The 144,179-nt window shown below is 41.0% G+C and overlaps 3 protein-coding genes across 5 annotated transcripts; 1 reads left to right on the forward strand and 2 right to left on the reverse strand.

Moving 5' to 3' along the window:
* On the reverse strand, positions 32,772-107,378 carry C2H11orf74 (chromosome 2 C11orf74 homolog). The gene is given in 8 exon segments (XM_021083175.1): positions 32,772-33,023; positions 42,548-42,594; positions 42,597-42,698; positions 61,861-61,927; positions 63,272-63,343; positions 64,705-64,859; positions 86,901-87,056; positions 107,243-107,378. Coding segments are annotated over 7 exon segments (723 nt in total). The 5' UTR covers positions 87,034-87,056; positions 107,243-107,378; the 3' UTR covers positions 32,772-32,876.
* RAG2 (recombination activating 2) lies at positions 103,293-109,632 on the forward strand. Of its 2 annotated transcripts, XM_021076940.1 has the most exons (2): positions 103,293-103,503; positions 107,694-109,632. In XM_021076940.1, exon 2 carries the CDS (start codon positions 107,723-107,725, stop codon positions 109,304-109,306), a length of 1,584 nt encoding a protein of 527 aa, XP_020932599.1. In that variant the 5' UTR covers positions 103,293-103,503; positions 107,694-107,722; the 3' UTR covers positions 109,307-109,632. The 2 variants fall into 2 exon arrangements, with proteins under 2 accessions (XP_020932599.1, NP_001121953.1); NM_001128481.1 differs by lacking the exon at positions 103,293-103,503 and having other exon boundaries at positions 107,723-109,306.
* On the reverse strand, positions 121,135-129,541 carry RAG1 (recombination activating 1). 2 transcript variants are annotated; one of them, XM_021081425.1, is made up of 2 exons: positions 129,418-129,541; positions 121,135-124,978 (listed from the first exon to the last, which is right to left on the reverse strand). In XM_021081425.1, exon 2 carries the CDS (start codon positions 124,962-124,964, stop codon positions 121,833-121,835), a length of 3,132 nt encoding a protein of 1,043 aa, XP_020937084.1. In that variant the 5' UTR covers positions 124,965-124,978; positions 129,418-129,541; the 3' UTR covers positions 121,135-121,832.

The raw sequence follows: 144,179 nt of genomic DNA on the forward strand, positions 1-144,179 counted from the left end.
TGCAGAGTAGACTTGTGGTTTCCAAGGGGGAGGGGGAGGGAGTGGGGTGGCTGGGGAGCTTGAAGTTAATAGATACAAACTATTGCCTTTGGAATGGATTAGCAATGAGATCCTGCTGTTTGGCACTGGGAACTATGTCTAATCCTTTATGATGGAGCATGATAATGTGAGAAAACAGAATGTGTACATGTATGTGTAACTGGGTCACCATGCTATACAGTAGGGAAAAAATTGTATTGGGGAAATAACTATTAAAAAATAATAATAACATTTTTTAAAAAGTAAGAATCTGCTGAAAGAACTCAACCCTGAACCTGCCCTCAGAGATTATTTCCTGATGAAGAGGAAAAAGATGACATCCAACAATACCGTCTGCTTAGGAATGTTTCACAATACTGAACATAATTTTTTGATGAAGATGCTTAGCTTATAAAATAGAGTTTCCTCCAAGAGAACCCACCAAAATAGGTTGTAAGGCTTAGTTTTAGAACTGAGCTTGGCATAATGGTATTGGTGTGTGGGCCTTTGACAGTTTCTTTACGTCTTGGTGGGTGGTTTGTTTTATGACACTAAGTGTTCTTCTCAAGCAGGTGGTGGCTGGATAGAATAAAGGTAATTAGCTTCCTCTTGGGGAAAACCGAGCCTGTACAACTGGAATTCAGATGCTGTGTCCACGTTTGTTATTTGCTTGAATTACACAAGCGTTCTAACAAGGGATGAAAATGTATTACTTTTTCTGGAGAATGCTATATCTTATCGTGGAAAACGCAATCAGTGGTACCGAATGCAAGTATAATGTTCACTGGTTAAACCGACACCATCCTGCATCTCCCAATTTATTTCTTAGCAATTGAATTCACCTGGAATTGGTCTGCGGGTTAAACTTTCACTAGAAATGATGTAACACTGCCACCATGTGGTTCCCAGATGAAAATGGCTGAGGCAGAAATAATAACCAACCTCGTTGTGGTAGACACACGGCTTCTCATTCCTCATGTGTTTCATCTTTGCATTTTCAGCTTGGGATTCAGCTGGAAGAGGTGAGATGAGGCCTTTTTCCAGACGGACACATGGCGCTAGTCAGAAAGTACAGTAGTACCTGGCTAATCGGGTACCCTTAGGGACCCCCGTTTTCACCCCTTTCAGTTAATTCTGTTCTCTCCCACACTTTGTCCTTTCTTGTTAGCAGCTAGTATTTGACTGCAGCTTAATCAATTTCCACACCATTCCTGAATCTCAGCTGCTGGCCATTTAAGGGTACCCTGAGCTCAAATCATACATCCCACACCTAATATGTTTCTTCAGGTTTCGTAAAACCCATATCCAACCAAATCTTTTTTTCTTTTTTTTAATGGTTGCACCTGAGGCATAAGGAAGTTTGCAGGCCATGGATTGAATCCAAGCTGCAGTGGCAACCTACGCTGCAGCTGCAGCAATGCCGGCTCCTTTAACACACAGCCCCCACTGGGGATCTAAACCTTGCCTCCGCAGCAACCTGAGCCACTGCAGTTGGATTCTTAACCCACTGTAGGAATTCAAGAACCAAATCTTATCCTGATCTGTGAAAGAGAAAAAAAGAAAGAGAAGGAAAAGGTGAGAGATGCAGAGAAGTAACAGTGATCCCGCTAGCAGTTGACCTGCCTGTTCCTTGATATTTTTTTTTTTTTTTTTATGGTGCCACTCCCACGGCATATGGAAGTTCCCAGGCTAGTGGTCAAATCAGAGCTACAGCTTCTGGCCTACACCACAGCCACAGCCACAGCCACAGCAACGTGGGGTCCAAGTCAGGTCTGCAACCTACACCACAACTCACAACAAAGCCAGATCCTCAATGCACTGAGAGAAGCCAGGGATCAAACCCGCATCCTCATGGATACTAGTCAGATTCTTTTCTGCTGCGCCACAACGGGAACTCCCTTCTTGATATTTCGTTCTCTTTATTCATCGTGTGGGAGTTTTCTGTTGGTATGAATATCAAAGACTCTCACAAACTTATCTGTAACTTTAGGGGAAAAAAGAATTATTTTTCTGAATAAATTAAAGATATATCTCAGGAAGCCTATTTACCTGCAAAGAACAATCCCCCAAACTTGCACCTTCAGAGTTCCAATATCATATGGTTACTTACAATTAACTCGTGAAAAATTGAGGGTGTACTACGAGCCAAGCCTATGTCATGTGTTGTCGATAAAATAATACACAAAACAGACACAACCCCAGTTCTTATATTGCTCACCATCCAGGAAGGAAAACATTTAATTTTTAAAATTATGGATGAGAGTTCCCATTACGGCATAGTATCCATGAGGACAAATGTTCCATCCCTGGCCTCACTCAGTGGGTTAAGGATCTGGGGTTGCCGTGAGCTGTGGTGTAGGTCGCAGACAAGGCTCGGATCCCATGTTGCTGTGGCTCTGGTGTAGGCCGGTGGCTACAGCTCCGATTCAACCCCTAGCCTGGAAACCTCCATATGCTGCAGGTGCAGCCCTAAAAGACAAAAAAAAAAGACACCCCCCCCAAAAAAAATTCTGGATGAGATCTGTTCTGCAAAGGAGAAGTACAGAGTGTTTAGCTATTGGAATCCTCTGAGATGGCCTCATGCGCCCCAGGGAGGCCATAAGGGGTAGTGGAAAGAGCCTGGGTCTTAAGTCAGATCTGAGTTTGCATTCCAACCTTCTCACTCACCAGCTGGGCACCTGAGCAGGACTCTGGAAGCCTCAGGGTTCTTGTCAATAAAATCAAGAGACAAATCTCTACTTCATAAGGCTATTAAGAGGATTAAATGAGATACTGCATGAAAAGATGTGCAAGTCCTGGCACAAATAACAAATGGTAGCAGCCCCCCCACCCCTTTCAACCAGCGTACCTCTGATGAAAAAAATCTAGTTGCCCCTTATTTTACAGTTGCCCCCTGTTATTTATTTATTTATTTATCTGGCCTCACCCACAGCATACAGAAGTTCCCAGGCCAGGGATCAAACCCGTGCCACCGCAGTGACAATGCCAGATCCTTAACTGCTAGGCCACCAGGGAACCCCTCCTCATCCCATTGTGAATGGCTCTACTGCATGCCAGGCCTTGGCTAGATCTCCGTGTCCACGCTATTTCTAATTTCCAGGTTAGAATTAGAACTTTGCTGTTTTGGGGGGGGGTTAACGCTGCTTTCAAAACTCAACACACACACTTTGCTGTACAGCAGAAATTGGCACACCGTTGTAAATTCAACTATAAAAAAAAAAAAAAAAAAAACTAAACACACACACTCACATACGCACTTTCTGTCCGGAAACCTCATTATCTGCAGTAGGTGATGAAGAATCTCTTTTGCTCCCATAGTATGGCTGACAGCGTTGGTGTCTCCTCATGTTGAAAAGCTAAATTCAAAGGGGCTTATGTCTTCATCCCTAGAGAGGAGGTGCCATTTAATGGAAACTGAGACCTTTGGGCTGCCCATATGAAAGCGGGGGAGGGGACTTTGCTAAGAGAATAAGCACATCCTCTGCCCGGATCTGCTTGCCAGCAGCTGTGGTCAAACCATGATGCTCCTTCCCGCAGCTCCCTCTCACCTCACCTGCAGCAAGCGGGAAGCTTTCTCCCTCGTCCCCTCCGCCCAGGGAGGCACTGCCTCCTGCACACACCTGTATAAGCAGAGCTCTAACTTTGGCACTTACAGAGAAAGCTGAAATGTTCATTCCTAGGGAATTTAAAGAAACATAAAACACACCCCCACTGTAGCAGGATCGATACTCTCTTACACGTATACTCAGATGTCCCAAAACAAATAGCCTTTTTATTCCCCTCTAATTGATCTGCTTCCCTCACAGGCCTTCATCCAGCTGATGGCAGGAGAAAAAAATGAAATGTTCGTGCAGCCTAGTAATTTCATCTTGGACGTGTCCCCGTCCTGGCTCAGATGACATGGGTACATGCTGACTGTTCAGGGTCTGCATTCTGCCCCTCCCCCTGCTCCTCCTAAGCAGCCACCTTAGAGTCTGGAGGAGAGGATGTGGCCTTGTGACCTCAAGGAGATGACCGGGGTCCTTGAAATGTGGGCCAGCATCTGCTGCAGATGCCGGGGTGGGGTGGCCCCCTGGACCTTGGAGGCATGAGCGTGTGCCCTGGACATTCTGCTAGTGCTTCTGAGTCAGCAGCTGGCATCACGCAGGGCCTCCTGGACTGGCCCGACCTCCGTTCCTGCAGCGCAGTAGACACAGCCCCGTGGCCTGGCCAGCAACCCTGCCCTGCTGTCCTCAGTAACACCGGCTGCTCAGCCCACAGAAGTGATCCCTTTCTGCAAAATTCAATGGCCGGTCCTAGGGGCATGAAGAAATCCTAGGTCCCTTTCAGTCACTTGAGAATTAAAGCCTGGCTCGGAAGAGTCTGGTCCTCCTTGGCCTAACCTGGCTCTGACCAGTGTCCTCTGACAAAGCTGCCCACAGGTTACAGCAAAGGCAGCCTGAGAAACAAATACACACCCAGAATTCTGATTTGCTGCTGGTATCTCTCTCTAAGACACACACACACACACACACACACACACACACACCCAGAAGAAAGGACCACCCCTCCTCCGCTTCCTTTCTCCTCCTCCTCTCCCCCCTTCTCCCAGTCCCCATCCCAGAGGAGTGAACCATGGATTTTCTTTTCTTTTTTGCATTTTAGGGCCGCGCTCTGGGCATATGGAAGTTCTCAGGCTAGGGGTTGAATCAGAGCTACAGCTGCCGACCTACACCACAGCCACAGCAACGCCAGATTCAAGCCGCATCCTCGACCTACACCGCGGCTTGTGGCAACATCCTATCCTTAACCCACTGAGCAAGACCAGGGATCGAACCCACATCCTCATGGGTACTAGTGGGGTTCTGCACCCACTGAGCTGCAACAGGGACTCCCTGGATTTTCCATTTTCTACAAATTACCCTTCTTCTGGACACCAAGTCTTGTGCCTTACCTTGTCCGAGGCAAAAGCAGAAGCCTCTACACTTGGAAAATCTTAACACTTTAATCCACCACAGCCCCCTCAGTGGGCTGGGGGTGAGAGGGGGCCAGAAAAGGAGACCCAGAGAGATTTCTTTTCCTCTCAGGAAAAATGTCTTATTTGACTGCAGAATCAAAAATACGAGTTGACATCTAAACCTGGAATATTAACTCCTTTCTTTTAGCACCCCTCTTGTAACCCTTCTAAGCAGTAGGAAGATGCCTCAGGTAAGCTAGGGAGAAGATGATGTGTAGGGAAATGTAAATTAAAAAAAAGTTTTCAAAATATTATGCCCTAGTGCTACCCAGCTCTTCAGTTCAATTCTCCAGATCCTAACCGAGCACCTGCTACGTCCTCAACATTGGAGAAAGTACTACAGGAAGTACAGAAGAGACAAGAGACTTGGTCTCAACCTCAGGGAACCTTCAGTCTAATGAGAGATCTGAATAATCAAAGGGAAGACCTGACTTGCACAAATGGGTGGTGAGAGCAATAAATGCTCCAGCGGGCAGTTCAGAAGCTACTCTCCGCACCCCTGCTTCCCCCTCTTCCTCTGCTATTGTGAGGTTCCTTATTTTTTTTTTTCTTTCAATCTCTCTGCTGCTTGAAAGAAAAGTACTGAAGCAGAGAGAAAGCAAGCAGCCACTGCACGCTGGTGTCTGCGACAAACCTTTTGTCAGGAACCAGCAATTCCCCAGGGAGGTGGTGAGGACACCTACTTCAGCTCAATTTTGCATATGCAATTTGTGCCCGTAATTATTTTGATTACTGCACAGGTCACACAAGACTTTACCAAGCACACAGCCACTAATTAAATACGATGCAAAATGTCACATTCCTGTGCAGGCTTTGATGTGTGAAATATAGTCCACTGAAAATCTCACATCAAGTATTTTTTTACCTGTCTGCTCTATCTTCAGTAAGACCTCTTAAGAGAAGGGTAGATGTTGATTTAAAAAAAAAAAGTCGGAGTTACCATTGTGGCACAGTGGAAACAAATCTGACTAGTATCCATGAGGAAGCAGGTTCGATCCCTGGCTTCACTCAGTGGGTTAAGGATCCGGCATTGCAGTGAGCTGTGGTGTAGGTCACAGACATGGCTCAGATCCCATGTTCCTCTGGCTGTGGTATGGGGCAGCAGCTATAGCTCTGATTGGACCCCTAGCCTGGGAACTTCCACATGCCTCTGGTGCAGCCCTAAAAAGCAAAACAAAACAAAAAGTCAACTTTCATAGAGAGAAGATTTACAAGGACAGAATGAAATAGTGCCAGTAGTTATTCTGGATCACGTGTGTGTGTGCGTGTGTGTTTCTTTGTGATTTTAACATTAGTGTCAACATATATTAAGCCAAATAGAGCATGAAAAAGTGTGACATTCAGAAGTCAAAACTTAGGTGATGCTGATGCTGGTGGCATAAGGGTAAATACAAATTAGACATAAGACAATAAAATGAATTCTCCCTGAGGCAAAGAAAATGGAAAGACACTTTCCTCCAATTCTCTTTTTTTATTTATCTTAAAAAACTGAAAGCTCTTTCTCTGCCTCCTTGAAATGTATGCAAATCTTTTTAGAAGCTAAATAAGACTCTTGCCAATTTTACCATCCAGGGAATGTTTTCTCAAGGACCAGGGAGCCATGTCTTTGAAAAGTAACCATCAAGAGAGAGAGGAACCCCGTCTCTGTTTCCAGAGTGGACAGGAGCTTACCTTTCTGGATTCATGTTGCAAACTAACCTCCTGTCATGAAGATATGAGAAATTTACTCTGCCTTTGAATAAAGACAACTGGCAAACACAGATGGTTCTCCCAATTACAAGGTGGATTTAGGATGAACTCTATATGGATGAGGGCTGTCAAGTCCTCTTACTTGAGAACTAGTTGTCATTTAGCTTGAGAACGTGCCTGGAATGAGTTGCATCTACTTGGCTACATAAAAGGGTGAGATGACTTTTTGGCTTTGGAATCTCTTAGTGGATTGCCTGTGATGTGTATCATATTCTGGTCTAATGCTCGTTCAGTAATACAACTGTTTCTCTTCTGTCTTTGTGGAAATGTCTTCTAGGTTGGCAGGAGGTTTTGCTTTTCCTGTATAATTTTTTTGATACTTCACACTTTCTGTATTGAATACTTACTACATTTTGATTTTTAAATATTTTAATATTATGTCATGAAATTAATATAAGAATTAACCCCATGTGAATGCTATTTAGTTGAATTTAAAAAACCAAATAGGAATTAAATATCAGGAAGGAGGTATAATTCTGGAATATTCTAGATAATCTTTAACATTATCTTCTGAATATAGTCAATAAATAAAAATCAATTGGTTTCCACATTAAAAAAAACATTATCAGTTAACTATTATGGACCTTGGTTTCTCCATCTGAAAAAATTAGGATTATGTAACTCAAATATTAATCAAGTACAGATTTTGGAAGACATTTAAATATCTTTTCAATATGTTCCCAAGTAAAAACCTGGCTTGATCACATACCTGTAACTCCAGGCCCTCTAGTCATCTATGAAAGTTTTCTTAGAGTAAGTCTCCTTTTAAAACTATGGCTCTTCTGCTAAGGAAAAAACAAAAACAATGCAGGATTTTTCCAGCGATTTAGAAAGTAAAGATATAAAAAAAATTTTTTTTTTTTTAATGGATGTCGAGAGTTCCTGTTGTGGCTCAGCGGGTTAAGAACTCAACTAGTATCCATGAGGACTTGGGTTGGATCCCTAGCCTTGCTCAGTGCGTTAAAGGATCCAGTATTGCTGTGAGCTGTGTGTAGGTTGCAGATATGCCTGGGATCTGGTATGGCTGTGGCTGTGGCATAGGCCAACAGCTGCAGCTCTGATTTGACTCCTAGCCTGGGAACTTCCATATGCTGCAAGTGCAGCCCTAAAAGAAAAAGAGGGGAAAAAAAAGGATTTCTTTTTTTTTTTTGGATACACCCACAGCACATAGAAGTTCTCAGGCCAGGGATAGAACCTGAGCCACAGCAGTGATAACATTGAATCCTTAACCACTAGGCAGCCAGGGAGCTCCCAAGGATGTCTTTGATATTGGTATAAAATCACTACCTTACTTATCCACATTGTCTATTCTATTTCTATCAGTAAAATATTCAGAGATATGATCATTGGGCACATTCAGTTATTTTTAAATTACACATATATTTTAAATCCTAGTTATAAATACTTCCTATACTTTATTTACATTTAAAGAATGCCACAGCAGTGAATAACAGCCTCATAACAAAGATCAATAATAGTTTCTATTGTATTAACTCTTTTATCAGCCATCAATTCAAACACGGTCATGCTAAGATAACTATAAGCAAAAGAAACAAAAAGCTATCTGGTATCTAGATCCCTACATGAAAACTCACAAGTAGACCTATAGACTAGCCATCATACATATCTACAAAGCATATTTTGTTATTTACACCACTTAAATTAAGATTAATTTTAGAAATTTACCATTTACCGCTAATGATAAAAGAAGCCCCTAAATTCCTAATATCCCAAGACCTGAACAATTCAGAACATAGATTTAGAATCAAACAGGGCTGGCTGAACCATGGACTAACAGTGTGCCCTTGGTCAAGTTATTTAACCTCTGCAAAATTTCCTCGACTAAAGGTGTGTTAAAATTAAATAAGGTAATACTCTTTGTTTTTTGCTTTTTAGTGTCACACCTGCAGCATACGGAAGTTCCCAGGCTAGGGGTCCAGCTGGAACTGTAGCTGCTGGCCTGTACCACAGCCACAGCAACGCCAGATCCTTAACCCACTTAGTGGGGCCAGGGATTGAACCTGCATCCTCATGAATACTAATCAGGCTCATTACTGCTGAGCCACAATGGGAACTCCTGAATGAGATAATACTCCTTTTTTTTTTTTTTGTCTTTTTAGGGTGGCACCCACAGCATATGGAGGTTCCCAGGCTAGGGGTTGAAACAGAGCTGCAGCCACCGGCCTGCACCACAGCCACAGCCACAGCCACAGCCACATCAGATCTGAGCCACACATGCGACGTACACCACAGCTCACGGCAGCGCCATAACTTTAACCCACTTAGTGAGGCCAGAGATTGAACCTGTGTCCTCATGGATGCTAGTCAGATTCCCTTCCGCTGAGCCATGATGGGAACTCCATGATAATACTCTTAATAAAGCATAGCTGTTAGATATTGTTCATAATTATCCAGTTCTGTCATTCAAACTTCTTATCTCTGTATTTGCCAGTGTCTCAGCTTATGACCTTGGTAATCTGTTGTTTTTTTTTAAACAAAGGTAACAAGAGAAGTTTGCAGAATGCTCTCACAAATTCTCATGCCAGCAAAAGCCAATAAAACTCAGCCTGACTTCCAAATAAGAGACACCTTTTTCTGTCCATCCCTTTAAGAGAACAGAGCTCTGGGTCCACCACTCAGCCAAAAACAAAATAAAAACCCAACTGTAGTTCACGTCTATCAGAGAGACGTATAACTTTCAACCCAGTTTATCATTCTATGGTACAAATCAGCATCATGACAGCACGTTTGAAATTAATTAAAAGACATTCCTCTCCATCCAAGGTATAATCAAGGCAATTTACTTCCAAACATAATCAAGAGATTATGTAAAGGAAGATTACCATACGAAGAATTTTTTCCCGTGTGAAGTTAATTGATTTTCGTATCTTTTTTAATGTTTCAAATAAGGACTCTAAAAGACTAGGTTTTCCAAAATATCTCAACTCAGCAGAGTTTCGAAAAGCTCTTCGAAGGAGATCACTCTTTCCACCAAGATGCGCTCCTAGGCTGTGGGGGACGGGAGGTGTTAGTGAATTTGCTATGGACCTGCAGCAGCTACATTCAGAGTTCCTGGAACTCTCGGCCAGACCTCCTTCAAATACTCAGAAAAGGGCAAAACGGATGATGAAAGAGGTTGTTTCAGTAATGCTTGGAGCTATGTATTTTAACAGTCCAGGTAGGGACAAGATCATTAGCAGGTGTGTGTGTGTGTGTCTGTGTGTGTGTGTGTCTTTTAGGGCCGCCCCCGCATATGGAAGCTCCCAGGGTAGGGGTGAATTGGAGCTGTAGCTGCCAGCCTACACCACAGCCACATCAACGCAGGATCTTTTAACCCACTGAGCAAGGCCAAAGACCGAACCCGCATCCTCCTAGATAGTAATCAGGTTCATTACAGTTGAGCCATGATGGGAGCTCCCATTAGCAGCTCTTAAAATGGGAGAGAAAACTGCTGGCCATGTTAACTTACCTTCGATTCTCTGGAAAAAACAAAAACTGTTCACCTGCAATAATCACCTTCCTAAAGAGGACTCGTTCCCTCTATTGAACGCCTGATAAGAGCCTTTTGAGACAGTGCACACAGCTGTCTCCGTTGAAATGTGGATTCTATAAGGTCTCCCCAATTCCAGATCTCCACGCTTGCATTTCCATGGCCCCTCAGATCCCCCCAGTGGAGTCCCCTCGGACACAGGAATATTGCAGGAGGGCGACATTATGGTCCCAGGAGCAGTCCTCACCCACGTTTGCCCAACAGCTTCACAATTAAGGATCTTTTTTGTCATACCTTTCCTCACACCTCCATGGAGTCCAAATATTGAAACACCTTGTGAATAACTAATTATAAGCTAATAGCATTGTTAAAAATCTTTTCTCCCCCCCCCCTTTTATTTTGGCTATACCTGCAGCATATGAAGTTCCTGGGCTAGGGATCAGATCAGAGCTACAGCTGCTGTCTACACCACAGCCGCAGCAACAGCAGATCTGAGCACATCTGTGACCTACACCACCACTTGCAGCAGCACTGGATCCTTCACCCAGAGAACAAGGCCAGGAATCAAACTCACATCTTCACAGATGCTATGTCAGGTTCTTAACCCGCTGAGCCACAAGAGGAACTCTCTGTTCTGCATTTTTTAAAATGACACAGAAAAAAATGACAATTTTTTTTTGTTTTTTGTTTTTTGTTTTTTTTTTTTTTTTGTCTTTTTAGGGCCGCACCCTTGAGGATCCAGCATTGCCATGAGCTGTGGTGTAGGTTGCAGACGCAGCTCGGATCCTGTGGTGCTGTGGCTCTGGCTTAGGCTGGCAGCAGCAAATCCAATTAGATCCCTGGCCTGGGAACCTCCATGTGCCATGGGTGAGCCCTAAAAGGACAAAAAAAAAAAAAAAAAGTTGACAATTTAAGTTCTGGTCAGCACAGGGCTACCATTACCATAGCAAGTTGGTAGAATCCCAGGCCAAAATCCAGGAAGAATGGTTCAGATCCCAGACTCTGCAGCCAGAACACCTGGGTTAGAATCCCAGCTCTGGGAGTTCCTGTTGTGGCTCAGTGGTTAAGGAATCCATCTAGGAACCATGAGGTTGTGGGTTCGTTCCTGGCCTTGCTCAGTGGGTTAAGGATCCAGCGTTGCCGTGAGCTGTGGTATAAGTTGCAGACGCGGCTCGGATCCCGTGTTGCTGTGGCTCTGGCATAGGCCAGCAGCTAGAGCTCCAATTGGACTCCTAGCCTGGGAACCTCCATATGCCGCAGAAGCGGCCCTCAAAAGGCAAAAAGACAAAAAAAAAAAAAAAAAAAAAAAAAAAAGAATCCCAGCTCTGCAACTAGCCAGCTGTGCAATTTTGGGCAAGTTATGCAACCTCTCTGTGCCTTGTCTCATCTGTAAGCTGCTAGCAATAATGGTACCCATCCATAGGGTTGTTGGAGAGACTAAATGAGCTCATATATTTAAAGAATTTATAATGGTGCCTGAAATAGAATAAATGCTAATTTATGCTAGCTTTAATTTTTTAAATAGCTTTATTTCTAGAAATAACTCCAGAGACAAACTTGTGTCTCTAGATGTCTGAATCTAAGTGAAGGACTTGACTTTAAGGCCTTTAAAAATCTCATTTTGTTTTCATGTGGCCCACAGCTCAGCTCTCACCACTGTAATTAATCATAGTTTGAATTCCATCATTCTGCACCAGGTGAGGTGGAAATAAATAAAAAATTATGTGTAATAGACTAAATGTATCCATATTTAAATACTAGATCTTTTACAATAAATTCTTTCAGAAAGTGTCACTAGACCATACATATTATTTCCATTTCCTTCATTTTATTTGGAAACTCAAGAGGGTGTCTGATGAAAGCTAAGCCCTGTGGAGGTGGGGCCAAGGGAGCAGTAATAGGCAATACCTGGGCAGGAAAATCAATTGGTACCATCAGATTTCTGGGGGAAAAGGTCAAACTTGCCCTACACGACCAACTATATTACTGTACCCAGAAAAAAAAAAAATGAAGACTGCAGTAATCTTAGCATAAAGAAATAACTCTGAAAATGTCAGTGGCCCAGTTTGTCCAAGTGCTAAAATGGATAACTATGTAGAGAGAGAGCTGGGCTCTACAATCCCCACACCCTCCCAACCTCAGGACCACCAGCACTTGGGACACTTCTCCCTCGTGCTACCCTGTAGACAGACTCCCTCCTCCAGCAGCTTCTTTGCTTTTTTAGTTCAAGTATAGTTGATTCACAATGTTGTGCCAATTTCTGCTGTACAGCAAAGTGACCCAGTCATACATGTACGTATATTTTTTCTCATATCATTTTCATCATGATCTATCCCAAAAGACTAGACGGAGTTCCCTGTGTTATACAGTAGGATCTCATTGCTCATCCATTCGAAATGTAATAATTTGCATCTACCAACCCCAAACTCCCAGTCCCTCCCACTCCCTTCCCCTTGGCAACCTCAAGTCCGTTCACTATGTCCGTGAATCTGTTCCTGGTTTGCAGGTAGGTTCATTTGTGCCATGTTTTAGATGAGGAGAGAAGATGGGGGAGTAGGAGGACTCACCTACTCCCACAAATCTGTCAGTTTCTAATACTGTATCTGTGATCTTAAGAAGTTGCTCTGTGGCTCGATTTCCTCGTTTGTGAAATAGAAATAATACCTGTACCGACCTTATGAGCTTTTATAAGGATTAAATGAGTTAATGTCTGTAAAGCTACTAGAACAGTGCCTGCCACGAATTAAGGATTACCTAACTCTAAAATATTACCTTTATTTATTCATCCCAGGTTGGCAAGGATGGTTCAACACATGCAAATCAATCAACGTCATACACATTAACAAATGAAAAGTCAAAAACCACATGATCATCTCGATAGATGCAGAAAAAGCATTTGACAAAGTCTAACATCCATTCATGATAAAAACTCTTACCAAAGTGGGTATAGAGGGAACATAACTTAACATAATAAAAGCCATGGAGTTTCCGTCGTGGCACAGTGGTTAACGAATCCGACTAAGAACCCTGAGGTTGAGGGTTCGATCCCTGGCCTTGCTCAGTGGGTTAAGGATCCAGCGTTGCTGTGACCTGTGGTGTAGGTTGCAGACGCGGCTCGGATCCTGCATTGCTGTGGCTCTGGCACAGGCCAGTGGCTACAGCTCCGATCCAACCCCTAGCCTGGGAACCTCCATATGCCGCAAGTGAGGCCCTAGAAAAGGCAAAAACACACACAAAAAAATAATAATAATAAAAGCCATTTATGACAAACCCACAGCAAATATAATACTCAGTGGAGAAAAGCTGAAAGCCTTCTCACTAAAATCTGGAACAAGACAAGGATGCCCACTCTCACCACTGTTATTCACCATAGTATTGGAAGTCCTAGCCACAGTAATTAGGCAAACAAAAGAAATAAAAGGCATCCAAATAGGAAGAGAAGAGGTAAAACTGTCACTGTATGCAGACGACATGATACTATACATAGAAAACCCTAAGGACTCAACCCAAAAACTACTTGAACGGATCAACAAATTCAGCAAAGTAGCAGAACATAAGATTAACATTCAGAAATCAGCCACATTTCTGTATACTAACAATGACATATTAGAAAAGGAATGCAAAAATACAATACCTTTTAAAATTGTACCCCACTGCTCAGCCATAAAAAAGAACGAAATAAGGCCATTTGCAGCAACATGGATGGAATTAGAGACTCTCATACTGAGTGAAGTAAGTCAGAAAGAGAAAGACAAATACCATATGATATCATTTATATCTGGAATCTAATATACCGCACAAATGAACCTTTTCACAGAAAAGAAAAACATGGACTTGCAGAATAGACTTGTGGCTGCCAAGGGAGGGGGAGGGAGTGGGGTGGATTGGGAGCTTGGAGTTAATAGATGCAAACTCTTGCCTTTGGAATGGATTAGCAATGAGATCCTGCTGTGTAGCACTGGGAACTATGTCTAGTCCCTTATGATGGAGCATGATAATGTGAGAAAACAGAATGTATACATGTATGTGTAACTGGGTCACCATGCTGTACAATGAAAAAAAAATTGGATTGGGGAGATAACAATTAAAAAAAAAGAGAAATAGGAGTTCACGTCATGGCTCAGTGGTTAACGAACCCAACTAGGAACCATGAGGTTGTAGGTTCGGTCCCTGGCCTTGCTCAGTGGGTTAAGGATCCGGTGAGCTGTGGTGTAGGTTGCAGACGCGGCTCAGATCCTGCGTTGCTGCGGCTGTGGTGTAGGTCGCAGACGAGGCTTGGATCTGGCGTTGCTATGGCTCTGGTGTAGGCCGGCAGCTACAGCTCCAATTCAACCCCTAGCCTGGGAACCTCCATATGCCGCGGGAGCAGCCCAAGAAATGGCAAAAAGACAAAAAAAAAAAAAAAAAAAAAAAAAGAGAGAGAGAGAAATAAATTACAGTTTTACTCCATCATTGTTTCAGGAATACAGGGTTACCTCATTTTCTTGTGCTTCACAGATATTGTGATTTTACAAATTGAAGTTTTGTGGCAACCCTGCATGGACAAATTATGGCTAGCATTTTTTAACAATAAATTATTTTTTAATAAAGATAAAAAAACAAAAAAAAAACAAAAAACAAATGAACTTGTCTTTCATGTAGGTTTGTATATACAAATATGTCGACCACAAGTGCTATTTCTTCTGTATTAACTTATTTATGTCATAGATAACCAGCAAGTGTTGATTTCGCACAAATTTGCATTTCAATGAAAAAATCATTTGGCTATAAACTGGTTATAAAGATTTCCACATGCCATGCAAAAAAAATAAAAATAAAATAAATAAAATATTACCTTTATTTTTAAAATATAAAGGTTTCTAAACCTCTCCACAATCCTAATGAGTGGGAATCTGCAAACCTTCCCGAGGGTGATTCTGATGTGGAACAGCTTTGGGAACTGTGGATACGAAATTGAATTGTTTTAAGTGAGATTATTATTTAGTTATCTCATTTGTGGTTGCCAAAGGGGAGGGGGGAGGGAGTGGGCTGGACTGGGAGTTTGGAGATAGTAGGTGCAAACACTGCATTTGGAGTGGATGAGCAATGAGATCCTGCTGTATAGCACAGGGCACTATATCTAGTCACTTGTGATGGAACTTGGTGAGGATAATGTGAGAAAAAGAATGTGTGTATATGTGTGACTGGGTCACTTTGCTGTACGGTAGAAATTGACAGAACACTGTAAATCAGCTATAATGGAAAAAACAAAAATCATCTAAAATAAAATATCTCCAATTGGGTCAAAATGTACAAACTTCCGATTGTCAAGTAAGTGAGTCATGGAGATGTGGAGTGTAGCGTGGTGACTACAGTTAATAATACTGCATCATATACTTGAAAGTCGCTAAGAGAACAGATCTTAAAAGTCCTCATCATTGTGTTCCCCAATGGCCTAAGGGGTTAAGGATCTGGCACTATCACTGCTGTGTCTCGGGTCACTGCTGTACACAGGTTCAGTTCCTGGCCTGGGACCTTTTGCATGCCGTGGGCACAGTCAAAAAAAAAATATTATCACAAGAAAAAAAAAAAATCCTAGCTGTGTATGGTGATGGATGTTACCTTGTGCTGATCATTTCACAACATATACAAATACTGAATTCTTTTTTTTTTTTTTTTTGTCTTTTTGCTATTTCTTTGGGCCGCTCCCGCGGCATATGGAGGTGCCCAGGCTAGGGGTCGAATCGGAGCTGTAGCCACCGGCCTATGCCAGACCCACAGCAACGAGGGATCCGAGCCGCGTCTGCGACCTACACCACAGCTCATGGCAACGCCAGACCCTTAACCCACTGAGCAAGGGCAGGGACCGAACCCGCAACCTCATGGTTCCTAGTCGGATTCGTTAACCACTGCGCCACGACGGGAACTCCAAATACTGAATTCTTATGTTGCACACCGGAAACATTACATTAATAGTATATGTCAGTTATATCTCAATAAGAAAAAAGACACTTAACAGGAGGAAAAAAGTCTCTGAATGGCAGAGGAACAGAACTATGAGACCGTCTAATGGATCTAGACCAGCAATTCTCAGCTGAGGTAAGCTTTGCCCCGCCCCCTCTGGGCACGCTCATCAGTTTCTGGAGAAATTTTTTGCTGGTCACAATTGGAAGGGAAAGCTACTGACATCTAGTGGGTAGAGGTCAGAGATGCCTTTAAACATCCTACATTGCAGAGGACAGCCCACTTGACAAAGACCTACCAGGCCCCAAATGTCAGTAGTGCTAAGATTTGAGAGACCCTGATGCACCAGTGCTTCCCAAACTTTATCTGCATACAAATCACCTGGGGATCTTCTGAAAGTGTGTGTTTTGATTCCGTAAATCTAGGGAGAGGCCTGAGACTCTGTTTTTCTAACACGTGTCACCCAGGAGCTTGTTAGAATCACTTTAGGTTTCCCCCGCCCAGAACTGTTGGATCATAATCTGTATTTTACTTATTTATTTATTTATTTTTTGGATCATAGTCTGTATTTTAAAAAGAACCTTGAGGAGAGTTCCCATCATGGCTCAGCAGAAATGAACTTGACTAGGATCCATGAGGATATGGGTTTGATCCTTGGCCCCACTCAGGGGGATAAGGATCTGGCATTGCTGCGAGCTGTGGTATAAGTCAAAGACATGGCTCGGATCCCATGCTGCTGTGACTGTTGTGTATGCTGGCAGCTGTAGCTCCAATTCAACCCCTAGCCTAGGAACTTCCATATGCCAAAGGTGTGGCACTTAAAAAAAAAAAAAAGTTCCCTGAGGGATTTGCATGCACATTAGAGTCTGAGAAACATTGCTCTAGAAGATCCAACCAGATTGTGCTGATCCACAAAAAAATAGAAAGCTATTTTTCAGATGTATTGACAAAGAGTAAGGCTGAACATTATTCCCTAGGCAATTTTTTTTATATAAATATGGTGGAAAACTGCAGGAATGTTATTAGATGAGTCTGTGTTGGATTATTCAGACATTCAAAACAGGTCTTAGTGTTCCTTAGACAACCTCCCGCCCCCAACAAAAAAAAGCTTATAGGTGTTCTGGGAAACAGGATAGGCAGAGGAGAGGAGAGGAAGAACAGAGGGAAAGAAAGAGGGAGGAAGGGAAAGAAGAAAAGGGGGAAGGAGGAAATGAAGGAAAGAACAAGAGAGGGAGGGAGAAAGAAAAGAGAATAAAAAGGGAAGGATGGAGGGAAGAAGAAAGGAACGATGGAAAGAAAAAGAAAAGAAGACAGAGAGGTTTGGGGGAAAGCTCTGTACCCGATCTAGCAAAATCTTTCTTCACTACAGGACTTCTCAGAGCCTTTAGTGTTCTAATGTGCAATCTGAAATTTCAAAGGGAGATATTTTCAACATTTGACCATAGCAGATTTTTATTACAGAGCATCACAAAGCCTTGATATTCTAAGGAAGTATCTTTGAAAAGGTTGGTCTAAGTAAAGCATTTTCTTTCCTGGAGTTTTGAAAGAACAGTCATGTATACATCTTTCCAGATCACTCAACCTCTAGGTATCCTTAGGAACCAGAATAGGCACTAATAAATAAAAACAGCAGGTACCATTTTAACCATCCCACACATACCAGGCACTGTCCTAGACACTTGAAATGCATTTTTCTCTGGCCCTCCCACCAAGCCTGCAAAGTAGAAATTAACTCAATGGATACCTTAAGAAAATTACATATGTAGAGAACAGACTTGTGGTTGCCAAGGAGGGTGGAGGTGGGCAACAGGATGTACTGGGAATTTGGGGTTAGTAGATACAAACTACTACATTCGAATGGATAAGCAACGAGGTCCTGCTGCATAGCACAGGGAACTATGTCCAGTCTCTTGTGATAGATCATGACGGAAGATAATATAAGAAAGGGAACGTATATATCTATGTGTGACTGGTCACTTGCTATGCAGCAGAAATTGGCACAACACTGTAAATCAACTATCATTTTAAAAAATGAGTTACAGAAAATGATACAAGGAGAAGTTGAAATATTTGCCCAAAATATGCCTGCTGGTAAAGCCTGCTGTGCTCACCCAGTTCCACTTAATGAAACCTTGTCTTCTCTGACGTGAGAGTAAGAAATCAAGAGCCTCCCACCAGATTCAGGTCCTGGCCATGGACATCTCTTCGCCTTGGAGACCCATCTTTCTTCTTGCTAGTAACTGTCCTGGCCTCTGTCTCACTTTCTCACCACATCTCTGTCATGCTCATTGGCTTGCCTTCAACACGTCTACTTGGTCCAGGCACCTCTGCTGAGACCCAGTTTCACAGACGTACCCTCTTCCCTCTTTCCCACCAAGGAGCCCCTGGAATGGAGACCCACAGCATGGTGCCCAGGCTCCCTCTGATTTCCTGGAGGTGTTCGTCACCCCTTCTTAATTTTCTGCTTGGGAGGAAGCCCAGCCAATACATGAAGACATTTGTGGACCAAAAACTCCTGTCTGGGGTTCCCCTTCCCCCATTCAGAATCTTGTAAGCTCAGGAGAGCTGGCCTCTGCCGGCCACCTGTCCTATTGGAGTGACAGGTGGTCCTCACACTGGCCTTGACGGGGCAGCCCGCCTCATCACCTGATCCTCTGCATCCATGACGCCCTCCGTTCATCAGATCCAACCTCTGCCTGCAACAACCCACTGTTGAGTCATTCTTTTGTGCCTGGCACCAAGCTAAGTGCTTATATGTATCATTCCTTTTTAACCTCACAACAGTGAGAAATAAGAAACATTACCCTCATTTGAAGGAAATAAATTCAACCAATAGAGGGCACATTATTCGCACAATCACCCAGCTAATATATGACCCTGTTCTTCTTGACCCCAAAACTCACCCTCTTACCCACGCACCTGATGACCCTCAATAAAACAATTAAAGGCTGTAAAGTCCTATTGGAAATGGATAAAGAGGGGGTGCTGATGATCATGCGGGTTGCTTGGTTTCCTCGTGAAAGGCACCTCATGAAGTTTTCTTGGCAACTATCTCCAACGACAGATGTGCAAACCGAGAAAAGCTGCTGGAGCATGGAATTGTATTTTTCCAGCCCCAATTTACAACTAAACAGGACTTTGGTTTACGTCAAAACAAGAGGCTAAAAATGGGTTTCCTGGGCTCCAGTTTTACAGAGAGGTGGATTGGTGAAGAGAGTTGATCCAAATCACAACACTGAAAAATGAGCCTTGTGCAAAACCACCCACAAGCTCAGCTCGGTTTGAGGTGGAAAACATCAGCCAGGGCCCTTTCATCCTCGGTTTCTGGGCCCTACGAGACTTTTCCCTGTCAGTACATATCTTTAGGAGAGGAGTTACTTCATCTGTAAAATGAGGGAACGGAACTGAATGGTCTCCAAAAGTGCCTTCCAACTCCACAAATTACGGCTCTCCGAAATGCAAAAGCAATTTCAAATCGCCCTGTGGGAGTTCATGGAGGAGAAAGAGGAAAGCCTGGTCCTGTCCGTACCTAGGTTTCCAGGTATCTACTCAGGCTCAGTTTCATGCTTCCCCACGATGTACACTTCCATGGTTCCTCCACTTGCTTCTCTTTCCAGATTTTCACAGGTTACACGTGTCAGGAGCATCCTGGACACTCTAGAACCCACCTGTGATGGGAAGAAGCCAGAACAAGAAAGCGCAAGAACCAGCTCCATTTCCCCCTAATACCTGACCTGTCAATGTGATGTGACCCATCCACTCGCTCCCTCAGAAAGGCAGTGACATTGTCTATCATCCTCAACCAGTGCTTCTTAAAAGGTTTGGGGGTGAAAAACCAGGATCTTTTTTGGTCTGTTTAATTTCCAATCCATCGAACAGAATAAAAGTAAATCACAGGGAAAATGAAATGCCGCTTGGATGTCACAGCAATTTCACTTGGCTCCAGAGGTTTCCAAATGTTCAATCTTCCTTTTGAGACTTATCTTGTCATGAACCTGGAACACACAGTTCACAGAACCACACACGACTGCAGACCACACACGGGGCATCGCCCTAAATCCCTTCACAATTCAATTCCAGACATTTATTAGGCAGTTTCTAGGTCAAGGCGAGATGCTGTGGGCACCTCTGATATTTAGATGACTGGCTTTACACCTCTTTCAGATGCCGAGATGCCTGAGAGTGAGGCTGGGCACCAACACTCAAAGTGATAGTGTTATTAAATAATCCATAAGTTTTAACGTGGAAAGAGGGATAATAGCACGTGGCTTGAGAATTATCTCAAGGCAGCAAAAATGGTGTTTAATAAAGAATGAAACCTCCTACAACATCAGAGTGTTATGTTTGGAAATTCCAGACACATCTCACCCCCCCCGCCCCCCGCCCCCAGCAACACGTTTTTCTTTATCCAGGCTTTACCCCCTCAGAGGTTAGAAGAGAATAATGTGAAGCAACAATTGAGAATTCAGTCTCAACTCTTCTCATCCACTCACGCTCCGTGTATCTCATCCCTCACTAAGTCCCATAAACTCCGCCTCCAGAACGGGTCCTGAATCCATCCCCTTTTCTCCACCTCCACCCTCCATGCCCAAGCCATTATCTCCCCCTCCACCTGGGTGGCTGCAATCCCAGCCACATGGCTGGTCGCCCTGCGTCTTCTCCTCACCCCATCTCAACTGCATCCAGCTGAGTTCATCTCTTAAAATATAAAGCCCGTAAAAGACTTTAAAAAAAATGCGATGGCTTCCCACGGCACAGAGATCAGAATCCAACTCCCTCCCACTGCCTCCAATGTCATACAGTCTCTGGATGTCCCCTCCCTGCCTGGCATTTCCAACAATCTTTGCTTTCCCTCATTACATTCCAGCCATGCAGGCTTTCCTGGTGTCCTTCTTGTCTCCAAGCTTGCTTCCACATTAGGGTTTTAACCTGGCTATTGGCTCAGCCAAGAACACACTTTTTGCTGGTCATGGGGAGCCTGCCCCCATTCTGCTATTACAGTCTCCGCTAACCTGTAACCTCCCTACGGAGGCTTTCCCTTTCCACCCAAATGCTCTCTCTGTCTCTGTCTCTGTCTCTGTCTCTGTCTCTCTCTCTCTCTCTCTCTCTGTCTGTCTCGCTTCTTCCAGATTGGTATTCAGCATAGCACTTATCAGAAATATGTGTTCTGTCTTCATCACTGCACCTCCAGAGTACTGGCGCCTTGCTTATCATAAGCACTCAATAAATATGTATTGACTGGAGGAAAACTTTCAGCACCATCCAGGACTTTGTGCGTTGTTGCTACTTAGTATGAAAAATAACTAATTCCCTTTAAAAAATGCAATAAAAGAAGCTGAGGGATTTGTTTGCTGACTTCTTGGGATTTAATTACATGGAGGATTTTGATGAAAAGAAGGAAAATATTGTAGTACATGATGGTGCTAATGTGTGGGAGTTTTCATTGTTTACCTCTGTCTCCTTCCTAGAGTTTTATTAATGAGCCAACTATCCTGTATGTGATAATGTATTACAATGAGTTCCCTTTGGTTGTGGGTCAAGATAAAATAGCACAGTGTAATTTAAACAGAACAATGATTGCTTGGTGAAGGGCAGCCTCATTCAACACTCGCTTCTCTTCTTCTGCATTTTAGCTCTGCCCACCCCGGGTTGAACAGACCTAGCCTCCCTCCCACCTAGCTGATGGGAGGAGGTGGGTGGGCCAGCCATTCAGCAATCTAATCTGACCTCTGAAAAATCAAGCATCAAGGTGGCCCCTCAAAAGGCCACTAGTCACAAAGGCTCACCACCTTGCCTGACAGCCTTTGAACAACAGGAGGTCTCTGGAGAGCTGCCTCTGATTTTCCCGAAAGCCAGGCAGGTCATTCACCACCTTGGTTATTTCTCAGAACAGCTCCTGGGCCAAAGCAGGGTGCTGATCCCAGGGAGGGGATCCACATCAACAGACCACCTTCAAAAGACGGGCAGCACCTTACGCCCACCTGTGTTAACTGCCAGCTGCCCACAAGAGAGCACAGTGGTGGGAATGCCCCTCTTATCTCGGGCTTTCATCGCTGTGGTGGAGAGAAGCTGCTCTTGCGGGCTGAGAAGGATGGGTTTCTTGGCTTTTGATGTCAACCCTTCATGACCACAAGATCTACATGTGCCATCTGCAGTGGCGTGTCTGAAGGGACAGGCAGGGAGAGGCACGCAGATACAGCTATGTGCCATTGATGCCCATCAGCGAGAGGCGCCATCTCTCTCCAAAAGAACACAGAGCTCAACTTCCAGAAAGTAAGATCTATTCCCTTCTCTCCTTGGCTATGGAATATCAATGGCAATAATTTATTTGAAGCAATGGGTCTAGCTAGTACTCATTCCCCACTGGGTTCCCATGGTAGTGCATTGACTTCTCTTTCCTGGGTCAAGGTCGGGCTCTCTGTGATGTGATAAAGTATTTAGCTATCCTTTTTTTTCCCCAACATCTCATCTAAGATGGTGGTGACCATGTGGTAAACACTCAGTTGACACTTGGTGTTTTCTTAATAGCTTCTCTTTTGATTAATTATTGCTTAAACTGTAATGACTGTCAAATTGGAGGGAAATGAACATGTGAGCACACTTTTAGCAAAAGGTATTTCATCTCCCATTCTAAACTATGGTGATGGCATTTGCTGTATAGCATGTGAAAGCTTAGTTTCACCACAATGAGACGTGATCAGTGTAGATACCATCTGCATAAAACCCTTTGATATCCTTGCAAATTGAGGACAATAAACAGGGTATATTAGATTCATTTAGGCTGACAAATACACAAGCCATATGATGTAACTGAAGAAATTTTCCAGAAATACTCTGACCAGCACTTGACATGGTCCCAGACATGTAAGGGACTCACGTGTCCTTATTGGTTTTGAACACAGAAGCATCTCAAGTCCGACACCCAAGCCCTCATCTGCAACTTGCATGTTTTCTTCTTTTTGTTTGCCTTCAATGAAAACCCTTCTCAGAGTTCTGGGCACCTGCACACCAGCAGCCAGGTGTTCAGCTCTTCAAACGCCAACCAACTACCAACACATACCTCTCTCTGTTACACTTACACTTGGTGGGTTGGGGGAAACAGAAACAGATGCTCTAGGCAAAGCCCACAGGACAGAACAATAAAAAAGACTAGAGATGAAGAAAGAAAAATGCCACAGGTTTTTTTTTTCCCCAGAGAAAGGTTTAGCAAACTCAATTTCAGCAAAACAAAAAAGGCAACACAGATGAACTAATCTGTGGATTTTACTCACGTTTGAAAATAAGTTGGTTCACTGCAAAATAATATAAATATATATGCATATGAAATATACATCAATGTATATAGATACAGAAACACTGAGTCATTAGAAGTCACTAGTCAATCACATGATAACACTATGACCAAAGCATTAAAGACAAGCATAAACTATTCTCCAGGAACTAAAGTCTCCTCAGGAATCAGTTGCCCTTTATTTTCCAAGCTAAGCCCTCTATAAGTTCAAGACACTGAGCTTCTTAAACCCAAAGTTCCTCAGAAATCATTTTTGCAAAGACGTCAGATACTGTGGGGGTTTTTTCGTAAAAAGATGCCCCAATGTGTCTATGATTCAAATATTTTCCAGGTTTTCCTATCCTTGTGGCGCGGGAGGGTGGTAGGGGGGAGAAGATAAGAATAATTAGTGGTTTTTTTTTTCTGCCTAGTTGTTAAACACCCTAATTACTTCAAGCACCATTACCACCATTTGCACATAAGCCATCCTTTGAAAATACTATGCAATCTACAGTAAAATTGATGCTAATTTCTTCTGAGAATATAGCCAATATTAACACAATTTGGAGAGTTATTGGATTTACTTTTTAAATCTTAACAGGGCTGTCAATATTATAAGCGCACACAATGGAGATAATCTACTACCATCTGAAGTGGAACTGACAACAACAAAAAAAACTCTTTAGAAAGACTACACATTTTTATCGACATGAAAAGTATTATAATTATATATCATGTACCATAACTTTTATTACTGTCTTGCCACAATTTTGATACTAAAATGTCTTTCTATATTCCTTCATGCAAAATTAGAGTCATATTGTTGGGTCTTTTTTCTTCCTTTTGTACGGAATAGAATTACTTTTTCAGATTGTTCTCTCAATAAATCAACATTCTGGTGCAGTTTGTGCAGGCATTGCACATGTTTCTTTATCATAAATTCAATGGGTTAACAAATCAGGGCATTAGCTATAATAAAATGTAACAAAGGAACCAGACACCAGATAAATATTAGTTGAATGAATAAATCTTAATGTGATCCATTTTTGTATCACTGACACTGAATTTTGTTAAGTAAATAAAACCCGTGATGAGAACTATAATATGCGAGGAACGGTGGTTACTAAAGATGCAACATTGAATGAGATTGGGTGTTTGCTCTTGGAGTTGGGGGGTAAACATATACACAAGGCACAATGTGAAAAGTACCAGTAGTGTTACAAATGATACCAAGGTTCTGGGGAAGATGAAATTACACCTGATTGCGAGAATCAGAATGGTTTCATGGAGAAGGTGACCCCTGTGGTGTATCTTAAAGGATGAATAGAAATTCACTGGGCAGAAATGAAGGGTGACCATCCAGGAAGAAAGAACAATAAGAAGAAAAGTAGGAAGCCAGAAGGAAACATTTGGGAGCCATGGTGTAGTAATAGGGCCTTGAGGAACTCCTATTGTGGCTCAGCAGGTTAAGAACCTGACTAGCATCTGTGAGGATGTGGGTTTAATCTCTGGCCTCCCTCAGTGGGTTAAGGATCCAGCACTACCACCAGCTGCAGTGTAGGATGCAGATGCGGCTGGGATCTGGTATTACTGTGGCTGAGATGTAGGCCAGCAGCTGCAGCTCCAATTCAACCCCCTAGCCTGGGAACTTCTATACACAACAGGTGTATCCCTAAAAAGAATTTTAAAAATATAGAGCCTTGAATGCTAATTGAGACATTTTTAATAATTCAGTTGACAATGAGAAGCTAGTGATAGTTTTAAAATAAGACAGCAAAGTGAAGATTAGTACAAAATCGATGTGTAAAACAATAGAATTGAAAGAACAAAGGCATTTAGAAACTAAAGAAAATTGTAAGACTTCCAGCAGGAGATGAGTAAAAATGAAGGCTTGAATAATGGCTTCTCTCAGTGTCGGGGATGCTAGAACTTACCTCGCCTCCAATTGGTCACAACAGGGGGCTTCCTACAACATGCTAGGAATACCCAGGACGCTCTTTACATTTCGTTTCTGTTTGTTCATTCTTTTAGCATAATAAACACAAGTGCTTCCCATCAAGAGGCACCAGGAGCAACCTTCTCAAGGATAAGATGCTATCTTCACTCTCACAGTTTTAATCATCTAGTACTGATGCAACTCTGGACTGTCCTGATCACTCTGGATGCAGGTTTTTTCTTTCTTTTTTTGATATTTGTCCTTATTTTTCTTTTTTTGGAAAGGAAAGATTTAGTGGGTTTAAAAATAATGTAAAATCCAAAAAGAAAACAATGCATGGCTTGCATAAAAAATGTGGAAGATAAAGTTGAGGAAAATCTCAGAAAATAGAGCAAAAAGAAAGAGAACAGGAGAAAGTACAAAAACATTAGAGTAGCATCTAAGAAGTTCAATTTCCAAAGAGCGAACATTCTAGAAAGAAAGAAAAGAGGAAATGGAAGAAAGCCATCAAAAAATAATTCAGGACAATTCCCAGAATTAAGGATGTAGCTTTCCCGACTCAAAGGCTACTGAGTGTCCAGGACAAAAGATGAAAATAGACATGTGTCAACACAAATCATTGTAAATTTTCAGAATACTGGGGATAACAAAAATCATATAAACTTCTAGAGAGAAAACAATAAAAACGCCTTCACAATCCAGCCCTGCACACCCCTTCGTTGTCACCTCCCCTCAGTACAATACAGCCCAGCCCCCTTTCACCCAACTCCCCTCAAATGTAATTCAGACTATGGAGGTTCCAGGTTAGGGGTCCAATTGGACCTGTAGCTGCTGGCCTATGCCAGAGCCACAGCAACACTGGATCTGAGCCACATTTGCAACCTACACCAACGTACACAGCAATGCTGGGTCCTTAATTCACTGAGCAAGGCCAGGGATCAAACCCGAGTCCTCATGGATGCTTGTTGGGTTTGTTAACTGCTGAGCCATGACAGGAACTCCAACATTTTTGAATGAATGGATAAAAGACACTTTGCAGACAGCTACCAGAATGGAATTTTTCTTCTTCCTACCTCACTCTTAAAATCCATTTCTTTTCTTTTTTCCTTTGGTTCACCAATCCACCCTTTTCAATGCAGAATGTTGGCAATACCGGTATTGTATCACTTGAATGGCTTCTGAATAAGGTTTCTGATGTAAGAAGTCATGTCAAGGCTTCAATAGAATGATTGCAAAATTGGTCAGGTTCCCATATAAACCAAGATTCTCACAATTCTCCACGGAGTTAGGATGAGGAAAAGAAGGAACAGGTTGAATGGAACAGTTCTACCCAATCAGGTGAGGCCTTCTCAAATTTGCATTGGCCATTGGATAATCATGAGTTTAGGAAGTAAGACTACATAAATGTGTGTATGTATATATTTACATATATATGTATGTGTGTGTGTGTGTGTGTATGCCTTGAATACAAAAAGTGCTCAATGGAGTTCCCGTCGTGGCACAGTGGTTAACGAATCCGACTAGGAACCATGAGGTTGCAGGTTTTATCCCTGGCCTTGCTCAGTGGGTTAAGGATCTGGCGTTGCCGTGAGCTGTGCTGTAGGTTGCAGATGCGGCTTGGATTCCGTGTTGCTGTGGCTCTGGCGTAGGCAGGTGGCTACAGCTCTGATTAGATCCCTAGCCTGGGAAACTCCATTTGCCACAAGAGAGGCCCTAGAAAAGGCAAAAAGACAAAAAAAAAAAAGTGTTCAATATATGTCTAAGCAAACAATTCACAAAATGGACCTCTGGGTTCTTCAAACTAATAAGTTTGTACTTCAGGTTCAATTGATTCAGTAAACACTTTTTTTAACTCAATACATTTTATTGCATTTATGGTTGTACAATGAAATGCAGTAAATACTTTTTGAACACCTACTTTATTGCAGACCCTTTTCTGGCGTTGGGGATACAGCACTAAAAGACAGAGGAGGTCCATGACCTCTTGCAGCTTATATTCTAATGGGAGAGTCAGATAACACACAAAACAAGGTAGAGTGATGGGGTGCACTGGGTGGGATTGGTTGAAGCCTGTGAGAACAGGATTAGATGGTGAGGGAGACTCTGGGGAGATACATTTCTCTTGAGACCTGAGTCAGGAGAAGGACCCAGCTGCACCAAGAGCAGGGAAGACCAGGCAGAAAAAAGAGTGAAAGCGAAGGGTCTAAAGTAGAAACAAGGCGGAGTGCTCGACGAACAAAAAGAATGCAAACTAGTCAGAACCATAATTACAAATAAGGAAGAAATCATGAGACTGGAGAGGTAAGAAGGGGCCATATCATGTAAGGGCTGGATAACCAAGTGAGGACTATTGATTTCTCTTCCGCATATGGAGAAATAGTTTTCTAGGAAATTCTCAGTAAGATTGTCTCTTTCATGTCATTTCCCGTTCTACTGTATTCATGTACCTTCCACTTCTAAGAAACAAGGCAATGAAATGAAAATGTCTTTTTCATATTTTAATTCAATCATATGGTTACCTAGCACAGAAGGAAGATTTCTCTTTCTTTTTGCTTTTTAGGACTGCACCCATGGCATATTGAAGTTCCCAGGCTAGGGGTCCAATCAGAGCTACGGTTGTTGGCCTATGCCACAGCCATAGCAATGCGGGATCCAAGCCATGTCTGCGACCTACACCACAGCACAGGCAACACCAGATCCCCAATCCACTGAGCAATGCTGGGGATTGAACCTGCATCCTCATGGTTACTAATCAGATTTGTTTCCACTGCATCATGACGGGAACTCCAAGTTTCTTATTTTAAATGAGGATGCAGTTCTCTCACTCATGGGAAAAGAAACTCTTGGAAAAAGGAATCAAGGAAGGTCATTATCAGGTCTAAATATTTTCCCCATTCTTTTGCTACTCTGAATAAGTGGATCTTGAAGGAATATGATTGCTTAGGGATCCACCACACTGACTGAACAAGCCAGAGCTGGAATTACAGGCTTAGAGTGAAACTTTGTCCATTCAAGCTAGTTTGTGTTGCAACAGCTGCAGTTTTTCACGAAACACTTAAATTTTCATGCTCTTCCCTCCCATTTTGATGTATACATGCAGGAGCTTCTCCTTATCTTTTGCTCTTTCTTAATCTTATCACTGATGCCTCTACTTAGTCCAGGTGAGCATTATCCATCAACATAGGCTCGGGCTTCTCCTAAGGTCACTTCGTTAGGTTTTGCCAGTCAACATAAGACAAGCATTCACATCAATTCAAAGGATCCATAAAGCCGAAAGTCAGAGGGGAGTATTTTTAATTAGGGCAAGAGTAATAGTACAATTGAGACAAAACTATTTCATTCAAGACTTTAAGGGACCCATTTTCCAGTGTCATTTCTGCTGTAATGTACAAGTGCCCCATAATGCAGGAATTAAAAAATTGCCAAAAGGAATGAAGCCAATAGCACACCAGCGCCACAGGTAGAGTGCTCTGCAGTAACATGCACCTGCCATTGGCCCAGCCTCGTTGATGGAATCCTCCACCTAAATGTAATTCATTTTAAATACTTAGTTTTGTTTCTTCTATTATAAAACTACTTAAGTCCATAAAATTGAGGTGCTTTAAAAATGGTGAAATCTTTATTTAAAACACCAAAATGCTGTGTATATCTATACATTGCATTAAGAGAGTCTCGGTGTTGAGAACAATTATATCACCGTGTGATTGTCTTCTCAAGTCAGCACGTATACAGATTGCATGCTGAAATCTTGACTTCACAATTGCTCTCTCCGCCACATTACATCGGTCAACAATCCTCGCTAGTTCTACCTCCAAATCTCTCATCAAAACCAAGCCCTCCACCTCCACCTCCACTGTCTTAATTCAGGCTCAGACACATACAAACTATTCTAATAGCCTCCAGTCGAATACACCTACTGCTTCTCCCTGATCAGCGTCAAATGTCACCTCCTCTGTGAAGATTCCCCACTCCAGGGTGTAATTCAGTAACTCCAACTCGCTTTGCCCCAGCGGCAATTAGTACACACCACTCTTACAACACTGATTAGCCTCTGCTGCAGTGCCATCAAATAAAAACATGTAAGTCACATGTGTAATTTTAAATGTTCTAGTAGCCTCATTAAAAAGGTAAAGAGAAATTAGTAATTTTCAATAATATATTTTATTTAACCAGTATATATAAAATATTATCATCTCAACATGTAATCAATACAAAAAATAAAACAAGATATTTCATAATTTTTATATTTTTTCAAAAGCCAATGTATATTTTATCTTTATAGCATATTTTAGACACCAAATTGTCATGAAAAATAATTGATCTATATTTAGATGTCATAAAATTTACAATTGAAAAGTAATTGATCTATATTTAGATGTCATAAAATTTAGAACTGAAAGGAAAGTAGATTCACTTACACAAGTTGTTCCAAATAGACCTGAGAGTTTTATGATAACTACATATGAACTGTTATATTTTAAGTTAAAATCAAATTAACACTTAAAAATCAGTTGGGAAAGTTGGATAGTTGCATGTAAATCAATAAAGTTAGAATACACCCTCATACCATATACAAAAATAAACTCAAAATGCCTTAAAGACTTAAACATAAGACATGACACCATAAACTCCTAGATCATAGACAAAATATTCTCTGACACAAACTGTACCAATGTTTTAAATGGGACCTAATCAAACTTACAAGCTTTTGCACAGCAAAGGAAACCATAAACAAAACAAAAAGACAAACTGCAGAAATGGAGAAAATATTTGCAAATGATGTCACCAACAAGGGATTAATTTCCAAAATATTCAAACAGCTCATACACCTCAGTAGCAAAAACAAAAAACAAAAAACCAACCCAATGGAAAAGTGGGCCAAAGATCTAAACAGACATTTCTCCAAAGCAGACATACCTATGGCCAGCAGGCACAGGAAAAGATACTCAGTGTTGATAATTATTGGAGAAATGCAAAACTACTGCCTTTGGAATGGATTAGCAATGAGATCCTGCTGTGTAGCACTGGGAACTATGTCTAATCACTTATGATGGAGCATGATAATGTGAGAAAATAGAATGTGTACAAGTATGTGTAACTGGGTCACCATGCTGTACAGTAGAAAAAAATTGTATTGGGGAAATAACCATTGAAAAAAATCATAAAAAAAGGAAAAAAAAATAAATGCAAAACAAAACTACGAGGTACCACATCACACAGTTTGGAATGGCCATTATTAAAATGTCTACAAATAATAAATACTGTAGAGAGTATGGAGAAAAGGGAACTCTCCTACACTGTTGATGGGAATATAAGTTGGCGCAGACACTATGGAAAATAGTATGGAGGTTCCTCAAAAAATTAAAAACAGAGTTGCCATATGATCCAGCAATTCCACTCCTGGGCATATATCCAGAGAAAAAGATAGATGCACCCCTATGTTCACAGCAGTCCCAGCCACAATAGCCAAGACATGGAAAAAAACAAAACCAAGAGGAAACAACCACAACCCTTGCCAAGGTGGAAGGGGTTGGAGGAGGGATGGAGTGGGAGGCTCGGGTTAGCAGATGTAAGCTATTACATATAGAACAGATAAACAACAAGGTCCTACTGTATAGCACAGGAACTATATTCAATATCCTATGATAAATCATAATGGAAAATAATACTAAAAATATATATGTATAACTGAGTCACTTTGCTGTGCAGCAGAAATTAACACTGTAAATCAACTACACATCAATAAAAATAAATAAATAAATGAGGCAGTGGCACACACACACAAAATCAGTTCCTCAGTCACACTAGTGGCTAATGGCTATGATGTTGGATGCTGTAGCTCTACCATAATTATTTGTGTATACATTTGTCTTCCCCACTAAGTCAGACCATAGGTTTGGCACATAAGTGGTGTTTGGTGAAAGTTTGTTGACTAGACATAGAAAAACAGATGTAGAAATTACCTAATAGAAACATTAAATCAAGAGCATACTTTTGTAAGGAATATAAATGGCAGTTTTTATGTATACACAAATACAAGTCTGTATGAAAACTAATTAAGACTAAGTACATTTGAAATTGGTGCAGCCACCATAGAAAACAATATGGAGATTCCTCAGAAACCAGAAATATAGAATGACCATATGATCCAGCAATCCCACTCCTGGGCATATATCCAAACAAAACTGTAATTCAAAAAGATACATGCACCCCTATGTTCATTACAGTGCTATTCACAATAGCCAAGATAGGGAAACAACCTAAATGTCCACCAACAGATGGATGGATAAAGAAGATGGGGTGCATATATACAATGGAATACTACTCAGCCATAAAAAAGAATAATGCCATTTGCAGCAACATGGATTGTTATAGTACGTGAAAAGGAAAACAAATACCATGATATCACTTCTATGCAGAGTCTAACATGACACAAACGAAGTATCTACGATACAGAAATGGACCTACAGACACAGAGAACAGATTTACAGGGTAGGGGAGCAATGTGGGGATTGGGAATTTGAGATTAGTAGATGCAAACTACTATATATAGGATGGATAAACATGGTCCTACTGCACGGTACAGGGACGTATACTCTATATTCTGTAGTAAAACATAAAAGAAAAAATAAAATATGTAAGTCAAAAAAAGAAAGACTAAGTACATTTGACTTGTTGCTGATCCCCTCAATAATAAAATTACTTTAAACATATGATCCCCCATCTTCCGTGCCTTCACCTCTCTTTTCTTCTCTCTCTAACGCATTCGCGGGTATTTTCCACAATTAGCACTTCGCAGTAGTTTTTACATTCTCTAGTTGTCTTCTCTATCTTGCCTTGCCTTCTGAAATTATATTTTAAGCTTCTGGAGATAGAGATCATCCCTTGTACTTTGTAACGATCCTCACACGTGGCTGAGTAGTAATAACAAAGTGTAAGAATTTAATATATGACATATAATCAATTCTCAGATATTTTCTTTTTCAGTGAAGTCTTTCCCAGTCAATCCTAGGAACCCAACCTCTCAGCACTCGCATTTGTACCACTCTCTCTGGATAGCTGGGACCAGTGACTTAGCTGCCAGATCAATTCTTCTCTGTGCTTTGCATGCTCAATTGCCCATCTCCCCGAAGGGCGTGGGATGAAGTTTCCAATCTTTGTTACAATACCCCACATTCCCTAGTGTCAGTGGTCTCACCAAATGGACCCTCTGCTGGGTGTTGCTTTCTGCTCCCTTTTGCTACCGCCATCTCCCTCTACCAGCCATGGATGCAGCCAAGAGACAGAAGAGAACTCTGTAAAGGTCAAGATCTCTTTGGTCTTTTTAGTCTCGTCTTCCTTCTGGCAAATAACTGATACATCTCCCCAATGGGGCTTATGGTAGGTTTATTCTTTATGCTGATGATGTTGCTTCAGTAAGAACAAAATAACAACAAACACAAAGATGTCTTTGTGGATCAGTCGCCGGGTTCTTCTACGTCTGTGTGGGTGCTCTTTCTCTTTGGTTGCATAGCTCCTTGATGGCATCTATCTCTGCAGGAGTGAACTTGGGGGTGAGCATCACAGCCTCATAATCAAAGTCTTCATCGAGTGAGAAGGGCTGAACTTCATCTCCGATTGTCTATCAAAGGTAACAAAATCATGTATAATCATTGTAAATGAAGATAAAGTTGAAAACATAAACTCCCTATTAATATTTAAACTTGTTTTAGACTTCAGCTCTCTCAAGCTGATTAAGCTGTTTTTAAGTAAAGGAATAAATTCAATTATTCAATTTGACCTAATTTAAGCCTCTTAATATGCCCCATTTATACCATCCTGCATCTGAATGAATATCATTAACTAATTCCGCCCACGGCAAGAATCAGAAAGTCTCTCTTGCACACATTCATTACATTTTTATTGTTTGTAGTGTTAGGGCTGCAGGCATACGGAAAAACTAAGAGTTATATTCAAATGGAAGAATATAATATACCTTAAGATTTTGGTCAACCTTGAATACATTGTCACCATTTATAAAAAAGAATCAATAAAACATAATTTTCAAAAATAAAAATGCTCTGTACTTGATATATATACTTACTTCTCCAGATAATATTTGGGCCAATAACAGTAGGAATTAAAACACATGGTAGCACCTTCAATGAGAAAATCCAGGATCCCCTCTTCCTACCAAGAATGTTTAAAATATTACGGAATTTATTGGCACCTCAGAGTAGCTACAAAGAGGTGCAATAATTTTGTATCTATTTATTCATAATCTGAGAATTTTAAAGACTTCCTAAAGGAAGGTAGATTTTTTTTTTTTTTTTTTGTCTTTTTGCTATTTCTTTGGCCGCTCCCGTGGCATATGGAGGTGCCCAGGCTAGGGGTCGAATCGGAGCTGTAGCTGCCGGCCTACACCAGAGCTACAACAACGTGGGATCCGAGCCGCGTCTGCAACCTACACCACAGCTCACGGCAACGCCGGATCGTTAACCCACTGAGCAAGGGCAGGGACCGAACCCGCAACCTCATGGCTCCTAGTTGGATTCGTTAACCACTGCGCCACGATGGGAACTCCAGGAAGGTAGATTTTAAAAAGCGTATTTTCCTTGGAGTTCCCATTGTGACGCAGCAGAAGCAGATCCGACTGGGAATCATCAGGTTGTGGGTTCGATCCCTGGCCTCGCTCAGTGGGTTGAGGATCCGGAGTTGCCATGAGCTGTGGTGTAGGTCACAGACGTGGCTCAGATCTGGCATTGCTATGGCTCTGGAGTAGGCTGGCAGCAAAAGCTCTGAGTGGACCCCTGGCCTGGGAACCCCCATGTGCCACAAGTGCAGCCCTAAAAAGATGAAGGACAAAAAAGGGGAAAAAAAAGGGTATTTTCCAATAAACAAAAGACAATGCCTTAAATCTCATTGTATCACCCCTTAAAAGCCTCTCCAAAAGCAAATGGTATGTGGTACTATGAAATCATCCAGCACCTCTATGTAGCTCTATATTATGTATGATGATGCAGAAAAAAACTGAAAACTATGGCTTATGCAAGAAGGAAAAAAGTGCCCTGAAGCTATAATCGGCTTTAAAAATTCTTGCATGGAAAATGATCTCATTGAGTGGCTTTTGCAATGTTCTTGAAAATGGAGCATCTAGCTCAGAAACAACATGCTACTATCAAAGGTGCCAAGAAACCTACCCCAAAACACAAGAAGTAGCTCTCTCCTATCTGTTTAGCAAGCTGCACCCTCTAGTTGGGTGTGTAGCGTGCTAATAGCAAACACTCAGTCATCGCTCATCCCTTCTTAGTAAAACCAGCAAGAGGACAAATTTCAGAGACTTGTTCACTTCCTCTTTATTAGAAAGGATCTGGGTACCTTCTTAACAAAGGTAACGATGGGAGCTGCCATTGAATGAGTTCCCACGACATGCCAGCCCCAGTACTAGGGACCATGTGGGAGTAATCTTCAAACAACCCATCTTATGAGGCTCTGAAAAGTTAGGTAACTTGCAAAGGCTACACAATTAGTAAGGGAGAGAAGCAGGATTTGAATCCCAGGAAATCTACTTCAGTTACAGCTTTACCTGCTCAACAACAACAACAACAAAAAAAACTAGGAAAAAAAAAATCAACTTTGAAGTTTTCACTAATCCAGGTCATAGCTTTTTAGTAGGAAAGACCTTTTCTAAATAAGCTAAAAAATCCCACAGCCTATCATAAAAAAATGCACTCAAGGATCCACAAAATGCCATGATGGTCTTTCATGGAGCAGCTGTACACAGGAAGGAAATCAGTCTACAGAGTGGCTGATCTGTCCATTTTGGTCACTTTCTGAGATTAAATTTATTGTTGGCACAATCAAAGTGTCGGTGGGATAATATGACAGAGACCTGCTTAAATGAAGGAGCACATATGCAATGACACAATATGCTACTTCCTGAACGTAAGCATCCCAGCTGTCTCCACTCCATCCCGCAGTAATGCAGAGACTTGCAGGCCTGGTCCTGGCAGAGGACAAGGAGGAACCATCCCTGCCAGGGCATTCCATCTGACGGGACTCTTGCTGCCCTCATACATCTGGCTGAAGGCCTGCCACCCACATGCCCACCAAGTTTCAGGCTGCCCATAGCACTAGGACTCTGAACCTACCCTGAGACCTCTAAAGCCTGCCTAGACCTTACAAGCTGCTCTCACTAGATGCAGTCACTTTGCCTTCACCCACCTCCCTCTGAGGCTGGAAAGTGGGTTCAAACTAGACAAATCCCTTTGCTGAGCTAAAAATCCCAGGGAGACTGTACCATCCTCCTCACACAACCAAACAACCCTCACGTTCCCACATCCCTCCCTTCCATGTGTTCACCCCATATACACTTCCTGAGTGTTTAACGTGTGCTAGATATGGGGGTGGGGCGGGGGGAGGAGTTCCTGTTGTGGAACTTTGTTATTTGAACCCTGGCCTCACTCAGTGGGTTAAGGATGGAGCTGTGATGTAGTCACAGGCGTGGCTCAAATCCCGCGTTGCTATGGCTGTGGTACACAGGTCTGCAGCTGTAGCTCCAATTGGACCCCTAGCCTGGGAACTTCCTGTGACTCAGGAGTGGCCCTAAAAATAAAGAAAGAAATAAAGAATTAAAAAAAAATTTTAAAGGATACTAGGAACACGAAGATGAAAAATAGCAAAATCTATGTCCAGGAAGTTTTATAATAATATCAAGGAGAAAATGGAAGTAAATGAGTGATTTCAGTTTCATGCTCCACTGCTCCTCAACAGAGCAATGCAGAAAGGGTTACAGAAGTAGAGATGGGTAAGTGCTGAAGCTTAACTTACTCTCAACTGACAATTGCCCCTCTCCAAAAAATCCAACTCGCCTCCCCAGTCATCACCCCACTCATAACCCATCTTGTTTCAGCAACCCAGACAGAGTAAGGCTTGTATATTGAAGCTCTAGACTCTCTGACAAGGGCTGACTCCCATGGCCAAGTTAGTCCTTCCTCCCAGATATTGCCCAGCCCATCATCTTCTTACTCCTCTCCCTTCCCCGAGGTCCCAATGCACCTTTTGGCCACAATATCCAACATTAAGGAACTACAGACATAGAAATGCATCCTAAAGTGGAAAATTTTTATTTTCCTTTCATTCATTTTCATATACTTAAATTCTCTATTATGGAGCAAGACTTCTTTCATCAGACATTTGGTATTAACCAAAACAAAAGCAAAGAGTAAGTTTTTAGCTAGCCAATAAATATATGATGCCAACACAAGAATTATTCATTTACAATGCACTCAAAAATATAAAAGTATACTTAAAAATACAAATGTCTTTACTTAGAAACTGAGTTATTAGCAGTAGTTATTACTGTTAGATTAATTCCTTGGGCAATGAGTTAAGTGCTGAAATATAAAAGCAAGAAGAAACTAAGAAGAAGAATAATTTCATATTTGCAATGCCAAAATATGATACTCAAGACATTTTAAAACCATTTGAGGTATCACTAGCACTCTGTACTATATAAAGTGGTCAGTACATCTCCGGGTCAAAATGTCAGAGGAACATTCTGCTGCAATTATTCAGATATATTCCATTCTTTCCACAAATGTTTATTAAAATCTAGGTACTGTGCTATGTGCTGAGGATACAAAGATGCAGACAGAGGTATATCAATTCACACAGAAATGAGACAGACACATAAATAAAACAGTAGAGTAAAATGTAGTAAGTACACGTGGTACAGTTAGGAAGTGATGGCAACAGAGAAGATACACCTAATTCAGCCCAGGCTGGAAAACACTGGGAAGCAATCAGAGAAGGCTTCCTGGAAGAGGTGCCATCTGAGCAGAATCTTCAAGGGTAATATTAATTAACAAGGTTGCAGGAAGATGAGCTTTGCAGACAAAAGCAGGTCTCATGAGCAGGCCAAGGAGTGAGACACAGAATTTCAGACATGTGGATCTGCAAGTCACTCAGTGCGGTCACAGCAGAAAGTGTCAGGTAGTGAGTAGCAAGAGGTGAAGATGGTGCCAGATCATGACAGGTCTTAAATGTTATTCTTCGTAGAGGTGATGAAAACTCACTGAAGGACTTTTTTTTTTTCTTTGCTCTTTAGGGATGCACCCATGGCATATGGAAGTTACCAGGCTAGGCATCAAATCGGAGTTGCAGCTGCCAGCTTACACCACAGGCAAACCAATGTGGGATCCGAGCTACATCTGCGACCTACATCACAGCTCATGGCAACGCCAGATCTTTGACCCATTGAGCAAGGCCAGGGATCAAACCTGTGTCCTCATGGATACCCGTCAGGTTCCTTTCTGCTATATCACAGTGGGAACTCCTGAAGGTTTTTTTTTAAAGCAAGTAAATTCTTGGTCATTTATGCTTTTCAAATGAATTCCTTCTTTCATGCAAATGTTAACTGAGCATATACCATGAGACAAAAGCTGGGGCCACAGGTGTGCAGAGAACAAAAGGATATCCTGTCCTCTGTAAGGCACATCTAGCTAGGTCACTGTGAAGATTGGACAGAGGGTAGAACTGGAATCAGGAGACAGTCAGGAGCCTGCTGAAGCAGGCGGGGCAAGAGAGAATGAAAACAGGACCTTGAGGCCAAGACATCTGAAATTATAAGAAAGTAAAACTGGCAGAACCTGATGGCTGATTCGGATATAGGATGGGAAGAACAGCCAGAATGCAGGAAGGAAGTGTGCAAAGATAAGCTCCGTTTTTAGCATGTTGATTTGAATGTACCTAAAGGCATCCGGATGTAATTTTCAACAGGCAATTGAACACAAAAACCTGACACCCAGAAATAGGTCTGAAGTTGGAGATACAGATTTGGAGACATAAGCATAAAAGGCAGTAACCTATAGGTGAAAAATGGATCCAAGTATGCAAGTGGGAAGAGCCACGGGTTTAGCATGAAACCCCACGAAACACCAGCTACTGAGGAAAGCATGGAGGGAAAACCCTCCAAGGAGGCAGGGCGAGAACACTCAGAGAAATAAAGTGTCAGGGAGGATCAGTGGTGAAACACACAGTAGAGAGATCCACCAAAATAAAGGCTGAAAAGTGTCCACCGGGATCTGGCAATGATAAAGTACTTGGTACCTTTATTCTGAATATGTCCAGGCAGGTGACTAGTCCAAGGATATTTTGAAGTGAACTGAATGAAGAATGAGTGGAAAGGAAGCAGAGCCAACCAGTGGAGGAGAGGCTAACGGTTTCTGAAATCTAGAAAAGAGAGGGAAAAGAACAGACAGTAGCCAAGACAGGTCCGAGGTAAAGGCAAGGCTGCTTTCTCTTTAATTTTGTTGCATTTCGTTAAGGATGGGAGAGACTTAAACATGTTTACACTCTGAGGGGAATGAACCAATAGAGAAGGAAAGAGAGGATGACCCTAATGTCTTATGATACCAGAAAAATCACTCCTGGAAACTAAGGAAAAAATGTTTCAATTTTTTATTCATTTATTCAATACTTACTGCATGTCTCCCATATGCACAGCACTGAACTCAACACTAGTTCTGACATTTTTTTTGCATTTTCATTAAGTAATCTTACAGAGACACACATGAGTGAGTTTAGAGTCTTCCAAGACAAGGGGCACGCATGTAATTCAAAGTGAACCCTGATGTACACTGCAATTCAGAGGCATCACTGTGGTCTTCAAAATGACAGCTTTGAAGATATAGCAAAGCTGCAGCTCCATTTATGCATTTCAGCTGTTGGCTACTGCGGCACACTTTGGGAATTCTCTTCTTTCAAGTTAGGTTCATTTTAGGGTTCTAAGCAATAAGACTCCAAGGTTTTTCGATTGCAAACTGAACTTCTGATTTATTTCAAAGAGGAGAATTTGTGCAATGGAACACCAAATCCCCTGCTACTAAACAGAAAACAACTGAATTAAGTTATTAACTTGTTATTTTTGCCTAAGGAGCTGAGAGAAATATGTGGATTTCAAGTGTCTAATTTCACATCTAATTGAAATCTTTCTGTAGCCTCTCAGGGAATAGAATTGGTACACTGCTAGAAAACTGCTAGTTTCTTAAAATTGCTCATGTGACTTATTCTAAGAGGGACACTGTTACAGGAAGAATCATTTTCATTCATAGCACCACACCGGCAAATTAAAGAAAAGAGAACTAATGCTCAAGTCAATAATAGCAGCATTTAGCTGTAGGCTAGCTTACACAGTAATATGGTAAATAAAACTGACTTTATAGGTGAAAAATTTTAGAGTTCCATTTTGAATTGGAAAAACAGGAGATCTCCCATTAAAATCCTACAGAAGTTTCTTCTGTGATCTCTTCTATAATTGGAAAAGTAGGAGAGGAACTTGCAAGTTTTCATCTTCTTTTTATTTTTATTTTTTGGTCTTTTTGCCATTTCTTGGGCCGCTCCCGCGGCATATGGAGGTTCCCAGGCTAGGGGTCCAATCGGAGCCGTAGCCACTGGCCTACACCAGAGCCACAGCAACGCGGGATCCGAGCAGTGTCTGTGACCTACACCACAGCTCATGGCAACACCAGATCCTTAACCCACTGAGCAAGGGCAGGAATCAAACCCGCAACCTCATGGTTCCTAGTCAGATTCATTAACCACTGCGCCACGACGGGAACTCTGAGTTTTCATCTTCTTAATGAGAATTCTTTTTGTTGTGTAAAGCTGTTCCAAACTTCCAAAATTCATCAAAATATATTAAGACAGGGATTTATTCACAAAGGGAAAGTGTAATGTTCGTGGAAAATATTTGACCGAGAAGGGGAAATGCACATGTACAAAAGCAGTGATAAAATTAGGGGGGAAATTAAATTGGTTCAGTCTATATTGGGAAGTTACTGACTCTTATTAGGCAATTAAGAGGAAGTCAGGACATCCAGGACACAGTTTCATGTTTTGAGATTAAAGTCACAGAAAACCAACTACACAAAATAGCCCCTCAGTAGGTCCTTACAGGACATACGTGCTGAAAGTGGTGACTATGTTCTTTTACTTGCATTGGATGCTTTAAAATAAGACTAATCCTATTAAATCAAAGCACAGTTGGTATGCTATTGTGATCCTAGATAGTTCTGAAAAGTTTCTCTAAACACATAGTGGTTATAAATAAAACTCCCAACCAAAATATTACTTTGGATATTTAAAAAACAGCAAAAGTTAATCATCTATGTCTCATGAGTTCAACACAAAAGCCATTCATGTCACTTTGATTCCAACGTTAAACAATATTCACATTTTCTGGGAAGAAATTCATACTCCTTTTAAAGGTACTATCACAGGCACGGTTTTAACTTGCATTTTACTGCCTACATGATAGATTCCAGAAAGCATTCAGTTTTAACCCAACAACTAGAACCATTTCTTAACAATTTCTATAATGGCACCAGGTGCCATTGACCACTGGCTATTCCTATAATTTGTATAGTCACAAGTGAAGTCAAGAACATGAACAATACTTTAAAAAAAGAAAAGAAAAAAAGAAAGAAAACCTGATTTCTTTTAGAAATCATCTTGTAATCTTAGTTTCTTAATACTCAGAGAAATCAATCTATAATTCAAAAAGCACATTGAAAAGTGGCTGTCTCTACCAGTTTATCTGGTAACCAATCTGGCAGTTTAATATAAGCCTGTAAGCATTCCAGACAGACTTTTGTGATATCAGTCAACAAAAGTTGTATGAGAAAGGGGTAATTTAAAATTGAAATGTGTGCATTACTTCTGACTGAATGACTGCTTCCGTAACAGAATATCTTCAAGTGACAAGACTAGGACCTGAACGATGAATTATCAAGAAACACCCAAGGAGGTTTATTAGGAAGCAATAATAAAGAGCCTTTAACAACTTCTTGTGCCTTATTCCACCCCTCCGCCCTTTTTTTTGGCCCTGTCTACAGCATGCAGAAATTATCAGGCCAGGGATCGGACCCATGACACAGCAGTGATCCGAGCCACTGCAGGGACAATCCTGGATTCTTAACCTACTAAACCACATGGGAACTCTTTGATCTTCTTTTAAGCTAGAGTGAAAAAGGTGATAAAGGTCAGGGTTCCCGTTGTGGCTCAGCAGGCTAAGAACAGGTATAGTGTCCATGAGGATGCGGGTTTGATCCCTGGCCTCTCTCAGTAGGTTAAGGATCTGGCATTGCCTCAAGCTATGGCATAGATAGTAGAAGCAGCTCAGATCTGATTCAACCCCTAGCCTGGGAACGTTCATATGTCGCAGGTGTAGCTATAAAAGAAGAAAAAAAAAAAGGTGATAAAGGTCACTACCCCGCGCTGCCAGCAGCTTTGGCTGGTGCATGTCTGTTAAGTACATGCAGAAGAGCTGCACATGAGGGCAAAGGTGAACTTCAAGTTGTGTATTTGGCAGAGCTAACATGTGACAGATTCCATTCTCCCGTGCTTGTAAAACACATGACTAGGTGACATTTCCCAGCCTCCCTGGTGACATGATAGGAACACGATACTAAATGGTTGCCAATGGATGCGAGCAGAAATGAAGGCCCTGAGTCCGAAGCCTTGGGGGAACCTGCTGTCCCCATGTTCTCATCTCCTGCCCCTCCAGGGAGGACTGTAACCTGACCTGGAACATGCACATGAGAACAATGTCCCGAGACACAGGGGAAATCCGAGAGAAGGGTCCTGGATATCAATGACTCCAGGGAACAGAACCACCTGCTCACTTTAAAGTCTCTCTATAGATTGTCACATGAGGGAAATAATCTATCTCCTTTTAGCCACTGAATTATTGCTGGGATTCCCTACTGGAGCAGCCTAGCCCTACCTTAAAGAATGCAAAATGTCCATAGGACTTGAAAACAATAACAAAAAGAAAAATGGCCAGTGCAGACCAAAGTAGGTCAGAAAACCATCCATCCTTTCTAGTGCGTGGTCCCCAGGTGGCACTGACCTGTAGCTTGGCATACATTATGACACAAAACTAGTTTCCACGTAAAAACACGACTGCTCTCTGTGTGTTTAAAAGGAATTATACACATTAGAGAGAGATGGCAGTTAGAGGGATGACCCAATTAAGAACTTGAATTCTAAATTTTCCCAAATCTGAGAAAAGTACAGGAGCACACGGGTATAGGGGCACGGCTCTGAAAGGACACATTACATAATCAAGGCGGTTTCAAGAGGATTCAATTCCCCGTGGAGTACCTCTTCCCTTTGTTGCTCTGCTCCCTTTCCGGTGGGCCTTGGCTTCATTCCGGGGTGAGAGGCTGGGCCGCGGAAGGAATGTAAGAAGGAACGTAAGAAGGAACACTTGTGCTCACATCCTGCTCCACCTCTCCTGGAAGCAGCACCAAATCTGTCGAATACAAAATATTTCACGTGATCCCTTCACCAAGTCCACAATTGACTTAAATCACCTAAAAGCCTATGAGAGTCAAATATGCCCAACACGGTAGGTCCATTTCACAATGCCTGTCCTCGTTTGGGAACTTGACTCTTGGGAGTCCCCGTTCTGTAAAATAGAAGCCGTTGGTGCTTTTGCTTTTATCTTATTGTTGCAACAATAGAATCCATCCAAAAGGTCTGCAAGAAATGTTGTTTGGGGAATAACTTGATCATGCCTCTCACCCTAACCCAATTTCTACTTCTATAGGAAAATAAGTCAAGATGCTACTTTTGCTTCATTTTGCCATATTTTCCCAAGGGGTGAAAGAAGAAAATGGAGTGATGATTTCATCCTGTAACAATACGGCAATGTTTAAAAAAAATTTAAAAATAAAAATAAATGATGTCAGAAGGAAGGAACTTTAACTTTCAGCAGAAAAATGAATACTCAGTCTTACTCAGAATGCATGGCTGCCTCTCAACACCACAAAGAGCAACAATGTGTTTCTGGTTTGTTTAGCACAATCACAAGGACTCAAAAGCCACTCTTGGTTTTCTGATCAATCCATTAGAAGTGGATGTGTTCCCTTATTTTTGCACATGTGACAGAACACGGATGCATCAGACAACCCATGATCTTCCACAACTTTCTTTGAAGACAGAAAAACAAATAGAAGCACAACAGGATTCCTCTTGGGTCTAAGTTTCCATAGGACCAGAAGGACTGCTGGAGCCAACCAATAACTTGCAGCTGGTGCAGGATGCTGCTGCCTGCTATTCAATGATGATCCTAATTAAGACACTAATTAAGTTCTCAGTGGAAGTGATTAATTAACAGGCCTGCCTTGGCTGTTGCCAAGGGCAGCATATACAGGGAGATAACTGAGCAGGTACTGATATTCAAAAACCGAAATGTATTTGAAATACATCTCCCACTACTGCACATATCACCTTCACAAAAGACATGATTACAAAATTCCGAGGACTCTGGCAACAGAGAACACAGGCAGACAGCCTAGAAGCTGAGCACGTGGGCAGGGGGATGGTGCAGAAGGAAATTCTATTCTGATCAATTATTGAAATCAGAGAATATAACCTAATTAACTAGCAGAAATAAAAAATAATAACAGTAGCCAGAATTTTAAAGGCATTAATTCCGCTAACCCTCTCAACAACTCTATTATTTCCTCTTTTACAGGCAAGGAGCTCTAACACCAAGAGTAACCTCACTCAAGATGCCAGAGCTGCATTCTGTCAGCAGAGCCCATGCTGTCACATCATGAACTTCTTTTAAGCAAGCATTTCCATCACATATATTATTTATCAGGTTATACCTCCAAACTAAAGGCCAAGAAATGTCACCACAATAGCATATTAGCATGATTATTCAGCATTAAGCTCATCTGCATATTTTATAACCAGGGAGATCATATTTTTAAACTCCACAAGATTGGTGGAAAGACTGACTTTCTAAGGTATCCCTTTTTTTTTTCCTTTGTTTAGGGCCGCACCTGCGGCATATGGAGGTTCTCAGGCTAGGAGTCAAATCGGAGCTACAGCTGCCGGCCTACGCCACAGCAACTCAGGATCCAAGCTGTGTCTGCGACCTACACCACAGCTCAAGGCAATGCCAGATCCTTAACCCACTGAGCAAGGCTAGGAATCAAACCAGCATCCTCATGGATACTACTAGGATCCTCGGATACTGTAGCCATGATGGGAACTCCTAAGGTATCCCTTGTTAAGTCCAAAGCAGTGAGCCACCTCGCTCACTGGTTAGGGGCGTGCCAACGGAGGCAAGAAGAGAAAGGTGAAAGCCTCTCCATGAGAAAACCCACATCTACCAGACCCATTAGCTGCCAGTGCAAATATCGATTCAAATGTGGAATCAGAGTCAATTTTGCTTTCAAAGCCATTTAAAATCTAACTGACAATATTGTGCACCAAGAAGGATAGCTCTGCAATTTCTTTGCTGAAATTCTTCACTTTCCTAGTATGTAGGGTTTTCAACAAGCATGGTTTCTTTCAAAAAAATTCCACTGCCATGGGAACAACTCTTTCAAAACAATATGACTTAGTATCCACCACTTTTCAGACTCCCGTAATTTTTTTTTCAGTGTAAAAGGAAAATGCAGAAATGCACAGCTGTTGGAGCCTAACACAGCATCTTATTCATAGTAAATTCTCAACACATACCTGCAGAAAGGAAATGAATTTCCTGGATCTCAATTTTAAAATGAACAGCAAGTACAAAAAGTCTACATGTTCCTAGGACATTGCGAATGATGTAAAATATGTAGAGTCCTTATCCTCAAAAACTAAATTTTGTTCAGGGATAAGATTTTCACACAGAAAAATCAGAGAATAATCAACAAAAAAAAGTTAAACGGCTTTAACTCAAAAGGACAGATTTATAAGATGAAATCAATATGGACAGGAATTATCTGATAAAACATAAGTTATAAACAAAGCTATCTTATCTTTAGCCATTCTACCTTCACTCGTGAGTTATTTAAATGTGCATTCTCTCAGGGGGAAAATGATTGTATTCACAGATTGTTGGGGAATGGAATTTCTGAAGTTCTCTGTAAAAATCTCCCAAACCGACATCTGATCTTTAAGACACTTAATCTGATCTTATTGTTTCTGAAACAGTTAGCTACTGTCTCAACTACATGCCACCATCTTGACGGATGTGCTTGGTAGAGTCCAGGCAACTCTCAGAAATGAATCTTGATGTTGCATGGCAAGTCTGGTTGAGAGCATTTCAATCTGTTTCTCAACTACATGATAAGAATTTCCAGTGTTTATAACCTAGGTGTTCATGCTATTTGTCTCCCTGTACTTAGTCGATGACCAGCAAATCAAAGGTTATAAACATGTAGTTTAATTCATTAAGAAGGAAGCAACCTACTTGATGTCTAATAATCTAGACGACAAAAATATTTAGTATGTCTGTCCTATTTATAAAATTAACCAGTCCATTCCTTCATTGTCATGTATAAATGGCCAAAACTTCCTGAAATGTTGGGGATTTCTTAAGACCAAGAAGGATATAAGTAAGAAATGCACTCAGGCCACTTCTGCACATAGCGTCCAACTACAATGGTTTATGTCAGAGGTTTTTGTTCTTAAAAATTTCTGAAGATCCTAAAGAGCTTTTGTTAATATGGGTTATTTCTATTAATATTTACTATATTAGAAATTTAAATTGACAAATTTTCATATATTCGATTATGTCATTACAAATAATACTATTATATATTAAAATCGTTATTTTAAATCTACTTTCCGAAAAACAAAGAAAATGGGAAACACTGTTTTACATTTTTTGAATCTTTTAAATGTCTGCCTTAAATAGATGAAAGCTGGATTCTATATTTGCTTCTGCATTCAATTTTTAGAATATGCTGTTTCCGTTGATGAAAATGAAGAAAATCTAGTCTCACACAGGTACGCACTTAGAATGGGGAGGAGTATTTTAATATTCTTCTTATATAATTATGGATATTCTTTGATACCACATTAGATCTTAACCAATGATGAAGTTTTTAAAAACATATTTTCAGTGTACACTATGAAACCATTTCTGAGTTTTTCATATGGTTACGTTAAAGCCCATTGGTCCATCCTGCATGTTGAATGGATTTCTCCTGTGCATGATTTTAGAATGTCACAAATGGGTTATTTGGAAAATGTCAGTTCACTGTGTTATGTGGATCTTCTAAATGTTGACATATTTCATTATGCGATAGAAAAGTCACATTAGTTAACATTACCAATTTTATCAGATAAGCTTTTAAATATTGGGACGCTGTCAAGCCCACAGTACTTGATATAGGTTTTTCAAAAATCCAATTTTCACTTGATCAGTTGCCAATTTTATCATTGGCGATGAACACTACCAGTTGTTTAAAGAGACAGGCTTACTTCATTCATTTTTGAGAACTATACTTTGTCAGTCCTTCTTTCAAGCAAAAATGTTGCTCCATGAAAAACAACAACAAAAACCCTAGTTTAGCACACCACTTAATTGCATAAGTGTTTTCCATAGAAAAGTGCTTTTCAATTTTCCTATGAAAAAATTTTCATGTATTTCCCACACATATGAAAAAAACTGCTATATTTTTGTATGCAGCAAACATTAAAATGAGGTATGCTCAAGGATCATGATTTAATAAAATTAATAATTTTTATCACTTCGTCAAGGACATTTTCAATGGCAACTTGCATTTGATTTAACTACAAATTCATTACAGTGAAGATTACAATGACTACTAGTATAGTTTAGTACCTCTACCTGATTCACACTAAGTTACTAACATCTTCACCCAACACTGCTTTTGCAACATCAGGGCAAATGTCAACACATTTGACCTTCAGACCTTGGGGTTTCCCTAGGAGCTCCCAGACTACATCTAATATCTCTCCAAGCTTCCCAACACAAGAACTCTAGGAAAGCTGGATAAATTACAAAAACCAACTACTTGGAGGCACTGGACAGCTACCAGGGAAGCCCAGGACTTGAGAGGCCAAGATGCCAGAGAGAAGGAAAGCGCTGAAAGTGAATCTAAGAGTCTAAGCTGTTTTTTGACTTATAGTATTTACTGATTTGTAAGAAATAAAGAAGAAACAGGCTAAGAGGCTGAGAAGCTTAGCCAAATTACCAATAGATTCTCAGTGCTATGAAGATAAAAAATAGAGTTCAGAACCTCCAAAAAAGGAGGGGCTGTGATTCATCTTGAAGCGCTACATCCTAGGAGTAAGCAAGAAATAGAAGAGCCCTCATAAAGCCTGAAACCCAGTCACCAAATCAGCTCAACTGGATTAACTGGATCTATTACTTCTCTAATTGCTAGCAAAGTGTTGAAGACAAGCTTCTCTAAAACTAGAGTAAGATAACATCATCCACAGCCTATGTAATATATTTTTATTATTAAAGTATAGTTGATTTACAACATTTCTTCAATTTCTGTTGTACAGCAAAGTAACCCAATCACACACAGTTCCCCACACTATATGGTGGGGCCCCATTGCCCATTCATTCCAAATATAACTGTTTGCATCCCAAAACCTTCAACTGCCCCATTTCTCCCCGCCCCCAGTCCCTCAGGAACCACCAGTCTGCTCTTCTTGGTCTTGATCTGTTTCTATTTGGTAGATAGGATCATATGTGCCATATTTTAGATTCCACAAATAAGTGATACCATATGGTATTTAACTTTCTTTCTGACATTTCACTTAGTGTGAGAATCTCTAGTTCCACCCATGTTGCTGTAAATGGCATTATTTTGTTCTTTTTTATGGCTCAGTAGTATTCCATTGTATATATGTACCACATCTTCTTAATCCATTCACCTGTCAATGGACAGTTAGGTTGTTTCCATGTCTTGGCTATTGTAATAGCGCTGCTGGGATGAACATAGGGGAACAGGTATCTTTTTCAATGAAGGTTTGTCCAGATATGTGCCCAGGAGTGGGATTGCTGGATCATATGATAGTTCTATAGTTTTCTGAGGTACCTCCATACTGTTTTCCCTAGTGGTTGTACCAATCTACATCCCCTCCAGTGAAGGAGGGTACCCTTTTCTCCACACCCTCCCCAGCATTTGTTATTTGTTGACTTGTTGATAATGGACATTCTGACTAGTGTGAGGAGGTATCTCATTGTAGTTTTGATTTACATTTCTCTAATAATTAGTGATGTTGAGCATTTTTCCATGTGCCTGTTGCACATGGATGTCTTCTTTGGAGAAATGTCTATTTAGGTCTTCTGCCCATTTTCCAGTAGGGTTGTTTTTCTTTTGTTGTTGAGTTAGTTGTATGTGTTGTTCACATATTCTACAGATCAGGCCCTTGTCTGTTGCATCATTTGCAAAGATTTTCTCCCATTCTGTGGGTTATCTTTTCATTTTTTAATGGTTTCCTTTGCTGTGCAAAAGCTTTTGAGTTTAATTAGGTCCCACTGGTTTATTTGTGTCTTTATTGCCATTATGCTAATACATGGAGCAAACAAGATGTTGCTGTGGTTTATGTCATATTCTTCCTATGTTTTCCTCTAGGAGTTTTATAGTAACTGTCCTTATATTTAGGTATTTAATCCATTTTGAGTTTACTTTTGTGTATGGTATTAGTGTTCTAATTTCTTTCTTTTACATGTAGCTTTCCAGTTTTCCCAGCACCATTTATTGAAGAGACTACCTTTCTTTTACTGTATGTTCTTGCCTCCTTTGTCACAGATTAGTTGACCATAGGTGATTGAGTTTATTTGGGCTTTCTGTCCTGTACCATTGATCTATATTTCTTCTTTTGTGCCAGTACCATATTGTTTTGATAACTAGCTTTATAGTATTGTCTTAAGTCAGGAAGCTTGATTCCTCCATTTTCATTTTTCTTTTTCAGTATTGTTTTGTCTATTCTGGTTCTCTAGTGTTTCCATACAAATTTTAAAATACTCTGTTCTAGTTCTGTGAAGAATGTCCTTGGTAATTTGATAGGGATTGCACTGAATCTGTAGATTGCCTTGGGTAGTATATTCATTTTGACAACATTGGTTCTTCCAATCCAAGAGCATGGTATATCTTTCCTTCTGTTTGTGTCACTTTGATTTTTTTTTTTTTTTCATCAGTGTCTCATAGTTTTCAGAGTATAGGTATTTTCTCTCTTTAAGTAGGTTTATTTCTAGGTATTTTATTCTTTTTGATGTGATGGTAAGTGGGATGGTTTCTCTGATTTCTCTTTCTGCTCTTTCATTGTTAGTATATAGGTATGCGATTGATCTCTGTGTGTTAATTTTGTAGCCTGCAACTTTGCCAAATTCAGTGATGAGTTCGAACAGTTTTCTGGTGCTGTCTTTAGGGTTTTCTAGGTATAGTATCCTGTCATTCGCAAACAGCGATAGTTTTATTTCTCTTTATCCAATTTGGATTCCTTTTATTTTTCTTCTCTGATTGCCATGGCTAGGACTTCCAAAACTGTGTTGAGTTATAGTGGTGAAAGTAGACATCCTTGTCTTGTTCCTGATCTTGGAGGAAATCTTTTCAATTTTTCACCATTGAGAATGATGTTAGCTGTGGGTTTTCCTTTTTTTTTTTTAGGGCCACACCTATAGCATATGGAAGTTCCCAGGCTAGGGGAGCTGCAGCTGCCAGTCTGTGCCACAGCCACAACAATGCCAGATCCAATTCACATTTGCAACCTACACCACAGCTCACAGCAATGCCGGATCATTAACCCATTGAGTGAGGCCAAACCTGCATTCTCATGGGTACTAGTTGGGTTCGTTACTGCTGAACCACAACAGGAACTCCAGTTGGGGTTTTTTCATATATGGTTTTTATTATGTTGAGGTAGGTTCCCTCTCTGCTCATTCTCTGGAGAGTTTTTATCAGAAAAGGGTGTTGAATTTTGTTAAAAGCCTTTCCTGCATCTATTGCTGTGTCCCATAGGTTTTGAGTTGTTATATCTTCATTGTCATTTATCTCTAAGTATCTTTTGATTTCCTCTTTGATTTCTTCAATAATTCATTGGTTGTTCAGTAGCATATTGTTTAGCTTCCAGGAGTTTGTGTTTTTTGTTTTTTTGTTTTTGTTTTTGTTTTTTTTTTCTTGTAGTTGATTTCTAGTCTCATAGCATTGTGGTCAGAGAAACTACATGGGATAATTTCAACTTTTTAAAATTTATCAAGGCTTGGTCTGTGGCCCAATATGTGATCTATCCTGGAGACTATTCCATGTGCACTTGAGAAGAATGTATATTCTGCTGCTTTGGGATGAAATGTTCTACAAACATGAGTTAAATCTGTCTGGTCTACAGTGTCATTGAAGGCCTGTGTTTCCTTGTTGATTCTCTGTTTGGATGATCTGTCTCTTGATGTAAGTGGGGTGTTAAAATCACCCACTATTATTGTGTTGCTGTTGATTTCTCCTTTTATGGCTGTCAGCAGTTGCCTTACATATTGAGGTGCTCCTATGTTAGGTGCATTGTTGGGAGACATGTTTCTACAATCCTTTCTTAGCCTCTTTGCTCCTATTTTCTATGCTGAAAACTCCATCTTGTCCTGCTTTACTTTACCCCATATTCCTGCTTGAAAAACAGTCGCAGTGCTGGTAAATAACTTAAGATTAAAAACAAAGACCAAAAGCCATAAGTTATTCGTGTGGTCAGCTGAATGAGGACATAATATGTTGGTCTAGGCATGCCCAACCTGTGCAGATTGGCACGTCGTTTGCACAGCATGATATGTCCTGTTAAAGTAAGAGAGAGAGGAACCTCACGGCCCCAGGGGTTTATGAGCGGTTGTTAGCAGAATATGCATTAGCAGAGAATGAGGGGCAAACCTAGGCACACCCAGATTGCAAGTTGCCAGCAGATAGGCATGCTGTTTGCAGAAGCACAATGATTATTCTCTAGATGCTATGCATAGACAGCTAACACCAAGCTTCCTCAAATGCTAATGACTACTAAATGCCTAAAGGTCAGAATAAAAGATTAACCATCTACAGCTGTGTGACTTTTAAAATAATTTAAAAAAACTATATTCTGCATCTATAGCCTCCTCCTCACTTGATGTAATCCTCAGGAGCACAATAAAAGCAGTGTGGTTCCTTGAGGAGGTGCTCTTGGTCCCTCAGACCCTGAGTCCCCCATTCCCACCTTTAATTAAGATAGATGTCTCTGTGTCTTGTTTTATGTTAACTTTTTCTTCAGTTTCACAGCACCCCTTCTTCAGCCCTCACCTGCTGAGCTGGTCTCGGCAGTGCATATATATTTACAATTGTTATATCTTCTTGGATTTATCCTTTGATCATTATGTAGTGTACATCTTTGTCTCTTGTGCTTTCTTTATTTTAAAGTCTATTTGACTGATACACATATCGTTAGTCTTGCTTTCCTTTGATTCCCATTTGCATGTAATATCTTCTTCCATCCCCTCACTTTCAGTCTGCATGTGTCCCTGGGTCTGAAGTGGGTCTCTTGTAAACGGCATATATATATATACCACTTGTTTTTATATCCACAATGTCTTTTGGTTGGAGCATTTAGTACATTTCCATTCAGTGTAACTATGGATAAGTATGTTTTATTGCAATTTTGTTAACTGCTTTGAATTGTTACTTTGGGTCTTTTTTCTTCTTTCCTTCTCTTGATGTCGTCTCTTGATTTGCTGACTATCTTTAGTGTTGTTTGCATTGCTTTTTCTTTTTTAGGTGTGTGTCTATTACAATTTTTGGTTTGTGCTTCCTATTAGATTTGGATATGACCACCTATGTGTATACAGAATTCTTTTGGGTTGTGGTTCTCTTATTTTCGAATGCACTTTCAATGTTCTGCATTTGTCTTCTCCTCTTCTCCTGCCTGCAAGTTTTGATATCATATTTGTCAATGGGTGCTTTTCTACCTTTATATCATCTTTGTCTTTACCAGTGAGTTTTCTCATTTGAAAGTTTCTTGTTTCTAATTGTGGCTTTTTCTCTTCTGCTCAGAAAAGTTCCTTTAGTAGTTGTTGTACAGCTGGTTTGGAGGTGCTGAATTCTTGTAGCTTTTGCTTGTTTGAAAAGCTTTCAAGCTCTTCATCGAATCTGAATGAGAGCCTTGCTGGGTATAGTACTCTTGGTTCTAGGTTCCTCCCTTTCATCACCTTAAATACATCTCGCCACTCCCTTCCAGGTTGCAGAGTCTCTGCTGAAAGATCAGCTTATTCTTATAGGGGTTCCTTTGTATGTTACTTGTTTTTTCCCTCATGGCTTTTAATATTTTTTCTTTGTATTTAATTTTTGTCAGTTTGATTTGTAAGTGTCTTGCTGTGTTTCTCATTGGGTTTATCCTGTGTGGGATCCTCTGTGCTTCCTCAACGTGAACATTTCCTTTCCCACATTAGGGAAGTTCTCAGCTATAATCTCTTCTCCTACTTTCTCTGGCCCTTTCTCTCTCTCTTCTCCTTCTGGAACCCCTACAATGGGAATGTTGGTACATTGAACGATGTCCCAGAGAGCTCTTAGACTCTCCTCAGTTCTTTTCATTCCTTTTCTTTTTTTCTGTGGCAGTGATTTCCACTACTCTGTCTTCCACGTCACTTATTCATTCTCCTGCCTTCATTTTCCTGCTGTGGATTCCTTCCAGTGTTCTTCATTTCAGATATTGTGCTGTCCATCTTAGTTTTCTTGTTCTCTAGGTCTTCTAGTTCTTTGTTAAACATTTCTCATAACTTCTCTGTGTCTCCATTTTTTTCAAAGGTCTTGGATCATCTTTACATATCATTACTCTGAATTCTTTTTCAGATAGACTATGTATGTCCTCTTCATTTAGTTGTTTTTGTGCTTTTTCTGGTTCCTTTGCCTGAAACCTATTTCTTTCTTGTCTCATAATGTCTAACTTTCTGCATTTATTGGCCCATTGATGACGGGTATGTAGATGAAGCAGCTGCTGCCTCATCCTGGAGTTCTCCAGGGTAATAGTGGCTCACATGTACCTAGAACATGTGATGGGAGTGCTGGTATTACGCTAACTCCCCTGAAGCTGGGTGGCTGTTAGTAACACGTGAGTGTTAGCAGTGGATCATGGTTCACAGGATTGTTTTTGTGGTGGTGGTGGTGGGGTGGTCAGGACTGCCTCCTGCGACCTCCCTCCTGCTTCCAGGTAGCTCTCAGGATGGTTTCATGTAACTAGCAGTGTCAGCATTGATTCTACAGTCCCTCCTTTTGTCAGGGAGTCTCTAGGGACTGCTCTCTGTAGCTGAGGGGGCAGGCACTCAAGGGTGTGTTCTCTGTAGCTCCAGAGGCAGGGGTTGCCCCCTAACTGTTGCTAAAAGGCTTCCTCTGAGGCTGTCAGGCATGCACCATTCCAGCAGTCCCTCCTCCTACCAGGCAGATGGACGAGTGCTCCCTGTACCTGCTACAAAGTAAAAATGGGTGCCACTGGGCCTCTTTCAGCTCCTTTGGCTAGCCGTGCAACATATGCTGCTTCCATGGTCCCCTGCTTGATTGTTGGCAGGTATCACAGAGCTTGTGCTATTCCCAAGATCACGCTACCAATCTGCTGAGCTGTTTGTGTCTCCTGGATTGTGTGCATTGTTTCCAGGTTCACTTTGCCCCTTCACTGGGCCATTTGAGGTTTTCCACCTGCCCACCTGGCCTCTTGTGACTCTCAGGATCCTTTGTGCTGTTTCCAAGTTCACTTTCTCCACACCTTCACCCACCTACCAGGCCTTTTGTGACTCCCTTTTGTGACTCTTTTGCACTGTTTCTGAAATACATTTACCAGTTCAATGGGCTTTTCACAGCTCTTCACCTGCCCAGAAGGCCACTGTGCATTTCCAGAATCCTTTGCACTGCTTCCCAGATAGCTTTCTCCATCCCCTAGACAAATAAGTTTCTGTGCCCTCCCAGGAGGCCCCTTGCAGAGTCCTGCCTCTCCATGCTGCTTCAGAAATAACTTTCTCTGCCCCCCTAGGTAATCTGCAGCTCTCCCTCAGTTCAGGATGCTCCTTCTAGGGAGATCTCGGCTTTGAACCCGCCCAGGAGGCCCCTTGCAGAATCTCACCCCTCCACACTACTTCAGAGATAACCTTTCTCCACCCCCCAGGTAAATTTCAGCTCTGTGCCAGCCCAGAAGGCCCTCTGCTGACTCCCAGGACCCAGGATCTTTCACAGTTTCCAAAATAATTTTCTCCACCCCCTATGCAAATTGCAGCTCACCATCTGCTCAGGGGGCCTTCTGCAGAATCCTGACCATCTGAGCTGTTTCCAAAAATCACCTTCTGTCCTCTAGGGAAAATGCAGCTCTCCACCCGCACACTGGGCCATCCTCAATCCCCTGAGGCTTCTGCACTCTTTTTTTTTTGGTCTTTTTGCCATTTCTTGGGCCGCTCCCGCAGCGTATGGGGGTTCTCAGGCTAGGGGTCCAATTGGAGCTGTAGCCACTAGCCTACACCAGAGCCACAGCAACACCGGATCTGAGCCACATCTGCAACCTACACCACAGCTCACGGCAACGCCGGATCCTTAACCCACTGAGCAAGGCCAGGGATCGGACCTGCAACCTCATGGTTCCTAGTCGGATTCACTAACCACTGAGCCACGACAGGAACTCTGAGGCTTCTGCACTGTTACAACAATCACTTCAGTGTTCCCCCACCCAGCTGCTGGCTGGGGTCATGCCGATTGTGCTATTCCCTAGTTCCCTCCATCTCCTCCAAGGGTTCCCCCCACTTGCTCCACTTTCTCTGAAGCCTTAAGGGCTGTATGCTCAGACTGTGGGATCTTGCAGTATGAGAGCTCTAGCCGGGGGTAAGGTTACAGTGGTAGATCCTGCCCCTTCTCTCCAGCACCCCCCTAACAATGGTGCTAAGCCTCCAAGCCCGACCAGAATTCCTCTGCTTTCAGCTTCAAATGTGGTCACTCTAGACCGCAGTCCCTCCAGGCTCTCTCCATGCTACCAATCCTAGTTTTTCCCCACATAGCCAGCCCCAGCCTTCTGTCTGAGTCCACTCTCCAAAGCTGGAGTTTCAGTTCCTGGCCCCCGTCTGCCCCAGCTTAAGGGTGGGAAGTACAGGGCAGTGACACTCCATTTCCATTTGAAGTGCTTTACACTGATTGCTGTGTTCTCCTCCAACACTCCCAAGTTCTCCCTCTGTCTCAGCTGGTCTCCTTCCTGGTGTGGGGACTTTCCAGGGTGTGCAGTTTTGTTTTTGTTTTTTTTTGTTTTTTTGTTTTTCCTTTGCCGGCTCCCTCTCAGAGGTGCAGGTCCTGACGTGCTTTGTTTCTCCTTTTTTTTTTTTGTTTTTCTTCTTCCTTTTGTCCTACCCAGTTTCATGAAGTTTTTCTTTTTCTATTGGAATCCTGGATTTTTTTGTCAGCATTCAGCAAAATTTCTGGGCAAAGAGTTCCACATGTAGATGGATTTTCAATGATTTGTGGGAGTAGGTGAGCTCACACCCTACTCCCTCTGCCACCATCTTTTTCTTCCCTATGTAATATTGTATATATGATGTTCAGCATTCAAACAAAAATTACAACTATACAAAGACAAAAGATCAAAACGGAAAACTATATAAATGAATCCACTGGACATCTCAGGTACTAGAATTATGAGACATAAACTTTATAATAACTGATTATATGTTCCAAAAAAAATACATTATAAAAATGGAGCCTTTGGGCAAGGAACTGCAATCTATAAAAATAGACATTCCAGATCTCTTGAAAATTATAATTACTGAAATAGTGGTGGCTTCAACATCATATCTGATACAATTCAATAAAGGATTATTGAACTAAAACATAGACAGTAGAAAATATTCTGACTGAAGAAAGAAAGAAAAGGAAAAAGGATGGCAAATGCAGGAAAGAGCATCAGAGATAAGTGGGGCATGGTGAAAAGGTCTGGGCACAGGTAATATTTGAAGACGTAACAGTTGAGAATTTCTCAACATTTACAAGACTTTATAAACTCCAAGCAGAATAAATGCAAATGCAAAAAGGCCAAGGCACAGTGAAATTACTTAAAAACAAAAACAAAGAGAAAATCCTAAAGTAATCAATGAGGTGAAAAAACATATTATCTTCAAATGAACAACAATCAGATTGACACTTGGTTTTTCAATAGTTTTCAATGCAGGAAAAAGTAACACCATAAAAGAATAGAATAATGACTTTAAAATGCTAAAAGATGAGTTCCCTCTGTGGCGCAATGGGATCAGAGGCATCTTGGGAGCCCTGGGACACAGGTTTCATCCCTGGCCTGGTACAGTGGGTTAAGGATCTGGCGCTGCTACAGCTGTGGCTTAGACCTCAACTGTGGCTCAGATCTGATCCCTGGCTCCAAAAACCAATATGTCATGGGGCAGCCAAAAATTAAAAAATGAAAATAACATTTAAAAATTAAAACTAAAAACAAATAAAATGCTAAAAATAATCACAAACTTAGAATTCTCTACCCAGCAAAGATAGAGAACAATTAAATAAAAATACAATAAAACTTGATTAATCCAAACTAGGCGAAAAATGAGAGAAGAAAAGAACATACAACTGGCAAGAGAGTAGGAAACAAAATAGTAACAGATTTAAACCGAAACATATCAGCAACTACATTAAATATAAATGAACTAAGGGAGTTCCAGTCGTGGCTCAGTAGTAAGGAACCCAAATAGCATCCATGAGGATGTGGGTTCCATCTGAGCTCGCTCAGTGGGTTAAGGATCTGGCATTGCTGTGAGCTGTCCTATAGGTTGCAGATGCAGCTCAGATCCTGCAATGCTGTGGCTGTGGTACAGGCCGGCAGCTACAGCTCCGATTCGACCCCTAGCCTGGGAACTTCCATATGCCACAGGTACAGCCCTAAAAAGACAAAAATAAAATAAATAAATGAAATACTCCAATTAAAGGACAAAGTATTAGAATATGTGTGTGTGCATGTATGTACAGATGTGTAAGTATAGACCATATGCCCCTTTCATGAGATACATTAACTAAAACCTACTCTGAGGGAAAAAAAAAAAAAAAACTTTCAGAATAAATAAAAGTGAAAGTGTAAAAGGAGGAAGATTCCTGCTCATCCAAGAAGAAGGTGGAAGATCAGGGAAGACTTACTTCGTAAGTAGTGTTGGCATTTGACAGTGACAATAAATCATATTCCTCCATCTCTAAGTACAGAAATAAAAGAAAAATATACACAGAAGTCAAAAAGATGGGGATTAAAACATAAGCTTTATAGGAGTTCCCCTCAGGGTGCAGCAGAAATGAATCCGACTAGGAACCATGAGGTTGCAGGTTTGATCCCAGGCCTTGCTCAGTGCATTAAGGCTCTGGTGTTTCCATGAGCTGTGGTGTAGGTTGCAGACACGGCTCAGATCCTGCATTGCTGTGGCTGTGGCGTAGGCCAGCAGCTATAGCTCTGATTTGAGACTCCTAGCCTGGGAACCTCCATATGTCACAGGTGTGGCCCTAAAAAGCAAAATAAGTAAATATTAAAAATCATTGCAATTCTCACTGAAAAATAAAAATAAAAAAATATATATAAGCTTTATTAACTAATGGAGCTGAATTTGAAAATGGAGCTTCTCCTGCTTTACCAATTAGGCCTCTTATTTATCAAGCTTTCTCCCAAGTATAGACTTTGGACTATCCCACCTGAGAGGGAGTCCACACAGCTGGCTTGCATCCAGCCATGTATAAGGGGAATCGAGTCATACCCCCAGAACCCTTAGAGTTGGGGCTTAGAGACTGATACCTCCAGACATCTGTCTAGAGATGGTTCTCAGGTTCAAAGGCACATTAGAATCACCTGGGTTGCTTTAAAAACTGCCTATGCCCAAGACACACACCAGAGCACTGGAAAAGGAATTCCAAAAGCAAGATCCAGGTATTGCCTTTTTTTTTTTTAAGCTCAAGTGTTGACAATGTAACTCTCAGGTTGAAAACCCCTGCGTAAGGCAGGCCCAGGCCCCATCTAAAGTGTGTCTACTACAAGAAAGGTGGCACAGGGACAAAAGAGAGGACATACACCTTCCAAGAAGCATGAGCCCAGAAGAAGAAACAGAAGCGTTCGTCCAAATACATACATTTTTTTACCCAATCTCTCTTAATAGATAGTCCGTTCCTTTTCCCTTGGGGAGAAATAGGCGAATGATTGAAAGGGCAGAATTATCTTCCCAATTCTGTTCTCTTCTCAGGAAGGGAGTGGAAACCTTTCTGGTTAACATGGCTTTCAAGCTGGAATTTCATAGATGGTTAAATTTGCACATTAAAAAAAAAATTGGAGTAAGAAAGTGATAGAGGAATATTTTGAAGCAAGGATTTTTCTCTTTCATTGTTTTTAGTTATCTTCTAAGCAATAAAAGAATGACTTTTAATAGTCTTCGGTGTAAAACAAATGAAATGCCTAAACTCTAAGTTGAGTGAATATGCCATCTTCTCCTCACTCAGGACCTTTGCACATGCTGTTCCTTATGCTATTCCTGATTCTCCTACTTACTCCTCAGCCGCACATTACCCCCTCGCCTAGTTAATAGTTACTCATCGTTTAGATCTCAAGCTCTCAGAGCTTTCTTTGATCCACAGACAAATTAAATTCCCCTGCTATATGCTCTTGTGAGATCAAGAACAATATGTAATTATCTGGATGATGTTGACTCTTCCAATAAACTATGAATTTCCATGAGGACAGGAACCAGATTTTTTTATTCTTTATTATATTACAGGATCCAGTCACAGTTGTGAAATAACTGTTGAATAAGAGCCCAAATCATCCATGGGCTACATAAAGCTGCCTAAAATTAGAGATAAGGAAAGAATTTTATCTAAAAGAAAGACTGACGACTTCATTAGAATTGGGCGTACTGGAGAGCTTAAAAATGAAAATCAAATAAGGCTGCCAACATTTGAGCAGTAATCAGTTGCCCATTTTCATCCAACACAATCAACCACAGCATAAGCACACCCACTGGTCAAGAAACTTGTATAAGACAGTATAATTCTGAAAACTAGACCTCAAAAAAGTCTCTTTAACCTATTGCACTCATCCAGAGAACAGGCTGGGCCAAGTGGGGGGCGAGGGAGGATAATGAAGAGGACCAGAAGATTCTTGCTACCTAATGTCTGAAGCATAATTAACTAATACCTATTCCAAATAATAATCTTTCTGGAAAACAGCCTAGAGCCTGATAGTAACCAACCAACAAGTTAACTATCTTATCTCAAGTTCAAAGAAGGAAAAAACTGTAAATCTGATGCCAGATAAACACAGAGCACCAAATTTTGTGGCCAAGGTTCCCTCGGACAACTGTCCAATCACACTGCACTGAGTGGGCTGTACGGAAAAACTGTTTCTACCTAGGCTGCCAAAACAATACTCCAAGTACCACGACAGAATCAAGTGCCTGAATCTTGGAAGATATTTATGAAAATGAGAAAGGTGAACAAATGAAGTCAGTGGTAGAAAAACAATACGCAACTCAACTTCCTTGTGGCCCCAGGCAAATTTGTTGCTTAAACAATAACAAAGAATCTAATCAGTAAACCTCTCAGCTGCCAAAATAATACAAGCAACTTGCCTATTTAAAATGTCACATTTCCCATCTGATATAAATATTTGCCTTCTGCTCACATTCCTGAAGTGTAATACAAATTAGACCCAAACAAAAATTCACCTTGGCACAGCTATCTTTTTTTTTCTCTCAAATGATCCAGATTGTGCATTATGAAAATTGTGAAGCTTGGTGGTCTTTTTGGTAATTGGAATAGATCATTGAAACCTGGATTGCTTTTCAGCCTTGGCTTTTCACATTATTTTACACATGGGAAGGTCCTGACTAGCTCATTCAAGTCCTCTAGGACCTGGTTCAGCCTCGGTAAGCTTTCATACACAAACAAGACTGTCTGTTATCTGATTTCTGGAAAAATCATACTAGTGAGATTTCTATGCAGTTCTTTTAAACAACAGGAATAGATCTGGTAATTTTAAAAAATAACTTTAAAAATGTTTAAAGAAAACATGTGAAAATAATGAAAATGGTAAAGAAAACTGATTTAAAAGATTGATATGGCCAAAACCGGATTTGCTGGCCGTGTAGGATTATGTCAGTATACAGACTTTCTCATTACTGGCAGGAAACAAGAAATATAAACCATAAAAATTCCCCAACCCATGCACTTTTGTGCCCTCTTATGAAATTAATTTTACCCTGCAAATGTACTACATGCAGACTGGAATCTTGTGCCTCCAAGTGTCATCCAAGGATGAACTATATCAGAATCCCTGGGGTAGTGGTTAAAAATGCAGGCCACTAGATGCCATAAAAGACTTTCTGAATTAGACTCTTTCTTGGGAGCAGGACCTAGGAATCTGCTCCCTCTCCCCAAATCACTCAAAACCCAGAAACAGTGTGGTGGCTCTAAAAACTTGGCCTCTTAAGTCCTTAGCTATCCCTTCTAATCCAATCGGAGTCCCTAAACTGCTCTTATAAAGAAATTCAGAGCTGCCTAAGGCATTCAATTTAAGAGAACCTCTCCCAGGAGTCTGAGATTCCCTTAGATTTCTGATCTCACTTGAATCAAATACAGAAGGAAAAAAAAAATCTACAAAGTCTACTATTTAATAGGGTGATTGAGAAATAATCCCTTCGTGGGGTAGTGTGATGTTTGGAAGCAGAAGAAAAATGTTAATGGCCTCCAATTATCAAAGCTTCTCAAATTCAGGTGACCAGAGAAGCCAAAGCAGAGGCTTATACAGCCGAGTTATAGACAGGGGCTATCCCCAAACCAACCACACTCTGCACTTCAACGCCCATGTGATTATAAAGAAGCCACTGCCCCCAACAGTAATGACCATAATCCCTGGTTATGGCCATCTAATGACTACAAACACCAACAACCAAGCCCCATGAAACTGCCCTTTCCCTAACATTTAATGCTAATGTTGAGATATTCTCGCATATTAAATTAGGAATGAGAGTTTTCAAAACAATTAACTCTGATTTTGAACATATTTCAAAGCACTTTTGAGCAACAAAGGATACCTATGCTTACATAGATGTACTAACCAGGAAAAGAAAAAGGCCTCATCTGCATAAACATCAGTAGACTAACAGCAAGTCTCTCTCACCCATTCCATGTGGGAAAATGCCCTAGAAGAATCATTTACAATGTATCTTTAATTTTAAGTGTTTGGTTTACAGGTTAATAAATACTTATAAAAGCAAAGATTTGATTTTATTTTGTGTTTATTTTATGATCAATTCTGATAATTTTTTTGGATTTTTATAATCAACTGATATTTAATGGAGCTCCCAAAACAATCTCAATCTACAACATGGTGCTTCTAAGAAATTAGGGTTAGACTTAAATGGCTCTACTTGAGACAATTATCCAAAAATCAATCATATGGTAAATGGGGGTTGGGGGGAGAACACCTTTATTTCGTTTAAGAGCAAAGAGTTTATCGCCTGCAACAAGCTTTGTTTGGCCTTTTGCCTGAAATCTTTGTTATCAAAAAAGAGATTGCAGGACTCTAGTTCTCCCCCATCTCAGGGAAGGCAGAGGTAAAGATTTCCAGTGGGGGGTAAGCTGTCTAAAGTCTTATTCGAGGTAGTTTCTAGAAAGATGTCAAGCAGTGTAGAAAGGAAACAGAAACCATACCCTTGCTCATTTGGGGCTTAATCTCTTCATCCATGTCCAAATCTTCTAACTCTAGGAAATTATCTACCTAGAAAAGAATTAACATCATATTTATGCATTTTTTGGACCCAGAGGGGAAAATACTATTAAGAATCAATTAATTAATCCACTTTCACAATACTCAAGTGAGCAACTGAGTCCACTTTTCTCATGAACTTTTGAGTCCCAGCTAGATATCGTTGTGTTTGCTGTGCTTTCCCAGAAACATGCGGAAGCTGGCCTGGATTTTGTAGGCACCGTAGTTAAGATCTTTATACTGAAGGGGAAAAAACAGTCTGGAGAATTTTTGCAAAGGGACTTTGTTCCTGATTCTATCGCAGAGTATATACCACCACCAAGACAGTCTAAAACAGTGTCTCTGTTTTTTTGGGTTTGTTTTATTGCTTTTGCTTCTCAAGCAAATGATGGTGGTGGGTCTGGCTATTATCCTAACAGTGTGTGCACTGAACTCCAAAGAAAGCAGGAGAGAAGGTTCATTCAAAACAGAAACATCCTGCCCCAGGTAAATCACAAGAGAGGTGAGCAGGGCAAAAAAATCAAGTGTTCTCTCTCTTGAGCAAATAAAACTGAAAATTATTTCAAAGGTAAAAAGCAGAGCAAATGACCTTTACAGACACAACAGCAGCATTTCAATGAACAAGTATTCCACGTGGAATACGGCTTTTTCACTGCAGGCTGACAATGAGACATTTTAGATGAACAAAATGGTAACATCTCAGACATGAACTAATTCATCTCAGGTGACTATCAGAGTGTAAATAAGAAAATGACTTCACCACTGGCATGAAGGAGACCCAGTAAAAGCAAAATGGTCGAAATGCCTTTTATGTTATGACCTAAAATATGTGCATAACAAAATACCGTAAAATTATAAATTTAGATCTCATCTTTGGAGTTCAAAACACAGCCTAAGTCTTTCTTCCCCACTTTCTACTTGCCAGACCATGGCTCTCACATAGGAATTTTAAATGGCAGCATCCATTGCTTATAACTACATAACCACAGTTATGTTTTAACATGCAAGTGATAGCAAAAATTTATCTTCCATATGATGGTTTCAGTACTAAAACTAGAGAATCTGTTATATTATCATTTCTCCTAATGGTATATATTCAGGGGGATGAGAGTCATGTTTCTCTATTGAAGCACCCCTTCTATTTATTAAGCTTTCTGGAAAAAAAACATCCAGTACCCAGCTAATCAAGGATAGTTTATGACACCTAAACACCAATTTTTAAAAAAAACCATCAGGACAAATCTGCTGAATTCTTCAATGTTGCGTGAAAGACAGCAAATGAGTCCTGTGAGATTTTTTTCCATTTTTACGTTTTTTGGGGTTTTGGCCATGGAAGAAAATTGAATTATGTCTTACCTTCACTTCCCCTGCCCGATTCAGATAACCTTGAAAGAAACTGCCAACTTTTTGGCCTTCATCTATCACTATCTGGAAGGGAAAAAAAAAAAAAAAAATTTGAGGACATATTGATGGGAAAATGAAACAAATGAAAATAAAGGAGCTGGTGTTGTAGCTCTTCAGGTGATAAAACTCCCCTTCTGGTGTTTGTTAATTAGCTATGCATGATGGACCAGATTCACCAAGTCATAGCAGTGGTCAGGGAATAGTTTTCAGGAGGTTTGACTTCTACTTCTGTCCTCTAGACCTATGCACAGTGCAAACTAGAGTAAATTATTTCACCTCAGTTTTCTCATGTGTAAAATAGGAACACTCCCCACCTCATTACCCCAACTCCCATCCCATCCCAATGAACCTCTGAAGGACAAATCAGAGAATGCTAATACAAGATTTTCAACTTATTAGGAAGAAATACCAAGGAATAATTCTTTGCCTTTATATGCTGGTTAAAGACTCAATAAGGGTTCCCTCTATGGTGCAGTGGGCTAAGGACCCAGCATTGCTGCAGCTGTCGTGCAGGTCACAGCTGTGGCTTGGATTCAGTCCCTGGCGTGGGAACTTTCACATGCCACAGATGCAGCCAAAAAAGAAAAAAGACTAATAGAAAATGTAATTCCCATTGCCAATGATTGCCAGTAGAGAGTGAACCCTCTAGGAAAAAAATGTTCTTGTCCCATAATCATCTCACTGGAAACAAGTTATGGAACTAAAGAATTATAGTCCTTCATTGCATACAAACACCTTTCTAACATGGAGATTTTTTTCCCCTTGCATAAAGCCACAATCTCATATACAATTCTATCTACAATACCACAAGGAAAACATGATGAGATAGAAAATAAAAATTCAAATAGCTTAAAAAAAAAATAGAATAGCTTCCACTCGGGTTCCTTGATAGTTAAAAACCAGAACTAAAGAGAATGTGAATATAGCCAGTGAAATCTTAAAGATTAGGAAGAGAGCATCTAACATTTATTTACTAACCAAATCTTGGAAAAAATCAAGATATTATATTCTACTTTAAAACTGAAAGACATGAATCCAGGACATGTAAAAGAAACTCGCATTTACACAGAGAGTTATAAAAAGGAACAGGAAACATGTTAAAGTATAGACATACTTTCAAAAAAAATCTGTAGATGGCAGAGCCTTAAGATGCTTTTAACAGAAATTGGAGATGACCAAGTTACCATCATAAATGCAGCTGCTGAAATCATGAAATGATTTTCAATAAAGTATCCCAAGGGCACTCCTTCTAGAATTAGGAGTCTGAGTTACTGATCCAACAAGTGTCTAATGTTTATATTCTTACAATCTCTTTTTTTTTAATTTATGATAAATGTTTTTTTTTTTTCCCTCCAACTCCTTCTGTAAATGTGCTACGGTATTACCTGTTCCTCTTCTGAACACTGTGATGAAGTACGAAGAAAGGTGGCTTTATTTCTAAAATGGTGATCTTTTGGTTCATTTCGATGAGTAGGTTTTATTGAAGTAAATGTGTTTTCAGAAGAAATGGTTCCAAAGTCTCCTCTTTTGGTCACATTATCTGAAATAAAAAATTACATAATATTAGAAAACACCTACCATATCTAGTCTACTTTACTTTGTGTTTATTAAGAATCTTCCTTCCAAACAAAAAATACTTCTCAAAGAAATCTACAAACTGAGGCATTTAACTTATAAAGTTATTTTTAGTGCACAGAAAAATAACACTATTTCACTTATTATTCAACAAATATACATTTTCAAGAAGCCATTGTTAAAAGGTCAATAAAGCATAGTATTTGCATGACTCTTAGACCTTACCTATCTCATTTTTTTTTCTAAATTTGAGGGGTTTCTTTTCTTTATAAGAGAGCAATGTACAGATAATTTTTACCAGTTTATGAGAGAAAAATTTAAATTAAGAGTATCACTCATAATCCTACAAGGCAAAAAAAACTGCAACAAAAATTTTTCAGTGGCTATTTCTCTCATCTTTTAACTATGTATCCATAAACATAAAAATTAAATGGAAATGGACTCTATGCACCATATTATACATCAACCTGACAGCCATGTTTCTTTTCTATATTACTGCATATTCTTCAGTGTAATTTTAATGATTATAGAGAATCCCACTGTATATATTTAACATGGTTTGTTTAACCAATTACTATTCTCAACTATTTATTTATTTATTTATTTATTTTGTCTTTTTGCTATTTCTTGGGCCGCTCCCGCAGCATATGGAGGTTCCCAGGCTAGGGGTTGAATCGGAGCCGTAGCCACCGGCCTATGCCAGAGCCACAGCAACGCAGGATCCGAGCCACGTCTGCAACTTACACCACAGCTCCCGGCAACGCTGGATCGTTAACCCACTGAGCAAGGCCAGGGATCGAACCCACAACCTTATGGTTCCTAGTCGGATTCGCTAACCATTGCGCCACGACGGGAACTCCTATTCTCAACTATTTAAAACTACAAACAATCAATACCTTTGTACTAAATCTTTGCACATTCATGATTATGTCTTTAGGATAAGGAAAGAGTCTAAGATTCATCCTAAATTAAGAGAAAATTATGATAACATGATACCATTAACAGATATGTAGGGGATAAATTCAGATGAGAGGATGAATTAAACTTTCTTCAAATTGAGTGCCTGTGAGGGAAATGTCCCAGAGACAGCTGTAAATGTTGGCTAAAATATGGGAGAGAGGTCACAGCTATCAGTAAAGAGCTGGTAGTTGATTACCCTGGGGTAATGATTTACGCATAAAATTATTTTTAATATTAGCAGAAATATTAAAATAGATAATAAGGGTTAACATTTATTTGAGTGTCAGGCAGTCTTTTATGATCACCTTGTAAATCTCACTTAAGCCTCACAACAGCCCTGGAGATACCTATTATTAGTATTCCCATTTTACAGATGAGGAAACCAAGGCCTACAGAGAGATTAAGTAATTTGTTCAAAGTTATGCAGCTGGTAAGCAGCAGAATGGGGATTTGAACCCAGTCCTTCCCAACCACTGTGCTCTGAATTTGAGAATAACAGAGCAAATGAAGGGAAAAGGCCATAGAGAATAGAAGAATAAAATAGAAAAAAGAGGAGTTCCCATCGTGGTGCAGTGGTTAACGAATCCAACTAGGAACCATGAGGTTGTGGGTTCAATCCCTGGCCTTGCTCAGTGGGTTAAGGATCTGGCGTTGCTGTGAGGTGTGTTGAGCTGTGAGCTGTGTTGAGCTGTGGTATAGGTCGTAGACACATGTATACACACGGCTTGGATCCCACGTTGCTGTGGCTCTGGCGTAGGCCGGTGGCTACAGCTCCAATTCTACCCCTAGCCTGGGAACCTCCATATGCCGTGGGAGCGGCCCAAGAAATGGCAAAAAGACAAAAAAACAAAACAAAACAAAAAACATAGAAATACTCTTAGGGAGCAGAGACAACGTAACCCACGGTGTGATTACAATATTAGTGCAAAAGCCAGAGAAGGAAAACACAAATACTGAATGCACCACTTTTTCTGTAAAAGGGTTTTATTAGTCAATAATACCAGCTCAGGCCAACTCTCTACTGCTTCCTGCACTAGCACCCATGTTTCTAACTAGCTGCTACTAGCAGAGGTGACCCCTACCTTGTGCCTCAGCAAATCCCTAGAAACTTTGATAAGAAGCACTAGACTTGGCTGCTGGGGGTGGAGGGGCTGAGGGTCTAAGTAAGGCGACGGGAGGGTGGTGAGAACACTGCTGGAGAATGTGACCTAATTTGGAAATACATCCATTGCCTATGGAATCAGTGAAAAATGAGGTCATTAGGGTAGGCCTGAATCTGGTATGACTGGGGTCCTTATAAAGAGGGAAAATTTCAACACAAGTAGAGGGAAGATGATGTTAGAAGACATTGGAAGAAGATCTACAAGCCAAGGAGAGACCTTGAACAGACCCTTTCCACACAGTCCTGAGAGGGAATCAACTGTGCCGACACCTTGATTTTGGAATTCTAGACTCCAACACTGTGAGATAATACATTTTGGATGGTTAACTCTAGTCCTGGTTATGAGTCGCCTACTTCATTATGACAGCCCTGGCAAACTTATTCGTTTGTAGGCAGTACCTATGTAATAGAGTATCTGTATACCTAGGACTCAACCATTTCTCTTCTTGATATATTCACAACAGAAATGTGTGTGTAAATTTGCCAAAAGATATGTCTAAGGATGTTCACAGCACTGGTATTTGTAAGAGCCCCAAACCAGAAACAAGCCAGTGTTTATCAGCAGTAGAATGAATCAATAAATTATGGTACGTTTTTTAAAAAGAAGAAGAAGAATACTGCTGAAGTAACCAGCACTATGAAAGACCAGAGAAGTGAGGATGAAATGGTCTTGGGGCTTATCCTGACTTCTTCCTCTTTTACAGCCACAAAAGTGTCCTAAATCATCAGTCCCAGGGAAAAGATGGGCAACGGTAGCAGGGTGGAGCAGGACAGGCCTGGGAGGGCTTGGAAACCGAAGGAATGAAAGGGTTCCTCAAACTTCATCAAATTTAGAGGCAAGAAGATTTCCGGTGGCTACCTGTCCTTCTTCAGTGCCCTGTTCTGATAAGAGGTGGAATAGTTTCAGTTCTCCCTGTTTATCCTTTAAGTCTAGCACGACCTACATCTAGTACATCCTGAGAAAATACTGTGTACCCAGCACAACGCGACTGTAATCATCCAGTGACTTAAATACTTGAAAAGCATAGTGATGTCTGGGAAGAAGAGATGTTCCTAAGGACAAGTTCTATTTGTTCTCACAATCATTCGGTGTACTCCTCTGCCATTTCTAATAAAACACCAGGTTATCTGACATGACCAGACAAAACCCCTTCAAAATAAAGAGCAAAATAGAACGAAGTCCCAGCTTCTGATGCTGGTGTGGAACTAATGTTGAGGTCTCGGATCTAACACAATTTCTTGTTCACTCTTAAAACTCCTTTCTTTCATAAATACAAAGATTTCCCTTTTAAAATGCCAAAAGATTCGGAAAAGAACTTGTTCCCTGACTGAACTGACAGTTTAAGCCTTCTTCCTAAACCTTGAAAGCAGTTTCAAAAGAATACATACTGTATCACTCCGAAGACCCTGAAGTGCTTCTTATAAAGGCTTTTATCACTTAAAAAAAAAAAAAGAGCAAATAATAAATCTCTTGGCAGAATGAGATAGGGAAAAAGTGTTCTTTTTCAATATGATAATGTCAAAATGGCAGATGTTGGCACAGCCCAGAATCCAAAGTGGCCTAAAGCCTGATGAGAGAGCCAGATGCTGCTTCCCAGAGTTATCCTGGTGGCGGTCCAAACATGCCACCCAAGTGTTCCTCTCATCTCCTTCTGCTTCTGTTTTTCATCAGAGTCCTTTTCTGCCCTTTCATCTTATCCCTAATGTTTCCTGCTTTGAAAGAAGTGTCAAACACAATACACTTTAGAAATCTAACGGCAACATATCAGAGAACAAGTAGGTTATTGAGACCTGAAAGAGCGTTTCTTTGGGCATTTCTGAGTCAAAACTTCAATACACATGAAACAAAGGTTTGTTATTTTTTTTTAAGGTTTCATTATTCTGAAGCAGTGGAATTTCAATTTTCTTTTGATACCAAACAGACAAGCTTCCAACTGACCTCGCTTCCAAAGCCACCGACTTTATCTACAGTGTCTAATTTCAGTCCAAAGAAAAAGGTTACTCTCCTTGAAAAGGTTGAAACTTCTGTTGTCTTGATAAATTAAACCCAAATCACAAATTGACTGTCTATCTTCCAAATGAGAATGATCAGTTTCAGAGAACTTGATTTTGAAAGAAACGTTTCAAACATTCAAATTCATCCATTCAAAGGCCAGACTAGGGTCCCTAAGCATCACCATGCTTACGGGAATGTTTCCACAGATCAACACAACTAACATCAGCATTCACAACCAAATCCTGCCAGCAACCCGCGAGTGCCTGTTCTACACCATGGTCAATAGCAATATAAATCAAGAGTGCATTCTCAGTCGTGAAGAGATATTGGATACATAGCTAGAAGGAAAAATTCATGGCAGCAGGGGGGGTGGGGGAGTGGATTCTGTGCAACACTGGGTATTTGCAAAAGCGTCTGCCGAGAGCATAGGGGATAAGCAATCATGCTTATAACAAGGTTGGGTACTTTGCAAGTCAGGGGGGTCATTTTCACATCATATTCCTAGCCTAGAGCAATGTTTCTCTGGACAATATTTGCTCTTGATTTGCCCAAACTACTTCACTCCACTGCTTCTTGATCACATGCTCCTTGGTATCTGGCCTCCCCTGGAGTGATAGTCATTAGGATTAAATAAGCAATTTAAAAACCAATCAATCATAAATCAGAATAAATCCAAAGAGGCTAAATTCAGCAGACAAATGTTTTGTCTAAATTCCCTTTGCAGTGCTCTGAATTCCAACTGTTTCATGTTCTTCATTTGAAAGGGCACCAGGAGGAGAGGATTACCTCAGCCTGGCCAGTCAGGAATAATTGCGCTTTCCCCAAGGCTGGATGATAATTGACTCATTATTCACAGTCATAGCTCTCAAGCCACCAGTAACACAAATGCACAACCCTGGCTGGGGGTGGGGAGAAAAAAACCTGTGTCAAAATCCAAGATGAGAGACAGAATAGCAATAAGCTGAAATTCTTGAAATGTCCAGTGTTAGGCACTTCCCGAGAGAAAAAAATGTGAAGAGCATGTGAAGTTGCTGAAAGTCTATTTTCAGGAAGAAAAGCCGAGTGGTAGTTGAGTGCTGCAACTCATTCAACCCAAAAGTTACATTCTGGGCATCAATTAGGCGCAGGGTAACCAGGAAGGGTGGGACCCAGTCCCTGCCCTTACAGAGCTTACAACTGAGAAGTTAAGCCCGGAATGCAAACCACCCAAACAGACATCAACGAAGGCTGAGGACAGAAGGGAGTGCAAAGCTAGAAAAAGGGGGAATGACAGTTGGTTTGGGAGAATCACAAAAGGCTTCAGGTAGGAAAGGAGAGTCTGAGCTGGGCTTGGAAAGGCGGCTATGATTTCAACCCTCCAAAGGTACCCCTGTGACAGGAATGCATAGAGCCTGAGGAAGAACCAGGATATCCTCCAGGAAGATGGGAGAGCATATTTAGCGATGCATGTAAGCACTGATGTTTGCAGGGGGCCCAGCAAAACTCTACACTACACCAAGGCCCATGGGAGCCGTAATAACTAGAGCTGTGCTCTAAGAAGCTGAAATGGATGGAATGTGGCAGAGCGGTTCAGACACTGGAGGTCCCAAGTATGGAACTACTGTAGTAACCCAGGTGAGAAGGAAAGGGAGAGTCGGTCATGGATTTCAGAAAAGATAAAACAGCTCACATAGTGAGGGGTTTTTTTGTGTGTGTTTCTATAACAGAAATGAAGACACTACCTCCATGCGGTTACGTTTCTTCCCTCTAGATATCTCAAAATATTCACTGTATCTTTCCACTGCAATCTATACTATTCTTTTAGTTTATTCTTTTAGGCATGCCCTAGATAACTTTAAAAAATCTATTTCTGGAGTTCCCGTCGTGGCGCAGTGGTTAACGAATCCGACTAGGAACCATGAGGTCGCGGGTTCGGTCCCTGCCCTTGCTCAGTGGGTTAACGATCCGGCGTTGCCGTGAGCTGTGGTGTAGGTTGCAGACGCGGCTCGGATCCCGCGTTGCTGTGGCTCTGGCGTAGGCCGGTGGCTACAGCTCCGATTCAACCCCTAGCCTGGGAACCTCCATATGCCGTGGGAGCGGCCCAAGAGATAGCAACAACAACAACAACAAAAGACAAAAAAAAAAAAAAAAAAAAAAAATCTATTTCTGTGGTGGTGGCAGTAGATATTACAGCATGCTTGCAACCTGCCAAGTGGGTTACACTTGGGTGCAGAGAGGCCACAACATATCATCCCATAAAATAAACTCACCTTCCAACTGACTTAGTCAAGGCCACAGAAAGGAGCTGGCCCAGAGTGGGAGCAGATGCAGTGAACCTGAGCACAGCTTCCCTTAGGTCCCAGAATCCCTGTTGGTGACACTGTCTACACAAGGTAGGAGCTTGCGGCATCCAAGAAGTTTGTTTCTTTTCATATCACAGTCCATAGCTAAAAATTTCAGTCTTTGCACAAACGGTTTACTTTCTTAATAGAAAATATTTATGACAAGCAGGCCTCCAAGCTCTTCAGGCAAATCCAGAGATATAAGACCATATGCTCAGCCAGTGAAGAACTCAGGTCAGGATCTAAGTGTCCCCTCCACAGCTTTATTGAGGTATATTTACAAAATTCATTTATTTCAAGTGTACAATTCAATGATTTTTAATAAATATACAGAGTTGTCCAACCATCATCACAATTAAATTATTGGATCATTTCCATCAACCCCAAAAAGGTCCAAGGCAGTCATCTTATATGGATAGACCACATTCTGTTTTTCCATTCACCAGTTAATGGACATCTGGAGACCACATTTGGTCTCCCTTGATTCCAATACTGATCCAAAGACCACCATCACTAATCCAATTCCATATGGTGCCACAACATGTTGAAATCAAAACAGAGGACAACTACGGAGGTCCAGTTTCCCTCCATACCCAGACGAGGAGAGAAAAGCAGGTATTAATTGAACCTCCAACTCCCTGATCATCTTATCTCTTCATACAGTCCCAGCCTTAGAAACATGGTCCTGTTTTCTTCAACTGTATCTGAAATCCTCTGCAATGACCTTTCTTAATTGTTCATTGTCTATCTCTGCCCACTAAAATGTAAGCCTAAGGGAGTTCCTGTTGAGGCTCAGTGGTTAACAAATCCAACTAGGAGTTCCCATGGTGGCTCAGTGGTTAACAAATCCGACTAGGAACCATGAGGTTGTGGGTTCGATCCCTGGCCTTGCTCAGTGGGTTAAGGGTCTGGTGTTGCCGTGAGCTGTGGTGTAGGTCGCAGACGCAGCTCGGATCCCACATTGATATGGCTCTGGCGTAGGCTGGCAGCTACAGCTCCAATTTGACTCCTAGCCTGGGAACCTCCATATGCCGCTGGAGCGGCCCAAGAAAAATGGCAAAAAGACAAAAAAAAAAACCAAAAAACAAATCCAACTAGGAACCATGAAGTTTTGGGTTCGATCCCTGGCCTTGCTCAGTGGGTTAAGTCTCTGGCGTTGCCGTGAGCTGTGGTGTAGGTCGTAGACACAGCTCAGATCTGGCATTGCTGTGGCTGTGGTGTAGGCCAGCGGCTACAGCTCTCGTTAGAGCCCTACCCTGGGAACCTCCATATGCTGCGGGTACAGCCCTAGAAAAGACAATCAATCAATCAATCAATCAATCAATAAATAAATAATATAAGCCTAAGGAAGATAGGGACCTTTCTGTCAGAAACTTACAGTTCCTGAAAGGGAAAATGTTCATTCCCCATCCCCAAGGTCATGTAACAATTAAGACTGGATGGTAGGCTGATCAACACAAGACCCAGGGAGCTCACTGTATGCTTAGCACTCTGCTGGGCAGGAAAACCAGAAGAGGAGCTGAGAAAGCTCTGACTACGAGAACAGAATTTATTCCCTGAAAACTTTTACTCACTCAAATGCATAATATTTTGCATATCTTTCAGCCAGCATTTACATATCTAAGAATTTATCCAAAAGAAATAATTAAGTATGTGGGCAAAGATTTCACTACAAAGCCAAAAATGTCTGATCTATTCCCTTGAAAATTTTTACTTACTCGAGGCCCTAAATTTTTACATATCTTTAAAACAGCATTTCCATGTACAAAAATGTATCCAAAGGCCATAAATAAGAAGGATGCAAAAATACAGTTACTGAAGTAATAATAATAAGGCCAAGTCATTACAAGGGGCCATGAGGCTACCAATGCCTCATCCGCCCCCACCTCCATACCCTTGACCTCAGCTCCTGCTCCTCTCACCCCTGCTCAAGTCACGCTGGTCACCCTGGCCTCCTCATTGTTCCCCACCAGGCCAGGCACTGCTGTCACTAGGCCTCTGCACTGGTCGCTCCCTTGGTCCCAAATGTTCTCCCTCAAGTCTCTCCAGGCTTAACTCACTCAAGTCCTTCCATTTCTCATTCAAATCTTTCCTTTCCAGGGAGGCCTAACCAGATCACCCTACGTAAAATTGCAACCCTATGCTCCTGCTACCAGCATTCATGATCCTCCACACTCTGCTCTCTTTCTTTTTCTTTCCCAGAGCAATGACTGTTTTCTAACACAGATATTTTTCCTATTCATAGCATTTCGTGTTTGTTGTCGATCTCCCCCTTATAGGATGTAAATTCCCTACAGGTAATGCTCTTTGTCTCTTTTGTTCACTTCTGTGAGCAGTACTGGGCACATACTGGGTGTTCAATAAGCATTAGCTGAATGAGTGAGGACGTGCAATAATTTAGCATCACTTATAGAAGTCAAAAATTGGAAATAATAATCGGAGAAAAAGGATGGTTAAATAACGGAATGTTCATACAATTGAATACAACAGTCATGAAAAGTATTAATAATAACCATAAAATAAATAATCATATTTGTTGACAGGGAAAGAGTTCATAGGATAATGCTATGTGAAAAAGCCAGTTAAAAAATGAGGATGTATGATATGATCACATTTTTGCAAAACAATAAATAAATTTGCTGAATATATAAATAAGTGAAACTGTTAGTTTAAGCCCTTACTATAATTCAGGTACCGTTATTTTATAAATAAATAAACATATATGTGTATTGTGGTTTTTGTAGGTATAATTATTTAATCCTAAGAGCAAGCCTATGAGGTAGAGGTTATTATATCCATCTTATAGATGATAAAACTAAAGCACATAGATGTTAAGTAACTTTTCTAAGATGACTTAGTTGGGAAGAAGCAGATCTCTGGTTCAAATCCTGGTTGTCACCAAAGTCCCATGTTAATAATTATACACATATATACAAATTAATCAAGAGAAATTTTCAGGGAGGATGTGTACACCCATAGTTATCTCCAAGAAACAAGAATATTTATATACATATATGCAAATTAATCAAGAGAAAATTTCAGGGAGGATGTGTACACCCATAGTTTATCTCCAAGAAACAAGATTATAGTTTCACTAACTGGATATACGTTTGTCTAAATGAGACAAATACCCAAAGTAACAATTAGCTGAACAAGCTGGAAATGTACTTCTCACTCATACAATAGTACATATACAGATAATTCAGGACTAATATGGTTGTTCTGCTTCACGAAGTCATCACAGAACCCAGGCTCCTTCCCTGTTTCTGCTCTGCCATTCCTAAGGCACCACCCTTCTCCATCCCCACACCGTCCCCTCTCTTATTAGTAAAGGCACGGTTTAAGCTAATATATTGAGGAGGCGCCAGAGCAGCTGAAACAGGTACTTCATTTCTCTTTCAAGTAACAGTTCAGGAGAGGTGGACAGACTGTTCCATGAGATGGATCCAGGTTTGTGGAGTGCTCTGCCATCCTCAGCACATGACTTCCACCCTTGAGTCTAAGGAATTGCTCTAAGAATTGCCAATTTCCAGCAGGGAACATGGAATAAACAGAGTTCGGGGCACGTTTCTTAAGGATAGGACCCAGAAATTACACATATCAGTTCCCTTCACTTCTTATTGGCACATCCTTAGTCAGATGGTTATACCCAACTGCAAGGGAGAACGGGAAATGTAAGCTTCATTCTGAGTGGCCATAGAGTAAATATTACTGCTATAGAAAGAGTATGTTTTTTGTTTTGCTGTGTCTGTATATATGCACGTGTATTGGTAGCACTCTGTATTCTCTAACATTCCTGTCATGAACAAAAATTGTATAGAGATGAAAAGCATTTTCTTCTAGCCCTCAATCCAGGGACAATAACTACATGCACCTCCATCCTTCTTAAGAAGTTTTTCCTAGAAATAATGAAGAAAAAAAAAATACATATATATACAATATTTTACATTTTTATTTTCTATATTTTAAATTCAAGTTTCCTTTGATACCTAAATTTGAGGTTCCTGGAGTTCCCATCATGGCGCAGTGGTTAATGAATCCGATTAGAAGCCATGAGGTTGCGGGTTCGATCCCTGCCCTTGCTCAGTGGGTTAAGGATCCGGCGTTGCCGTGAGCTGTGGTGTAGGTCGCAGACGTGGCTCGCCTCCTGTGGCATAGGCTGGCAGCTACAGCTCCGATTCGACCCCTAGCCTGGGAACCTCCACATGCCGCGGAAGCGGCCCAAGAAATGGCAAAAAGACAAAAAAAAAAAAAAAAAAAAAATTGAGGTCCCTCTTTTAAATCATAGTTACCCTAATCATAAAATTTTATGCTTGAGTAAATTTTTTAAACTTACCAAGTACCTTCATGTGTAAAATATTCTATATGATTTAAATTATATAAAATATATAATAATATAAAATTATTGGAGGGGCATTTCCTAGAAGTACATGCAATAAGATGCCTTCAAAGCCCAGGTGGTCTCCCTTGCCTGTGTACTTGCTAGTGGTAAAATACTCAAACACACAGTTCTTCTGGCAAGAGAAGTAGCCAGATTTCCCTGCGACAGGTAACTTTGGTCCACAGACACATGCGCTACAATCCTTCAGAACTGGGACGGAATATATGCTGAACCAAAGCCCACCCTAAGGAGGACTTCCCATCGTGGTACAGTGGTTAACGAATCCAACTAAGAACCATGAGGTTGCAGGTTCGATCCCTGGCCTTGCTCAGTGGGTTAAGGATCTGGCGTGGCCGTGAGCTGTGGTGTAGGTCACAGATGCAGCTCGGATCCCATGTTGCTGTGGCTCTGGTGTAGGCCAGCAGCTATAGCTCTGATTCGACCCCTAGCCTGGGAACCTCCATATGCTGTGGGAGCGGCCCTAGAGATGTCAAAAAAACAAAAAGAAAGAAAGACAAAGCCCATCCTAAAATTCTGTAAGCTTTTACGTTCTACTCTCTGTATTAGTGATTACCACAATCACAGTAAAGTTATTCCTAGAACCTATCATGCTTTTTAAATAATATTAAATGATAACACTAAACAAAAAATTGTATTTAAAGTAAAATAACTGTTCTTACCCTTTGAGTGAAGAGTATGGACAAGCTAATGAAAGCAATGGAACTTATTCCTAGAGAAATGCAATATACAGAAAAAGTACAGAATCTCCCCATACCACTTCTTAATCTCATTCAGGTATATTTCTCAAAGCTGGCATGAAAGCCAAGGTTCCTGGGCTGCACACTAGAACTAGTAAATCAGAATTCGGGAACTGATCCCCAGGAACCTGCATTTTTATCAGCATCTCCGGGTGATCTTTTCATGTACTTAAGGTAAGAGTTCCAAGTAAAGATTCCATGGAAGAGAATCTAAATTTTTGGAATTAAAAAGAATCCCTCCCCCCCTTTTTTTTTTTGGTCACACCTGCAGCATGTGGAAGTTTCCTGGGCCAGGGATTGAACCCTTGCCACAGCAGGGACAACACCAAATCCTTAACCATTAGGCCACCAGGAACTCCTGGAACTAAAAAGAAGTTTCAGATACCTTATCTTTCTTTGTCAAAGCACATAAATACCTTTGGCTGAAGGTTATGTGCAGATATAGCATTTAGTCCATCCACCAGAGGCCAGTGCAGGATTATTCTCTGCACTACACGGTCTTACACTATACAATACACACAGTGCATAGACACTATACAACACTTCCTCTACACAGCTCATTCTAACTACTTCAAAGAATAGGTGTGGATAACTAACACTGTGGACACTATTCTACATTCTTGTATTGTATAATCAAAGTTTCTTTAAGATTTAACTTTGATGTTCCGCTTTTAAATCATAAATAGTCCCCATAGTCATAAAACTTCACACTTGAGTAAATCTTTAAACCTTACCAAGTGCTTTCATGTATATTTCATCTGATTCTCACCATAATCACATGAGATGCACTGAACAGACAGAATTATCCTGGATTTACAGATTCAGAGAGAATAATCGGCAGGCCTGCAGTCTAAAGAATTAATAAATGTCTATACTAGAATAGCATCCTTTCCATTACACTGGCCCTGCCCACAACAGAATAAGAAATACCAAATTCTTCATAAAACTAAATCCCACTAACCTAAGAAATCCCCCTCGCCCTGAGATCATGCCCTTCTGCCTGCCTACACAAGGATGCATCTCCTTAAGAAAGCCTTTTTACTCACACAGGTTGGAGAAAGTCGGAATAATGTTTTTTCTGTCTCCTTCATAAATAAATGCTTCTTAGAAGTTTTCAAACTTTATAAGGTAGAATAACCTCTTCTGCACAAATGTGTAATAATATAGGACTCGTGCATTGCCATTTGAGAACAATGCAAGAACAGACTTAAATTGTACATGTGTTTCACACTCCCTCATTTTTTTTTCAGAGTACTTGGAGACATCACTTAAATATATCTGAAAAAAAAAAAAAAGCTTGAAATAAAAAAAGAAGCAAAACTCTGAAAATCCACTGTTGTAATCATTCTTATTGCTTCCTTATTCACTCATATTAAGTAGTTAGTCAATCTAAAAATAAAACTCCAAAACCAAAGGCAATACTCTGCTTATTGTTTTATCAGCAGTATGGAAAGAGTAGTTAAGTACTGCCCTACCAACCAACCTGTAACTGCACAGTCTACAAACATAGCTTGCTACTGTGCCCTCACACATCTAGAGCATCTGACACACCAAGCACGCAGAATGAAATAAGAACAGCATATCAAAGTGGGGACTCTGTCTCATTCATCTTGTCTTCCCAGATTCTACCGTCATGTCTGAATTACAGCAGGAACACAGTTGATATAGAAATGACCTCAACATTAGCAAGAAGAACTGGATTGACAATACAATTAGCAACTAAACCTAATACCCAGAAATTAGATGGCTGGCTACAAGTCACATAAAGAATAATCTGGAGAAGGCGGTAAAAAAAAAAAAAAAAAAAAAAAAAAGCAGTTTTTGATTCACAATCCCTTTTTTCTAATCAGTGATTTGCACACTACAAAAATTAGTGCAAAGGCAAGCCAAGTCCAAAAAGCATGTGAAAATATCATAGATCCTCACTGTGCTAAGGGAGCAGTGGGCTACAAGAAGAATGCGCTAACTGATGCACTTCTATCTTTCCTATTTGGAATAAATCCAAATGGGAAGAAACAAAGAAACCAAAAATCTCATATTAGACAAATTGTGGTTTGAGTTTTCATATAAGAAAGATATGAGTTTGGTTAAAATAAAGTTTCCTGTTTGTATCCCTCTGGGTTTAGCTGACCATTTCAAAGAAAATATCATTGTTCTACGGCTGAAGGAAAATTTTGCTAAAATCACCCAGATTTGAATAAGTGCCCATTCACCGAATCAAAGGACAGAGTCATAACCACCTCAGATTCAAGTCCGGGAACTTACCCTTTTCCATCAAATATAACAACATGTTGACAACAATGAGCAAAAATAATATCACAAGGAGAGACACATACAAAACAAATGTACATATACTTAATATTGTCTAAATTAGCTACATAAAGGTTGGTAATAACCATTTTAAGTTTCTTTGGTTATGAATAATTCTTTGCTGTGTTTTATAAATGTTCAAAATTTCATTTGCCTAAGTTCACCTCTCTAATTTATATTCACATATAAAATATACTATATAATAGGAGCTCCCTCGTGGCCTAGAAGTTTAGGATTCAGCAATGTCACTGTTATAGCTCAGGTTCAATCCCTGGCTCAGGAACGTCTTCATGCTGTGGGTGGGTGGGGGGGAAACCAAACAAAAAACTATATAATAAATGTGTGTTGAAAAGCTATAAAGATAGAAAGAAAAGGATTCATTTATTTGGACATAAACCAAATTTTAAAACTCCTCATAATATCTTACTTTATTGAGAAATTACACTAGAAACAATACTTATTATAACACAATACTACATATTAAAAACACCGCTGAAAATAAAGTGAATGATTATAATTCAAAATGCTATAAATAGTTAAATACATTTTCTTTCCTTATCCAATTATACCTAAACCACAGCAGACACAGAAAACAAATGACTGTCTATGGACCAAATACTCATGTGTAGAATGAATATGAATTATAACAACAGCAGCTGAAGATTTATGCTAATATATCTAAACAAAATGGCTTGATCAGCTCAAAATCCATCATAATTTGAGGGGGGGGAGAATTTCCTTCTGCAACTGAACCAGCAGTTTTCTGTGTTTCATAATTTGTCAATTTGTTCCCTAAGTGTAGTGATTTAGTGATGACAAAAGAAATAGAGAAACAAATGAAAATTGCTTAATTACAGTTTGCAGATGTTCCCCCAAAGAGAAAGAACAGGTTAAACAGCTGATGCTGTTTCTTCCAGAGAACTCTGCAATAATAATTTATCCACTTCATTCAATATTTTTTTTTCTCCTTCAGTGTTCTATGTGATATTTAATGTTACATTGTGGTAAAGAAGTCATATACAGATAGCTACTAAATTTATGACCAATATAAAACCATGAACTTTTTTTCTTCTCCTTTTATTCTTTTCAGCAATACCCCCCCAAAAAAATCAATCCATCAATCAATAACACTGCTTCCTTATTCTTTCCCTTGGGATGCCAGATTAATTGGGTGGGTTTTTTTTTTAATTGCCTAATTGCTTTTATTAGCAAGTCCCCATATGATGCCGTCAACAAATTTCTCTTGAAGTTAACATCCCAGTGGTCTATGTCTTGCGTGAAAGCATGTTTAGGGCTACTTTCAATAGTGCACTTTACTGTTAAACTCAACATTTGCAAAAGTGCTTCCCGAGTTGCCTTTTTTTCTTAATGTGGCTAATGTAAAAAAGGAAACAGAAAGACACTGCAAATGGCCTGTGAACTAAAAACACCACTCAATATTCAGTAGGGAATTAAGTGACTGATAACAACAGTGCAGAAAATGTGGCTTAAGTGCCACCTGGAAGCATAAAGCTGGTCAGTTCGTTTCCAACTTCCGCTGGCAGGCAATCTGCCAGTTACAAGGGTATCAAAACAATGCTAAGCCTGCTGGTCTCTATCGAATACTCAACAGAAAACAACTGCAAAAGCCTACAAAGCAAGGATTATGTTTTGTTGTATTTTTCTTTTATGAGAGAAAGTTGTTCTTATGCTCTACTAAAATTCCTTTTCAGCTCTGAAATTGGTAAAAGGGCCAGCTGCTTTCTATATTTTTCTCTGTGGTATTTTTCTGCAAGAGATTTTAAATTTGTTCTTTAGATGGGGAAGAAAAAGATTCTCTGTCCCCCTATGGAAGTTTAAAGATGCATTTCTAACATTCAAATTCAAAATAGCTTTGGGGACCAAAATGATACGTCAACTTTGGAAACATGTTATTTTATGGCCTGTCACCAGTTTCATTTTTAATTACATTTTTCAGAAGTTGTCAAGTGTGAGTGGTGATATTCCTTTGGCTGAACTGACAACTCAAAATTTATCAGTCCAGGAGTGTAAACCAAATCCTATCCTAAGATCCTAAGCTCTTGACAGAACATACATTCGATAAGGGAAAAAAAGCAAAAGGCTCCTGAAACGAGAAATATGAACAAGTCATCTTGGCCTTGGTGGGTCTCAGGATCTCCAAGCAAAACACTTGTGACTCATCTTTGACTCTCTTCTCCCTAGCCCACTGCCGGTCACCTGTTATCCAGGTTCTAACTCCCTCACTTGTAGCATCCCATTGGCCCTATTTCCTTTCCATCTCCTCCTCCACTGCCCTAGTGGAGTCCATACCCCCACATGCATATTTCTGCTCAGCCTCCTAGCTAAGCTAGTCTCCAGGACTCTAATTGCTTCTCTCCTTCTTTGCCTCTGTCTTTCAAAATCACTTGCACTGTGTGTGTGTGTGTGTGTGTGTGCATTGAAATTCTATTCTGACTCCCAATTTGCCAGTATATCAAACCCAAACGCAGAGCATCATGACACAGTCTCCTTTACGGGCTCTTCTTCCTATGCCTGGCCATTAAATGTAGATGTTCAATAGGGTTTGGTCTGATGCCCTCCTGTCTGTCTTTCTGCTAGTCTGTATTCTCTTATCCTCTTTTTGTTTCATTTATTCAACAAATATTTATTAAGCATCTACTTATTCTACATTACCAGGCAGTGCTTTAGACACTAGAAAAATAATGGTGAACAAAAACCCCAAGCAACCACCCCTCATGGAGTTTACACTCTGGAGAAGACAGAATAATTATATTTTGAGGTAGCACATCCATCCTATGGTTCATATTAACCACATGCCAGAGACTCCCAGATCTCGAGAATTGCCTTATGTTGTAAGGAAGGCAGAAAAGCAAAATGATTCTGGGTATAGGCTTTGGAGCCACAATGACTAGGCCCATAATCCAATTCCATCACTAACTAGTTATATGACCTTGGGCAAGTCTATTAGGGCTGCCATTACAAAATCCCACACTAGGTGGCTGAATCAAAACAAATTTATTTTCTCATACTTCTAGAGGCTAGAAGTCCAAGATCAAGGTGTTGGCAGGATGGATTCTCCTGTGGCCCCCTCACCTTGGCCTGCAGGTGGCTGCCTTCACACTGTGTCCTCTCATGGTCTTTTTCTCTGTGTTTAGGCTTATCTGGTGTGCCTCTCCTCTTATGAGGACATTGGTCAGATTGAATTAGAACCCCAGCCTTATGATCTCGTTTAATTTTAATCACCTCTTAAAAGGCCCTGCCTCCAAAGAGTCACCTTGCAAGGTAGGGCTGCATCAGATACATTTTGAGGGGACACAGCTTAGGCCATAATAGCAAGTTACTTAACCTTAAGCCTTGGGTTCCTCATCTGTAAGTTGAGAATAATAAAAAATTATAAAAATCAAAATGTAAAAAAGAAATTCACTAGGTTATAATAAAGATGAATTGAGATGATCCAGGTGCAATGCTAAGCATAATGCCCAGTACTTAATAAATGTTTGCTGCTTATTAATAAGATAAGGTCAGAGTCTCTCAGGATTATTAAGATTATCAAAACTTAAGAAAAACTGAAACCTAGTTAGAGGTTTTGAAACTAAGAAGAGTTTGGAACAATCAAAGACTAGACAACCACGAGATTATAAAGCCAGAGGCATGGCCATTTGTCCAGAACATTTAAACACACAATGTTCTACCTAAGGCGGAATTTAATGCAAGTATTAACAAGTATGAAGAGAGAAAGGGAGATTGAGTTGACAGGAATTGTTTTTTTTTTTTCCCAAAGATTTGTTGAAAGAACAATAAAATGCTAAAAGCACAATGTATGGGAAGTGAAATGAGAATGGCATAAAGAAAGAGAAACAAAATTAAACATCACAATCAGAAACAAAATCTTTGGTCTCAACCTAAGAAAATAGGTTAAAGTAGATAAATATGGCAGTGAGTCAAAATACGGCAGTGAGTCATTATGTGGTAATATAGAAACTGGTAAAAGTACTTGAGAAACTGGATCCTGGGTATTTTAAGAATGAAACGAGAATGGAAAACAAAGTCTTATATAAGAATTAATCATAAAATCACAGTAGATTCCTTTCAATTTCCAAAGCATTTTAAGCTAAAGTTGGTAAAATGGCCAACCTTAATGGAAATTAATCATTGAGCATGAAGACAAAATCAGAACAAAGATGATGATGATGATGTGTGTGTGTGTGTGTGTGTCTGAGTGCTTGAGAACACAACCTCTATGTTGATTATTTTTGAACCCTCCACCTCTAAAACAAGTAACTCAGACCATAACAAGGCACACAGAGTATTACTAAATGAAAAAATAAATGCATTAACAGAAAATCAAATATAAGTATTTACATCAGTGTTTTTATAACCTAAAAAGTGATAGAACGATGACAGATAAGGAGGAAGTATTTTTTCCCTTTAGAAAGATATTATAGAAAGGCCTATAAGTTAAATTCACAAAGAAACTGAAATACCAAAGATTGAAAGTGAGCCTCTCATCTTTATCCACAATAAGGTCAGAGAAATAATAATGTCTTCACTGATAAAGAACAAAGCCAAAATCTGCATGCTGATTTTCTAATACACATCTTACAATGCGGTCTTACTTTCTTAAACTGAAGACACTACTGATAGTTCAATTATAAACGTCTGCTTAAGACTCATATAATTAAAACTAATATGTCTCTTTAAACATTTTAATAAAACATTGGATTTATCATCAAATATGTACCATGATTAAAAAAAAAGAGCTGTTTAAAAACTGCAAAACATGATCAACATAAATGCACTGGAGTGAGAATTATGCTCCAATATTAACAGTTTCCAACTGTTTTCCAAGAGTCTGAAGCAGTAATGTGAATTTCTTCAATAAGGCTATAGTTTAATTTTTTCCAAAGAAATATTTTTAATAGGATTACTGACCCCTTTAACACTCTTAGAAAGAAAATGAATCCCATAAGCATTCTGGCATATAACTATTACAAAAATAAATAGAACAGTCAATCAGTGGAAATGGTAATGGACTCGAGAAACTAAACTTAGTAAGAAATGTACATAAGCATATGTGCTGATAACCACTTTAAGAGAGAAAAGATTCCTCTTCATATCAGCAAAATAACCACATATACCAAGACAAATGAAGGGCTGGAAAGAGGGAGAAAACTTTGAAGAAACACCTTTCACATCTTCCTTAAAACACAACTAACTACATTCACTTTGAACAATTCTGCTGGCTATCATTCAACTCTTAGACCTGACCCTAAGTCCTATTTGGTTTTTCAGAAGGTATTTAAATATTTTGGGGGTAGCGGGAGGACCCTTACTGATTTAAGACGTATTTTTGCATTCACAACTCTTTGTGCTTTAGGAGGAATTTTTTCAGGTCATTAGTTTATAATGTGAACTGGTGCCTAGGGATATTTTGAAAGGGAAAAAAAACGAGTGTGCTTGGAGATGCAGTTTATGTGACTTGCGTCATCATTTATTTCAGCTCAATTTGGGTCCTAAAACTGAGCTCAAAATGAAGTCACCACATCTGCAATAGTTTCTTTCTTGGCATGGAACGATCGATCGTACAGAAATCTGAAAACAGAATAGACTCCTTACTCCCAAAACAAAAACAGTATAGCCTCCTTAAAATATCTAAGCCCCTGTAAAAAGTTCTTACTCTTTCAGGGTACAAAAATAAAGTCAGCCTTACAAACAATTTCTAAAATAATTTGAATTACCAAAACGCCATTGACATACCCAAACACATTAATTCCGCCTATTTTACCCTTGTTTCCACACCCTACCCCACCCATTCACACTGCCATGTGTGGGTTCAAAAAACATGGAACTAAATCATTAGGCATGGAGAAAGCAAGCACCTTTCTAAACCCAAGATCATAGAACAAAAGATGATCTGGCCATTATCAAGATAAATCTGATGAACATATCATGCCAAAATACCAAAACGCCGGTCGTTCATAGCCCCAAGTTACCTAGATATTTCCTAAATTTTCTATTTCCCTTAAGTGTAAACAAAAGAGGTAAAGATATTCCCACCACCCCACACAATAAAGGAAACAGATTAGAATCACTTTTCCTTTTCTTCATTATAACTACCCTTTTACATTTGTTCAGGCACATGAACTATGACTTCAAATCATGAGGCTAACATGACCTCAGAGATTATGAAACTCCCTGTCCTCAACCTTGGGTATTCATGAGAATCACCAGAGGCACTGAAAAAGAAACCAAAAAAAAAAAAAAAAAAAAAATCCCAATTCCAAGGTCCCAGGGGGGCCTGGGTGTCAAGCTGCTCTAAAAGCCCTTCAGCTGAGTCCAAGGTGCATCTAGGCCTCTAGTCTCCCAAACGGGGATGCATGACCCAGGAAGGACCATGGCAGACAGCAAGCCAGTGGCAATCAGATGCAGAACAAATGCCTACAGGAGCCACCTGAGTGAAAAGAAGCAGGTCAGGTACACACACAATTTTAGAGTGTGTGAGAGCAAGAGAGCCTGTCAAAGTAGGCAGGTCCCGGGGCAAACGCTCCTGAACTCCAGCTGATGTTGCCATCAGTGAAACAAGAAGCAACAGATCTTCTCACTTAATCAGGAAAAAAAAAAAAAAAAAAAAAAAAAAAAAACAAATCAAAAATTTTATGTGAAGGAGTCCCATTGTGGTACAGCAGAAACGAACTCAACTAGTATCCGTGACGATGAGGGTTCGATCCCTGGCCTTGCTCAGTGGGTTAAGGATCCGGCACTGCCATGAGCTGTGGTGTAGGTCACAGATGTGGCTCAGATTCCACATTGCTGCGGCTGTGGTGCAGGCCAGTAGCTATAGCTCCGATGGGACCCCTAGCCTGGGAACCTCCATATGCAGCAGGTGTGGCCCTAAAAAAGACAAAAAGACAAAAGAAAATAAATAAATAATAAATAAATAAATAAAACCAAAAAACACTTATGTAAAATTTCTCAACTTTTAAATGTTGGCTCAATAAAACAGTAACAATACTGTACGAGACAACCAAATACGTAACAAAACACAGCAGAGGTTAGGCCCTTGGGGCTTCAGTTATCACTTCCAATCTAAAGGTTGTTCCCATTCCACAGAAACTGTACCATCATCATCACAATAGCAACAATAATAATGTCTAGCCTTCGTTGTGTATTTATGTGTTAGCTTCTATGCTAAAGGTTTTACATGGATTATCTCAATTAACCATCAACCTTTAAGCTACTACTATGATTCCCCCTTCACCCAGTGAACCCTGCCCCAGGCCAGAAAGTGGCGATGCCAGAATCCAAATGTGTGCAGTGGGACTACATACCCTATACTATGCTGTATTTCTTAGATGTCTTAAATACGCTTTTTGCGGGGGAAGGGGACAAGCCCACAGCATATAAGAGTTCTAAGGCCAGGGATCAAACCCATGCCATGGCAGTGAACTGAGCCGCAGCAGGGACAATGCTGGATGCTTAACCCACTGTGCCACAAGGGGAAGTCCCTAAATATGCTTTTAAAAACCTCCACTCTTTGGAGTTCCCGTCGTGGCTCAGTGGTTAGCGAATCCGATTAGGAACCATGAGGTTGTGGGTTCAATCCCTGGCCTTGCTCAGTGGGTTAAAAGATCTGGCATTGCCATGAGCTGTGGTGTAGGTCACAGATGCGGCTCAGATCCAGCATTGCTTTGGCTCTGTCATAGGCCAGTGGCTATGGCTTCAATTTGACCCCTAGCCTGGGAACCTCCATATGCCTTGAGAGCAGCCCAAGAAATGGCAAAAAAAAAAAAAAGGCAAAAAAAAAAAAAAAAACCCTCCACTCTTTGCACTTGTGTTTCTTCAAAAATAAGATGAAGGGATTATATTAATAATGATTTCTCAGGTTCTTTTTAGTTCTCAAATTCAATGACTCTGATTCCATAATACAACTCTTGGTTGGATAAACATATTGGTATTTACATGCATCAGTTGCAAATGCCCTGATGACAATTACCTGATCAAAGAAATGGAATGAATGAATGCTCATTCAATAGGCTTTCTGAAAAGACAGCAAAGACATAAAATTATAAAGAAATTCTTTATCTCTACTGCCATAAAAAGTTTTCTTCTCCATTTTACCTTTTGAAAGATGAGTGAAACTGCTCAGAAATTCTTCATAGGTTTGCTCATGACAATTAACAAACTTATCCAAGACTTCTTCAATTAACTGATCTTCATCCATTGTCTCCAATTCTGTTATCTGGACAGGCATTCCTATTTAGGAGGCCACTTTATCTACAAGACAAAGACAAACATGAGCTACAGAGTTGTGCAGTACTGACCTCTCCTGAAAATACTCTAGGTGGAAAAATTCTACGGTCCCCAAAGAACAAATCAAGGTAGTTACCAGGTCAGTGAACAATTTTACTTTTGCTTCAGTTTCCACATTACCGTCTTTTTTTTTTTTTTTGTCTTTTTGCCTTTTCTAGGGCCCCTCCCACGGCATATGGAGGTTCCCAGGTCAGGGGTCGAATCGGAGCTGTAGCCACCGGCCTACACCACAACCGCAGCAACGCCAGATCCGAGCCACGTCTGCAACCTACACCACAGCTCACAGCAACGCCGGATCCTTAACCCACTGAGCAAGGCCAGGGATCGAACCCGAAACCTCATGGTTCCTAGTCAGATTCGTTAACCATTGAGCCATGGCAGGAACTCCCCCATCTTCTTAATTCACAGGACTATCACCACACAGTTACACTAATAGAAATCCAAACTCTTTCAAGGCGAGATGAACATCTAAGGTTATGTCAACCAACCATCCATCCAATGACAATAATAGTAGCTAATATTTATTGGTTACTTATTTAGTACTCACTAGGTACCAGGTGTTCTGAGCACTTCTATGTTAACTTCATAACAATTCTAGATCAGATCACAGAGCCAGTAGGTAGAAGTGCTAGTTCTAGAAGTCTGATTCTAGAACCCATGCCCTTAATTACTTCACTATGTTTCTCTGTTCACTGCATGACATATATAACACCCCCCCCCACACACACACACACACTACTGTACTATTGCTGTCAAACACCTGACATGTCTATGCTTTAACACATCCAGTAACTGAGAACTCTGAACGTTCCCAAGAAGGCTTTGGACAGTTTTATTAAAGCCTCTTTCTAAAATTGAGTCTAAATCTGTTCCCCTGTACCCTATCCCAACTGGTGCCTGAGCCCCTGGATGTGACAGGATAATTTCCATCCTTTTTATACATAATATTCTTTCAAATAGTTGAACAAGCCTATATGGTCCTTTCTCAATCTTCTCATTTCATTCACTTAAATTTCTTTTTCAAAACCCAGTTCAGAATTCAGCTTCTCTCTGAAGGTTTTCGCTCTCCATCTCCCATCACTACAGGAAGAGAAAATCTTAATTTCTCTGTGCTGCCTCTCTATACTGTGTCTACTTATCACATCGTGCTGGAAATAGCTGTGTACATTTCTGACTCCTCTATCAGACTTGGAACCCATAAAAGGCAGGGTCCATATCTTTTCAGAGCTCAAGATGTGGGATAGAGCTGGAAGTCCCTTGGTCTTAAGTTAAAATTACTCACCTGAGCAGGTACTACAGTGAAATATTGCTGAAAGTTGGCTAAACACTCAACTAAATTTGCCCAATCACTGTACCTTATATGACACGGCTTCAAGTCCCCTCACCTCCTGATCAATATACCGGGAAAAGATTTCACACTGCCTGCATCCCTTTAAAATATGCCATGAAGGAGTTCCTATTGTGCCACAGCAGAAGCGAATACAACCAGTATTCGTGAGGATGTGAGTTCAATCCCTGGCTTCGCTCAGTGGGTAGGGGATCTGGCATTGCCGTGAGCTGTGGTGCAGGTCGCAGACACCACTCGGACCTGGTGTTGCTGTGGCATAGGCCAGCAGCTGTAGCTCTGATTCACCTGGGAACTTCCATATACCATGGTTGCAGCCCTAAAAAAGCAAAGATAATAAAATAAAATAAACTAAGCCGTGAAGAAATGACTACAAGTCTCCAGATATGGTCTGGAGACAGTGAGATCTGACTTACTCTCACATTCTGAATAATGCACTCCTGCTGTATACCTGAAGATCACGTTCACAGGCCAGTGGTCCCTTCACATTGTCAGTTCATCAACTGCTTCACTAACTAATGCCTGTCAGCTAAGACACAATGCCTCAATCCTGGCAGAGTCCAAACTTTGTTTTTAGTTGTGATACTTCATCTTGCTACATTTCATTCATTCTGTGCAAAATATGATTCTTACATAGTTTTGAGAAAAATGACCCTCTACAGAAAGCAGAATAATTACAGCTTAAGTAGTAGTGGAACTCATGGGGAATAACAAAAAAAATAATAATAATAATAATACTGCACAGCAGGAAGAGAAAGCACCACGTTTTTCTATTTTCACAACAGTGAAAATCTGGTGTCCGTTTTTAACTTTACTTGGTATTTACCAAAAATCTATCAGGAAAAAAAAAAAAAAAAAAACAAATGTTTTCATAAGATGATACCCACACACATTTAGTGGCAAAACCTAGCCTGAATGAACATGAAAGTGTTGAGGGCTTTTATTTGCTCCATATGAACAGTGTAACCACTCATACATCTCCCTGAAAAAATACTAATGGGCTTGCTTTTGAGGTGCTTTCCCAGACCCCACTGGGGATTTTCTGTAGCATGTAGCATTTTCCCTGACGACCTTTCTAAACCCCCCAAAAAATTCTGAATTCTGAAACACATCTGACCTCAGGGGTTTTAAATAGGAATTGTGAAGCTTCACGTACCTCCCAAGATTGCCATGAGGATGAGACAAGAGGCCTTAAGAAATGTGAGCCATGGAGTTCCCGTTGTGGCGCAGTGGTTAACGAATCCAACTAGGAACCATGAGGTTTCGGGTTTGATCCCTGGTGTTCCTTGCTCAGTGGGTTAAGGATCCGGCATTGCCATGAGCTGTGGTGTAGGTCGCAGACGTGGCTCGGATCCCGCGTTGCTGTGGCTCTGGCATAGGCCAGCGGCTGCAGCTCCAATTAGACCCCTAGCCTGGGAACCTCCATATGCCGCAGGAAGTGGCCCTAGAAAAGACAAAAAAAAAAAAAAAGGAAATGTGAGCCATGATGATGATGATGATGATGATGACGGTGAAGGATCAGTGTTAGAATTCTGCCCTTGTCTACATAAAGATCTGTTTTGACTCTGACCCCTCTGACCTTGAAGGTACTGATGTTACCTACAGATCATTCAAGAGAATTTGTGAGGCATTACAGCCCTAGATAAAACATAATATTGTAGAAGTTCAAGTGAAAATCAAAGTGCAGCTATATGCCAAATCAAAATGAAGAAACTGTTTCAAGCTATTAGTATCCGAAAATTAGATATAGGAAAAAGCATCAGTTACAGTTTATGCAAATGTACCTGTAACACTGCCAGGCTTCAGCAAGCCAAAGTTTAATATATCATGCTCGGAGCAGCTAGATAATAAATAACAATAAATTCAAAGGTGACTATTATTTCACTATCAGTAGGACATGTACTTAATTACAAGTATGTCGATGTCAATCTGCTTTTCCAAAAGTGGACCCCAGCAAAATTCCAACACTGTATTACATCAACCTCTTTCTCAAACCATCTCAAGTAATCTACTTCAGCAAGCAAATCCCAAAGAGAAGCAGCCAGGTTGTATTTCATATCGCTGTAAGAGTCTTCTCGCAGATGCTTTAAGAGTAACAGCAAAAATTCCTTTAAACTTTCTCTAAAATTCTCAAACTGGTATATTTCGAGCATTTTTAGCCTTAACACATCTCAGTTTTACTAAAGGCAGATAATTAAGAGGCTGTGCACAGCACAAACTCAAAATCTTTCAAGGCCTTTCATTTGATTCATGTGGTTATCACAATACAGAGGAGGTTATATTTTTGTTGACTTTTTAAAGACTTCTGGAAAATCCAGATTTACAAACTCATTACGCACAGAGTTTAACAAATACCTACCCAGCTTCAAATTTAGAACCCTCCTTATCTATAAAAATATGAACGACCTCATGTTAAAAGTCCCCAGAGACTGACTGAGCAGATAATCATTTACCAGACAGTCAAGTGGTTTATGCAAATCCTAGCGGTTTTCTAGAAGGAAGCAATGCTTTTTCAGTTACCTTTCACATACGTTTGTGTTCTTGTCATGAAGTATTTTTCTAAAAGAGAAAAAAGGAAGAGAGAGAGACACTTGCCTGGATAGCAGGATCCTTTATTTCAGTCTGGTTTTTGTTTTAAGGCTTAAAACTCCACATAAAAGACCCAGAGCATATTATGATGATAGGTAAATGTGTACAAATGTCTACTGGTAAATCGTTAACACTTGACAATCACACCCTCCAGTAAGAAACACTGGGAGGAGGTACTGCTCTACCTGGACGACTAAACTTCACTCGGAGACCAAACAGTGCTCTTCTGACCAAGAGATTGACAGCTGGCAAGACAATCACACAACCCTCCTGGAATCTTGTTTTCTCCTATCAAATAACAAAACTAACAACCGCCCAAGCCAGTTAGTGTCACGTGCTCTCTGAAAGGACAAGTAACTGGATAAGGCCGGTACTGAACCCAAGTTAAGCTGCTCATGACTCAGAAGGTCAATACTCGAGAGACAAGTGTTAGCAGAAAAGGAAAAGCTGCTTTATTCAGAAGACCAGCAACCTGCGAAGATGGTGGACTCCTGTCCTAAGGCCATCTCCAAGTCAATGGTTAAGAGGCGAAGGTTGGAAAGGAGCGCTTCAGGGTGCCCAGGTGGGGGGCTACTTGCACAACAGCACAGACAGCTCCAATGACCAGCTCGAAACTGGACATGCGGTGGTCTAGTTAATGTCATCCTCATTGTTTCAGAGGCAGTTCATCTTCCATTCAGGATCTTTCCATTCTCATGTCCTTGAGGTTAGTTTCTGGGATTTTTGCCTTTTTTTTTTTTAAGGGCCGCATCTGTGGTATATGGAAGTTCCCAGGCTAGGGGTCCAATTGGAGCTGCAGCTGCCAGCCTACACCACAGCCACAGCAACGTGGCATCCAACCTGTGTCTGCAAACTGCAACACAGCTAACAGCAACCCTGGATCTTTAACCCACGAGCGAGGCCAGGCAGGAATCGAAACTGCATCCTCATGGATACTAGTGGGGTTTGTCACCACTATGCCACAATGGGAACTCCAGTTGCTGGGATTCTTAAGCAAGCAAAATGAGTTCTCTGCTCTCAGTCATAATTTAAATAGCTCTAAGGGGGAGTTCCCGTCATGGCGCAGTGGTTGGCGAGTCTGACTAGGAACCATGAGGCTGCAAGTTCGATCCCTGGCCTTGCTCAGTGGGTTGAGGAGCCGGCGTTGCCGTGAGCTGTGGTGTAAGTCGAAGACGAGGCTCGGATCCTGAGTTGCTGTGGCTCTGGCATAGGCCAGTGGCTACAGCTCCAATTGGACCCCTAGCCTGGGAACCTCCATATGCTGCAGGTGCAGCCCTAGAAAAAGTAAATAAATAAATAAATAAACAATAGCTCTAAGGGTCAGCAGGAAAGGAAAATGCACTCGAGTTTGAAGATCTGTGCTGCCCAAGGTGAAGCAGCTTATGCTGTGGCTACAATTCCCCACGGTCAAGCCATCATTCTATGGAATAGGGCAAAGTTTCTGTCTGTTGTAACTTTTCTCTAGGGAGAGCAAAAGCAATGGTTGAGACATTTTATTATTTACTTAGAGCCTTCCTGATGGTTTAGGAGTTTTGGAGTTTTTCATTGACCCTTCCCCATGTCATCAGTTTCAGGTCCGTCTGGAGCTGGCTGAAGCCACAAGACATTATCTTAACAGTTTGGGGTCATAAATCAAGGCATTAGTTTAAGCTAACGATGACAGAAAAGATTATGTTGGTCTTGTTTTTGCTTTGTTTCTGCATTCCCTCACTTCCCTAGATAGTAGCTGTTTGAAGCTGCTCTTTGGAGCTTAGGGAAGGTCTAGGAGTCTCAAGTCTTTTTATAAACAAAAGGCAGGCAGAGGACATTGGAGGTAGTTGGGGCGGGGAGGAGGAGGGTCCTGTCCCAGGAAAGCCTCATAGGGTCTTGCTTGGTTACAGACATTATTACAGTATATGGTGTGTGGAATTATCACCACTGATTTAGCACTTCTTCATGCTTATCTTCAGATCCCTGCTTAATGCCACTTAGCTAAACAAAGCCCAGCTTTAAGGAACACGTCACCTGGAGCTAGTCTCCTCTCAAAGTGTATAACCTGCCTTTTAACAGTATAGAGAGGTGTGGCGCAGTGGTTATGATCAGTAGAACATGAGGTTTGGGTTCGTTGTTGTCAGTGGGTTAACGATCAGCGTGGTGAGCTGTGGTGTAGTTGAGAACGCTCGATCCGTTGTGTGGTTGCGTAGGCTGCCAGCTCGATTCGACCCACAGGAACCTCATATGCCGGAGCGCCAAGAAATAACAACAACAAAAAAAAAAAAAAAAAAAAAAAAAAAAAACAGTATAGAGAGATGTATGTCTGGAGAAAAGTTTTGGGGTTTTTTTTTTTTTTTTTTTTTCTGTGAGGTTTACCACTGATACTTGAATGTAATAAATAATAACACACTTTTAAAGAGTTGCGCAGGGGCTATCAAAGCCTACTTTCTCAAATTCTCATAATTCTGCTCAATAAGAAGCTCCTGCTGTGGTGAAAGATAAAATGGGATATGTTAAAAATAATTCACCTAGCCTGAGGAATGAAACCATCAACCTTGGTACTTCACAGGCGAGGTCTCCTTTTGTACTTTGGGAAATGGACATATCTCAAAAGACCAAGTGACACTGTAAGGCTACAGATTTATTTATATGACAGAAGAGATCCCATATAAACTGATTTCTTCTGCCTTGACTGAACAACTATTTTGCATCCTATAACATTTTGTATGTCACTTAGATCATATTAAGAAAAGAGAATGAAATCCAATGGTAAAAACTGCCACCGATTCTTAGTGTTGAGAGAAACCTAAAGTTCATCTAGTCCCATCACAAAGAACACATGAATGAATCTGGGAAAGAAAATTCAGGTGAGGTTTATGTCAACTAATGAGCAGTATACTGTGGTTCTCATATGATAAACAAGTAATGAGATGCCCTTGATTATGATTTTTAAGGCATACATGAAGTCATCAGGCAATTAAGCAAAAAGCACCATCCATGCCTCCAATTACATTCTGTACCCCATTAACATACAAAACACCTTGGGGCAAAGCACAGATGCGCGCACACACACACACACATGAACACACATATATACCACTGTTTTAGACACCAACAAATACAAACAAGAAAACAAAACAAAAGGGGAAGAAAGGCATAAAGACAAAATATCTTACAAAATAGAAAAAGCTCAAAACTCTAATGGTTTTTTTCAGGATGAGATAAAAACATACAACTCTAGCATCAAAGAAGTACCCAGCACTTCAAGTTAGTTATAAGCTTCTCCCAACAAGCCTCTTCTTACTTAAAAGGCAAAAAATCCTCCATCGTCACCAAAACAACTGACAATAGAAGCACTGAGTCACCTATGTAAATTCCGCTATGTGCAAATCTGCAGTGAATATTAAAGGAAGCATTTGGTGGGAAGTAGGGGAGGCTTGGGGATGACTGTTGACTACGAAGCTTTAGAAGAGAGAAGTTCTGTTCTGTCATCCACGCAGAGGTCTTAGAAGTAGGCATGTCTTTGCCATACTTTTTTCCTAACAAAAATCTCACCTTAAGAAAGAGGAGACACCTATTGTAAAAACTTGCATCTAATTTTAAAAATCTGGGCTCAATATATGCTTACCATGAACACAGATATCACAAAGGTTGCCATAATAGAAACAGACCTAGTCTCTTCTCTAAAGAGGATGGTAACCTATGTATTCTATACAAGACTCCATTTTTCTGAAAGGAATGACTCTGATAACCTGCTTCATGATTATTTTTGGAATTTAGTGAAAGGATCTTAAAATGATGGGTACAATAGGGATAAGAACATTAAAAGCTTATAAAGGCAAAATTATGAATTTTATAAAGGAAGCAAGAAAAAAATAGATGATGTTTAGACAAGGCAAACCGTTATTAGACTTGATACCAAAAACACGAGCATAAGAGGAAAAACTGATAAATTAGCCCCATCAAAAGTAAAAACTTTGTTCTGTGAAACATTCTCTTAAGATGATGGAAAAAGTACAGATTGGGAGAAAACATTTATAAATCAGATATCCAGTAAAGGACTAGCAAAGAAAATACATAAAGAACTCTCAAAACTCAAAGAAAAAAATCCCATTAAAAAAAGGACAAAAGATATTGACAAACATTTCACCATATATAAATGGCAAATAATCACATGAAAAGATATTCAACACCATTATCCATTAGCGAAATGGAAACTAAAACCATAATAAGATACCATTACACAGTTATCAGAATGGCCAAAATGAAAAACTGTTATAACACCAAATGCTGGCAACAACGCAGAGAAACTAGATTATTCATATATTGCTAGTAGCAATGAAAAATGATTCAGCAACTCGAGAAAATAGTTTGGTGATTACTTTCAAAATTACAAAAAATGGACTTCCTGTAGGAACTAAACCTTGCACTACTGGGCATTTATCCCAGAGAAATAAAGACTTTTGCCATGTTCAAAACTGGTACACAAATGTTCACAGTACCTTTATTTGTAATAGCCCCAAACTGGAAAATATCAAAATGTCCTTTAATGGTTAAACAAGCTGTGGTATATCCATACCATGGAATTCCCACTCAGAAATAAAAAGGAAGAAACTACTGACTCCTACAGTAACTTTGATGATCCTGGAAGAAACTGTGCTATGTGGGAAAAAAAAGTCAGTCTCAACAGACTACATATATACTGCATGATTCCATTTATTTAACATTCACGAAATAATCACAGAGATGGAAAACAGATTGCTGATTGCTTGGAGTTAGGGAAGACGGAGGGGACGGGGTGGTTTTAAAGAGGTAGTGTGTCTTGCAGCAGTAGTACAGCTGAATGTCTTGATTGTGATGGTGGTTAGGCAAGGCTAAACGTGTAATACAGTCAAGCTACACACACGCATACACACAAAGGAGTGTGTATATAACTGGTGAAATCTGAATGTGCTCTGTGGATTGTACCGATATCTATTTCCCAGTTTTCCTGTTATAACACAGTCATACAAGATGTAAACAAGGGTGGACTAAAGGTGCACAGGATCTCCCTGTACATGTCTTTGCAGCTTCATGCAAGTCTAGCCTATGAATCTATAATTATTTCAAAATTAAAAGTTTTTAAAGGGGATGGGGAGCAAGAGAAGAAGGGCAAGCCCAGGAGTTACACGAAAGCAAAAATAGTAGAAAAAAAAAAAAAAAAAAAAAAAAAAAAGCCAGGAGTTCCGCTGTGGATCAGTGGTTAATGAACCCGACTGGTATCCACAAGGATGCGAGGTTCAGTCCCTGTCCTTGCTCAGTGAGTAAGGATCCGGTGTTGCCATGAGCTGTGGTGTGTCCTGCAGACTCAGCTTGGATCCCTCGTTGCTGTGGCTGTGGTGAAGGCCAGCAGCTGCAGCTCCAACTGGACCCCTAGCCTGGGAACTTCCATATGCCTTCAGTGCAGCCCTAAAAAGACAAAAGACAAAGAAAAAGGAAGAAGAAGGCAAGCCAATTAAGGCAAAAGAAACTTAGCAAAAGAAAATTATCACTAAAAGTCTACAAGAATGTTAAAACTCAAGTGTGTTGATTTTTTTCCTCCTGCAGAAAGCTCTGGGGGATGGGAATAATACTAATCTATAAAATGACATGTTTAAGCAGAAACTTCCCTCTTGAAAAATTTGCTTCCCTTTCCTGATCATCCATCCAAGCTACTGTAATGAGGTTTCTTGAGGCTATCATTCATTAAGCCTTGCTGTTCATCAGCAGATTGTATAAAATCAATTTTATTTCCCCAAAATATACCCTTTCTCCAAGCTGTTTAAGTCAATCTAGAAATGTCTCCACTGACTCACTGAGGCAGGTCAACTGAGTATTAGACTGTTTTCAATTACACAGTTATTAATTCCATTAAACAAAAATGCAAACAGTTAAGCCTTCAAAACTTCCTCTTCCCACTCACTCCCTGTTTCTTTAAAAAGCAAATTACTAAGTGGACATAGAAGCTGAAGGATATAGTCATAGGACGAATTTCAGAAAATCCATTGTTTTTGAAATCAGGAATATTACCTCTTCACTGCCATTTTTGTTTCTTTATCTGCTTTTGTGAAAAATTTAAGAGTTGTGTATAATCACAAGTAAATACCCTAACTTCACTCCCTAACAAAACTCCTATAAGCATATAAACTGACCTCTAGGCTAGTATATTTTATCAAGAAAAATGGACAATATACATATTTCAATCTTACTCAAAACTGATCTAGCCTTAAAAATGGGATCAACTACAACAACGATTTACAGACACTAACAGTGGTGTCAGTGAGCATTTTTTCAAAGCCCCGGTAAAGCTGTGAAGCCATAAAGCAGTAGAGTTTCTAAGTCAACTTTATAGCTCTATAAGCATGCAATAAGATTTCAATCATAAAAGATTTATTAGGTCAATTGTAATCCCACCTTCGCATGTGAAGCAATGTCCCATTAATGCGCATTTTATCTATACTGCATAACAACTGTGGCACAAAGGCATCCACTCTTAATTAAACTTGTCCCCTTCTCCCCAGCTTCTGGGCCTGCTGGCCAGGTGCACAGCACACAGCACTTTCCCAAAACCAGAAAGCTTGCTTTAAAACAACACCTGCACAGCCAGTTAGGAGCAGGTGTGGACGAACCAAACGAAATCAACTCTGCTTGTAGGAATTCATTTCTAAGTGTTTCGAAATGCCAGATCTTGCAAATGAAATCGACCTTTCATTTGACATTCTCTTCAAAGAAATAAGATTTTAAAGCTGTATTTCTCAGCTATTTTTTAGTCTAAATTCCTATGACCGTGGAATAATAAATAGGCTTTAAGAAGTAATATAGTGCTTCCCTAGCTTCTGATTTCTCTCAGCATTTATTTGCAATTTTGCCTCAATGTACACAACATAACATACCCACACACCTACATAAATACAGTTTCTTTCTCCCAACATGGTTTCTATAAGCAAAGGTAGAAGGAGCAAAAATTCCTTCCTTCTCTAAAAATAAAATTTTAAGTGCATTTTCTTTCCAGCACAACATTGTAAAATACCTCTGAAATTTTTCTCCATTTTATTTTGAGCTAAGAATCCACCTTAAATCAGAGAACATTCTGGTCAGGTAGCTGTATTTAATTCATCACTTTAAATAAAAAATGCCAAGTCACTTGTCATGTTCTTCTCTCGACAATCCATCATACTAACTGTAGATTGCTTCCTTCTATCTGTTTCCTTTTTCTTCCTCTTTTCTCCTCTTCGCTAGTTTCAGTTGTGGCTCCTTTGGTAGGGTTCATTCCACAAGCCAAACATCTCCCTTTCCTATGCTATTTATATTATTTCCTTAAAAAGCAGCCCCTTATTAAAGAATTAAAAACTATCTCCGCCTATCTGAATGCTATGAAAAGCTGCTGCCGACCTTACTTCAAACACTGGTTAACCCATGGAGCAACAACGTCATCTAAGTTGTTTCTCCATTTATAAAATGGGGATGGAAATGCTTGAGGGGTCACAGCATTACTTGAGAAACCCTGTCATGAGTTCACAAAATTGTGTTCCACCCCTGCCCCCCTCAGTCCGCCACGTACATGCACCTCTGCAGCTGTGTTACCTTCGTCAAGCTATTGAACTCTTCTGGCCTTGAGAAGTTTGAATGTAAATATAAAGGGACCAGGCTCGAAAGCTGTCTTTCATCTCTGACATCCTACTTTTCTCCCCTTATGCCTCCTTGTCATTCAATTACTATGTCAACAGAGCCCGCTACTATGTCTTTTATCTCCTCTGTGGAATAAAAATTATTTTACTCTGTCATGGCATTGACTTGGATTCTTTAATTGTCCACTGTCTTTGGATGTAAGGAATGAGGAATCACTATATTTGGGTAGGAATTTGAGTCTGCCCCTATAACTATAATTTCTTGGTGAACGTCTAAGAACTTTTAAGGACGGGTGTGTATAAGAAGAATGTACAAGATGTTTCTCCAAAATAAAAAATTGCTTCATCCTACTATCATGCGTGTTCCTTAAGGGCAAGACTTGTGTCTGATTTTTTTTTTCCCTAATTCTCCACATGACTCTGTACATAGTGAATGCTCAACAAATATTTTCACTACTTCATATTTAGTTTCTACGCTGAGGACTTGGGTGGATTGGGGACTTTAACAGAGATCACTGCAAGTCTCATATTCTCCTAATGTGTGTCAAGGGCCAGGGTTTAAAATCCACTTCCAAATGTGTTGCTAATATCCAATCTCTCCAGGAGACAATGAGCCCATGCAGCAAGAAACTGCCTGTTTTCTGGCATTAGTAGAATGCAAAGGCTAAAAGGCTACCTAACCCTACTCCTAATTTTTGTGTTGCACTTCTTATTTTGTATTTACTGTAAAGATATCCGGTATGTCAATTTTATGAGGGCTGGCACTGATGCTGGAATTTCAAGAGCCAGAATCATTACACAACCTCATAAACAGGTTAGGGAAATAACCCAGGACTCTTTTGCAGACAAAGAAAAAATCATCATGAAAGTAATTAGAAGAGATGATGATGCTTTTTTAAAGGACAGACCAACATTTCAAGTGATGAGAATCAGCTAAACAACTGAGCTACTTGTCAGTTTTTAAAAGTCAACCCTGAGCATATACCCTAAAATTTTGCCCCCAAAAAGGGAAAATACATACAAATATATTTATGGCACCATCATCATTAAGCAATATTTACTGAGTACTCTCTTCATACCAGACTCTTGATATCCATTCATCCTCACAATAAAGCAGGTATCATCCATGTTACAGAGGCAAGAAAACTGAGGCTCAAAAAGGCCATTCACCTAGCAAGTGGCAGAACTGAGACTCAGACCCAGACCTGTCTACCTCTGATCATTGCATTCTATCATCTGAGCCACAAGAACCTGATTAAATGACCAACAACACTGAATGATCAGATAAACTATGTTATATCTGCTTAATGGAGTTTTAGGCACCTATTAAAAATTATAAAGGTGGAAATATAATACATGTTTCATAGTATATATGAAAAATATTACATTTAAAAGATAAAATTTAAATATATGTTTATTATAACTGATTAAAAATGTATATGCATTTGGATAAAAATTAGAATAGAGCACAAAGAAATGAAAATTTCTGTGGTCAGGAAATGGGCTTAACACGTGGTATGTATTTTTCTTGATGTAACAGTTTTTTTTTTTTTGTTTGTTTGTCTTTTTTGCCTTTTCTAGGGCCGCTTCTGCAGCACATGGAGATTCCCAGGCTAGGGGTCTAATCGGAGACATAGCCATCGGCCTACGCCAGAGCCACAGCAACACAGGATCTGAGCCACATCTGCAACCCACACCACAGCTCACAGCAACGCCAGATCCTTCACCCACTGAGCAAGGCCAGGGATCGAACCTGCACCCTCATGGTTCCTAGTCAGATTCGTTAACCACTGCGCCACAAGAGGAACTCCTAATGTAACAGCATTTAATGAATTGTCAGCTACAGTAATCAAGACACAGTGGTATTGGTGAAAGAATATACAAATAGATTAGAGCAATAGAATAAAGAGTCCAGAAATAGACCCACATAAGTACAGCTAACTGACCAAGGAGCAGAGGCAGTACAATGGAACAAAGAGTTTTCGACAAAGGGTGCTGGGACAATTGGACAGCCACATGCAAAAACATGATTCTAGACACAGACTTTACACCCTTCAAAAGAATTAACTCAAAATGGATCCCAGAACTAAGTGTAAACCACAAAATTATAAAACTCCTAGAAGAGGAGTTCCCGTTGTGGCACAGCAGAAATGAATCCAACCAGGAACCATGAAGTTGTGGGTTCAATCCCTAGCCTCGCTCAGTGGGTTAAGGATCTGGTGTTGCTGTGAGCTGTGGTGCAGGTCGCAGATGTGGCTTGGATACTGCATTGCTGTGGCTGTGGGGTAGGCCGGCAGCTGTAGATCCACTTTAACCCCTAGCCTGGGAACATCCATATACCGCAAATGTGGCTCTAAAAAGCAAAAAAAAAACTCCTAGAAGACAACACAGAAGAAAACCTAGATAACCTTGGGTATGGCAATGATTTTTTAAAGACAACACTGCAGATATGATCCATGAAAGAAACAACTGATAAGCTGAACTTCACTAAAATTAAAAACCCATGCCCTCCAAAAGACACTGACAAGAGAACAAAAGAAAAGCCCAGGATGAGAGAGAATACTTGCAAAAGACACATCTGGTAAAGAACTCATCCAAAATATACAGAGAACTCTTAAAATACAATAAGAAGAAGACAAACAACTCAATTAAAAAACGGGCCATTTAGTAGACACCTCACCAAAGATGGCACACAGATGAAAAATAAGCAAAGGAAAGGATTCTCCACCTCATATGTCATTAAGGAAATGCAAATTAAAGCAAGATACCACTACACACCCATTAGAAGGGTCAAAATCCAGAACACTTATAACACCAACCGCTGGCAAGGATATACGGCAACAGGATCTCTCATTCATTGTTGTGGAAATACAAAATCATAGGGCCACTTTGGAAAACAGTTTGAAGGTTTCTTACAAATCTAAACATATTCTCATCCTATGATCCATCAATAGTGTTCCTTGGTATTTACCCAAAGGAGTTGAAAACTTATGTCCACACAAAAACCTATGCACTCATGCCTATAGCAGCTTTTTTTTTTTTTTTTTTTTTTGGCTTTTTAGGACCACATCTGCAGCATATGGAAGTACTCAGGCTAGGGGTCAAAACAGAGCTGTAGCTGCCAGCCTACACCACAGCCACAGCAACTCGGGATCCAAGCCGCATCTGTGACCTACGCCACAGCTCAGGGCAACGCCGGATCCCTGACCCACTGAGCAAGGGCAGGGATCAAACCCACATCTTCATGGATACTAGTTGGATTCGTTTCTGCTGTGCCACAACAGGAACTCCTACAGTAGTTTTAGTCATAATTGCCAAAACCTGAAAGCAACCAAGGTGTCTTTCAGCAGGGAAATAAACTGTGGACTATCCAGACAATGGAATATTACTCAGAGCTAAAAAGAAATGAGCTGTCAAGTCATAAAAAGACAAGGAGGAAACTTAAATGTATATTACTAAGTGAAAGAAGCCAATCTGAAAATGTATGACATTCTAGAGTAAGCAAAACTCCAGAAACACTAAGAAAGATCCATGGTTGCTATGGGCTGGAGGCAGGGGGTGATGAGTAGGTGGAGCACACAGAACTTTTAGGGCAGTGAAATTATTCTATGTGATACTGTAATAGTAGCTATATGTCATTATACATACATATATATATATATATATATATATATACACATTTGTCCAAACCCATCGACTGTCCAACACCCAGAGTGAATGCTAATGTAAGCTCTGACTTTGGGTGATGATGCTGTGTCAATGTGGGTTCATCAACTGTAACAAACACACCTCTGGTGGGAGATGTCGATTGGGATGCTATGAATGAGTAGGGTCATGAGGTAGATGGGAAACCTCTATACCTTCCACACAATTTTGCTGTAAACCTAAAGCTACTCTTAAAAAAATAAGGTTTATTTTTAAAAATTAATGAGCTCTTACCACTCTGTTCTCAACCCTTGGTTTATTCTTCCTTTGATTGTGAAACTCTGGAGTGGAAATGGGGGAGGTTCACAAACACAGCTTTTAAGACCACTGTGGAATATTTTCCTTGGCTGAGCACTTGAAAGATATTATCCCATTTAATCTTTCTGCAGCAATCTTTTTTAGGTAAGTATTTCTATTAATCCCCATTTCAGAGATGCAGAAATAGAAGCTTAAGGATTGAAGATGACTCCACCCAGAAAATGGCAAAGCTGGTAGAGAAAATCAGGTCAGGTGGACTCTGAAGCCAATTTTCTTGATCATTCCACTGTACAAGATTACACAATGATTCCCGGATACAAAGTTAGCAGTCGGCTTCCAATAATTAGAACTCCTCTAGCCTAATATCAAAGAATATGAGACCATTGAAGAGCAAGTCAGAATCAAAATATCTGTCATTCGTGGTAGCAGTTTCTGCTTTAGGAAAAATAATTTCCTGTTTGAATTATGATAGTATTTATTTAAATCATATTAGTTACACTCATTTCTCTAAAATGCTTCTAGTAAACCAGGTTTCTACCAGTTTGGTTTTTTTGTTTTGTTTTGTTTTTTGGGGTTTTTTTTGTCTTTAAAGACAAATAGATTATGTTTGCATTGCTCACCAGTAAGGAAATAGTTAAATCTTGAGGATGCACCCTGGTGAATATCTCCCTCAACCATCTAAAGGAAAAAAAAAAAAAAAGGTCACAGTCAGTTACTCCCGTTAGATCAGTGCTCACTAGAACATCTGTAGGCACACACACACTCTCTTTACTGTCGTCCTTCTGCTCACCACGGTCAGAGTGAGCAGTCAGTGAGTCTTCCCACGTGCTGACACTTAACACTTGGTTTAGCGGCAAAGACTCAGAGAAGGGTGAGCAGCCCCTCTGGCCTTCAGGTAGGTCCAATAACTTCATTTCTACCAGAGCTAAAAGATGGGAGTCTACGTTTGTCAACTTCAAGGAAAAGATGCGGCCCCCCCTCGCCCAGTGGGACTGGGTGTCCAGTGGGGAAGGGATAGTGTAGAACTTGGAAAAGAGAGGGGTTTTCTGGTCTCAGGCTGCTGCAAGGATGTTATTCCTGTGGCATCAGCGTCTACGTAGTAATCTTGTTACACAAAGGCCTCTCTGGCATAAGGGTCAGAAGGAAGACCTAACCCTGGTTTTACTGGGAAAAAAAAAAATCAAATGATATATGCCACAAACCGGATTAAAGGTGCACGTTACTATTAGTTCATACACTAAAAGACAGCAGTTACCTGCTATTTTGGAGCAATCTGGAAAACATGGGCAACACTGATCAGTAGGATTTAATACTTCAGAGTATAGGAGCTTTCTTCAGAAGAAAAAAAGAGTCAGTTCAGGCATAGGAAACTACAAACCCAGACCTCACACCATTAGTTCTCTTTTGATTCCCAGCTCTGCCCTAGCTTCACAATGAATAGATGAAAATCTCCCTGCTGAGGAATGTTAGCATGGGGTTGGAAAACTTGTATAAATTTATTGGTCCTCTCTTTCTGTCTTTTAAAAAGAATCTTTAATGTGTTGACTTTGAAACTTCCCAAAGTTAAAGAACTTCTTTTTCAAAATCTGTTTTCATATGGCCTATTTAAAGAAAACCACTTTGATAGATTACTATAGTTCTAGTATAATTAAAAACTCCTTGAAAACCCAAGATGTGACTAATAGAGTCACATTAAAACCATGGAAAATATACCATAGTCTACTCCTGTTAGTAAAGCAAAATTGCAAAAACTAAACAAATACGGTAAAATCATGTGAAAACACTTTCAATGTTCCTGTTCATTCTTTACATACATAAGTCATCTGGTAATGGTTTAAAATGGGTAATTTAAAAATTAAATATACAAATATTTGAACTGTGTTACAAGAACAAGTAATTCATCTTAATAGTATTCAGCTTTACTATGATTTTTAGGGCCCTAAAATTATGAGATAAGCTAAAAGCAGGACACCAAAGGGAGAACAGGTCAGAAATCTTCGGGGACCGAAAATAAGCTATAAAAAAAGGTAGTACTCCTACGTCGTGCCCAAGAAAATGTTTCTGTTTAACCTACAATAACCATGTTTTCACTTATGAGCGGCCAAAATCCCTATGAACATGAAAAGGAAGCCAAAAGACTACAATGAAAATGTTTTTAAATTTGCTGTTTAAAAGCAAGTGCTCTTGGTATATGTTCACCCCTTGAGATCTGGGATCCATCACGTCTGTAAAGCTTGCTTTCTAGCCCAATAATAGTCTTCACAGTGTTTAAAACAAGCAGTTTGGGCACTCCCTCAGACCAAAAGTGGGCAACTCTCTGAAAATCATCACACATTATGCTGAGTGTAATCGGGTATGGTTTTCATTTACTGAATTGAGCATCAACAATATTTCCCTTTAGTTCCTATGGCAAGACTTTTCTTGACTGCACAGATGCTGTGTCTTATGTACGCTTGGACAGTCCACGAATACATAAAACACTTGCCCAGATTATTTCATATGGCGAGTTGCTAAACCTACAAACCACTATGGTCTAAAAAAGAAAGGGGCTTGATTTTGTAACCTTAGTAATAATCCTTCTCATTCACCATTTCCTCACTTGGTTTAATAACCCACAAGATGATTATTAAAATAGCACACCTTGAGAAATCTCCCAGGTAAGCTAAAAATGGTAAGTAGAAGAAAATAATTAGCAATTAGCTACATCTGATCTTCAAGGAAAAAAGCCCCATCAGCATCTCATTAGACTGGCCATAGATTTCAAATGGGTCAAGGAGCCCCTGCAGGGGTAATAATTATTAATTATAGTATCAACTAACATTTATTGGATACTTATTATGACTATGTGCTACATGATTTACATGTGTATCACATTTATTCTCAAAAACAACCCAAGAATAGGTAGTAACATTATCTCTATTTCTCAGATAAGAGAGAAAATAACTTGTCCAAGATGATTACACAGCAAATAAGTTTTAGAGCCCAAATTGGAACTTAGACAATCCAGCTTCAGAGTCTGCATATTTAGTGAAGGGTTACCGAAAGGGTAACAAGAAGAATGAAATATTTCCTGTTATTTAAATTGAATTCACCACCACCACCTCTGCTGCATATGCTTATCCAATTCTCACTAGTCTAAAAAATTCTCAGTCTACACTCACTGACCAGATTCCCAGATTCCAGCCCTTCAAATCATCTCCAATATTATAAACACTATCTGTCATGACTGCAGGTAACTGTGCACTGACAGCCTTACTTTTTCCAAGTTCAAGCATAAGCCTCACAGCTAACTATGACTTAGAATGGACAAAGCCCTAAGTGCTTTGTGTGTATCAATTTATAATCATAACTTACATCAACCTGTGATGTAAGGAAAATTATTTCATTGAATCTAGCCAGTAAGCCTTCGAAGTCCATACTCTTAGACACCATTTATACTGTTTTTGAAGCATATTAACAGTTTATTCTTAAAAGTCAAGGAAGCTGTCTATTTTGTTTCCTTTAATTTTTAGTGTGTAGGACTCCACTCTGCAAACAGAGAGTGTATTTCTCTCTTTGACGCTCCTGACATCTCTCCGACACAGGTAATATTTTTAAAAAGTAAAATTTGGAGTTCCCGTCATGGCACAGCAGAAATGAATAAAACTAGGAACCATGAGGTTGCGGGTTCGATCCCTGGACTCCCTCAGTGGGTTCAGGATCTGGCGTTGCCGTGAGCTGTGGTGTAGGTCGCAGATGTGGCTCGGATCTGGCGGTGCTGTGGCTGTGGTGTAGGCTGGTGGCTACAGCTCTGATTAGACCCCCTAGCCTGGGAACCTCCATATGCCGCAAGTGTGGCCCTAAAAGGACAAAAGACCAAAAACAAAAACAAAAACTACTTCATCTAGTAAATAACTTTTTTAAAAATCATAGAAATATTGCATTCTGAATAATTCTGATACCTCTTTGCTTAGTGCCAGCTTACTACAGGATTACTGAAGAATTACTTCAAGGTTCTGGGGCAGGAAAGAGAGATCTGAGATAACAGCCATTAACTCTGTTTTCCTCTCCAAAGAGAGGGCAGAAGGGAGGGAGAGGGTGAGAGAGGGAAGGAGAGGGAGTGAGAGAGGTGTTTAGGAAATTTCTCAGCCTCCCTAGAACTCTAAACACCGGAGTAAAAGCAGTTGGAAAAACAGAGGGCCTTTGGCGTGGTTAGTACTTACTAAAGTCTATGTACTCTTTTCCATGACTAAAAACAAGAGTAGAGTAAAAATCATTTATCAGGTAAATTCTTCCCTGCACTCCAGGTATTCATAGACAGATCCTTTGCTTCTGCAACATAGTCACAGCTTTTGTACTCTCGTGCCCCCTCAAACCCCGCCCCAGCCACCTCAGGATGTCCAGAGGGGCAATTCTGAATCGAACTCCAGAGCATCTAGCCAGGAGTCCCTGAGGATACTTCCGCGTGGCGTCCCTTCAGGCTGCGGTTTCCAAGCAACCGCACCCAGGCCAGAAGGCGTGCATCCTGCTGGGTCCCGGGTTTAGGAGTCCTCCGGAGAGGCTCCAAGGACACTGGCCCGGGGTAGCCTGATGCCCCTCCGCGTGCCTCGGCTTTCCCATAACCTGGATATTGGGTCTACGTCAGCCATTCTCACCTCCCATTCCCTAGTTTTTCGCCTTGGCTTCCATCTAGTCACTTCGCACTCTTGGCGTCTTTATTCAGAGAGACTCTTAAAGACTTCTTTCCTGGGGCAATAAAGACAAACTCTGTAGCCACACATCCCATAGAGAATGGATTCCTGGGAAATGTAGTTCTTTCTGGGGACAAGTGGTTAGTCTTTAAGGGAAAAGGACTACAGTTCCCAGAAATCTAAGGGAGGCCAGTCCACGTCTTAAACTTGTCCCAGCTGCATGGATTGTATTAGGCAGGAAGGTTCTGTGGCGTTTTCTTTACCCAGCTGCCTGGATTTTTGCTAATTCAATCCCACTACAAGCTTGTGGAACAACTCTCTTTTTTTAACAGGCTTTTTATGTGTGAGGGATCTAAACACAGTGATTTTAATGAAGAGATATAGTAAGTTAAAAAATGTTTTTTAATTCTTTCAGATAAAAAAAGAGCTACCCACTGTCAGAAAATGTCACTACAGATGATAACAGTTGGTAATAACATGGCCTTAATTCAGCCAGGCTTCTCATTGATGAATTTTGATGGGCAAATCTTCTTCTTTGGCCAAAAAGGCTGGCCCAAGAGGTCCTGCCCCACTGGAGTTTTTCATTTTGATGTAAAGCATAACCATCTCAAACTGAAGCCTGCACTTTTCTCTAAGGATTCCTGCTACCTTCCTCCTCTCCGCTACCCAGCCACTTGCACATTCAAAAGCAGCTTAGAGTCTGAAAAACATCAGTACATCATCCATGGAGGGAAAACACCAAATAATGAGCTTTCGGATAAGATTTATGTCATGTCTGTGGTTTGCAAGAACAACAAAAAAGTTACTTTTCGCTGCAGAGAGAAAGACTTGGTAGGAGATGTTCCTGAAGGCAGATATGGTCATTCCATTGATGTCGTGTATAGTCGAGGGAAAAGTATGGGTGTTCTCTTTGGAGGACGGTCATACATCCCTTCTGCTCAAAGAACCACAGAAAAATGGAATAGTGTAGCTGACTGCCTGCCCCACATTTTCTTGGTAGATTTTGAATTTGGTTGCTCTACATCATACATTCTTCCAGAACTTCAAGATGGGCTATCTTTTCATGTCTCCATTGCCAGAAATGATACCATTTATATTTTAGGAGGACACTCACTTGCCAATAACATCCGTCCTGCCAATCTATATAAAATAAGGGTTGATCTCCCCCTGGGTAGCCCAGCTGTGACTTGCACAGTCCTGCCAGGAGGAATCTCTGTCTCCAGTGCAATCCTGACTCAAACGAGCAGTGATGAATTTGTTATTGTTGGTGGCTATCAGCTTGAAAATCAAAAAAGAATGGTCTGCAACATCATCTCTTTCAAGGACAACAAGATAGGAATTCATGAGATGGAAACTCCAGATTGGACCCCAGATATTAAGCACAGCAAGATATGGTTTGGAAGCAACATGGGAAATGGAACCGTTTTCCTTGGCATACCAGGAGACAATAAACAGGCTCTTTCAGAAGCATTCTATTTCTATACATTGAAATGTACTGAAGACGATGTGAACGAAGATCAAAAAACATTCACAAATAGTCAGACATCAACAGAAGATCCAGGGGACTCCACTCCCTTTGAAGACTCAGAAGAATTTTGTTTCAGTGCAGAAGCAAATAGTTTTGATGGTGATGATGAATTTGACACCTATAACGAAGATGATGAGGAAGATGAGTCTGAGACGGGCTACTGGATTACATGCTGCCCTACTTGTGATATGGATATCAACACTTGGGTACCATTTTATTCAACTGAGCTCAACAAACCTGCCATGATCTACTGCTCTCATGGAGATGGGCATTGGGTCCATGCCCAGTGCATGGATCTGGCAGAACACACACTCATCCATCTGTCAGAAGGAAGCAGCAAGTATTACTGCAAGGAGCATGTGGAGATAGCAAGAGCACTGCAAACCCCCAAAAGAGTTTTACCCTTAAAAAAGCCTCCACTGAAATCCCTCCACAAAAAAGGTTCTGGGAAAATTATTACCCCTGCCAAGAAATCCTTTCTTAGAAGATTATTCGATTAGTTTCACAAAAGCTTTTCTGATCCAAGTGCATCAGGTTTTTAAACATATTTTCAAGAATCCTGACAATGATAAAAATTATATTCTTATTTTTGTTATTGAAAATATCTGTTTTCTTTTAGTTATATGAATTAAGTTCCAGAGAAAAGTCTTATAATGCAATACAAAATACAGTCATTGTGTTTAGACTTATATAGGACCTATAATATTTTGAAAATTCTTTACTCAAAGGATCTTCAGTGAGTATTTTTGATCTGAATTTCTTTGTTCAAGGAATGTTCAACACTGAGACAGTAGTAATAACTAATGTATGCTTATGTCCATTATATGACTTTCGGTAACAAATAATCTATAGAATAGTTGAGACAAGTTTAAACAGTAGAGAAACTAAGAGCTAAAGGAATTAAAGGAATTCTTTTGCATGATGTAGCAATTTGGTTGATGTTGCTTGATGCTGTAACTCCAACATGGCCCTTTGGTTATGCCCATGTACAGAAAAAGCTATAAGGAGATAGATAAGGAGATAGATAGGTAAGATATATAGATGATAGGTAGGTAGATAGATGGTATATAGATAATCTCCATTGATATGAAGGAAGAGGAAAGGAATCTATATCAAATTTGGAACATTTTATCAAGCTATCCACATGCCCTTTCCTCAAAGGATCCCCCAAATAATAAACCAAAACTACTTGTTTCAATTCTTTGGGAGATTTAATGAAAACTGCTGTCCAGTGTTATGAAGCTCTCTAAAACAAGGAGAGGAGTGAGAGTACACTAAGAAAGAACCATCGTATAAATCTCATGGAGAAATAATTTCCCCAATTAATATTGATTACTTACCCAAACAACAAAAGTTTAAAGAATATGATAAAGTTGATAGGTAGAATATTTTAAAGGGGGAAAAAGAAATTTCTGTGTGTTTATGAGTCCAGTTAATACATGGAGTTTGCTGCCAATTAAGGCTGTAGGATCAGTGAGCTTGCTAAGTTTCAATTAGATGCTTGCTAGAATTAAAATGAAAAGGACTGTTAATTTTGAGGCCTCATGACATTAGGTGAACTTAGATACAAATATCTTCCCTCCTGGAGTATTTTTTTTTTTGGAAAATAATTTCACTTTAGCCTAAGCAATTAAACCATAGTGTCTAAGGTACTATTGCCAAATTTGGGGGAACGATGACCATACAGAAGATGAAAATCCTGAAACAAATTTTTCTGCTAATAGTTCCATGTCTCAGATACTGAAATTAATTTATAGAAATTAAATCATATTCGCTTTGTTTCAGTAATGTTGCTTGATGAATATTTGAGTAATTTGCTATACCATTGTTTTGATTTTTTATTGTTTCTGTCACCTATATAAAATAAAATATGAAGATGTTTCCTGTTTATATTTACTTATTCCAATTATTAACATTTCTAGTTACCCAGTTACAGGCAAAATTATACTGTTTAATTTTCACAGGATCACTCTGATTTATTTTTTATCTTTTAGTAGAAAGTGGTGTAAATTGGATCTGAAATATCCTTCACAGGGTTCCCTCAAGTAGTGTATACTTTCCCTTATCTTTATTTGTCTACGGTGACCAAGAGGCTAAAAAAATAATTACCTATATTTGTTGTGTAGTAGGTGAGATCAACATACAATCTGACCAATTCAACTATAAACTCACTGGGTTCTGCATTTAAGGTCAGAGCTCATTAACACAGGTGCTGTGTGTGTGTGTGTGTGAGAGAGAGAGAGAGAGAGAGAGAGAGAGAGAGAGAGAGAGAGAGAAAGAGAAAGAGCAAGTATTTTGGTTTTACTTACCAGAAATTTGAGTAAATTAGGTTTTTGTAAGTCATCTTACCAATGAGTCCACCAGATGTGACTTAAAGATAATAAAATTTCCTTTTTACTAAGCATATACAAACTTTCAAATAAACCACATTAGACAATTACTCACTTATTCTGACAATATAATGCTTTTGCCTAAAGCATTTCTAGGACTCACTTTTTAATCACTTTCAGAGCCTATGGGACATCCCTTTGAAGATACTCAACATTTGTGCCTCTTCCTCCTTTGGGTTTGGTTTCTAGAAACGGACAAATGTTGTTCAAAGCCTAGTAAATCTCAGTATTATATTGTCACTTTAGGCCAAAAATGAAACCTGAATACAAGCTAATAAAATGGATTTTCTGATATGCCTCACAGACAGATTCTAAAGGTAAGTCCCCAAATGTGTTTACACAAGAATGATACCAATAAATAAGTATACGGCTTTCCAGGGTGACCATCTTAAGGCACTATACTCATCTACAAGTACAAATGAGTTCAATGTGTTAGAAGGGAAAGTAGAGTGAAAAAGGAGTAGTTTGTCTGGAGGGTGAAATGAAGCTTGTCAAGTTTGAGGAACTGAAAGAACATCAGTCTGGTGAGAACAGAGTAAACAAGGGGTGTGGAGAGTGGCATGAGCCTGGAGAGGTGAGCAGGGTCAGGGCTCCCAGGTTTCCATCTACGCAATAAAATCACACACAGCTTTATTTATACCATGTTGACCTGTTCCCTCCCGCTTTCTTCTGTTTTACTACGCTCATCATACTTTGTGCTCAATCTCCAAAAATGCCAAACTAATACCATTTCTGATGAACACCCCTCGTTGTTTCCTGGGTACTCAGAGCTTTGGGGCAAGCCATTCATTCTGCAGGGCAGACCTCCCCTCTTGTACTTAACAGCTCCTACCAAGAACCTAGTCCATTGGTCCATTCCTATCCACTCTTTCCATCCCAGTTCAGATGCCTACTCCCTCCAGGGATCCTTCTCTGAACCCCATCACTTCCTTGATAGCTGTAGTGCTTACAAATCTCTGCTTCTAGACTCAGAAGAAAATTACCAAATGCCTCAGTACAGTATCAGATGATTCTCCAGGCCCGCCCCTTTCCCTTTACCCTTTTGGACTTGATTCCTTATCAAAGCTGTAAGTCTTCCATCTGGAAAACCCTTTCCCCTGGTGAATAATTATTATCCTTCAAGATTTCATTCAATATTGAGGTTCTCAGTGAAGACTTCAGCCCAAGCAGAGTGAAACATTCAGCTTTGTGGCCAAACCATCTCTCTTGTCTCTGTCTTTTCACAGCATTTAGCAACTCACATAACATTTATTCACTTGCCTTCTCTGTTCGGCAGTGGGTTTTTAGAAAGCAACTTTGGGGGAGTTCACGTCGTGGCACGGTGGTTAACAAACCCAACCGGTATCCATGAGGACTCAGGTTCAATCCTTGGCCTTGCTCAGTGGGTTAAGGATCTGGTGTTGCTGTGAGCTGTTGTGTAGGTCACAGATGTGGCTCAGATCCTGCATTGCTGTGGCTGTGGTGTATGTAGACTGGCAGCCACAGCTCTGATTCAACACCTAGCCCGGGAACCTCCATGTGCAGTGGGTGTGCCCTAAAAAGACAGGACAAAAAAAAAAAAAGAAAAAAAAAAGAAAAGAAAAAGAAAGCAACTTTGTGTCCTTAATATCAAGCATGGTTTCTGTTACATTATAGCTGCTCAGGAAAATGTTTCCTGAATTAAGTTCACTGTATATGAACTGAAATGTACTCTCTGCAGTTGTCTTACTATCTTTTCAATTCTTTAATAGTGAAAGATAAGATGTGGAAACACATCCCTCGTGTTCAAAATATCTTGATCAATCAAACTATCTCATCTCACCGAACTTAAAAAACAAAAGTATGGTGAAATTCACAGAAAGAGATGAAATGAAGACTTGGGTTAAATTTATTCTCTTTTTTAGTGAAATGAGTTCACACAGGATTAAAATGCATATCATGGTAAATTTAGATAGAACAGGCAGTCTTTCTAAACCACAGTGACAAGAATTCCAAGTTATTTATATGCCACCAAATTCCATTCCAGCATAGAGCATTGCTTCTTGACTTGGAATTTCCCGTAGACGATATTACATTTTCCCAAACCTAATTCTGTCAGGAAACATCATATCAGATATATTAAGTCCATTTATTTCTAAGAGTACTAATACCTCATTCTGTCTCCAGATATTAATCCAGCAAATGCGTATTCATTTAAAACTATAATTTGTGAGAATAGGAATGAAAGGTTATCAGTAACACTCTTTTTTAAAAGGCTGGCTAGTCTATATAGGTTCTCTGACTTCCCAGTTTAAATTCCATTATCTCATTACACTTCCACTGCACCTAGTCGTTTCCTTCATAACACCTACCAGAGTGTGGAATTATGCATTTTTAGACTTACTGTGGATTCAGTGCCTACCTCTACCCAGCTCTTTGTGAGCAGAAACCATCTGTGTTGCTCACAACTGTACTTCCAGTGCCAGACATATCTTGCCTGCTCATAGAAGACCTCCTATAAATATTTGTTTAAAAAATAGGCTGGAACTGATAGGGATGGAGGAGACACAGGTAGTGGTGGAAGTCCCAGTAAAGGATCATAGATAGAGAGGGAAATCTAGGGAACGTTGGGAGATCACTGTAAGTTAATAAATTTCTCAAAAAAAGCCATCCGAGAAAATATTCATGATGTTGATGTCAGAGAGTGTTTTGCCTGTGTTTTCTTCTAGGAGTTTGATGGTGTCCCGCCGGAGGGATCAGGAGCTTGGACTTACCAGACACTACTTAGAATAGATATACAAGGAGATCCTGCTGAATAGCATTGAGAATTTTGTCTAGATACTCATGTTGCAACAGAACAAAGGGTGGGGGAAAAAATGTAATTGTAATGTATACATGTAAGGATAACCTGACCCCCTTGCTGTACAGTGGGAAAATAAAAAAATTAAAAAAAAAAAAAAAAAAGCCATCCGAACAAGGCAGGCTTGCTTGGCGAGTGGAGGTGTGAGAATTGCCTCAGGTCATGGGGGGTGGGGGTGAGGCCTGCCTTCAGATTCAGACCAAGGGCAGAAGTTTGAGGACCACCCTTCTGCTGATACCTTACCAGACACCAAGGAGGAGTTACTACTCCTAGAAAGGAAGAGGCAGCCTTTTTCAAGCCCCTCTCATCTTGGATGATTAAACTGTAGCCCACCTAATCCTCGGGGGGCAGAGCTTCCACGCCGGCCCGCTTGTGTCTCTCACAAACGCCCTATCTTAATAAATCTATTTCTTGCCTATTACTTTGTCTCTCGCTGAATTCCTGCTGAGAGGAGGCACGAAGAACTTGAACCTCAGTGTATCCAGACACCGGGTGAATGATTCTAATTTATAACTGTGGGTTCAAATCCCAATCTGGGTTTAGGCTGGGTTCGAGTTCCAGAACATGGGTTCAAGTTCCAATCTGGGTTTAGGCTGGGTTCAAGTCCTAGCACATGGGTTCGAGTCTCAATCTGTGTTCTGCCTAGGTTCAGGCTGTTAGTGCTGTCAATTTCAGAACTATTTGCAGTAGCCAAAAGATGGAAACAACCTAAATGTCCATCAACAGAGGGGTAGATAAAGATGTGGTATATTCAGTGGAATATTACTCAGCCATAAAAAAGAATGAAATAATGCCATATGCAGCAACATGGATGGACCCAGAGATTATCATATTGAGTGAAGACAGCTAGGCAAAGAAAGACAAATATATGATATCACTTATATGTGGAATCTAATAAAAAGTGATACAAAAGAATTTGTTTGTAGGAAAGAAACAGACTCAAAGATTTCGAGGTCAAACTTAGGGTTACCAAAGGGGAAAGCATAGGGGAAGAGATAAATTGTGAGAATAGAGTTGGCACATGCACACTACTATTTATAGTGTAGATAAATAACAAGGGCCTACTGTATAGTATAGGGAAGTCTGCTCAGTGATCTATGGGGGAAGAAAGAGTGGATATATGTATATGTATGGCTGATTCACTTTGCTGTACACCTAAAGCTAATACAACATCGTAAATCAACTATATCCCCAATAAATTAAAAAAAAATTTTTTATATAGGCTGAAGTACAAAGGGAGTCAAAAAAGATATAGAATTTAGCTAGGCTTTAAAGTGTAAGAAAATGCTTTATCCTCAAATGCAGGGGTAATATTCAAATACTTGGTCAAAGGGTAAAAACTTTTAATTGTCAGATGAGTAAATTCTGAGTATCTAATACATGGCATGGCGACTATAATAACAATCCCGTTCTGTCTTGCACACCTGAGATTTAAGAGAATAGCTCTTAAGTGTTCTCCACACATGCAAAGAAAAGGTAAATATGTGAGGCCCTGAATGAGCTAATTAACTTGTGGAAGTATTTTGTGGTATTTTACCATGTATGTTTATATCAAGTCATCTCTTTAAATATACATAATTTTATTTGTTAATAATACCTCAATAAACCTGGGGTGGGAGGAATAGAACAAGGCAAGGATGGTAGGATTTAAAAAAAAAAAAAAATCAATCAAAGAAGGTGCTGGAACAGTCTTTAAGGCCCCCTGCTGTGCCAAGAGTTAACTTGTTACTAGTGGATCTGAGTTCCTGGGGGATGGGGCAGGGCTGCAGGAATAGGAAGGGTACTGGTCCTTTGGGGCATGTGCTATTTATCAAATGCAAACATATTTCAGTATTTTAAAAACTGATATGGTTGCATGGAAGCAGCCAGGCTGAATCTCTGCTCTGTGCAGGAGGGAGCTGGGATGTCTCCAGCAAAGGTGGCGCTAAGTTTCTTGAAACTTCATGGATGATGTGGTGACAGACTAGTGTGAAAATAAGATGGACAGAGATAGAGGGTAAATTGTGAAGATGTGCTTCCCTGTTTTTGTTTTGGTTTTTGTCCTTTTAGGGCCTCACCCCCAGGCATATGGAAGTTCCCAGGCTAGGGATTGAATTAGAGCTATAGCTTCCAGCCTATGCCACAGCCACGGCAATGTGGGCTCTGAGCAGCATATGCAACCTACACTGCATCTCATAGCAACGCTGGATCCTTAACCCACCGAGCAAGGCCAGGGATTGAACCTACGTTATTACAGATAGCAGTCGGGTTCCTTACCACTGAGCCATGACGGGAACTCCTGGTTCCCTGTTTTTTGGCTGAGATAAGCTTCAGTGACCTCATGTATAACATAAAGAAAATGATGGGACAGATTCCAAAAGGCTCAAATGAGAAAATCTCATATGCAAAATGCTTACCTCCCTTACTGGTAGCTATTACTACTGTTATTGCTGCTGTCGTTGTTGTCATCACCAGGAAGAGCACTGATCAAAGAACCTGAGCTCTAGCTCACTTCTGCCATTACCTGTGTGGTCCTGGACACATCACCCGCTCCAATCAAAATGTTAAGTATATGAATGTGTGAATTTTCTGGGGAACAGGGTCATATTTTTATTAGAGTCTCAAAGGAGTTTAAACACTACTCATTCTCAAATCCTACATTTACCTAAACCATCTGGAACCAAATTGTCTCTTCCTGCATGAATATAAATTATACTATTCTGTTGCCTTTTATTATAAGATCACCAAATTATTTTGTATTTCCCTCATGAAAAAAACATTACTTCATTTTTTAAATATTGCAGTCAATATCATTATTTGAATATAAATCACAATACCTACTATTTCCAAATTTAAAATTTTTATTTCAAATACTTAAACATAAAACTGTTACCAATGACCATAATACTAATAAAGAGAAATACAAAAATATAAAAATAAGTATTGAGACACATATTTCAATGTAAAAATATCTGACATGGAAATACAGATCCCTTTCATCAAATCATCAAATTAAATCTTTGCATCCTAGTACCTGAACTTTTCTGAAACCAAATAAAAAAGTAAAGAATAGAAAAAGAAGAGGAAGACCCTTCGGAGCCATTAAACAAACTTTACAATTATTTGTATGGAAATAAAGTGAACTGCAATTCCACAAAAAGAAAAATCTCACCAAACATGATTGAGGTATATTTATGTAGATTAACATAGTTAAATGAAAAAGTTAAAATAGGGACAAAATAGCCACTCTTGTTTAAAAATCTCTTAACATTGAAAGAACAGACCACCTCTCATACCATAACCGAAGACACAGACATATCTGCAATCGAAAATCACTTGTCTCTAAATGGCGATTCATTCTCGCAACCACTTCTGGTGCTGACAAATCCTGCCTCTTAGCTGTGTGTAATTTGAATTCTGTTTGATCACACAAGCTCAACCAAAAAAATCTTTATCTTCATATATATTTTGTGAAAACAAATTGAGGCCAAACTAAATTTCAGTTCACCTGGAAGGAAAAGACATCTTTTCCTCCTGCTCTTGCTTCTCAGTACATATTTATTAATCCCCAAGTGCTTTTTGACCTCATACCAACCATTCATCAATTTTCATCAGCCATTATCACTGGTCCCTGCAGTGCACCTCAGTGGGTTAGCAAGCAAACTTGCAGAATTAGGTTTCATGGGAGAAAAATGCATGGCACTTCTCAAGTCCCAGTCTATATTTAAAAAAAAAAAAAAAAAAAAAAAAAAAAAAGTTCCATTCAGTGTGGTAAATTTCCCTAGAGTACATGGTTGCATTTACAATGGGCATTGCCAACATAAAACAAAACTTGAATGTAAAACCAGGGCTAGATATTACAATCACAACATTGAGGGCAAAAACAACCATAGGCAACATTTCTACATATTGAAATTCCCGCAGCCAGATGTTCCTGCTGGTTTATCAAAATGTGATCTGATTAAGGGATTATTGGGAGGGTTGTGCTATAATCATGCTGTTAGTCACATGCATTCAAAATAGTTCCTGCAATGCTAGAAAAGTTGGATTTAATATTGGAAAGTATTTACATTACCACCAATTGAGTAACAGAGTGGATATGGGGGAAAAAAATCTACAAACCAACGCCAACATGCTTCAGGGAGTAGGATGATTACACGAATGTAGCTGTTTATTAGTGCAGAGACATGCTGTAAGGATTAAAGGGGATGAAGGAAAGGGGTGGCTTGGAAGCCCATAAGTTTACAAAATACAAAATGTTTTCAAGAAAAAATAAAATTAAAATATGTATATCTTTTTGACAACTAAATTACAAATGCCTTTGAAATTTATATAGTCTATATAGAAAAAGCAAGAAAAACTGCTGTATATTTTAAACGGAAAATACCAGGTTCAATCCCTGTAAAAGCACCAAATGCATACCCTTTAGGATATCACTGATGCACATTTGACAACTAAATTACAAAGCTCTTTGATATACTATGTATGAAGAGTGGCAATTATGGCCAATAAAATCAAAGGAAGGAAAAAACTAATTAACACTAACATATCATTATGACTCACTAGCATATAAAATCCCATGCCTTCTCTAAATTGCCAGAAATTGGCAATTCCCAAATTCCTAAGGATACAGACAATAGTTTCTAAAAACTGGAGCTACCAGAGGTTTGGGGGTCTCTTGGGAACTTCAGCAATTCTTTCTTCTATCAAAAGGCCCAAAGCACACCAATGACCTCAAAGCCCACCCATCCCTGCCCCCAAGAAATGTAATCCCAAGATTACGAACTGTAGTGATGAATTGTGGATCCCAAACCATTTATGTTACTACCTTGTTTAGGGAGATGGGAGTAAGATGGTGGAATAGAAGGACTGGAGCCCAACTTCTCTCCTAAAAACAACAAAATTCACAACTAAAGGCTGAACGATCTTCAACCAAATGGGCCAGAAACCTTAAATAAGATATCCTATTTCAGAAGACAAAGAGGAGGCCACATCAAGAGGTAGAAGGGGCGGTTTCGCGATATAAACAACACAATACCTCCAGGTGGGAAGACCCACAGACTGGAAACTAACTGGTTCACAGAGACTCACCTACAGGAGTGAGCGTTCTGAGCCCCACATCAAACTCTCACGTGTGGGGATCTGGCACTGGGAGAAAGAGCCCCCGGAGCATCTGGCATTGAAGGCCAGTGGGGCTTCTGCGCAGGAGCTCCACAGGACTGGGGGAAATGGAGACCCCATTCTTAAAAGGCGCACACAGACGTTCACCTGCACTGGGTCCCAGGGCAAAGCAAAGTCTCCACTGGAACCTGGGTCAGACCTGACTGCAGTTCTTGGAGGACATCCTGGGAAAACAGGGGTGAATGTGGCTTGTTGTGGGGAAGGACATTGGAAGCAAAGCTCTCGGGAATATTCAGCAGCCTGCCTTTCTCTGGACGTGGCCATTTTGGGAAAACCTGGCCCCACCCATCAGTCGGCACTGAGAAGCCCCAGGGCAAACAACCACCCAGGTGGGATCACACAGCCCCGCCCCGCAGTAAACAGGCTGCCTAAAGACCCCTCAGGCACACAACCGCCTCTAATCCCTTCCAGAGACAAAGCCCCACCCACCAGAGGGATTAGAATCGGCTCCACCTACCAGTGGGCAGGCATCAGCCCCTCCCATCAGGAAGCCTACAGCAAACCCCTATACCCACTTCAGCCACAAGGGGGGCAGACACCAGAAGTAAGAGAGGCTACAGCTCTATTATCCGTAAAAAGGTCACCACGCCAAAAACCTATAAAAATGAAAAGACAGAACTATAATTCAGATGAGGGAGAAAGGAAAAACCCCAGAAAATCAGCTAATCGGTGAGGAGGTTCTCAGCCTCCAGGAAAAAGACTTTAGACCTGATGCTGAAGATGATGCAGGACATTGGAAATAAACTGGAGGCAAAGATGGATAACTTACAGAAAACACTGAGCAAAGAGATACAAGATATAAAACTTAAACAAGAAGGGGTATGAAATACCTTGTTTAAAAAAAAAAAAGTTACCTTTTGTGGAAGAAACAACATGAAATTTGGAGACAAAAGGCCTGAGCTCAAATTCCAGATCAGGTATTTACTATCCTTGTAACTTGGGCAAATCATTGAACCCTCCACCAAATGGGAATCATAATAATGGCTACCCCACAGGGTGGTAATGAGGGAAAAACAAGGAAAAATGAATGTGGAAATATTCTAAAAATGGAAGGAAAAAAAAAAAAAAACCTCTGCAAATGTTAACTTCCACTGTAAGCAGTTTCCATCTAAACTTAGCAGGTGAGAAAAGTACAAAGATATCCTGCTTTCAAAAATAACTGAATACACTGAAAGTAAACCGATCATAATTTAAAAAATAAATAACATAATGCAGAAAGCAAGCCTTCATGAAAACCAGATTTAGCAAAACTGACCCAGGATTCATATGGAAAAAACCTGGCAGAAATTTTCAGCAAGACATTAATTCTGCTTTTATACAATGAGAAAACCCAGATTTTAAAAGTCTCTGTGGCTTTGAGATTGTAGGGGGAAAACATTGGAGAATCTAAATTAATTAAAAGTAAAAATAAAAATCATCCTTGGCTACTGATAGCTAAATAAACACACACTATTGCAAGATTTAATAACTAACTGCAGCTAACAGTTTTCTTCTTCCAACGTTATTATTGAAAAACCTAGGGAGTTCCCATTGTGGCGAAGTGGAAAACGAATCTGACTAGGAACCATGAGGTTTTGGGTTCGATCCCTGGCCTCGCTCAGTGGGTTAAGGATCTAGTGTTGCCATGAGCTGTGGTATAGGTCGCAGACACGGCTCGGATCTGGCATTGCTGTGGCTCTGGTGTAGGCCGGCAGCAATAGCTCCAAATGCATCCCTAGCCTGGGAACCTCCATATGCTGCGGGTGCGGACCTAAAAAGACAAAAAACCAAAAACAACAAAAAAAGAAAAACCTATGGTAGCAGATGATCTTCTAAACTCAAGGTTACAATTCTGACATCGTTTAAACTCAGAAAATGACTTATTTTCCAAAAATATTCTACATAAGTGTACCAAATGGGAGCATTTTGAAAGGTCATTGTCGCATAGTGTAAGATATTATTAGTAGAGAAATCTGAGAAGTCTTTTTCTTTTTCTTTTGTGGCCACTCCATGGCCCATGGCGTTCCCGGACCAGGGATCAGATTCGAGCCACAGTTGTGACCTTAGCTACAGCTGCAGCAACGCTGGATCCTTAACCCACCATGCCAGGCTGGGGCTGGAACCTGTGTCCCAGCACTCCCAAGATGCCACATTGTGCCACAGCGGGAATTCTTGAAAACCTTTTTTAAATCTTGTAAAAAAATAAGCCAAAATATGTGAAATTTATAAAATAAAAAATTCTGCAAAAGTGATATGAAAAACACCTCTCAGTATAAACTAGAATAACTTGGGCAGGGGGAATGGAAACCACAAGTCAAATTCCTTTTCTGGCTTCACTGGCTGTCCTTTGACAACCTTGGCTTTGACTTTGGCATCACTCAATCCTCTCCACATACATCTTTGTTCACCTCTGGTCCCCTGCAGTTACCCCTGTTCTCAGCTATGGAGCTTTCAAATAACTGGTTTCTCCTGTTGCTTTTCTGAACTCCCTAAACAGCTCAAGCAATCGGCTTACCAGTTACCTATTCCTGACATGGGTTCACCATCTCTGGCCTCATCAACCTACCACCATTTGGGTGGTGAAGCCCCACACCCAGGAGTTAAGGGTGCCAGGAGAAGCTCTCCATGCAACCCAGAGAAAACCCATTTGCAAAACCAATGCCTAGGCAGCTTCCCTGCTTAAAATTCCATCAAATCTTGAGATTCTGGAGAGTTCTCTAGGTCTAATGTGTCCCCTGAACTTCTCTGCAAGTTTATGGTAAACCCTGAGTTTTTAAATGCTTTATGAGCATTCATAAACTTCTGCAGGTATTTGGAGGTGTACAACCAGTGATGTTTCAAAACATCTTCCATTTCATAGTACTTGGACTGCCTGGCATTCATTTTTCGGAAGCGCCTGAACAGCTTGTTCCCAGACTCATTTCCCTCGCTAGCCCATGCCCCAATGGAGCCGTCCCTCTCGATAATTTCCGGGACGTGGGCCAGTGTCTTGTGAAAATAATTGGTGATTTTGCCCTCATATCTGTACTTGAACTTGGTGGAGAGGAGCTCAGCAAAACGCTGCGAATTGAAACTATACTGGCAGAGGGATTCCGGGCACTCTTTAGCAGGGCATGACGATCGCCAGACGGGTTTCATCTTCAGGTAAAGGTCCATCAGTTCCCTCAGAGCTTCATGCCTCTCCTCGGAGGGAATTAACTCACAGACTGCTTCCACAGTCTCTTTGGTCATGAGCTTCCTGGCAAAGTTGCCATTCATCCTCATGATGGGCTTCAGATTCATCTTCTTGCGGAGGTGCTTGTCCAAGGTCGCCTGCCATCTCTTCCTTTCCTCCTTGGAGGCATGGGGGTTCTTATACGCCTCCCCTATCTCGAGCTGGAAAATCTTGTAGAACTCGGCTGCATTGCCAATGTCACAGTGGAGGGCATCTATGGAAGGCACCGTCTCAATGAAGGGTTTGGCCGAGACCCCTTTCACCCGGTCCCGAAGTTCATCCACCGTCTCATGGTATGGGTTGGAACGCCAGACCTCATAGCGCTCCAAATTCTCCGCGTGGCTTCTGGTTATGGAGTGGAAGACCAGATTTTGAGAGGCTTCCAGGCGGGTGGCATCACAGAGAGTACAGATGTAGACAGAGCCAGAAGCCTCAAGGCCTTCCACTTCCCGGACCAGTTTCTCATCATATCCGGTGCCCCTGAAGATGAACTTGAAAGTCCGGAGGATGCCTCCCATCTCCAGCATTAGCTGGCTGCTCTTCATGGCCTCCCTCTCGGCAATGAGAGGGCTCAGGATGGCCGTCAGGGTCTCATGGTCGGATTCGTCGGCCAGCATGAGGCACAAGGGCTTGCAGCATAGTTCAGAGTTAGGCTTGGCTTCCTCAAACACCTTCACGTTCTGTGACCCGTGTGCGATGGTGATTTTCATGACTGTGAAGGAAAACCGAACGGCCTTTTCCGGCACGACCGGCCCACTGCCGTGCTTCTCACTCACGTCTCCCATCCCATCACAAGACTCCTTCACCACCACAGTGAAGGGGCCATTCAGGTAGTCGTCAAGGTCTTGGGCTCTCATACCCTCCAGGATGTCTTCTTCCATGTCCATGAGAGCGGACACCAGAGCCGAGTCATAGCGGAAGCGCTTGGCAATGGTGTCCACTGGGTAATCGTCCACAGAGGAGGAGAGTCCAGACAGCCCATCAATAATGCCCACGTCCGTGCTGGAAGACACATTCTTCAGAGGTGGCTGCCACTCGAAGGGGTGGTAGCCGGGCAGAAGGACCTTCTCCGCATTCCGAAGGGCATGCAAAGGCTGGAAAATCTGCCTGCCCGTGATGGCCTTCACAGTCCTGTACATCTTGTGGTACTGGCTGCAGCTGAGGAAGGTGTTGACGCGGATGGCCAAGCAAACAGCAGGCTGCAGGCCGGAACCCTGGCCTCGCATGATGGCCTCCAGCTCGTCAGCTTGTCTGTGCTCATTCCTCGCCCTCAGCACTAGCAGGAACAAGGTCAGGCACACTGACTTCACGTCGCCACCTTCTTCTTTGTCGGCGAAGGCCTTGACTTGCAGCTTGAGCTCCCTCAGACGGTGTTTCTGAGCCCTCCGCGTCAGGGACAGGAGATGCTGGCGGGGCCGGCCCCCTTTATTAATATGCACAAATGTCTCCTTCGACTCCTTGTGGCTTGAGATATGGTGATTATATTTTTCCAAGCTGATCTCCTCGTTGCACTCCTTTGCTGGGCATTTCACCATCAGGGTATTCAAGATGCTCAGAAAAGACTTCACTGGACTCTCCAGGTCAGTAGGGAAACAGGGATAGTGGCAAGAGGGACAACTGCTGCCCATGACTTTGAGGCACCTGAGAATGCAGATCCTGCAAAACACGTGCTTGCAGCTGGTCTCCACCGGGTCGGCCAGGATGTGTTCACAAATCTGGCAGGAGATAGATTTCACAAAGTGCGCCGGGAAGTCCACTGCCAGGAGCTTGGGGCTAAGATGTATCTGACCGCAGTTGGCGATCTTCTTCATCAGTTCCTTGCTGCTGATCCTGGCCTGAGCTCTCCTCTTGCGCTGACGGGCTTGTCTCGCTCGGTCAATCACAGTTTTGAGTTTTTTGCTGAGCTGCATGTTTGGCTGCTGACTCTTCCTCTTGAGTCCCCGACGTGCAATGTGGCAGATGTCACAGTTTAGGGTGTGGGGGTGCCACTCCATGGTTGCATTCCTTGGGGAGTAAACCTCACATGGGGTGCTGCTAAACTTCCTGTGCATGAAGCTCCAGCAGTTATGGCAGAACTCAGTGGGGTGGATCGAGTCAACATCTGCCTTCACATCGATCCGGAAAACTTTGGCAATGAGGTCTGGCCAGGACGTGGCCCTCTTTTCCTTCTTCCGTAAAAGGACTTGGGTTTTACCATCCACAGGCCCGTGGACTGGATACCTTCTCTTGTGCCCAGTGGTGTTGAAAGAATTCCCACAGATGCGGCAGAGACGTCTCAGGTTGGCTTGGTGGATGGCTTTGTCTCTTGCTTTCCCATCTTCGTGGGATTCCTTTAAAAACTTTGGATGGGGCTTGAATGCTGGTTGAGGCAGGGCTGACTTCTGACCACCAGGCTTGTCCAGGACTGCTGGAGATTGCTCCAGCGAGGGTTTCCCCTCGGAGGAATCCTGCTTTTCCGTTTGAGCCTTTTCAGGTGCCTTTTCAAAGGATCTCACCCTGAATAGCTTAAACTTCCATTCTGAAAATTTAATGTGGGGGTGCTGGATTTCATCTGGGGCGGAACTGAGTCCCAGAGTGGGTGGCAAAGAGACAGCCATGCTGGCTGAGGTACCTGGGAGCAATAAGGACAAGTCAGGTTAGGAAAAAAAATGTAAATAACCCACTGATGCAACTTGGAAGGAATACCAATTAGTACATTCAATTATTCATTTATTTTTTATTTTATTTTATTATTTATTTTATTTTTTTGTCTTTTTTGCCTTTTTCCAGAACCAGCACACAGAGGTTCCCAGGCTAGGGGAGCTGCAGCCGCCGGCCTACGCCAGAGCCACAACCGCTTGGGACCTGAGCCGCATCTGCGACCTACACCACAGATCATGGCAATACCGGATCCTTAACCCACTGAGTAAAGGCAGGGATCGAACCCACAACCTCATGGTTCCTAGTTGGATTCATTAACCACTGCGCCACAATGGGAACGCCTATTCATTTATTAAAGCATTCAGAAAGTTAATTGTTTGGCTTCCTATGTTAATATACTATGTTAGGGCTGATCATATACAGAAAACAGAGTCATTTCCTGTTCTTTCAGTGGCATTGTCCATTTACATGTTTCTGCGTTCACGCATCATCACCATGGTCTATTTTACATATATGTGTCCAATCATTTCTTTTATAAAAATTATTCTTTTTTATTGAGATATAGTTGATGTACAATATTATCTATGTACGATATTATTTCCTTTCCACCAAAACCTGGACATTTTTTAGGACGGAATCTTTGAGTGATTTATCTCTGTCTCCCCCAAGCTTTCTAGCACACATTAGATGCTCAATAGTTATCTGCTGAATAAATGCAAGGAAAAACTGGTTACTAAAACCAAAGAAAAGTCATATTTTCCGCGCTGTATCAGTCTCATTGCACTAGCTGGACAATGTATTTCCAGCTTTTTAAAGCAGTCTGCCAGGAGGTTGGTTGTTTATTTCTCTGAAACGGGACATAAAGGGATGATAAAGCTACAAATCCAAAGAAACTAATTACTCGCTACTTGAAAGGATGAAGTGAATTTTGAGCTTTATGAATGCACACTAATAACAAGTATCATGGATAGTAATTATGCTTACAATTTTAATTAGTGAACGCTGCTGTAAATTATAAGGCTGTGTCTCCATTAGGAACAAAACCCACAGAACTCTCTAAACCTGCAACAAACCACAGTGTGCATGTACAGAGACTCCAAAGGACTTTTAAGATGAAAAATTCAAGTAGTTTCAGGTCGAATTCACACAGGCCATCCCAAAAGTCATTACTGGGCACTGGTCATTAGCTCTATCGTTTGTAATAAGAAGAGGTGGGAGTAATAATTTTCTTCTTCAAAAAAAACATTGGCCATTATATATTCCAGGAAACCCTAGCAACCTGGGTTGTGGTGTAGGCTTCAACAGAGCTGTAGAAAAAAGTTTAAAAATGCCATTTGAGTGTCTCTAGACCCAATTAGCACAATATTCTCAAAATTCCTTAGTATCAGCATGACTGGAAAAACAGCAATTGTATTTTCAAACTACAATCTAAATTTTCCATATTTTCCTGGGTTAGTGCTCTTGACCCGCCAATTATATCAAACAATGCTTCCCCTTCAATTAACTAACTAACCAAGTTGATGATATTGTTATTGTCCTGTGGTATGGAGACTAATCCTCTGATGAACACACTTTGCCCAGGGGTGGGATTTGGGGGAGGGGAAAGGAAAGCCACAAGGGTGATCCTGACTGCTGCTAACAAAGCTTCCTGTTAGGTCATCCCTTTCAACCACAGAAGTTTGTTCCATCTTGCATGCATGATGCTTCAGAGATTCATGTTTTTCATAAAGACGAAAAGCCAATTTCCAAGTCTTGGTTGAAAAGGAAATCCTGTTACACTGTTCTATATGCAGGACTGTGTGAGAACTAAACAGTTCCAAACCATTTCAAAGGCCTCATTAACCTCAAAAGTATTTCAACTGCAGTCAGACCAACGCCTCAAAGTTGCTTATAGTTCAGTTATGTTCCTACATTCAGGATCAGCGGCAAGGATGTCACTTCTGTCCCACTGGTTTGAACTTATTTCCATGTGTTTTGTTTCTTTAGCCCTTCCTTTCCCTGTGTCTGGGCCAAGGATTGAACCGACATCACAGCAGTGACCTGAGCCACAACAGAGACAATGCTGGGTCCTTAACCCATTGAGCTACCAGGGAACTCTTTCCCTGCCTTTTCTAATGCACTAGTTCTCTGGAATTCCGAGACGATATTTTGAGTTCTTATGAATAATTGCATGGTCATCTGTAGAGCTAATCAAGTGAAATATTGAACTTTCACAATGAGTAAGTCAACCTCAAGGCATACTGGAAGGATCCCTAGAACTGCCTCCTCTCCCTACCCAATCCTCTCCTGACTCCCAGTGGCCTGAAATGTTGCATCAAAATCTGCCTAAACTATATCTGTGTAAATACTACCATGGAAAGAGTACCATCACCATGCAGTTACTAGCGTTGACATCCAAATCAAATTTATTTATTAGATTGCTTTTCTACTCAACTGCTTTATATTTATATTTAATTTTTGTGATCTATTCACTTTAGGGGAAAAAAATGTTTTAAAGCCTAGGTTTCTATGTACCAAGGTCACTTTTCTATAGTTTCCCCCCAGAAAAATTTAAGATTTGGCTAAGTTAACGGCAGAAATTGGCAGAACAATATAAATCAACTATAATAAAAAAAATTTTTAATTGGCTAAGCTGCAAATCTGACTACCATTCTTAGCTTATCTTTCTCTTCTGGTAAACACGCAGAAAGGGGACTAAAAGAGGGACCTGTTGACAGCACATAAAGTTAGGATTATGGGTTATCTTGTAGTCATTTTCGTTCTTTCTTTCTTTTTTTTTTTTTTTTTTTTTTTTTTTGACACTCAGGAATTTTGTGAATGCTTGATTTCCTCTCTTCTAACAGAAGGTTTCAGCAGTGGACCAGACTCTACAAGGCAGGGTGGTTGCTGCTGGCTCAGCTGTTCCCATCGGGCTCTGCCCTCTGAGTATTGCCATCACTTGCCATCACAGCAACCAGGGGCCTTCTCTCTAAGGGCACGGATTCATTTTGACAAGTCAGGCAGGGTCAGAAGCTGTTATTTGTGTTAGTGAATCATCAGTAACCTCAGGGGGCAGAGTTACAGCAGCCCCTCCTCCACCTCCCTGCCAAGCTCCCCCGACACACACACCTTACACACACCTCCGAGCTGGCCCTTGGTCAGTCATCTCTCCTCTTAACATATTCCACTTGGTCCACACACAAAGTTCGAGTGACTGCGGTGTGCCCAGGTGTGATCCTTTATTGTCACACCTGTCCCACTTAATCCCTCATTCATTCACTCCGCAAATATTATTGTCTACTCTTTGCCAAACACCATCATCAAAAAACGATAGTATCAAAAGCCTTTTATAAGTCTCAGGCATCTACAAGATGACCTGAAGATTCTTACGCTTCCTCCAGGCAACTTCTTGCTTGAAGCACTTCAGCCCCTGGTCAGGAACCCTGTTCAAGAACATAACTTCTGTGTAGGGCTCTACCGTGGCAGTTCTCAAAATTGCTCTGTATCAGAATCACTAGGGAACTTGGGTTTAAAAAAATAAGGCAGATCGTCAGGTCCCAGAGAATCTGATTCAATTTATCTGGGGTGGAGTCCAGAGATCATATTTTTTTTTTTTTTTTTGTCTTTTGTCGTTGTTGTTGTTGTTGTTGTTGCTATTTCTTGGGCCGCTCCCGCGGCATATGGAGGTTCCCAGGCTAGGGGTCGAATCGGAGCTGTAGCCACCGGCCTACGCCAGAGCCACAGCAACGCGGGATCCGAGCCACGTCTGCAACCTACACCACAGCTCACGGCAACGCCGGATCGTTAACCCACTGAGCAAGGGCAGGGACCGAACCCGCAACCTCATGGTTCCTAGTCGGATTCGTTAACCACTGCGCCACGACGGGAACTCCAGAGATCATATTTTTTAACAAGCATTTCAATGATCCTGCTGTATTTCAGTGGCCCACAGGTCACACACTGAGAAATACTGGTCTCCTGGTCCTATATAATTCAGGAAATTCCTGGCACTCCCTGGCAAATACCTGGGCAAGTACATTTCCTCCCGCCCTGGAATTTGTTTGCTCCTGATTACTCTTATTACCTGGACCAGCACAATATTTTTTTCAAGAGTCTCACACCTTTCCTTCTGCTGATTTGCTTTACACATCCACTCAAGAAGCACTCCTTAAACACTTCCTCTGCCTGCAGCATTTATTTACAGTAATTCAGATATTTTCCGTCTTCTCTTTGAACGTACAGTGTCTTCCTCAACTTGGTTTCTGGTTCCTTTCCTATTTTCGTACATTAGCAAGAAAAGTCAAATGTACGCCAGCGTCCCTTGCTCCCTCCTCTCATTCCCCGCAAGGAACAAAGCCCAAGTACTTCTAATGAGAAACATAAAAATGTCATAAATATTGTGACTCAAGGCATGAAAAGGATGAGTGTTACCTTGCTCAGCAGGCTGCCTGGGCAAAGTGTTAGGATGTCTGCACTTCGGTTGATATTACTCGCTACCAAAGAGAAGGCAAAATGTGCTCTCCCATCCCTCAGAGCAGATGGCTGCTTTATTTATCAGCCTCCCCTGTCCTTCCCGGTCCCCCCACCACCCCAGAGGGCTAACCACCAGTGATGGCAGCCAATCACCAGCCAGGAGCCCCCAGCTCCAGCTGGCACCTGGCTCTTCAGGAAGCTTAACTGGGGGATCTGAAGACCCACACATGGGTGTGTGCTGGAGCACTGCCAAAGCTGCCAGTTCGCTCCCCAAGGCTGTTGGGTTGGAGATGATCTTGTCAACATAAGCTCGGGCTTGTGCTAAGCTCCCGCAGCTCTGTGCCTTAGTTTCCCCACCTGCAAGCTGGAAATCTGAAGAGTCATTTCTGAGAGTCAATGAGGTTATAGTGAGACTTGTTATAGGAGAAGACTTGGGACAGTGTTTACCTTTAGCAGATACTCATCAAATGCTAACTATCTGAGCACTTTTTATTATAATTTTGAAATGGTAACCAAACCACCCGCAGAATTCTCCTCCCTGGTCAGTTCTCAGTCAGGGAATTCTGTGCTCCCTGCAACAACACCATGTTTACATTACTGGAGTTCTTTTCTTTTCCTTTCCTTTCCTTGCTTTTCCATTCCTTTCTTTTCTTTTCAGGGCTGCACCTGCGGCATATGGAAGTTCCTGGGTTAGGGGTGGAATTGGAGTTGCATCTGCCAGCCTGCACCACAGCCACACCAGATCCACTTGCATCCGCAACCTACACCACAGCTCACGGCAATGACGGATCCTTAACCCACTGATCGAGACCAAGGATTGAACCCGAATCCTCACAGACCCTGTGCTGGGTTCTTAACCTACTGAGCCACAACAGGAGCTCCTAGAGTTTTGAACTCAATAGACCAGGATTTAAACCTTGCCTTGGGTCTTGGATACGTGACTTACACTTTATGAGCTGTAATCTCCTCATCGACAGCCTAGGCTGGATCATATTAGCCCCTAGTTATCCAGAGCAATAGGCAGTGTCTAAGTGCTTTACCTATTACTTTGGATATTCACGTATCACAATTTTGTGCATTTGATATTATCTTCTCTAAAGAGAGACAACAGAGGTTTAGAGCAATGGAGAAACTTACCTAAGGATACATGCCCCTAAACAGTGAAGTGGGATTCAGAGTACATGTCCTTAACCACTTCACTATTCTGTAAAAGGAGAATACTGGAAGCCCTTTGCAGCAATCGTGTGAGGGTGACTCAAAAATGAATTTCAGTAGACCTACCACGGTCTCTGTTTCAAATCCCCTTTATAATTCTTAGATCATCTTATCCCCCAAAGTACCTCTGGGTGCAGCTAATGTGTGAGAGGTTGCCTCACTCTCATGTCAGCTTCAGCAAAAAATGGTCAAAGAGGCAGGGGCAAGGATTTCTCTGGGCTGTGCTGCCCTCTTCAGACATGCCCCCCCCATTTTGTACTTAACCGCACAGCAGTCCTGGGGACACAGCTTCCGCTCACTAAGACAAAGACTGGGCAGAAGCCACTGTAATAACACTGGGAGAGATGGCCTGTGGCTTCTAGGAGCTGTGTGTTCATACCCAAGGTTCACATGACATTGTGGGGCTGGGCAGGCAGAAGCTGAGAATTTCCTGAAGACAGAGCCTATGTTCAAATCAGCAGGAAGCAGGGCCTCCAGGATGTGGCTTTATGGTCTTGACGGCCTCTCTTACGAGAGGGTCGAGTGGAGGAGTTCCCACTGTGGCGCAGGGGAAGTGAATCCAACTAGTATCCATGAGGATGCGGGGTTTGATCCCTGGCCTCATTCAGTAGGTCAGGGATCCAGCATTGCTGTGAGCTATGGTGTGGGTCACAGACGCAGCTTGGATCCCGCATGGCTGTGGCTGCAGTGTAGGCCTCTGGCCTGGGAACTTCCATATGCCATGGGTTTGGCCCTAAAAAGCAAAACAAACAAAAAAACACAAAAAGTCCGATAGGGTCAAGTGGAGAGGAGTCACAACATCGTGGACGCGGGAGAAGATACCCTTCATATCCACCTTCCCATGGAAATGCTACAAAACCCTGCATCTCCACGGGACCCACAGAAAGAGAAAGGGCCAGAAGTTCTTACTTCACCTTGAAGGAAACAGGAAGTCAGTACTCTCTCACCAAAGTGGAACAAAGCAGCCAGTCCCAGCTTCCAAGGGTCAGGCTTCAGTTCCATAGACTCTGTTAGAAGTTAAGTGACACTAGAGTGACCAGCTGAATGACCTGGAACTTTCCTGAGTTTAACCCTGAAAGTCCCAGGCCAATAGGGTCAGTAGGTCACCCTTCCACGCCAAACCAGAGTGAAAAATTTTCTCTGAGCTCAGCAGTTCATAAATGGAGTCCTTTTCAACATTTCTTAGGAAAGTTAGATGTTCATAGAGATTCGTCAAAGAATATGCACCAGGGCACAGGGGACAGGAATGTGGGGATCAGACCAGATTACCCAAGGGGTGAGCTCTTTTTAATCATATTTACCAGGGATTTCTGTATTGTTTAACTTTTTATCAGTCATGTGTTCAAGATAGAAAAAAATAAGATATACAAATAAAAGTATTAATAACGAATGTAAAATGGGGCAAAATAAAAGACTGGGTGTATATGCAGAGATACTCCTCTCTTTTTTTATATGTGAAAGCCTGGATTTTTATACAGCAGATTCTTCAAGAGCAGGATTTCCAATATTTTCTTCTTCTTCCCCATTCCCAGGAACCTTCCTCCCATCCACACCAAAATGATGCTGCTGTCCCCCGTTCCCTGCTGTGAGGTGACATCTCCATTGGATCCCCAGGAAAACATGCTGAGCCGAGAATCCTTGTCTCTTTGCCTGACCCCTAAAATTCCATCCATTTTTTCTTTTTTCTGTTTTAGGGCCACACCCACGGCACACGTAAGTTCCCAGGCTAGGGGCTGAATCAGAGCTGCGGCTGCTGGCCTACACCACAGCTACAGCAACACCAGATCCTTAACCCACTGAGCAAGGCCAGGGATTGAACTGGCTTCTTGGTGGATACTAGTTGAGTTTGTTTTCCGCTGAGCCACAACAGGAACAACCTCCATCCATTATTTTTTTTTTTTCTTTTTAGGGTTGCCCCTGCAGCATATGGAGGTTCCCAGGCTAGGGATCAAATGAGAGCTACAGCTGCCGGCCTACCACCACAGCAACAGCAATGAGGGATCTGAGCCACGTCTGTGACCTACACCACAGCTCACAGCAACACCAGATTCTTAACCGACTGAGCAAGGCCAGGGATCGAACCCGAAACCTCATGGTTCCTAGTCAGATTCGTTTCTGCTGCGCCATGAGGGGAGCTCCTCCAACCCCTATTTTTTATTCGGATCTCTTTCATACGACAGACCCCACCTGGAGCAAACCTCGACTTTCATCATGAAACAGCAAAATCAGAGCTACAAAGGATCGCACATCATTCCAAGCAAATCAAAACTAAAATATGGCCGACAGACCTTGGCTAGATTTAGCAGAAGGAAAAGAATGAACAGGGCACACTAGAGTTTGGACGAATTGACGCCAGGTCCCAGCCTTGAGCAGAGCCCTCCTGCCGTGTGACCAGCTGTGGTTAATGCTAGAAGTGCCAACAAGACCAACACTGGTACTGTCCCTCTGGGCGCATGCGCCCTGCTGTCCCTCCCTTCACCTGCCTCTTCATCCAAGCCCCAGACCTTCCTTAGCAGGGTGCCGGGCACTTATTCCCCTGGGCTCCCCGTGGGCCCCTTTAAAAGGGCTTTTCAAATTCAGTTTCCTTCCAGACAGCCTGAAACTCCAGTTGCTGATATCAATCAAAATCTACTCCCGCAGCTGTGGTCTGAGTGTGTGAACACTGCATTTTGTGCTCTTATCATAATCCAGCAGATGCTGTTTACTGACACCGTGATTACATATAGAGGCATGTATCTATCTATCTCCAGCTCACAAAACTCTTGTCTTCTAAATCACCCCATCGAATGCCAGAGCTCAAAGGGAACTTAGGTTATCAGATCCAATGGATGCATCTTCTAGGTGAGAAGCAGTCCTTGAAGGGCAAAGTGTCCTGTTCAATGTCACAGCAGGGAATTCACAGCAAACATAACATTACAAATGGGTCTCTGGAGCCCCAGGACAGGAGTCTTTCCACTACACTGAAAAGGCAGCATTGTTTCTTGGTCGTGCCAATTCTTCTTGCCTCTCTTAGCCTGGAAAGGAACTGAAGGTGGCAAAAGAGTACAACCGTAACAGGTCATTGCTAGACTAGAGCCTTCAGGGCTAGTGCAAACTTGCCACTTGCCACGGCTCGGGTGGTAGGGAGCCAGTGTCCCCACAGGCTCTTTCCTCCCCTACTTCCCCAGCCTTGAAACTGCTTTCTAATTAACTCAATGTGGATTATCCCTGTTAGTAAATTTTCTAATGTGTTATTAATTGCCTTAAACGTCAGCTGCAGCTCATTCCCCGCAAATTCCGGAGTGCCTTGGCGGGCTTGCTATGTTAGCAAGGCTGTTTTCTAAACAACTAGTGCCATCATGTGGGCAGAAAAAGTCTATATAATTGAGCTATCAGAGAAAAAAATCAAAGTCTCAAGAAGTCCATAAACTAGTTCAGGAGGCAACAAGTTTGGTTCTCTTCTCTCCTTCCTTTATTCCAACTTCTATCCCCCCCTGCCCATCCCGCCACCATCTCCACGCCTGTAGGAATCCCCCATGAGCCCTACAGACCAAGAAACAATATCAAAAGCTGAGATAGTCAAAGTAACCTGCTCGAGACCCCAAACCTAGTTTAGTCTTCCACTAAAGTCAAAGGTCTAACATGGAACTCATTCTTTTGCTACTGCTAACTGGCCCCAGAAAATATGTAATAAATGCTTTCTCCACATTCTTCCAACAAGTGAAGATTCGAGGACTATGTCTTCATGAGCGAGCATGAGGAATGAGGAGTGATGTCCAATGTTTAGGATCTACTAGGCATCCTTTCTAAATTGGAGGCATCTTCAAACCCAGATATTACAAAGGCGTTTCTTCCCTCCTTGTCTCATTCATCAGTATAAGATCTAATAATGAGCTCAAACATCCATGTAGGATGAATTTTTTCTAAATGGCTCAGGGTAAGAATTCAAGTTTGAGGAATGGGCTTTCTCAAGCCTAAATATAATAGCCTGAAACAACTAATTGCTGGAAAGCAGCAGGTATCTTTACAAAAAGCCAAACCGGGCACCTGTCCAAGGCTCTACAGTCTGGGAGCTCCTAACATTTCATCGTTGTTTTTGGAGGGTGAGAAAGGAATACTTGTAAACAAGGGGTATTCACCTGTAATTTAATTTAGTTTAATGGTGTTTCTATTTATACTTACTATGTGGCTTAATTTTCTATCTAATGAGAACAACTGCTACGTTTTTAATAAATTTTAATTTACAGCTCTATTCCTATTCATCTTAATGAAGAGTGAGTCTGAAAAGACATGGGTAGAATCAACTAATTATTTCTGTGCAAAAAAAAAAAAACTGCCTTTTAATTGTTTATAACATGTTTCTTCCCCCCCCATCAAAAAAGTTTTAAGATTTACTCTGTGATTTAAATGTATATCTTGTTATAAATTTTTTCCTAGGACATTCTTCCCTCTCAAAAAAGACTATGATTTCCAAATGCAGATAAAAGCTCTATTTACTATTATCATTCTAGAAGAGAGAAAAGTCTGTATCTTTATTTCAACATTGGAAAATGTCCACTAGGAGTAATTCTTTCCTTGATGATACAAGTTTCTATAAAGATCAATCTAGATTCTCCTCATTCGTTTCTACATTTCAGGTTTTTTTCTTTTTAGGGTCGCACCCATGGCATATGGAGGTTCCCAGGCTAGGGGTCAAATCAGAGCCACAGCCACCAGCCTACACCATAGCTCATGCAACGATGGATCCTCAACCCACTGAGCGAGGCCAGGGATCGAACCTGAGTCCCCATGGATCTCAGGTTCATTAACCACTGAGCTGTGAAGAGAACTCCTACATGTCAGTTTTAAAAACTAAGTTTGCTTTGGGATAAATAAGGGCACACTGGTTGAATTCAGCTTTAATTGAGATTTGCTGTTCTTTGTACTTCTAACAAAGAAGTTCCCCCCTTCATTTTCCTCAGGTCCCTGTCCATCTCTCCAACCTTTCCAATGCCATCTCAGCACCCCCAAAATCACCAAGCGTAGTGAAACCCCATGATTATCTTTCACAGCATATGTATTAGTAGGCAGGAAACAAAAGGTTCTCAGTGACATGAGAAGACATCAGAATAGTCCTCAGACCTTCTCAGTGCCTTTGTGGCTTCCCCGTTTCTCATGGCACACAGTCCACTGTGTAGAGACTTCTGTAAGATACCAGGAACCGAATCCAGGTTCTGTGGCCCTTTGGCCATCTGGACCCAACTCACTCTCTCCAACAAATCTTATAGTTTGATAGAACTTATTATATCAATCAATGATATAACTTACAGTTATATCAATAACCATACAGTACAATGGTTGAAGGAACTTGTGGTTTATACGTATTGATCTAAAGGTGGGTTGAATTTATGTTCTCCTCAATTCGTACGTTGAAATCCTAACTCCCAGTACTTCAAAAACGTGACTGTATTTCAGGATAGAGCCTTTAAAGGGGTGACTGAGTCGAAATAAGGTCCTTAGAGTGATCCCTAATCCAATCTGACTGATGTCCTTATAAGAAGGAATTGGGGAGTTCCCATCATGGTGCTGTGGAAACAAATCTGACTAGTATCCATGAGGATGCAGGTTCAATCCCTGGCCTCGCTCAGTGGGTTAAGGATCCAGTGTTACCCTGAGCTGTGGTGTCGGTTGCCGATGCAGCTAAGATCTGGCGTGGCTGTGGCTGTGGTGTAGGCCAGCAGCCACAGCTCTGATTCAAGGCCTAACCTGGGAACCTCCATATGGTGCAAGTGCAGCCCTAAAAAGCAAAAAAAAAAAAAAAAAAGAGAGAGAGAGATAAGGAATTGAGACACCAAGGGATGTGAAAGGGATGTGAAAGCCCAGAGGAAAGACCCTGTGAGGACACAGTGAGAAGGTGGCCAGTCTACAAGCCAAGGATGGAGGCCTTGGAAGGAACCAACATGAAGACTCCCTGCCATCTGACCTCTAGCTTCCAGACCTGTGGGAAATAAATTCCTGTTGTTTGAACCACCCAGCCTATGCCTGTGGTGTTTTGTTATGGCAGCCCGAACAGACTAAGAACGTGGAGGTCAGTTTTCTCATCTCGGACATAGCTACCTTTCACTCATCCACTCAAGAAATTCTTTAGATGGTCAACTCTGAGGACACCCACCTCATTGGGCCATCATGGCCATTATTATCTGTATTATCTCCACCTTTTTCTTCTCTGCAGAACAAAGCTTGGATGGTACAGCCCCATTCACGCTGAGGAGGGGAGATTGCTTTCCTCATTCTAATTCCCATGCTTTTCTCATCCAGAAACATTCTCACAGACACACCTATAGAAATAACATTTAGCCAAATACCTGGGCACCGTGTAATCCAGGCAAATTGTCATGTGAAAGTAACTGTCACAGCGGCCTTTGACCTCTAGGAATGTGTATGGTCCAATGTGGAATTAAAAAACACACCTGGAGTAGTAGGTAGGGTACCTAGAGATAATGAGATTGTGAATCAAGAGTCAAGAGATAGGAGGTGTACCTTCCACTCTGTCACTGTGGAGCTCTGTGACCTTGAACCATTCATGCAATCACTCTTTTCCCCCTCTTTCTATGGCCACGGCTGCGGCATATGGAAGTTCCCGAGCTAAGAGCTGAATCAGAGTGGCAGCTGCTGGTCTACGCCACAGCCACGACAATGCCAGATCTGAACCACATCTTGCAGCAATGCCAGATCCTTAACCCACTAAGCGAAGCCAGGGATAGGACCCGCATCCTCACGGACACTATGTTGGGTTCTTAACCTGCGGAGCCACATCAGGAACTCCCATGTAACCATTCTTGAGTGGTAATTTTTTCAGTTTAGTCTCTATAGAAATGGGTAACACCCACTTGTCAGAATCCCTCGGGGAATCAAATAATTAAATGAAGATGCCTGGCCCAGGAGTCTGACACTTGGGAGGTATTTAATAAATATTAGGTGCTAGGTGGGAGCAAGGGAGGTGACGATAGAACCACATCCCAATAAGGTTTGGGGTCTGAGAGCACAGAGTCACTTCCTTGGGTTGAGCCTGGGGAAGTGAGCAAAAACCCCATAGAGGCCGTACAGTGCGCCTGCGTGAGGCCCTGCCCCAGAGTTGATAACACCGTGTGGGGGCAGGGGGATCAGAGGTCAGAGACAAGCCATGGGTTCTTTGGCACTGGAATGGTGAAAGGGGCACAGACAGGCAGAGAGAGGACTTCACCTCCACAAGGAGGAGGAGGCTGAGCTAGAGTCAGATGACCAGTGATGAAAGGGCTCTGTCCACAGATTCCAGGAGGTGATCAAGATCACACTTGATGTAAAGATCACACTGGCCGATGTCAGCCAGGTCCCCACCCTCGTCTCCAAGCCAGGATGTCAGACATGGGAGAGCCACCAAGGAAGACGGGAGAACAAGAGGGAAAGTCACAGGACTGGCTAGTTTCCTCTGAAACGACAGGGAAAATCAGGCACTGTTTATATTGACTTTCCTACTTTTGGGTTGAATGGGGGTTCCTAATTGGAGAGTCCATTAGCTTCTGAAAATTAGGCCATTCGTTTATTTGCAAACTGAACTTTGTAACTGCTCTGCGTATGAATTTTATACATAGTTTCTATTTTTTTCATATTTTTCTACATTGAAGGTGTATAACATGCATAATAATGATTATTTGATTGTTTGACTCAAAGGAAAAAATTAAAAATATAATTTAAGGCCCCCAGTTCAACTATTGACACCAAGCTTTATTGCCTTCACCCAGTACTGCCAGCTCATATGCCCCTTTGATATAACTGAAATTAACGGGTTTCTTGAGCCTTTTAATGTCACGGAGACCACACTCTCAAATACTAATATCCTTTCTCCTGGCAAAGAGCAGTGAAAGGGTGGCTGTCAATGGCCGTCTCTGTGTGTCAGGCGTTTTCATCATGAAGGTCCAAGCAGATGCCAATGCCAAGTTCTGGTTATTTCTGGGGCAGCCTCTGCTTGCTCCTGAGTATCCTGGTTATTATAGATGCTACTAATCAATTATCCCAACTCTCCCACTCAGGCTTTCAGCAAAACATTAAAAAAGAGGTTGCAGCTTCTTCATTTGTAGATGCCAGTATCTCCATAATTTCATCCTGTACCACATTCACAATTTTTGCCTTATCCAAATACCACCCACACTATTATGTGTTTAATATTTGTCTTTAAAGGAAGTCACCTTGTTTACTTAAATTAATTAACCTGGAGAAGGACTTTTATATGTTATCAAATATTTGCAGCAGAAATGCAATGTAGGGAGTGTGGAAAGTAATATAATGTCTTTTCTATCAAAGGAAATCTTGGTTATTCCATTTTGCTCAGGTTTCAGCAGAAATGCCCTTGCGACCCCCTTCCTGTTTACCTCTTTTCCCAGCAACAATTTGTCTCAATTAGCCAACCGGGAAGAATGTGCGCCCTGACCTGACCAATGGGAAGGGGACAGGTAAATCACCCGCGTTAAGATAAATAGGGGAGGGTCCTTTGTTTGGCGCACGCACTTTTTGGAGTACCCGCGCCCTTCTGCAGAAGTAAAGAGCCTTGTTGAGATTTCTCCTTGTCCATGTGTCTCACTTTCCAACACTGGCAACCCGAGCCAGAGTTATTTTAATTTCCAACAGAAGGAAAACACTCTCTCTGTTAGAAAAGAAGCTTGGTGAGGATAAAGACCCACCCATACCAAAGAGGGAGTTTTTCCTTCCCAAATTCAAAAGGATTGAATGAAAATAGGGAGAGCAATTTAGTGGTTAACATGTACCTGATGTTAATATCTACACTTGATACCTGCACTTGAAGTCAGCTTGTGTGCTACCTAAACGCATTCCAGGCACCGCAGTGAGACCTTGCAAAACACTGAAGGATGTGATGTCTAAGAATTCTCCCAACTCTTTAAGAAGCTGCAACTTATGTCTGTTACAAATCACTGCACACCTGCCCCGGAGCAGATGCCTGCGTGTGGAAAGTCAGTTCAGGAATATACCCAGTAGGTGGCAGAATTGAGACAGTCCTGCAGGTGGAGACCTTTCCTAATATAGCTCCCTTGTTTACAGCTCTCAGCCTCTTCCTGCAGCTCTTCCTCTTCACCTGCTGTTTTGTCTACATCTGCTTCGAGGTCCCCGAGGAAAACAACAGACCAGAACAGAACTTCATGTGGAAACCAGACTAGGGGTTCCAAAATACTCACATTTGTTGGAAGAAACCCCCAGCACCCTCATTCCCTCTGGAATCTGCGTTCACACTCTAAATTCGGGGAACAGAAAGGATCAAGAAGATGCCTGTGCCCTGGATCCAATTTGAAGTTTTCAACCAATCAACCAAAAACTCCAGCCTTTTTAATCGTAAGCATTGTGTTGGACAGGGGTAATAGAACTTAATAACCTGCTGCTTGCAAGCTAGGTTAATTGGGCAGATGATATTCAAGCTGCTGCTATTAATGAACGGAACAGATAGGGTGTGACTATTAAATTGCATGCTGGAGACCATAAGAAATGCAAAGTTTCAAAGGAGATTAAGGGAAGGCTAAGGGGACCCTTCTTCCCCAATGACCCATGAAAATACCCACAGAAACATCCAAAAAGAGAGATAATTTCAGTAGTATCAGATATTAGTGATAAAATGTAGACATATCCCAAGATCCCCAGAAGGAGTTTCTAGAGATGAACAGAATGATGGGTTGATAGGGTCTGTATGAGTCTGCTAGGGCTGCTATTACAAAACACACACTGGGTGATTTAACCAGTAGGAGTTTATTTCTGACAGTTCTGGATGCTGGAAGTCCAAGATAAAGATGTCATCAGAACTGGTTTCTCCAAGAGCCTCTCTCCTTGTTTTGCAGGGTACCTCCCTACTATGTCCTCACATAGTCACCGCTGTGTTGTTGGTTCAATCTCTGCCCTGAGAACTTTTGTATGCTGCAAGCACAGCTGGATAAAATGGGGGAAAAAAATCTCTCCCTAAAACTCTTTTTATCTAATAGCAGGTTTAGATGCATATAAAATTTTTCTCAGTTCAAGGACAATGTTTTACCATACTAAAAACATGTTAGGAAACTAAAAGAAGCCTGCAGAATATACAATAAGTCTATCCCTATTTGCCTTCCTATCCTGTCAAATAAGAATGCACTGAATCAAGTAAGAACAATTTCACTGTGAGTCTCTTTGCATTTGCATTGAAGAATTTTACATTTGGAAAGAAAGCTAGCATTGCTTTTGCTTATGGGGAAACCTCTGGGTATTTTCGTTTGGTTGGTTTTTGTTTTGTTTTGTTTTGTTTTTTGCTTTTTAGGCCAGCACCCGCAGCATATGGAAGTTCCTAGGCTAGAGATCAAATTGGAGCTGCAGCTGCTGGCCTACACCACAGCTCTTGGCAACGACGCTGGATCCTTAACCCATTAAGCAAGGCAAAGGATTGAACCCACATCCTTATGGATACTAGTTGGGTTCATTACTGCTGAACCACAATGGGAGACCTCGTGTTTACTGCCTCTCACTGATGTTGCATTTTTTTACAAATTGGAATTTTGGTGGCAACCCTCCACTGAGCAAGGGTATCAGTGCCGTTTTTTTCCAAGAGCATTTGCTCTCTTTGCATCTCTGTGTCATAGTATGGTAATTCCCACAATATTTCAAGGGTTTTCATGTTTGTTAAGGCGATCTGTGGTCAGTGATCTTTAATGTTACTCCTATAATTGTTTGGGAAAACCAAGAACCATGCCCGAATCAGATAGTGAACTTAATCCATAAGTGCTGTATGTGTTCTGACAGCAATATCAACAACGAGGCAAAACTCTGCACCAGCAAAAAAGATTACAGCTCAATAGATGATGGTTAGCATTATTTGGCAATTATATATATATATATTTTTGTTTGTTTGTTTGTTTGTTTGTTTGTTTTTTGTCTTTTGTCTTTTTTAGGGCTGCACCCACGGCATATGGAGGGTTCAAATCAGAGCTGTTGCTACTGGCCTACACCACAGCCACAGCAACACCAGATCTGAGCCACATCTGTGACCTACACCACAGCTCATGGCAACGCCAGATCCTTAACCCACTGAGCAAGGCCAGGAATCGAACCCGCAACCTCATGATTCCTAGTCGGAGTCGTTTCCACTGTACCACGACTGGAACTCCTAATAAAGTATTTCTAATTAAGGTATGTACATTAGTTTTGTAGACATAGTGCTATTACTGCACACTTAATAGACTACAGTATAATGCAAACACAACTTTTGCGTGCACTGGGAAACCGAAAACTTGTGTGACTAACTTTATTGCAACATTTGCTTTATTACAGTGGTCTAGAACCCATCCACAATATTTTCAAGGTTTGCCTGTATGTGGTAGGTAGGTCCAGCCTTAAACTCAAGCAGAAACTGCAGGGAGCCTCTGGAGCGAAAGGTGTGAGGGTTCTGATTGAAATAGAAGCATTCTTTCCAGCTCTACATAGAATTCTCCTGTTTCTAGGAAGAATAATAGAACAAAACTAATATGATATCTATGAAGAAATTCTACAGCACAAAGAAAAACCTTTATAAATGACCAAATAATTCAGTGGGAAACTCTTTTTCTGAAATAGAAGACAAATGGGAAAATATTTATTTACTTATGTTCCTAAAAGGAATTGCCTCTGTTGAGCAAGCAGGAGTCTTGATGAGAAGATAAACCAAGGTAAGAGGGAAGTATGATGAAACTAACACCCAGAGAGAGGACATCAAATAAATACACTGGACACTATGAAAGACAAATTTGCAATTTGCTGACACAGAAAACAAACTGCAGAAAAACTCTCGGACCACATAGGAAGTCAATACAGAGATGAAAATAATGAGAAAAAAGATAAAGACAGATGTTTTAGAATAAACGAAATAATGAAATGAAACCCACAGAGTGGTGGGGGCTCCCCCAAAGATAATTGAATGCAGTCAAATCACATGGAATAAAAGCATTATTCAAGATATTCATTGAAGTTAATTTTCCAGCACTTGAACGAAGCTTTAACGCTGGGAGAGCTCGTCACCATATTCTGAAAAAGATGATCAACAGAGAGATCTCTTCCAAGGGGCAGGCTAGTAAAATGCTCAAGTATAGAGAACGGTAAAGAATCATGAAAATAATCCATTCATGGAAAATAATTACCTTTAAAAGCAAAAATTAAGAGGTATGATCAATATAAAATGACCTTCATTAAGACAGCTGATGCTGTTTCTTTGATTTGTGGTTAGGATAACTCTTGCTACCCTGCATTGGTTTGCTGGTGTTTTAATGTACTATAGAGAGAGAGAGACTGATTCTATCCTTTTATGTATCTATGCTTCTTTTCTTTTTCACTTATTTGTTTTTTAATGTGCTATAAAATATATTATACACACAGAAGAATGCTTAAAAACATCCATGTATACAACTCTTCCCCTTAAATTCAAATAGAACCTGTGACTTGAGTACAGGGAATACAGCAAAGGTGATGCCTATGCTGCTTCATCCAAGACTCTGTCTTAGCAGCCCAGAGGGAGAGACTTTTCTCTCTTGCTAGTTGGAAGAAGTAAGCTTCCACATTGGGAGAGGGCCTATGACGAATGCCACCAGACAGGGAAAGGCTGGCAGACTCTCTTAACTGAGAGCAGACCACCAGGCAATAGCCAGCAAGAAAACAGAGATCTCAGTCCTATATATAACCTCAAGGATATGAATTCTGTCAACAGCCTGAGATGGAAGTGGATGTTTTTCCCCAGTTAAGTCCCTGAAGACATTGCAGCCCAGTGAAACTCTGGGTGTTGCTAAGCCTTGCCTGGACTCTTAACATACACAACGAAATACTGCACTAGCCAAGGGGTGAAAGCAACCCCCGAGTCCATCAAAGAATGAGTGAGTAAACAAAATGTGATAGATACTGTGAACTGAGGTTTGGCACTTGCTGCCAGCCTCGACATGGAGTAAAACATGAGCCACTGCAGCCACCAACCCGCAGCACCCCCTGAGTGGAGTCAGGGTGGAGACCAGCGGTGAGGCACTCTGTGCTCTGGGAAAACTGGATGAACAGGTCTTCAGAGAGTCAGATAGTTTTAGAAGTTTTTTTTTTTTTTTTTTTTTTTTTTTTGTCGTTTTGCCATTTCTTGGGCCGCTGCCACAGCATATGAAGGTTCCCAGGCTAGGGGTCGAATCGGAGCTGTAGCCGCCGGCCTACACCACAGCCACAGCAACACGGGATCCAAGCTGCATCTGCGACCTACACCACAGCTGACGGCAAGGCCGGATCCTTAACCCACTGAGCAAAGGCAGGGATCGAACCCTCAACCTCATGGCTCCTAGTCGGATTCGTTAACCACTGAGCCACGATGGGAACTCCAGAAGATTTTATGTGCCCAGTTCTTGCATCTCCTCATATCTAGAAAAACACTCAAATCCTTCATGGTGATGTCTGCCCCTTGTGACTGGTAGTAACCTTCAGGAGATCAGCAACAAACTTTTATAAAATGTGTGTGTGCTGCATGCACCTGCCCCTCATCTTTA

The sequence above is a fragment of the Sus scrofa genome, chromosome 2 (assembly GCF_000003025.6).
Source record: "Sus scrofa isolate TJ Tabasco breed Duroc chromosome 2, Sscrofa11.1, whole genome shotgun sequence".
Classification (NCBI taxonomy): domain Eukaryota; kingdom Metazoa; phylum Chordata; class Mammalia; order Artiodactyla; family Suidae; genus Sus; species Sus scrofa.

Bases quoted from the DNA above. Each gene is read 5' to 3' on its own strand.
- RAG1 (XM_021081425.1), bottom strand. From the start codon at position 124,964: ATGGCTGTCTCTTTGCCACCCACTCTGGGACTCAGTTCCGCCCCAGAT.
- RAG2 (XM_021076940.1), top strand. From the start codon at position 107,723: ATGTCACTACAGATGATAACAGTTGGTAATAACATGGCCTTAATTCAG.